The sequence below is a fragment of the Amblyraja radiata genome, chromosome 22 (genome assembly GCF_010909765.2).
Source record: "Amblyraja radiata isolate CabotCenter1 chromosome 22, sAmbRad1.1.pri, whole genome shotgun sequence".
In the NCBI taxonomy this organism is placed as follows: domain Eukaryota; kingdom Metazoa; phylum Chordata; class Chondrichthyes; order Rajiformes; family Rajidae; genus Amblyraja; species Amblyraja radiata.
The window spans coordinates 37708756-37852934 of NC_045977.1; the positions used below are offsets into that span (position 1 = coordinate 37708756).

Sequence of the window (144179 nt, forward strand, 5' to 3'; positions counted from 1 at the left end):
CTGTCCATTCATTCCACAGATGCTGCCAGACCCGCGGAGTTACTCCGGCACTTTGCACAAGATTCCAGCATCTGTGGTTCCTTGTGTCTACACTCAATGAAATATGATTTTTTTCATGTAACCCGAGCTGTAATGGAGGAAATACGGGAGCCATTTTGGGAAGCACGGGTTCCCACGAACATCAATGATACAATAAGCACATAATCTGGTTTGGCGATATTGTTAAAGGGATAAATTTTGACCAGTCACAGGTGAAAACCCTCTCCATTTCCCCCAAACGATCCCACAACAGTAACTTGATGTTCACCCATGTGTGGAGCGTGTCCTTGTTAGTTATCTATCAGGCAACACTTTCTCAGTACTCTATTGACAGATTGGTTTAGTTTCTATGCTGAAGAGTCTGTTGCGGGACTTCAAACCATAATCTTGACTTAGTGGTGACGACTGTGCTAATAACATTAACCACACCCAACATGTTTTTTAAAAAAAATTACCACATTGGGAACAAATTTTGACTCACTCTTTCAAACACAGGGCTGTATAAACCAGGAACATTTAACAATCTTTTTGGTCGAAGGAGTTTGTTAAATGTTATTTAAAATGGGAGGGGGGGGGGAAGATGAATTCTGTTGGGCACTTCCACTTTTCCATGTAGAATTATTGGTCATTCGCTGGATGACACTTGCATGTTGATTTTGAATTATTGAACCTTAGGCAGAGATTGAGGCGTTTGATTTTTCTTCATCAGGCCATCCCTGGTAAAAAGTTGAGGGCCTACATTATCTCCCACTTTTCTTTTCTTGACAAAGACTTTGTGAGCAATTTAACCCCTTCTTAAACTGTCTATGTTTCTGTCCGACCACTGTCTACAATAATGATAAACAAGAACCATCAAAATAACTCAAGGCGGAAAGGTGGCCTTTGTTAACCTCCCAGGTATTTCCATTTTAAGAATGGCATTTTGCTTTATTCTTTGTTTAAGGAGCACGAGTCAATACCGAAAAACAAGTATGCTCGCACTATACCTTTCGTGAACATTCACTAAGAAAGTGAAAATAAATAAATATTTATAAGGCTACTCTGCTCCCTCCCGCCATCCCTTCTCCACAACCACTTCTTGCTCGATTTATTTCCCTCCACTCCCTCCCCAAATATCCCTGACAATTGGAGCACAATATCATTAAAAATGGTAACAACAAAATCAGGATAAATTAGCTTTACTTATAGAAATCCTCGGAGCCAATATTTTAAACAGTTTCGTAATAAAACGCAAATATCTTCACCGACTATTTTATAAACCTGGAAAAATATCAAAAGGTAACAAAATTTTTCAAAGCTGCAGGCTTTCTATTTGTGCCTCGTTTCCTTGGTTTGTATGAAAATACGGATTAAATTTTAAAGTCATTGCAATACGTTTCGGGAGCAACCTTCGCAGTCATAGTGTAACAAGGTCCATTGCCATGGCAATCCACCGTTCATGGCTTGTGGATGGTTTCTAGGATGTATCAACCTTGGCTTTAAAGTATCCGATTTAGTTTATTCCGTAATTCAGTAAACTGTGCAGTGTTGACCATTTCCATGGCTGGAACAACCTGAAAAGCGGGAAATAAAATACATGATAAATGAAGCAGCCGACTGTCAAAGTGACGCAGAGCTGTCGTACAGTCAAACTAAGCCAGGAATTCCCCTCTCCGACAACACAAATACAATTAGATACACTTTACTTCTCACCCTGGTTATTCCTCCTTCTTCCTGCTCCCGTCTGGGAGAAGGTACAGAAGTTTGAAGGCGTGCACCACCAGACGCAGAGACCGCTTCTTCCCCTCTGTTATCAGACTTCCTTCCACATACTCAACTCATCTCTACCCAACTGAGGACATTAGATCTTGTCTAAGTAACTGATGCACTACAATGCTGAGAACTATATTCTGCCTTCTGTATCTTCCCCTTTGCTCTATCTATTGTACTAGTGAGAGAGACCACAGCCAGAGGTCATAGCCTCAGAATTAAAGAACGTTCCTTTAGGAAGGAGACGAGGAGGAATTTCTTTAGATAAAGGATCGTGAATCTATGGAATTCATTGCCACGGAAGACTGTGGAGGCCAAGTGGAGACTGTGGAGGATATTTGTACAGTAGACATAGATAGATTCTTGATCAGGGGTTATGGGGAGAAGGCAGAAGAATGGAGTTAGGAGGGGGAGATAGATCAGCCATGATTTAATGGCGGAGTAGACTTGATGGGCCGAATGGTCTAATTCTGCTCCTATCACATGACCTTATGTGACATTAATAAACAAAACCTGAACATTATCTGTTGCCGAACTAATGCCAAAGGAACTATGATGTATTTTTCCTTATTTGACATGACAAGTTTAAATCAAATCCATACCTTAGTCTGTAGGAAATTATGAAGAGATTGTATCCATAGATGTTCCTTAGTTTTGAATCTGTGAAAAATAGAGTCACAATTTAGACTATATAAAAAAAATGTGATGCAAACTGGTGGAAGTGTAAGATTTAGTATCTTAGACACCAATAACAATATCCCTCCTAGAATAATGGTATCTCGGGTCAAACAACCTGTCACGGCAGACAAGCTCTCGAGGGGGGGGGGGGGGGGGGAAGAAGGGTAGACAGTCCCCAAAACTGGGTTAAAACCCACAAGTTTAAAAAAAGATCAATGCACTTGAATGTCTGGTAAAAAAAACATTCCAGTTATGGTGTCACAAAGGAATCTGCTTATCAGAATTGAAACATTTTGGAAAAGAAATAGCACCAAGACAACACTAAAATGGGGGGTGCACAGGAAAACCCATCAGCGCACACCTTGTGTATACTGCAAATGGCAAAAATATTCTCAACCATTCACCAACTTGGAGACTAACAAATTCCACTGTACCAAGGAATGGGTGAAATGTCACACTATAGAAACGCCCTTCTCTCCAGAGATGCTGCCTGACCCGCTCAGTTACTCCAGCATTTTGTGTCCGTCTTCGGTGTAAACCGGCATCTGCAGTTCCTTTCATCACAAATACTTTCAGATGTCTGATATTAGGTGAAATATACGATGCGAGTCTTATAGACAAAATAAATACTCACTCATGCCACTCCTCCACAAGAACGTTGAGAACAGGAATGCTCAAGGATTGAACGGTAGTTTGTTCAAAAGACAGAAAGAGAGTCACAAGGTCAGAGACATAGTTGGCATCGTGACACTTAACCCTAAAAGTTAAAAGAAACACACATTAAAAAACAGTTGTACATTTCAGATTAGAATTTTAGCAATAATCATGAAAAGGTGATCTTGACAATACCACCGTCTACCACTGGAGGCAGTGGGATGTTTTAAAGGAGAAATAATAACGTCTCACAAAGGACTAGAATTGAGTTTTGAGTATTATCTTCTAAGGGGGCTCTGCAGGAAATAGAATTGCTAATGCTGGTATACATTTATTTTACTATGGCATTAGTGGCAAGATAAATATTTCAGCCAAATAGAGCTTAATTTGCCTTCCAGATTGTCATTGAATAATCAATGCTTTGCATGCGATTGCAAATGAAACTCTCAGTAGCCACAATGACAGTGACATTCTGATGGGAGAAAGGTTCAACAATGGTCCTCAAGGTCAGAGTTATAGGATACAAAGATACAAGATACTGAGCTACAGGGAGAGGTTGAGCAGGCTGGGACTCTATTCCCTGGAGCGCAGGAGGATGAGGGGTGATCTTAAAGAGGTGTATAAAATCATGAGAGGAATAGATCGGGTCTCTTGCCCAGGGAAGGTGAATCGAGGAACAGTGGACATAAGTATAGGGTGAAGGGGAAAAGATTTAATAGGAATCTGTGAGGTAACTTTTTCCATACAAAGGGTGGCGGGTGTATGGAACAAGCTGCCAGAGGATAGTCCCAGAGTTGTGGCTGGGACTATCCCAACGTTTAAGAAGCAGTGAGACAGGCACATGGATAGGACAGGTTTGGAGGGATATGGACCAAACGCAGGCAGGTGGGACGAGTGTAGCTGGGACATGTTGGCCGGTGTGGGCAAGTTGGGCTAAAGGGCCTGTTTCCACGATGTATCGCTCCAAAAGCTTATGGGATACAAATGTTTTCTATAAGATAACCTTGCCACAAGCACAAAAAACATGCAATGAATCACATTCAAAATAATTTTATTCAAATACTTAAAGCGATTCAGTAATAAGTATATTGGAAATTACCTCTTAAATGCCCGAAATATACAAGCACATATGCAGAAGTGCCTCACTAATCGAGCAAAACAGTATTCAACAATTCAGTTCAACGCCAGCATCTATGCAAGTGGTTGAGCTGTCAAAACTCCTGATCGACTGCTGCTGTTGGTGGTGGCAAATTAGTACTTACACATCAATCATCATGCTTCTATGTATATAAATGTTGTTGCTCAGAATGGCGCAGAAATTGTGCAGGATTTCCTCTTTCGTGCTCAGGCTGTCAAATAGGAGCTTCAGAGCCCAGAAATTCTTCTGAAAATATCACAAAGCAAATCAAATCAGAATATGACTTAGACACAAAAGGCTGGAGTAACTCAGCGGGACAGGCAGCATCTCTGGAGAGAAGGAATGGGCGACGATTCGGGTCGACACCCTTATTCAGACTAGTCAGGGGGCCACCTATTTTTACGCCAGAGATAGATTCTTGATTAGTGCGGGTGTCTGAGGTCTGAAGGCAGGAGAATGGAGTTAGGAAGGATAGCTAGATAGATAAGCCATGATTGAATGGCGGAGTAGACTTGATGGGCCGAATGGCCCAAGTCTGCTCCTATCACTATTAGTCTACATGAGCTGCTCAATTCTCAGTTATGCCAGAGCCCAATCTGTCAATACCCAATAATCGTCAAAGGGATGAATGGTGTGGTAGACACTTCTGCCGAGTGACATGTATTCTCCATTAACCTGCCCAGGACTTGAGGGTCTGAGCTACAGGGAGAGGTTGAGCAGGCTAGGTCTCTATTCCTTGGAGCGCAGGAGGATGAGGGGTGATCTTATAGAGTATAAAATCATGAGGGGAATAGATCGGGTAGGCACACAGAGTCTCTTGCACAGAGCAGGGGAAATTGAGGACTAGAGGTCATAGGTTTACGTTGAAGGGGGAAAGATTTAATGGGAATCCGCGGGTTAACTCTTTCACAGAAAGGGTGGTGGGCGTGTGGAACGATCTGCCAGAGGAGGTAGTCAAGGCAGGGGTCATTGCAACATTTAAGAAACAATTAGACAGGTACATGGATTGGACAGGTTTGGAGGGATATGGGCCAAATGCAGGCAGGTGTGACTAGTGTCGATGGGGCAAGTTGGTCGATGTGGGCAAGTTGGGTTGAAAGGCCTGTTTCCACGCTGTATGATGTTCGCTCAGCATGCAGTCACCATGGCCATGGTCACCCTAGAGTTTAAAAAAGCATGCAGAATGTGTGATCATGCCAAACATTTGGCTGAGTGCTTGAGCTGCTTAAAACCCAGCGGTATCCACTCGCTCCCCGGGAGTCCCATCCCACCCTGGTCATCCTGCTAGTTTCACTGTTGGTATCCCTGCGTTATCACCTCTTCCACAGCCAACAATGGACCCTTGTGGGCTCCGCCTTTCCGGTCATCCTTGCCGGTTCCGATTTGTCCTGTACCTTTTCACACCTCTAGTTTCCCTCTCTCCAGACTCTCAGTCTGAAGAAGGATCTCGACCCAAGCCCCCATCTATTCCTTATCTCCAGAGATGCTGCCTGACCCACTGAGTTACTCCAGTATTTTGTGTCTATCTTCGGTGTAAACCAACATTTGCAGTTCCTTCCTCCACATTTTGCTAAGCTGTTAGGCCCACATATTCCAGGCTAGTGGAACAGTGACAGCTAGATTTTACCATACTTTATTATTGTCACGTATCGAGGTACAGTGAAAAGCTTTATGTTGCCTGCTGTCGAGTGAGCAAAAAGACTACACATGATTACAATTAATGCTGTCCAGTTTACAGATAAAGAATAAAGGGTAAAACATTTACTGCAAGATAAAGTCCGATAAAAGATGGTTCGAGGTTTTCCAGTAAAGGATATGGGAGGTCAGGACCGCACTCTAGCTGGTGAGAGGACAGTTTAGTTGCCTGATAACAGTTGGGAAGAAACTGCTGCTGAATCTGGAGGTAGGGAGGGAATAGTTCCTCCACAATCTATTAAAGTCTGTCACTGTATGTCATGTTGTCACTTGCGGGCGGAGCACCAAGGCAAATTCCTTGTATGTGAATACTTGGCCAATAAACTTATTCATTATTATTCATTCTTTGAGAGTGATAATCTGAATCAGCAACATTCTTAAAGCCCAATTTCAAAAGTTGTCAATAAAACCCTGTCACATATTTATTCATTTCCCAAAACTTTAACTTTTTTTTTGAAAAAGTCATACTGATCATTTATCTTTCCCAAATCTTAGTTCTCAGTCTGTAATTGGGATTGGAGACCCAGAAAAGTGTGGAATTGCACTTCAGCTGAGATCAACACTTTTTAAGAACAGGAGGGAAGAGTAAAAGTATCACAAAAATAAGCAGTGGTGCAGAAATGATAATAGTATACTGCAGTAAGAGAGTAGTCGAGCCTTTACCTAATGCGATTACAGAAAACACAATTGAAAATCATAAAGGTAAAAAAAACAAAACATTGTCAACATGACGTGTTTTTCTACACGTAGAGGAAACGCACTGAATTACAAGAAGGCGCACAAAATGGTTTTGTGAAACAACGATAACAAATTCAATAGTAGAGGAAAAGAATGCAATAGCTGTGGACCATCAACTCGTTCCATATGGTACGTCTATCAAATGCCATCGGAAAAGGGAAGACCATTTCAAGAGAATTAGTGGGCAGCATGGTGGCGCAGCGGTAGAGTTGCTGCCTTACAGCACCAGAGACCAGGTTTCAATCCTGACTACAGGTGCTGTCTGTATAGAGTTTGTATGTTCTCCCCTGTGACCTGCGCAGGTTTCCTCCCATATTGCGATGACGTATAGATTTGCAGGTTAACTGGCTTTGGTAAAAATTGTAAATTGTCCCTAGTGCGTAGGATAGTGTTAGTAGTGTGCAAGGTGATCGCTGGTTGGCATGGTCTCGGTGGGCCAAAAGGCCTGTTTCCGCGCTGCATCTCTGAACTAAACTAAATAAATAAATTACTCTTTACAATAATCAAACTGTTCTTACCCCATAAGCTACAATTAATGGCAGAACTAATTTCATCATGGAGATCTTCTTATGCAACATCTGAGCAGCAGCCATTGTCACCAGAATCAACGTAGCCTCCCGATGAAGCTGGAAATAGAAACATCACTCATTAGCAGTTGTCATCCCAATCTGCACGAGATTGTCAAAACAAATACAGGACCTTCACGTTTTATACCTGCTTGACCTATGCTTTTAGACAATAGACAATAGGTGCAGGAGTAGGCCATTTGGCCCTACGAGCCAAAAAGTGTTTCCTCATCTCTGTTCTAAATGGCTTACTCCTTATTCTTAAACCGTGGCCCCTGGTTCTGGACTCCCCCAACATCGGGAACATGTTTCCTGCCTCTAGCGTGTCCAAACCCTTAACAATCTTATATGTTTCAATGAGATTCCCTCTCATCCTTCTAAACTCCAGCGTGTACAAGCCCAGCTGCTCCATTCTCTCAGCATATGACAGTCCCGCCATCCCGGGAATTAACCTTGTAAACCTACGCTGCACTCCCTCAATAGCAAGAATGTCTTTCCTCAAATTAGGGGACCAAAACTGCACACAATACTCCAGGTGTGGTCTCCCTAGGGTTCTGTACAACTGCAGAAGGACCTCTTTGCTCTTTTGTAGTACTTGTCCACTTACTACTGAAGTTTAATATACATGCTCTCATTTTCAGAATAATTCAACTTTATGCCTGGCAAACTTGCACACCAAGTTTAAAAGTTATCTTACAAGTTCAATTTTGCCTAACAGAAAAAAACCCTCAAATGATTGTCTGCAGCTATTATTGGATGATATGTTTAAATGTATCTGCCTTTGGGATATATTTTCCCAATTATGGAGCCCAATATGTTGGAAACTTGAGCAAAACACAAAGTGCTGGAGGAACTCAGCGGGTTAGGCACATTCACTGAAGGTCATGGACAGCTGGAGTTTCACGTCAAGACCCAACCCGACACCAATCCATGACATCCAGAGATGTTGCCCGACCTGCTGAGTTACTCCAGAACTTTAGTGTTTTGCTATGATACCAAAAATCAATAATACTTTATTGTCACATGTATCTGGGTACAGTGATATTACTAACTCTTCATGGCTGCACCCCAAATAATCTTAATTACCAAGAATATTCTCACTTAATAAAATTGAGGCATCCCATATCTCAGAATCGACAATACAATTCTATACATAGAAACTAGGTGGAGTAGGCCATTCGGCCCTTTGAGTCAGCACCATCTTTCAATATGATCTTTGCTGATCATCCAAAATCAGTACCCTGGGTTTTCCCCATATCCCTTGAATCCGTTAGCCCCAAGGGCTAAATCTAACTCTCTCTTGATAGTTATATAATTGTAATCAATACAATTCTCTAAGGTTATTTAGAAAAATGGCCCCTTCACCTACCACTGAGGAAAATGGTTTAGGCAAGCCGACTATTCCACTTCTCAGATCTTCAAGAACTGATGCAGCAAGGATAGCAGTGTTCTGAGAAGAAAGTTTTGATATGATTATTTGTGAAAGGGATGGTTTTTTTTTTTTTTTAAAAAAGCTCAATGCGAAATCTCAGACAAAATGTTATTGAAGTCAACACAAGACGTTTACATTAGCAGAACTCAAGTATTTTTCAGTGATAAATATTAGTGGTGGATTTACACTTTGCACCTTTTGCATTTACGCAAATAAAATAGAATTATACTGATTCACCTCATTTGTGCCATCTAGGCCAATCCCATTCTGCTGCATTAAACCTGTATCCTCCCATTATTAATATTATTATGAAAAAAACAAAAGGTTTTCAATTATAAAGCATCTTTCACAATCTTAGGATGTCTCAAGGCATTTAACAATCAAAGATACACAACTTTACAAATCGCTGTTTACAAAGTAGTTAATGTGTTAGCAGTTTGCACAGTACTAGCTCCAACAAATAACCAATGCACAGATAACCTGTGATTAAAACATTATCACTTTACTGTAGTTTGGTTACTGGGTTTAAATTTACTTTCACAAATCCAGCTGGGGGCACTTGTAGTACATCAGCTTCCATTGAAAAATAATTGCAGTGAATTTGAATCAGTCGGCTCCAGCAGTGAACCTGAAAGAAGCAGAGACATTGACCACATGTCATTATAAAATCTCTCAGCCTGCTCAAAGTTCACACCCCACTTGCTCATGTGTGAAGGTTAGTTTTACAAACCGCAGCATTCAAAACATATTTTAGCCTGCCCAAAACTAGAATAGAATACACACACACACACACATATATATATATATACACACACACACACATATATATACACACATATATACATACACACACACACATATATATATACATACACACACACACACACACACACACACACACACACATATATATATATAAATAAACACACATATACACACACATACATTTAAAAAATATATATATATATATATGTAGAATAAATAACGCTACACATGGAAAGGGAAAACTTAAGAGGATATAGGCCGGCAAATAAGATGAGAATAGTTGGGGAACCTTAGCCAGTATGGGTAAGGGGATGTTCAGTGTTGTATGACCCTATGAATCTATAGACACATTATAGCTTTGTAGGTTCTCTGTGACAAAACTTATGCTTGTGGATGGCAGATGACTCAGCAGGTCAGGCAGCATCGCTGGACAACATGGATAGGTGATGTTTCGGGTTGAGACCCTTCTTCCTTCTGATCTCTAGAGATGCTGCCATACCTGCTGAGTTACTCCAGCACTTTAAAAAAAAATCTATTCTGCCTAGTTATTTAAATAGTTAGACATTTTCTCACAAGAATGTTCTTAGAAGGCCATTCAACCCATTGAGTCTCTGCAAGTTCTCAGAGTATTCTCATTCACCCCCACTAAATTTCCAGAAAAGGAACAGATGTTCTCTGGTTAGCTGGGGCAGGGAATGGGGAGAAGATAGAAACCACTTTTGTTTCAACAGGAACCAATTAAAAAAAACATGAATGGACATTAATATAGAAATAGGTAGCAATCAGCATTCATATCTTCACAATGCCCATGCACAATAATACTGGGCATACCGCAATTACCAGAACTGGAGACTTCCCCCTCTTCCAGTGAAGATATTTTATGCCAAATTGCAACAATAACTCTCTGATGCAGAAAACATTGTAACTAATATCTTAATCTTGTATGAGGGCTGGGACTAACAATATTGAACAGAAAATAAAATTTAACAAAGGACAAAAATGCATGGAATCTTGCATTTAAGTATTCATATACTTTTGTTTTTCCCTGCTAAGGATAATGTCTACAAATCTGAATATCCCCCCTTCCCCGGGAAATGTTCATCAGTACAAACCAGAATAGATTCTGTCCTTCATAACTGATGTACAATACTGTCCTCACACCGAAGGGGGAAGCACGGTGGCGCAGTGGTAGAGTTGCTGCCCCACAGCACCAGAGACCCGGGTTCAATCCCAACTACGGGTGCTGTCTGTACAGATTTTGTCCATTCTCCCTGTGACCATGTGGGTTTTCTCCGGGTGCACCGATTTCCTCCTACACTCTAAAGACGCACAGATTCGTCGGCTAATTGGTTTTGGGGGGAAATGGTAAATTGGTCCTAGTGTGTAGGATAGCGCTATTGTTCGGGGTGATCGCTGGTCGGAGCGGACTCGGTGGACCGAAGGGCCTATTTCCGCGCTGGATCTCAAAAGTCTGCAAAAGTCTAAAGATTTACAATTGTGATACGAATCACTGGAAGCTGAAGTAATACTTGGATGTAAACAAATGTGAAATAAATAAATTATTAAAATGCTATTCAGGATGTACAATAGGTCTCACAGTACTTACATCTCTGTAGAGAACGGCATTGACAAATAAGATCCTGAGTGAACATTTTAACAGTATACAGCTCTTCAACAATTTACCACCTATAAACAGAAAATGTGAAAATGAAATTGCCATGCAATGAACAAAGCAATTTATACACATTTAAAAAGTGTATCACAGTGCAAGGTCTCCTGATTAGGAGATAGAGATTAGACACTAACCTTCCACATGCACCCATTGCCCACTGTCTGAAAGTTCACAAGTAGCAGGTGCAGTTCCGGTCCTGAGAATTTTTAAGTACACCATGTACTGGTAAGGTGTTAAACGGCACGCAATGCAGCACGTAAGGCTGGTACTTAGATGAAATGACTGCGCAGCCGAATTAAAATCTCCATACTTGCAGAAGTAGAAGGGAACTTTGTCCCGCAGAGCTCGTAACCTAATCAAAAGAGGAAAAAGCAGCTCGTCACATGCATTACTTTAAGATGCTTTAAATGAAAATAAAACACTGACAGTCGTGTAGTTTTAAAGAGAAAAAAATGGAGCACTGTTAAACCATTGATGTGCAGATTGAGAAAAAGTGCATACTAACTTTAATGTATCATTGCATTTTATCACTCGTAGGTATCGAACCAACTCTCTGTACCTGAAAGGTAAATATTGAAACTAGTTAGGTGTCAGGTTTGCATTTGTTACACCAAGTACATAAATCATTGCAAACATGTCTCGAGGAAATCCTCTGTAACATGTCCAGCCGAGAAGACATCTTGCAGCATCCAATTGAATGATTACCGAGCAAACAACTCTGAAGTTGCGCAATTATTCATTTTACTTCAGCCTTACCCAAACTTTTATTTCCAGAAAAACATAAAATATTTGTTTGCCAACTTCATTGCATAAGACCAAGGGTTCCCAACCTGGGGTAATTTTACACCCAGGGTAAATTTGTTGATTGTGGATTTGTACGTGGGGCTGGCCGGCCTCGGAGCATGGGGAGCTGTGGTGGCGCGCGGCTGAGACCGAGCTTTGGAGGCTCCAGCTGCAGGCCTGTGGACGGTGACATCGGGAGCTCGCGGGTCTCTGGTGGGAGACCGCTTTCTGGAACTCCCGCGGCGGCAGCTTCTCCCGCCCGAGTTGCGGGGCTGAAAACGACCCGGAGCGGGGCCTGACATAGCCCGGCTCGGCTTTAACGGCCGCAGGATTGGCTTCGCCCGCCGAGGGCTTTAACATTGGGAGAGGATGGAGAGTAGGGGAGAGACAAGACTTTGCCTTTCATCACAGTGAGGAGGAGATTCACTGTGATGGATGTCTGTGTGAATTGAGTTGGTTGTGTGTCTTGTAAAATTGTTTATTTTTGTTGTATAGCTGCAGAAACCAAAGTTCGTAACGGAAAAATAAAGTTCATTGTATTGTATTGTACATATTGTTTTTCACTGTTTGGTTCTGGTATATCTATTAAAGTTGCCGGGGGTAAATGGGACGAAAAATGTTGGGAACCCCTGCATTAGACGCATAATGGATAGAATCTGTTAGAACTCCCAGGATAACATTCCCCCCCCCCTCCCCCACCCTTTCTCCTTAAAGGCATTCTTCCCTGTAAGACCTTTTTTAAAGAAACATTTAAAAACAGTTCAAATAAATGTAAATGACTAGAATTATTTTAAAAATAAAGTTTAAAAAAGTTTTTTGCCACCTAGCCCCCACGTTTATTAGTACCACGTGACCCACTCCATCTTGTGTGGAATTCTTGATGAAAAGTGAGCAGGGATAAAGGTAATAGATCTTTTTTTAAATACCTCAAGCTTCCACAAAGTAATAAAATTGAAATAAAGAAAAATGAAGCACTTGCGAAGAAAGTTTTAAAATCAAGATCAGTGAACCCCCCCCCCCCCCCTCAAATCAGCTGAGGCCACACTGCTTACATCATACGAGGGAAAGCTGAGAGGTCAGGTGCGAAGTGCAACCAAATGCTTAGTTCAGGAAAAGCCAAAGTACTGGAGTAACACCGTGAGTTAGACCACATCTCTGAAGAACATGGATATTGGGTCGTAACACTTCGTCAAACCCTTAATTCAGGATACTTGAACTACGTGTTTGGTTGCACTTTGCATTGGACTCCTGAGCAACATTTGTTTTCCACTTACTCTCCAACTACTTTTCAATATATACAGGTCCACCACTGATTTTCTGAAACCATTGGTTCCAGAGCTTTTCTGGAAGTACAATCTGAAGAAGGGTCTTGACCCGAAACGTCACCCATTCCTTCTCTCCAGAGATGCTGCCTGTCCCGTGGTTACTCCAGCTTTTTGTGTCTGCCTTCCTGTCTGGATTAACAGTTTGGCAAAACCAACAGAGGTCACGGCCTCCAAGAGGAGTCCAACGGTATCGGAACAGTCCGCCTAGGCTCGTAAAGTCGGCTATGCGACTGATCTGTCGCCTCCAACCGGGCCGGAGATGCAGAGCCCTGGCTGCAGGGGGGCAAATTTGACCCACCTATAGGCATGGCAACCTTGAGGTGGAGATCAGCTGCCTCACCTGGCCTAGGCAACCACACTGTCAGGGGGACTTCCGGGAGGGGATTTCAAGTGCGCTCTCGCAATTTTGTCTGGATTAAAAGGTGCCGGACCACCAGTTGCGTGGTGAAATCAGTGGGGGACCTGTAGTTGAAAAGGTTGGATGTGAGCACCTGCACACAGCCATTAGCCAGCACCCTTGCTCAAGCATTAAAGACCAATACAACCAGGCCTTGTAGAGTTCACAAATCATTCTCAAGTCGAATACAAAAGAATCTGGCTACACTCACAAGAAAAAAAAACCCCCATCAGTTACAAGAAACCACACACTTTGCCATCGAGTGCTGTCACCTGGATTTGAACTGAAAGAAACCTACTCTTCTCTTGCTTCCATCCTTTCCACCCGTGCGTGCACAACAGGGAAGTCCTCCCAAAACGTCTCTTTTCTGCCTTTCTTTTGTCGTTGCCCAGTGATATTTTGACCCCTGAGAATAGAAGTCAGGAATGGATCCTCCCATGATAGTACATTAAGACTGTAACGATATTCAAGGCAGATAAATGACCAATTGTTTTTATACCAGGCTTAATATCAAAAAGCTGGTTATATAACTTAGTTTGAAATATAGAATAATCAAAACAGCAATATAACATTTTTGAAACTAGGACATGCAGATGCTGGTTTACACAGAAAGATACAAAGTGCTGGAGTAACCCAGCAGGTCAGGCAGCATCTCTGGAGAACATGCTCTCCAGAGGCTGCCTGACCTGCTGAATTACTCCAGCACTGTATCCTTTAAAAAAAATAACATTTGTAGTGTTGTACAGGTCTCAATCTATAAAATTAGGTCAGATTGAGATTACTAATGGAGAATTGCAATCAATAAAAAAGTTAAAGAATGTTTTATTCATTTTATTTTAGTAGAGGTGTTGATGTGACGATTTGCTCCATTAATTTAAAAAAAAAAAAACGATACATTTCTCTCAAATTCCTGTTTTATGAAAGATCTTTTGTACATTTTAAAGTTTGCTTTTCAATTATCTAAATTTCACCACAATAGTCGGAAAATCCAGTTAGTTTGGAAATGAGCTGCCCGAGCACAGAACCACCCATTCACTGGAAGAAGCCAAAGGCAATCCATTTGTTGTTTTCATTAACGTGTGAGAATATCTTTCTTCTTCCCTCCTATTTAAATGGCAGCTTCCCACAGCTTTAAAAACATTTTCTAGAGTTATTTTTTGGAGCTGGCCATTGTTGGCAGGGCCAGAATTTATTGCCTTTCCTGGTTGTCCGTGAGAAATTGGTGGAGAGCCAATTTATTGAAGATCTATAATTCGTCAGGTGAAGGCACCCTCACAGCACAGTTAGACAGGGGTATCCAACATTTAGGCTCAGTAACTGCAAAGGAACAGCATTGTATATTTCCAAATCAGGATAACGTGCGTCTTGGAGTAACTGTTGATGGTTTTGCAGATGGTTGACATTGCATCCATTGTACAAAATGACACTGGAAACAAATGTTTGGGATGACAGTAGAATTCCAATCAACTGGGCTTCTTTATCCAAAACAGAGCCGAGCCTCTCAAGAGTTATGGCACCACGCTTCACGACTTGTGTTGTAGATAGTGGAAACCAAATGGAATATTGGTAAGCCATCCAATTTTGTAAGGATACTCAGCCTCTTATGTGGCTGGTTCATTTGAGTTTTTTTATAATTCCCCAGGATATTGATGATGGGGACTTATCATTGACAATGCTTTCAAAGTCAAGACTAGGTGTTCAGATGCCCTTTTGTTGAAGATAGTTATTGTCTAACACGTCTACAGCCCATGCCGGAATACTCTCTGGGACTTCATTTGCTGAGCAGTTGCAAATGGAATTGAACATTATTCATTGATGAACCCACATCACAACTCTGCTGCAATGAAGATCAATGATGATGGTTGGGCCCTGAAGAACTCCTGCAGGGATGTCTGGCTCCACAGTGTTTACCCTCCAATAATCACAAGCATCTTCCTTTGTGGGAGAAATGACTCCAACCTTTAACCTCATTTTAACCAGGGCACTGATGCCACACTCACAAGTGCTGAAGGACAGTCATTCTTTACTCAGTTCTAGAGTTCAGTTCTTGGGTCCACATTTGGCCCAAGGCTGTGATAAGGTCTGGAGTCCTGTGCTCGTGGCAGAACTCAAACTGGGCATTGCCAAATTGATTATTGGTGAGAAAGTGCCACTTTAAAACACCTTTGTTCACCGTGCTCAATATTAAAGCATGTCTAAATCTAATTAACACAGCAGATTTATAGCAGAAGCACCTACCTATTTGTAAAGATAAAGCAATGTGAAGGAAGTACAAGGGATTTATAGAAGGTTTTCAACTTGTTAAACAGATAAGGAGGGAAGTCATTCAATACAAGCATTCTTTGCAACGCACTGGTGATTCTGTAAAACAAAAATAAAACACACTATGTAATGTGTGCTACCTTGATTCTATTTAACACTGATAAACAATACAACCAAAGAAGGATTTGATCGGTGTCATTCATATTTCTTGCAGTAAGTTCCAAGATACATGCTATATTGTTTGCTGGTAGACTGATTTCCATCTCTGGGTCCATGAGCTGAACTCTCAAATCCAACTGATATCCGAAACAGGATGTTGGGAAGTGCACACAAGTGGACTGAAAGTGAGGGTTAGACTCAGTTTATAATATTCACTAAACATTTTACTTACACTCAACCATTTAAAGCACCAAAGAAAACACTGTGCAAAATACACCCTAGAAAGAAATCCTACAAAGTAGAAAGATGAAGCAAATAGTAAAAATGCATTTAAAAACATATTACTACAAGCTAGTTTCAATGGTTGGACATTATGACTATTCCACACCTTTTGCCACCTCTTACAGAAGGATTCTATGACCATGAAATGCACACAATTTACAAACATATACACTTGCATGTATTCCTAGTAATGCATGCCAAATAAAGTTAAAGGAATTTAAATAAATGTTGGAAAAAAATGGTCAACATCCGAAATGTAAAATTAAAAATACTCGAATGCTGGAAATCAGAAACAAAAGCAGGAAATGCTGGAAACACCCAGCAACTCAGCCAGCATCTGTGGAAAGAGAAACTGAAGGAATATTTCAGGTCAAAGACCCACCCACCTTTCAAGGAAGCTGACTTGCTGAGTGCTTCCAGTATTTTCCATTTTTGTTAGACATCATAAACGTGCTTGCGCGATTAACAATTTGCTAGATGTTGATTAATCTCCAAATTCTTACAGAATACACATGAAAAGGGACCGTGTAATCCACGGCAGTTGGAGAAATACAAAGACTATATGTATCTTACCTGTGCATAAATATTGGCACCGCCTGGCTAGGAGTTGAGGTCTGATCATTTTTATTGAAAACTTCCCTGTCAAAATAAAATAGATGAATTGGGCAAAAGAATAGGAACATTAAACACTGTACTCAATATCTTCGTGCATAACACGAGTGAGTTTGTCTGATGCTATTTGTAGCAGAAAATGGAGCTTATAACCAGTTACAATGAAATGGGCTACTGGGATATTGAGCAGGCAAAATAAAATGGGATAAACACAAGTAAAGTTTTCCTTATTGAACTGAAGTTTAGATTTCATTAGAGACAGATTTTTAGGAAATCAAGGGATTTGAGTCAAAGGAACAGACTAAGTGGAACAAGCTGCCAGAGGAGGTAGCTCAACGTTTACGAAGGTACATGGATAGGACCGGTTTGGATGGATCTGGAACAAATGCAGGCAGGTGCGACTAGTGTAGCTGGGACGGTGTGGGCAAGTTGGGCCGAAGGGCCTGTTTCCACACTGTATCACTCTATAACTATTGATAACATTCGTCAAGACCTACAAACTTAGTGCAGACCTAGAATCAAGACCAGAACCTCTCGGTCTGCAAGCCTTAGCAAAGTGAGAGCAAGTTCATTTTCTCAAAAATTCCCAAGAAAACAATATAAAAACCCAACTGTGGAGGTTGTTTGTGAAGAAGAATTTCTTTTGCCACTCCGATCATCATGATGGCAGCTGTTTTTGGCTTCTCCTTCTCTGTCTGATGTAGAAACTTGTTCACCACATTAAACACTGGTGTGTAACTAGAAGAAGAGAGCAGAAACATTAGAAAAGGGCAGTCACATTGCTCATAAAGCAACATTTTTTACCACCTTTATGCAACGTAACAGAAACATGACTAATTTCAATATATTGAAAAAGGAAAGATCTTTATTAAGAGGCAATTGCACCAGTGCTCATTTGAGAGAATATAATCTTGTCTTAAGGGAAATCATTCCAAAAGGTAAAATGTATCCAACACAGAGGATGGGAAGACACAGCAATAAAATGAAGAAATGTTGAAATCATATTTTGGGACAGAACATGTCTGAAAAATTAGCTGCCAAGATCGTGGGAGGCACAGTGGCACAGCGGTAGAGTTGCTGCCTTACAGCGCTTGCAGCGTTGGAGACCCCGGTTCGACTGTGTGATAGTGCTGTCTGTACGGAGTTTGTATGTTCCCCCCGAGAATGCATGGGTTTTCTCCGAGGTCTTCAGTTTCCTCCCACACTCTAAAGACGTACAGGTATGTAGGTGAATTGGCTTGGTATAAGTGTAAATTGCCCCTAGTGTGTATAGGATAGTGTTAATATGCAGGTATCGCTGGTCGGTGCGGACTTTGTGGGCCGAAGGGCCTGTTTCCGCACTATGTCTCAAAACTAAACTATGTTGGAATCACCAGATGAAAATTGAATCAATGGAAAAGATCGATTTGTTGAAAAGAAGCACCTCTATCTGCACCCATGGTACTTTTCCAACACTTTACGGGATTGAAAACCAAAGCTTTAACCTCACATGAATATGTGTTTGCCTCTAATAGGCAGAGACATATTATTTTTGCATCACAATTCCGACTTCTTTATTGAACAAGATCATTTAAATATATCTCGCTGAACATTAAAATATTACAGATAACCAATTTATATATATATTTGTTAAATTCATTTACCCCAAATGCAAGTTCAATAATGTATTTAAATTGTATCCAGGACATCAATTTATGTTTTACCAGTGTAAACAATATGCTTCCAACGCTACATGGTGTCAATTGGACTAATTAGGTAGAGTTTGCCAAATCTGACATTCTATCTAATTAGGCCTAATTAGTCTAATTGACAATATATGGCATTAAAAACATTTTGTTTAGACTACTAGAATATAAATTGATGTCCGGATACACTTGGACAATGGAAGAAAATTATTGGACTTGCATTATTGTGCCAATGTTCTACTCCCCCCCCCCCCCCCCCCCCCCCCTCCTCCCTTCCAAAGAAAAATAAATCTCCAGTTCCTATGGTGAAGTATAATTACATGATCTTTAAGGGCCTGTCCCACTAACGTGACTTTTCAGCAACTGTCTTCGACCTTGAAGCTCGAGGGCACTCGCCTGAAAAACCTCGAGCTGGATCGACCGTCAGCGATGAAACCGCGAGCTGGATCGACCGTCAGCACACACACACACACACACACACATCCACACATCGCAGGGGCCAGGGATTCACACTCGCGATGCACAGGAAGGTAAAAGATGGCTGTCACAGTATAAGGTAAGTCCTTTAGAGAGCGGGGAGGGGGGAGAAAGAAGGGAGGGGGGGTGAAGGGGGGAGAAGGGGGGGAGACACTTTTAAGAAGCCAGACTGAGGCCGCGAGTATGCGGGAACCTCCCTCGAGCATGAAGGAGAGTTACGGTGACCTCCTAGGACCATGTGTCGACCATGCTGCGAGTTTGTGGCGAGCGCAAACTCTTCTAAACTTGCAAATTAGTTCACCATAGTGGGACAGGCCCTTTAGACAGCCTGCAACATCTGAACCGCACAAAATTTATATTTCATTCCTTCAAACAGCTCAATCAACATTTTTGCAGAGATACTACCAGTAGAGGTCACTGCACAGCAATAAAGGGTAGGTAGCAATCCTAAACGTTCCTCCAACGTGTGCATTTTGAGCATACTGCAACACACCAACACAGGTGACAGCCACAGAAGCAGATCTACAAACTCGCATTACAATCGCTCCACACTCTTAAATCTGTTCATACACTGTAGATGGATTGATTGTAATCATGTATGTCCTTTCTGCTGCTGACTGGTTAGCACACAACAAACTGTACATGTGACAATAAACTATACTGAACTGAAAGTCAATATGGTGTCCAGGTTCATATCCAAATACATTCATGCAAACTAAATGTGCTCTTAGACACATGGGGAATGTCTATACCAAGTACACATCACTACATGGTTTAACACTGTTTTTTGCCGCACTGTTAGCACCAGGAATGTACTAAAAGAGGAAATGCAGGAAAATGCAAAAGTTGGCGGGTAAAGGGGAGGGGTGGGGGCAATAATCATAATGACTCAGCAGTCAAGTTTAAAAAAGTCCACCTTAACTAGCAAGCATAAGAAAGCCCAAGTTTGAAAATCTAAGTAAATTATCAGTCACCAATTAACCTTCAGCGAGATAACTAGCATTTAGAAAAGTACTTAATTGTGTGTTTTGCAATCTCTCGCCATATACTGCAACTACATACATAACATAGAAACATAGAAATTAGGTGCAGGAGTAGGCCATTCGGCCCTTCGAGCCTGCACCGCCATTCAATATGATCATGGCTGATCATCCAACTCAGTATCCCGTACCTGCCTTCTCTCCATACCCTCTGATCCCCTTAGCCACAAGGGCCACATCTAACTCCCTCTTAAATATAGCCAATGGACTGGCGTCGACTACCCTCTGTGGCAGAGAATTCCAGAGATTCACCACTCTCTGTGTGAAAAAAGTTCTTCTCATCTCGGTTTTAAAGGATTTCCCCCTTATCCTTAAGCTGTGACCCCTTGTCCTGGACTTCCCCAACATCGGGAGCAATCTTCCTGCATCTAGCCTGTCCAACCCCTTAAGAATTTTATAAGTTTCTATAAGATCCCCTCTCAATTTCCTAAATTCTAGAGAGTATAAACCAAGTCTATCCAGTCTTTCTTCATAAGACAGTCCTGACATCCCAGGAATCAGTCTGGTGCCCCTTCTCTGCACTCCCTCTATGGCAATAATGTCCTTCCTCAGATTTGGAGACCAAAACTGTACGCAATACTCCAGGTGTGGTCTCACCAAGACCCTGTACAACTGCAGTAGAACCTCCCTGCTCCTATACTCAAATCCTTTTGCTATGAAAGCTAACATACCATTCGCTTTCTTCACTGCCTGCTGCACCTGCATGCCTACTTTCAATGACTGGTGTACCATGACACCCAGGTCTCGCTGCATCTCCCCTTTTCCTAGTCGGCCACCATTTAGATAATAGTCTGCTTTCCTGTTTTTGCCACCAAAATGGATAACCTCACATTTATCCACATTATACTGCATCTGCCAAACATTTGCCCACTCACCCAGCCTATCCAAGTCACCTTGCAGTCTCCTAGCATCCTCCTCACAGCTAACACTGCCCCCCAGCTTAGTGTCATCCGCAAACTTGGAGATATTGCCTTCAATTCCCTCATCCAGATCATTAATATATATTGTAAATAGCTGGGGTCCCAGCACTGAGCCTTGCGGTACCCCACTAGTCACTGCCTGCCATTGTGAAAAGGACCCGTTTACTCCTACTCTTTGCTTCCTGTTTGCCAGCCAGTTCTCTATCCACATCAATACTGAACCCCCAATGCCGTGTGCTTTAAGTTTGTATACTAATCTCTTATGTGGGACCTTGTCGAAAGCCTTCTGGAAGTCCAGATACACCACATCCACTGGTTCTCCCCTATCCATGCTACTAGTTACATCCTCGAAAAATTCTATAAGATTCGTCAGACATGATTTACCTTTTGTAAATCCATGCTGACTTTATCCAATGATTTCACCACTTTCCAAATGTGCTGCTATCCCATCTTTAATAACTGACTCTAGCAGTTTCCCCACTACCGATGTTAGACTAACTGGTCTGTAATTCCCCGTTTTCTCTCTCCCTCCCTTCTTAAAAAGTGGGGTTACGTTTGCTACCCGCCAATCCTCAGGAACTACTCCAGAATCTAAAGAGTTTTGAAAGATTATTACTAATGCATCCACTATTTCTGGAGCTACTTCCTTAAGTACTCTTGGATGCAGCCTATCTGGCCCTGGGGATTTATCGGCCTTTAATCCATTCAATTTACCCAACACCACTTCCCGGCTAACCTGGATTTCACTCAATTCCTCCAACTCCTTTGACCCGCGGTCCCCTGCTATTTCCGGCAGATTATTTATGTCTTCCTTAGTGAAGACGGAACCAAAGTAGTTATTCAATTGGTCCGCCATATCCTTGTTCCCCATGATCAACTCACCTGTTTCTAACTGCAAGGGACCTACATTTGTTTTAACTAATCTCTTTCTTTTCACAAATCTATAAAAACTTTTGCAGTCAGTTTTTATGTTCCCTGCCAGTTATCTTTCATAATCTATTTTTCCTTTCCTAATTAAGCCCTTTGTCCTCCTCTGCTGGTCTCTGAATTTCTCCCAGTATGCTGCTTTTTCTGGCTAATTTGTACGCATCATCCTTCGCTTTGATACTATCCCTGATTTCCCTTGTTATCCACGGATGCACTACCTTCCCTGATTTATTCTTTTGCCAAACTGGGATGAACAATTTTTGTAGTTCATCCATGCAGTCTTTAAATGTCTTCCATTGCATATCCACCGTCAACCCTTTTAGAATTAATTGCCAGTCAATCTTGGCCAATTCACGTCTCATACCCTCAAAGTTACCTTTCTTTAAGTTCAGAACCATTGTTTCTGAATTAACAATGTCACTTTCCATCCTAATGAAGAATTCAACCATATTATGGTCACTCTTGCCCAAGGGGGCACGTACAACAAGACTGCTAACTAACCCTCGGTACACAAAATTGCTGGGGAAACTCAGCGGGTGCAGCAGCATCTATGGAGCGAAGGAAATAGGCGACGTTTCGGGCCGAAACCCTTCTTCAGACTGATGGGGGGTGGGGAAAGAAAGAAGGAAAAAGGGAGGAGGAGGAGGAGCCCGAGGGCGGGCGGATGGGAGGGTGGGAGGAGACAGCTAGAGGGTGAGACTAACTAACTCTTCCTCATTACTCAATACCCAGTCTAAAATAGCCTGCTCTCTCGTTGGTTCCTCTACATGTTGATTTAGATAACTATCCCGCATACATTCCAAGAAATCCTCTTCCTCAGCACCCCTGCCAATTTGATTCACCCAATCTATATGTAGATTGAAGTCACCCATTATAACGGATTTGCCTTTGTCGCACGCATTTCTAATTTCCTGTTTGATACCATCTCCAACTTCATTACTACTGTTAGGTGGCCTGTACACAACACCCACCACCGTTTTCTGCCCCTTAGTGTTTCGCAGCTCTACCCATACCGATTCCACATCCTCCAAACTAATCTCCTTCCTTTCTATTGCGTTAATCTCCTCTCTAATCAGCAACGCTACCCCACCTCCTTTTCCTTTCTCTCTATCCCTCCTGAATATTGAATATCCCTGGATGTTCAGCTCCTAGCCTTGGTCACCCTGGAGCCATGTCTCCGTGATCCCAACTATGTCATAGTCATTAATAGCTATCTGCACATTCAACTCATCCACCTTATTACGAATGCTCCTTGCATTGAGACACAAAGCCTTCAGGCTTGTTTTTACAACACTCTTACCCCTTATACAATTATGTTGAAAAGTGGCCCTTTCTGATTTTTGCCCTGGTTTTGTCTGCCTGCCACTTTTACTTTTCACCTTGCTACCTATTACTTTTACCCTCATTTTACACCCCTCTGTCTCTACGCTCACACATTTAAGAAACCCTTTCCCTTTAACTCCATCCTCCACTATCCCATTCGACACCCCACCCCCCTTATTCAGTTTAAAACCACCCGTGTAGCAGTGGCAAACCTGCCTGCCAGAATGCTGGTTCCACACCTGTTAAGATGCAATCCGTCCCTTTTGTACAGTTCCCCCTTACCCGAAAACAGATCCCAGTGATCTAAGAATCTAAATCCCTGCCCCGTGCACCAGTTCCTCAGCCACACGTTCAGGTCCCGTATCTCCCTGTTCCTGCTCTCGCCAGCACGAGGAACTGGAAGCAAACCGGAGATAACAACCCTAAACCGGAGATAACAACTCTCGTAGTTATCATGTGCATTCACAATAATGAGCAACTATCCTATTTCTGTTACATTGGGAAGTAGGGAGGGGAAGGAGAAAAGTTGTCATGGCCATTTCCTGCTTCATTAGATGATTTTCCAGTTGGTATGCAAATACAAATGCCTACTTCTGCTTTCTACTTTGGATATGAATTTAAAATCATTTTGTTCTGTCCCACTTGGGCGTAATTTGCGCGTAATTTACGCAACATCATTTAAGCGGCACGTGATGCGAGCATGGTGCGTGGCGACGTAGGCAGTGACGCGCGGTGCCCCAGGATTTTGGGATGTAAAAAATCTTTGCGCACCACCTGCATGACGCGCAAATGACGCCCAGGTGGGACAGGCCCTTAAGTCTTGAAAAATAGCAAGGTAGACACAAAGTGCTGGAGAAACTCAGGACAGGCAGCATCTCTGGAGAGAAGGAATAGGTGATGTATCGGGTCGAGACCCTTCTTCAGCAATGCTATCTTTTGATTATGGTCTAGAATAACCAAGTTGCTTTGGAGACAGTGATCTATGAAGGTCCACAAAATGGCCTGTCTGCGGTTAATACTTAAAGCCCTGTTCCACTGTACAAGTTCATTCAAGAGTTCTCCCGAGTTCGGCCCCGATTCGAACTCGGAGATTTACGGTAATGGCCGCTCGTAAGTACTCGGGGCTCTCGTGGACATTTTTCAACATGTTGAAAAATCTTCACGAGTGTTCCCGAGCTTACCGCGTTTCCCGAGTACCTGCCGTTAGCGTTATGAGCCGCTAAGAGACGTCCCTGAGCTCCAACGAACCCGCTACGTTCATTCTATGTGCTTACCACGAGTTTGATTTTTTTTTTAAACTCGGGAGAGCACTTGAATGAACTCGTACAATGGGACAGGGCTATTAGAAGCTTGCAGCCTCCAGATTTTATCTCAAATATGTAACACCCTTTATAGCTGCTAGTTTTCAGAGCAAAACCTGCTTCTTTCTGCAACAAGGCTAAGAAACAAATCTTTGTGGCAGGAGGGGTTAGTGGGAGAGAACAGTGACGTAAGAACAATATGCACAATGAGGGAACAGCTAATGTATCTCTTCATGCCAGGCACATTGATCTATTCATCTTTAGACTTTAGTGATACAATGCGGATACAGGCCCTTCGACCCACTGAGTCCGTGCTGACCAGCCCCAGCGATCCCCGTACCCAAGCACGATCGTACATTCTATGGACAATTTACAATTTCACCGAAGCCATTTAACCTACAAACGTACGTCTTTGGACTGTGAGAGGAAACTGGAACATCCGGACAAAATCCACACGTTCACAGGGAGCATGTACAAATTCTGTACGGATAGCATCCAAAGTCAGGATCAAACCCAGGTCTCTGGCGCTACAAGGCAACAAAAATACCGCTGCGCCACCGCTAATCAAGAAAATAAATAGCCGTGCACAAGGCCCACAAATAATAATGTGAAAGTGAGTAAATAAATCAGTTTTGCTGATGGTGCTTGACTGATAAAGAGGACAGATTACAGGATAATAGACTGCTTCTACAGCCACCTAAAAGACATGTCCAGAAGTACAGTATTTGCCCTGAACTACATTAACAAGCCTAGATTACATATTTCTTCAAATAGACAAGTATATTTCATCAAATGGACAAGTTTTAGACAAGTCTTACCTGTAGAGTTGGATCTCCACATGGTTCATCTGGCACATTTCACAAAATATTTTAAACTGATTGTGACAGGAACAAATGCACGGGATCAAGGAGCTCCGAGATGTTATTATTCCCATCATATAATTATTATATTCCAACGCAAGCTCTAAACAAAATGTCTGCAATAAAGCACCTGTAAAGCAATTGAAAGTATGAATTAGGCAGATAACTTTACACAGAAAATCTAGGCGGCAGAAACTACTATTGAGTTCAGCATCTATTTAGTATAATTTAGATACCGAGCGGAAACAGGCCCTTCAGCCCACTGAGTCCGCACTGACCAGCAATCCACACCCACTAGCACTATCCCACATGCCAGGGATAATTGTACGTCTTTGGAGTATGGGAGGAAACCGGAGCACCCGGAGAGAACCCACGCAGGTCATGGGGAGAACGTACAAACTCTGTCCAGACAGCACCCGTAGCAGGATCGAACCCGGGTCTCTGGTGCTGTGAGGCAGCAACTCTACTGCTGCACAACGGTGCTGCCCCTAATGATTTTTTTTTATTTAAAAAAATTGAAAAGGCAAACAATAATCTCCAATAAATGGCGTTTTCAGGAAGTTGCCCACTTCCAGTGAAAACATGCCAACCCGTCAGTTGCAACAGCCTTCTGTTATGGAGAAACATTTTATAAAAACAATTGTGTCAATGGGGTAACGGAGGCGGTGGAATCTTGAAAGTTTCAGATTTGCAATAACAAAGTTATTTTCCAACAGGAATTGTCAAAATGTAAAAATGGTCTTTTGAATAGCTACAAGCTTAATTTTGGAGGTAGTATTTTCCGTTGTGCAATTGAGTATGATTGCACAAATGTCAAGACAAGCAACGGTTGCCAATTTCAATGACCGTACATGGTGAAATTGCGGAGCCAGGGGATCAAACTATGTGCGATGAGGAGCACAGAAGGGTTTGTAAAGGAGAGGCAGCGGCCAAACCTGAAAATGGCGTGCCAGACTATTCGAAATGGACTGTCATCTTGTGCTAAACAATAATAGTTTGCAACAGACGTTCTGCCAGCAGTACAGCGAGAGCGTATAGCAACTCTTCATGTGGTCCCAGAAGAGGATCTATTATCAAACATTACAACCGTTCCACTCTTCTAAAACTCCATTACAACTGTAAATTTAATCAGGATTTCACTCTGGGATTTTACTCTCTGCACTACCTGTTGTACTTATGTATGGCTTGATGGTACTCATGTATAATTTGAACTGATTTAATCGGATAACATGCAAACAATAGCGTTTCACTTTACCTCTGTACATGTGACAAAATTAGACCAATACTAAAGGCTGCAGCATTCACAATCAGGTTGAACCAACAGTACAAATATCTGGCCCATCTCAGCTTCTTGTCAGCGCCCCTTATGCGGCGACTATTGCAAGCAAAGAATTTCACTGTGACTTGTCACATGTGACAATAAAGTATAGAGTAAAGTTCTTCCCAAGGTTAGAAATTGGGACCATGTCTAACCAATTCACTCCACACATCATCAAAAGGCTGAGTGCACCAGGTAGAGTAACAGGAAGATTAGGTAATGCATCAGCATAGTGCTGAAAATTGACACTGGTATTGATGCAAATCAATAATGTCACGTGTACCAGGATATAGTGACAAGCTTTTGTTTGCATGCTTTCGAATCAAATCAGATAATATCATACATTACTACAGTTAAGCCAAATACAGGTACAACAGGTAGAGCAAAGAGAAAAATTCCAGAGTGCAGCATATAGTTCTCAGCATTGTGGCACAATAGTTCCAGAGAAAAAGTTAAACGTCTGCAATGGGGTAGAATGGAAATTCGGGACCATACCCTAGATATAGAAAGGCCATTCAGAAGTTTGATAACAGAGGGGAAGAAGCTCTTTCTAAGTTTAAGTTAGGGATATTTTACTGGTGTGGTCTCCACAAGAATATCTGTTCATCGTGAACATTTAATGCTAAGAGTAACTAACATGTTATTACACAATAATTAAAGGCATAAAGTGGATGTGCACTGATGGGAGAGTCTAGGCCTCAGAATTAAAGGGCGCTCTTTTAAAAAGACGAGGAGGAACTTCTTTAGTTAGAGGGTAGTCTTCTTCTTGCGTATGGCAATCTGTGGAACTCATTACCACAGAGGGCTGTGGAGGCCAAGTCAGTGGATATTTTTTAAGGCAGAGATAGACAAGAGGTTCACCACTGGGTTGCGCCAGCAATGGCTGCCTTGCTAACAGTCTGTTTGTCCCTTCCTTCTTTGTGTTTAAATTGTACAAGTTAAATATATGTTTTTAGTGTCCTTCAGTTTGTTTTATGTGGGGAGTGGGGGGTGAGTTGGGGGAAACTTTTTTTAATCTCTTACCTCGACGAAGATGCGAGTTTGTTTTCCATATCGTATCTCCGTCTGCACTGCGGCCTAACATCGATGAGTTAGACGCCTTTGCTGGAGATCGACTGGTAGCTCCACCGCGGAGCCTGCAAACTTACCATCAGGGAGCTCGCGATCCCTTTGCCAGGGGGATCGATCTCGGAGCTCCACCGTGGTTAGAGACCGACTTCGGGGAACCAAGCCGTAGGAGCTTCGACCGCCCCGATGCTGGAGCTTTGATCGCCCCGACACGGGAGCTTCGATCACCCAGCATGATGGTTCGACTGCCCCGACCTCAGGCCAATAAAGAGGAAAGAAGATTGGACCTTTTTGCCTTCCATCACAGTGAGGAATCCGCTGTGGTGGACGTTTACGTTAACTTTTACGTAGTTGTGTGTCTTGTTGATTTTCTTTCCCGTATGGCTGTATGGTAATTTGCATATCACTGTACCTTAATTGGAACACGTGACAATAAAAGACCTTTGAAGTTCTTGATTAGGATGGGTGTCAAGAGTTACGGGGAGAAGGCAGGAAAATGGGATTAGGAGGCAGAGATCAGCCATGTTTGAATGGCGGAGTAGACTTGATGGGCCGAATTCTACTCCTATAACTTGTGAGCTCAGTTCATAACAATTAGTGAATTGAAATTGCTAACAAACTCCAAGTAATATCATAGACATGATTACCTCCATGTCGAAGTTCTGAATCAATGTCAACTAGATCGAAGTTGAATATTGAGAGTGCACCAGTTAGTGCGACATCCCGGTGTGCTTTCCAATATTTACTTTTATTGTGAGCGTTGCAATGACAAAATGAAGGAAGATTCCAGTATTGGCACTAATATAGAAGAGGGTAAGGGAGAGCATGTTGTTAAAATCCAAATCCTTTTCACATCATACAATAATATGCAAGATTTTTAACTAGAATGGAAACAAAGTTATGAGCAGCAACTTAATGAACATGTTTATAAAAATTAGTTTTACTAACAGGGAGTCTAGTCCAACTTAGCCATCGTGAATACCACCTAGGTAGACAAAAAATGCTGGAGTAACTCAGCGGGACAGGCAGCATCCCTGGAGAGAAGGAATGGGTGATGTTTCGGGTCAAGACCCTTCTTCAGACCGAGCCTCATGTCATGATTTTTGCTCTCAGCAGTGGCAGAGGAGCCACCTTTGTACAAATTCCCGAGCCCAAGTTGTGTTTTACTCTGCACAATGCTTTGGGCCTTTTATGCAGATATGTTTTATCACCAGGGAGTCCCAGCACAACCCTGACACAGGCTGCACACTCAGTACCACTTTAGTGAACCTTTTCAGACATTTTTACCATTCCCAGAACATGGCGCTACTTCCAATGTACTGAACAAATCACAATAAGACACTTGGTGTCAATATCTACTGACAGTCATCAAAATATTGATGTTGTCTTCTTCTGTTCAATGGAATAATCCATCTGAAATTCAGATTGTATTCCACATCTTAAAGCCATTTTTATTACATCGTCACCAATTTTAGATATCTCAAAAATAATTTGGGGCTGGTCTTTTTGCAATTGCTTTATGTTTAAAGTTATGGGTCAAGATCCTTCTTTTGACAAAGACTCTGAAGAAGGGTCTCGACCCAAAACATCATCCATTCCGTTTATCCAAGATGTTGCCCGACTCGCTTGGTTACACCAGCTTTTTTTTTGTCTATCTTTGATTTTTTTTTTTAAATCCGATCTCAAGAGCATCAGAGACTGATAAACAGAACTGCATGCATGCATTTATTTATTCATTACTCCTTTTCTTGCTTAGCCCAGTAGTCACAGGCCAACTGCTGCCCCATCTCAGATTACAAACAAATTTTAGACATTTGGTTTTGCACTCTTTCTTGCAGTTTTCTTTGAATGAAGGATAATGCAAGATGCCAGAGCAATCACACACCAAACATCACTAGGAGGAAAATAAACCAGGATCATGCTGCACCAAAATGGTGCATAATCAGACGCTCATGCTAAAAATAATAGCTTAATATTTTGTAATGCACATGGCCGATTCCTGGACTGACTATACCGAAAACTCAACATCGTCTCTCTGGTGACGTCTATTTTATTACCGATTTAAAAATAAACACAATAATTGCAACTGATAGAAATGTACCCACCTCAGAAGCAGGTTTGTCACAGATATAACAATAGCACTGGTCACAGAAATTTAAATTGCTACCAGTAGGCCCAGATACCTCATTTTCTGTTCGCCTAAAACAGACATTTTAAATACATTAAAAGGTTGATATCAGCCATTAAAAAAAACTTGCAGAATGGGTGTGTAAAAGTATTAGTGATTACTTAAACCTGGAGTACATTAATCAGGAAATTACTCACTCTCAAAAATGTTTTTGAAATCTTTCACTTCAGGCCGTTAAGTACAATATACTGCCTTTAACTTTTGTGGGAAATATATTTCATTAGTTTCATACAGTGCAGCCTGAAATGCTCCATAAATCACTTTAGTTATGTTCAATAGTACATCATAGCTTTCCACGAGCCAAAAAAAAAGGAGATACCAATGGAAATCAATTCATGCAAGAATTTAAGGAATTCTAATAAATAAAAATATGAGTTGGGCATTTACCTTCAATGGCTCTTTATTATCACAGTGTAATTCTTTTTTTTGCATCGTGTTCAGTAAATTATTACTATACATAAACACAATACCAGATTAAATACAAAGTGTATAGAAATAGCCCACTGAGACCAGATACAAGAGTCGCCAGGTTTTGGCACCATTTTCAAATGTTGTGCCTGCTTCATCATTCTATGGCTGATCTATGACATTTTCATGCACAACACAATATCCCTCAACACTTAATCTATTGATGGGTCTCAAGTGGCATGCAGTGACTGGGCATCCATTGCCTTCTTGGGTAGAGACCTCGATGGACTGAGTGAAGAAAGTTCAGCTTCAGATAGGATTTGTAGACATGGTAGTGGTACCCTTTCATGACCCAATTAACAAGACTGTGATACCAGAGTACACAGTCTTCCATACACCACACAGCCGATTAGTTTAGGCATGGTATCTTTAAATCAATAATGCTTTACAGAGTTCATTTTACTAGAATTACAATAATATATTTTATGGATAGGATTTCAAACAAAACCCACCACACACACAAAAAAATCAGGAAGTATATTCACTAATAATTAACTGCCTGTATCCAACATGAGTGAAATAGTACATCTATATTTAGAGAAAGGGGTCAGGGAATTGTAGTTCTATATAACAATCTATTAGCACAACACAGTACGTGCAGACTTGCAGTAACAAGTACAAAACAGTTCTAAATCTTCAGAGATAAGAACAATTTAAAGTCTAATGGTTTTTGACAACAAATTATATGTCCAAAATGAACTCTCAGGGCTACATACGTAAAGTCTTGTTCTACACAGTCATATCGTGCGTGTGGCATTACATTGCCCTTTTTGCTGTAGGTAATGGCAAGCCCACATTCTTCATCAATTACTTCAGTGCTTTTATCCTTGGATATGTCCAAAGCTTCTGTGAATAAAAACGATTACATCAAAAAAAAAACGTACTCATTAAACTCAAGACACCATTGAACATATTTAGTTGATGAACAAGAACAGTAAAGGTGAAATATTCCACTAAATTTTACTGGTGCTTATCTAGTTCAACTGAGAATAGTATGAAACATTAATGCAGAAGGAGAAGAACATTTAGTCTTTTGAGCTTTGTAATGACTCAGCGAGGTTGTGGCTGATCTGTGATCACACTTTGTTTATTACCCTCATTTTCATCCTAAGTACCTTTTGGATAACAAAAATCTAACAATTTCAACGTTTAAAATGAGCAAATGGCTAGAAGCAACCACTATTAATTCCAATCTCTTAACATCCATGGAGAGTGAAAGCAAGTTAAATTACCTAAAATGTCAGGCTCAATTTTTAATTATTTACCCTATTTGTCCCATTGTTCCTAATTCCCTATTCACCTTATTAATTTCATATCCTTAACTTTCCATAAAATTGCTTCAAATTATTAATTCCTTAACCTCCACACAAAACCTTAACCTCCTTAACAAACCTTAACCTCCTTTGATGAGTCAAGGTAAAATTTTGATAACTGTATTATCGGTATTATAACTGTATTATAACTGTTTCCATGCAAAAGATAGTGACCAGGGCTGTTCACGTGATCTCCAGAAATCTGAAGAGCTGTAGTATAACTTACATTTCATTGTATAATCATTAATATACAATGACCAAATTCCATTAGCCTTTTTGATTATTTCTATCCACATCCTTGACATGCAAAAGGAATATTAGCACATAATCTTCTGGAAGTCCACATAAATAATACCCGCAGACATTCACCAACCACTACATTAGTTACTTCCCCATATATAGTTCACCAGGCGTGACAGACATTTCACAATAGCTAAAATTACACTGTTCTTAATATCAGTAACATTAAATGTTTCGTGAAATATTTACTGAAATACATTCCCCTGTCACTCTCGAATCGCAACGTTATATGTATTTCTACAGTCCAAAGGAAAAGACCACGTATTGAGAGAACTGTGAAAGTTTATAATTAGGGCATGTTCTTATCCATTTCCTATAAAACCTCACAATGCCTCCCACATCGTTTGGGAATGTATTACTCTTTAAAATTATTATTTTCTATATTTTGAAATTTTCAAAATACTTTCAAATATGTTGCATCATTTGTGGCACTCCCTAAATCCTTATTAATTTCCTTCACAGCTCTACTATAAATACTAACACCACAACCAGAGAGCAGTGCTGAACTTCTATCTATCTCTTTGGTGACCCTCGGACTATCCTTGATCGGACTTTGCTGGCTTTACCTTGCACTAAACGTTATTCCCTTCTCATGTATCTATACACTGTAAATGGCTCGATTGTAATCATGGATTGTCTTTCTGTTGACAGGATAGCAGGCAACAAAAGTGTTTCACTGTACCTTGGTCTACATGACCATAAGCTAAACTAAAGTTAATTGTTCAAGATTTACAATGTCACTGCCTCCAATTTGGGGAGCGGAGTACGACCCTCGCCCATTGCTCATTATCACCTTTACCCTCAATTGCGGGGGGGGGGGGGGGGGGGGGGGGGGGAAGTATACAAATTCTATATCTGCTACAAATAAATAGGTCTGACCTGGAGAGTCTTCTACAATGAAGACTGAAGTTTCTTCTTCATTGTCTCCTTCGGTGTCACTTATTATAATAACGCTGTCAACTTGCTCCATCTGCAGTTCCACTCAGCTGTAAAAAGACAACAATTTACATTGTGATTAATTTCCCTTTTGCTGATTCTTTGTCATACACAACAGGACTTGTCATTTTCTCCCAATAATATGTCTCGGTCACATTTTCTCACTCAAGCATACAGAATATTTGTCACATTACTATCATTTGTATCGTGGTGTGGTAAAACCCACTGGGCATGGATAAGGTCTCTGAGAAGGTCCAATCTACCTTCTACCAAATAAACCAATAGTATGGATTGTGTGCCAAAAGTAGACTACGGGTTGCTACGATGGAACAGCAAGATGTACATTAATACTCTGCCCAGTAAAGCTGGAATTAATCTTTTCTGAATCATACCAAAGAGCTATCCAATATTCACAAAGGCATTTGCAGCACCTACCTTGCATCAATTTTTCTCATTAAGCACAAAATATATTATTACTACAAAACTACCAAAGCTGCTGCCGACAATCACCACAACATCCATTAATGACTACGGGAGTCGTCTACCTGAACATGGTGCAGAAGAGACGGTGGTGAGTCATAAGTGTCATGAGTATGCCTAATTAAATTACTACGTGATTAACAGAGTTGTTCTCAGCTAGAGTATTTCAGCTGCAATCAGAGGGGGGAAAACATTTTTGTTACTGCGTAGTCATTATCGAGCAACCACATGTAATTTGGCAGAGAATGATCACGTTTTTTTAGACATGTGCTTTGAAATAGGTCCTCCTGCTATTGCTCACTGAAGGTGATCACATGAATAAATACAGGAAAACTCTCTCTTTGCCAAGATGGCGCAGGAGCGTAGCAACTCTGCATGCTGGCCCCAGAGGAGGATCTACTATCATCCATTACAATCGCCCTACTCTTTTAGATCTCTTTTTCACCTGCAAATCTAGCACAATTTACACATTGCAATGGAGTTTGGCTGATTGTATTCATGTATTTATGGTCAGATTTGATTGAATAGCACGTAAAATCAAGCTTTTCACTGTACCTTGGTACACATGACAATAATAAACCTAAACCTGTAAGAATGTACTCCACCCCCCCCACCCCCCCCAGAGGTGGGAGCTACTTGCCTAGAAAAAACTGAAAATGGGAAACATGAGAAAAATGGGAAATCGAATACCACAAGCATCCTGGGAAGATGCAACTCCCTCCCCCAGCCTTTTCTAGCATACAAAGAAAAAAACCCCACCCCTTCCAGGTGAAGCAGTATACTGCTTCCAATTTAGTGTACTGTATTCAGTACTCACAATCTAGTCACCTACACAATGGAGAAATCAAATGTAAATTGGCTTATAGCTTTGCTCAACTTCATTCAGTTTAAGAAGGTGCTCTGAACTACCAGTTGCAGCCATTTTAATTCTCCGTTGCACTCCAACTCTGACTTCCCTCTATGTCCTCCAACAAGGTTCCAAACCAAATGGATCTAAACCTTAAGGAACAACATCTGATGATCCAGCTGGGTTGTTACAACTGTTTTTCTCACTTTGTAGGTTGAGTATTACAACTGTTCTTTCTCACTTTGTAGGTTGAGTATTACAGTAAAAACAGCAAGAAACAACATCTTGCCAACAATGTTGTTCTCTCTCAGTTCTCATTCATATAAAAATAGGTGCAGGAGTAGGCCATTATTTACACACCCTATGGATATATCAGCTAAGATTATCAAGTTTTTGCCACCCTTTCTCAGCCAGCTTCACCACTATTTGTGTCAGTTTTCTTACAGACATTCCCTTTGTTCTCTCCACCCTAACAACAGTTAATTTTTGACCTTCCCAATTCTGATGTTCATTGATTTGATATATTTGATATATTAACAGTTTCTCTCTCGACACACACACCATGAGTATTGCTACTGTTTTCTGTTTATATTTCTCCAAGTGATGACTGGGGTGAGTGCTCTGAGTCTGAAGAAGGGTTTCGGCTCGAAACTTTGCCTATTTCCTTCGCTCCATAGATGCTGCTGCACCCACTGAGTTTCTCCAGCATTTTTGTCTACCACTGATCCTATAGTACTATTTTATTCAAACAAGCCTGTAAGGTAATCCTATAACATCATGAAATCTTCTTAAAATTCCAGTTTTGAAGCCTATTGACCTTTTAACCAGCAGTTAACCAGTATCAAAAACCCATAGTTGATGTGTTAACAACAAACTAACAATCATTGCATGTGCACGTGGGAATGGAATTGCAACTGCAACTTTTTAGTATCCATCATTAATTTCTGAGCTTTGATTGTAAATATAAAATTATGTTATTTAATTACATAAAATTTAAAAAGTTAACTGTTTCAAATACAAGACAAATTGAATTATTAAAAAAAAAAAAAAAAATACAAAAAAATGTTTTTATATACTCGTTAGAAAATCAAATAAAACGAAAAAGGTTTGAGATAGGTAGCATTATATGTCCAAAAAACTCCATTCAAACCAATCTCAATGTGACTCTTCCAAACAAATTTGCTCTCACATAGCTGCTTGTTTTAATTAGTCGAGTCTTGTTCCATGCTGTAACGGTGCCCCAGAGGGATTTCCAATCCCTGCTGATCTCACGGATTCTATAATTATCCACTCCTCTTGGGGTTAATGAATGAAAAATGGTTCCAATTCAGAACTTCCATTAAAGGACAGCACCTAGCTTTTGGATCCATCTCCAACATGCCAATGAGAAAATGATTACCATGCTCACAAGTGAAAAATATTTCTATGACAATCTAGTTATATCCCAAGGTAGACACAGAATGCTGGAGTAACTCAGCGGGACAGGCAGCATCTCTGAAGAGAAGGAATGGGTGACGTTTCTGGTCGAGACCCTTCTTCAGACTTATTTATTATGTTATAGTTATATCCCAACATGTAATAACCATTACAAACACAATTTAAGCTCCATACAGTCTCAATGAAGGAAATTATATTTAATTTAACTTTTCTCCACCTTCCTCTATTGTGTAATTACATAAACAACTCAGTTACTATTTTGAACAAATACTGTTCCCATCCCTTTTCTTAGTATCTATGATCATCAAACTCAAAACAACCAACAAAATAAGTCCACTTAAAAATCAACATTGCAGCTTTTATCTAAACAAGATATTGGCACAAAATGCTGGAGCAAATCAGCGGGTCAGGCAACATCTCTGGAGATAGGAATAGATGACATTTCAGACCCTGAAGAAGCGTTCCAAACCCAAACGTCACTTATTCCTTTTCTGCAGAGATGCTGCCTTACCTGCCGGGTCACTACAGCATTTTGTGTCTATCTTCAGCATAAACCAGCATCTGCAGTGCCTCCCTGCACATTTTATTTAAACAACGCTATCCTATCATTCTTGCCAAATGCCTTTCTATTTATATTGCAGAATTCAGTATAATCATTTGCATCCAATTTCTGTTTAAAAAAAATCTTGATCTCAAACATTCTTTTCCTCAGACTTGAAACTCTGTGGTGCTAATGTACCGAACTCGATAAGACAACTTAATTATCATCAACTTTAACTCCAAAAAACGTGATGTATGTATTCCAGGATCTCATTCTGCCTCCATATTATGGGGCTGGGAGCTGTTGCTGTGCAGCGGGATCTGGTTGGTAGATGTTAATTCTGGAAGGCCCGCATGCTTTAGCTAATGAGCCAATATTTTAGAGACATATGGGGACTGCATATGTTGAAATATGAAGCAAACAATAAACAACTGCCAGAGGAACTCAATGGATCAAGCAGCACAAGTGAAGGCGAATAGGCATTTCTTGTCAAGACCCTGCCATAAGGACCATCAGTATTAATGAAAAAGTTAAATGCTTTTAAATATATAAAAGATACATGGTGGAATACTTGACTAGGTTGTAGCTTGTATTCCAAGAGAGAGAGACAAGCCTGGGCTTCCCTCACTCAGGTGATGTATATTGAGACAATGACCGATGCCTTTGAAATGTCTTGTCCTGGAAGTACCAACTGATAAGATGCCTTTGAAATGTGTCTACTAATTGATAAGACAAGCTCAGATGCGTCTGGTAGTGATGTATATTGGCTACATCTTGACCATGACTAATATATTTGGCATGTGACTAAGTGACACCCACACAGTATAAAACACCATGCAAATCTTTGTTCATTGAAGTGGTGGCATGGGGAAAGTCAAATGTCTATTGCTTACTTGACTGGTTTATCCCTGTCACTTCCGCCGGCAGATGATCAGTAAAGCTTGAGTTGGTCTACCTAATGTTTTTGTGAGTTGTCTGTTTATTAAATAGTGAACCTTATCATTAAGGCAACCAGGGAGAGGTGCAAGATGACAGGCAGTTGGAGTCAGGTGAGGGAGGGCTAGTTTAGAGAAAGAGGCTGGTGGATAATAAATGGAAATAGAAAAATTTCCTCCCTTGTTTGTTTTCACCTATCACCCACCAGCCTGGGTCTAAACTCCCTCCTTCCCCTCTACCATCGGGATCCATCAACCAATCCTGACAGATTCTGACAGGGAGAGCCCAGGAAAAAGGCCATCAAGCTGGCGCCGCACATGGCAGCCACGCCAACAGCCCGTCTCGTCTTTTTCTTCTTTTGCTATTTTGGTCAGTGTTTGCTTGTATGTTTTTAGTGTACCTTGAGTTTTATATTATGTGGGGGGGGGGGGGGGGGGGTTGGGGAGACCTTTTTTTATCTCTTACCTCGATGGAGATACAACTTTTTCTCTTTGTTAGGGATCGACTGAGGGAGCTCCAAACGCAGGAGCTTCTACCGCCCCGATCGAGGATGTTTCGATTGCCCCGACCGCGGGAAGAAAGATATGTTATTTGCCTTCTATTACAGTGAGGAATGCGAGGTTGCCAAAAAAACAAGATGGACGTGCTGCGTGCACTGGTGAGGACTCAGAGGGAGTGCCGCGAGTGCAGTGATCTTGGTGTTTTGCGGGGACATGGCTCCATGAGGACATCCCAGAGTTAGTACGAGGGCGGACGGCTTTCTGACTGTTCGGGCGGACAGGGACTGCCGAGAGAGTGACAGCGGTCGGTACAACTCTAGTCACATCACGATGAAGGAGCATGTGTGTGTGTGGCCCGGACATTGAATTGAATTGAATAAATTTTATTAGCCAAGTATGTATACATACATGGAATTTGCCTTGGTTTTGCTCGCAAGTAACAACACGATATACAGTAGACAATTAAAAATAAAACATTATTATTTACACATGTAAAGAATTAAATAAAATACCAGAGCAAAAGGAGGCTACAAACTTTTGGCTGTTGAGTAGAGCTACTGCTTGTGGAAATAGGCTGTTTTTATGTCTGGCTGTGGCGGCTTTGACAGTCCGCAGCCGCCTTCCAGAGGGACGCGATTCAAAGATTTTGTGGCCAGGGTGAGAGGGGTCAGAGATCATCTTACCCACTCGCTTCCTGGCCCTTGCAGTGTACAGTTCGTTGATTGGGAGAGAAGGTTGCAGCCAACAACCTTCTCGGCTGATTGAACGATGTGCTGCAGCCTCCGGATGTCGTGCTTGGTGGCTGAACCAAACCAGACCACGATGGAGAAAGTGAGGACACTATGATGGCAGTATAGAATTGGACCATCATTGCCCGTGGCAGATTCCTCAACAGCCGCAGAAAGTACATCCTCTGTTGGGGCTTTTTGACTGTGGAGTAGATAGTGGCCTCCCATTTAAGGTCCCTGGAGATGATGGTTCCAAGGAACTTAAATTACTCCACAGATGTGACTGTGGTGTTGTTGATGGTGAGTGGGCAGAGGGGAGGGGGAGCTCTCCTAAAGTCTACAATCAATTCCTGTCTGTAGGCAGATTCCTCCCCGTCCAATTAAGGTTGTGCCGTCCACAAACATGAGAAGCTTGACAGAATAGTCTGTGGAGGTGCAGTAGTTGGTGTAGAGTAAAGGAGAGGGGAGAGTATGCAGTCTTGTGGTGCTCCTATGCTGAGGGTCAGCGGGTCTGAGATGTGCTTTCCCAGCCTCACATGCTGCCGTCTTGTCTGTCAGGAAGTTGGTGATCCACTGACAGAGGGGTTCAGGCACAGTCAACTGGGAGAGTTTGGAGTGTAGTAGTTCTGGCACAATGGTGTTGAATGCAGAGCTAAAATTCACAAACAAAATCCTTGCATAGGTCCCCTGGCGGTCTAGGCGCTGGAGGCTGAAGTACAGGCCTAGGTTGACTGCATCATCCACTGATCTATTGGCCCAGTATGCAAACTGCAGGGGGTTTGTGATATTTTTCAGGTGGGCCAGCACGTCTTCATGATTACGGAGGTCAGTGCGACAGGCCTGTAGTCCTTGGCTTTTTGGGTACTGGAACAAAAGTGGAGACTTTGAACCAGGCAGGGTCAGTGCAGGTTTGCAGGGTCCAATTGAAAATGTCTGTGTAGACTGGTGCCAGTTGTTCCGAACAGAGCTTGAGGGTAGAGGGGAAAACGTTGTCCGGTCCTGGAGATTTCCGAATAGCTTTTCCGCCTCCTGAATAGCTTTTCCACCTCCTCAATTGTTGTTAGTGATGGAGAAGTGGCTAGACTGATGTTGGGCAGCAAGGAGGGGGTGGGTAGTGGATAAGGGCCCATCCTTTGCAGACTGGAGTTAGGCTGTAAATGTGTGTGAAGTGGTGATTGGGGAGGAGTGGGTGCGGAAGGGTCCAGTCTTTGCAGACTGGAGTCGGGCTGCGAGTAGGTGTGAAGTGGTAATTGAGGAGGAGTGGATGGGGGAGGGAGGGAGGGAGGGAGGGGGTACCGGGGCTATGTTTCTGTCTATTGAACCTGCAGTAGAACCCGTCTGAAGAAGGGTTTCGGCCCGAAACGTCGCCTATTTCCTTCGCTCCATAGATGCTGCTGCACCCGCTGAGTTTCCCCAGCAATTTTGTGTACCTGCAGTAGAACTCGTTCAGGTCATTGGTCAGCTGACGATTGTCCAATGAGCGAGGGGGGAGGGGGGTTCCTCTTGTAGCTGGTGATTACTTGCAAGCCCTTCCACACTGAAGAGTCATCATTAGCTGCAAACCTGCTCCTCAACTTCTTAAGAGTACCTTTCCTTGGCAGCTCCGATTCCTCTTCTCAGATGGCTGTGGGTCTCCGCTTATGCTGTGTGTCATGGGGATTCTCACACACCGTTGTGGTGGCTGTTTAAGTCTATGGTTAATTTTTATGTGGTTATGTATCTTGTTTTTTTGTTGGCAAATCAAATTCCTTGTGTGTTTACATACTTGGCAAATAAATTAATTTCAAATATTAATATTATCAAAGCTATTCTACTGCTCAGAATCTTTTCACAAGTTTTACTTTTGTTAGACTTCCAGGTAGAATGGACATACAGCTCAGAAACATGCCCTTTGGCCCAACTGTATGCATGTACTGTATGCATGTAAATAGATTTATTTATTGAAATCATATTCTATGTCGCTCTTCCAGGGAGATGCTAACTGCATTTCGTTGTCTCTGTACTGTACACTGACAATGACAATTAAAGTTGAATCTGAACTCATCCATGCCAGCCAAGATGCCTCGTCTAAGATAGTCCCATATCCCCCTAAACCGCTCCAATCCACGCACCTGTCCAAATGTCTTTTAAATGCTGTTATAGTATTTCCCTCAATTACCTCCTCTGGCAGCTCGTTCCATATATCAGCCCCATTGCCCTCTAGTTCTTGATTCTCCTACGGTGAGTAAAAGACTCTGTACGTTCATCCCATCTATTCCCTCATTATTTTATACATCTCAATGTGATCACCCCTCGGCCTCCTGCACTCCAAGGAATATAACCCTAGCCTGCCCAACGTCTCGCAATAGCTCAGGCCAAGTCCCGGTAATGTCCTCGTATATCTACTCCGCACATCTGTGGCTCCCACCGGCTGAAAGTTATCAGGATGCTTGTATGGCCCCAAGAAGAGCCAAACCACCCCTTGATTAATGATGGACCCGTCTGAAGAAGGGTCTGCACACGAAATGTACTCAATTCCTTCTCTCCAGAGATTCTGCCTATCCCGCTGAGTTACTCCAGCATTTTGTATCTATCCTTGATTAATGATGGCTGCCCAACAGCACACAATCGTGACATGTCGTTTAAGAATGTACTTCTGTGTAGTAGGTTTAAAAATAAACCAGGGAAGTGGTTGGCACATGTACAAGGTGCAAAGGTAGGAACAATGTTGAACAACTTTGAACAAGAGAACATTCACCTGCATCCACCTATCACTCAAGAACAAAGTGTTGAAGTAATTCAGCAGGTCAGACAGCATCTCTGGAGAACCATGGAGATGACATTTTAGGTAGGGCCCTTTGTCCATTCCCCAGAGATGCTGCTTGACCCGCTGAGTTACTTCAGCATTTTGTCTTTTTTTTTTAGTGAAGCAGCATATGCAGTTCCTTGTTTCTCCAGCTATCCCATGCCAGACTTTATCCCACCCGCACCTCTCTTTTCCAGCTTTCCCTCACCCCTCAAATTCAAACACTCTGAAAAAGAGTCATATTAACTTCTCCCAGAAAATCATCGACTTGGTGAAAAACGCACTTTGATCTGCCCTAAACCTTCCAGTCAAAGTAGATTCAAGAGAGTTTATTGTCATGTGTCCCTGATAGGACAATGACATTCTTGCTTTGCTTCAGCACAACAGAACATAGTAGGCATTTACTACAAAACAGAACAAATTCTGCTGATTGTTATATTCTAGTAAGTAATCAACCGTTTACATTATAGGGTCAACATTTAAAATGGCACGTCTCCTGTCCATTCCCCCCTCACAGATGCTGCTTGACCCACCCCACCCCCCCCCACAGATGCTGCTTGACCCCCCCCCCCACAGATGCTGCTTGACCGATTCCCTCCACAGATGCTGCTTGACCCATTCCCCCCCAGATGCTGCTTGACCCATCCCCCCCAGATGCTGCTTGACCCATCCCCCCACAGATGCTGCTTGACCCATCCCCCCACAGATGCTGCTTGACCCATTCCCCCACGATGCTGCTTGACCCATCCCCCCCAGATGCTGCTTGACCCATCCCCCCCACAGATGCTGCTTGACCCATTCCCTCCATAGATGCTGCTTGACCCTTTCCCTCCACAGATGCTGCTTGACCCATCCCCCCCACAGATGCTGCTTGACCCATGCCCCCCACAGATGCTGCTTGACCCATCCCCCCCCACAGATGCTGCTTGACCCATCCCCCCACAGATGCTGCTTGACCCATTCCCTCCACAGATGCTGCTTGACCCATTCCCTCCACAGATGCTGCTTGACCCATCCCCCCCACAGATGCTGCTTGACCCATCCCCCCACAGATGCTGATTGACCCATTCCCTCCACAGATGCTGATTGACCCATTCCCTCCACAGATGCTGCTTGACCCATTCCCTCCACAGATGCTGCCTGGCTCCTCTGCGTGTTCTCTGGCTTACCTTCAGTTGGACGAAAAACAATTATTTAACGGGAAGCACGGCTGGAGGTAGGAGAGTGCAGTTCCCTTGTAACCCGAAGATGGCGGCAGTTCGGGCTCCCCAGGGCGGCTGTCATGCCCCTCCGCGGTGCAGAGTGTGGGGGGGCCGGGGGAGTGGGTGCTGAGGCGTGTTGGGTCTGGCCTGGCCTGTGCTCCCGGGCCCGCCGTCCACACTCACTCTCTCTCCCCTTTCCTCACACACGCCCCCCACACCGAATACTCCTTTCCCCTTCGCCTAAGCTCCTCCCTATCGCCCCACCCCTCAGGTTTGCCCCCCCCCAACCCCCCCGCACCCGCCGAACGTCGCCCTCCGTTCCAATCCGCCTTCGTATTTAGCGCCTTCCACCTGCCCGCCGCCGGCGCTTCCGGGTCAGCTGCCGAGCGCTTCCGGGGCGCGTCGCCATGGCAACCGGTCCATGGAGTCTCCGGAGTCTGAGGATGCCCAGACACCAATGGTTATCACCGTCCTAAACAGGTGAGGCGAGGGGGATCAGCACGGAGGTGAGGAGGGTAAAATGTAGATGGGGCGGATTGAAAGATGGAGGTGAGTATATATAGAATAGAGGTGAGGAGAGTAGGATGGAGATGAGGAGGGTAGGATGGAGACGAGGAGAGTAGGATGGAGATGAGGAGGGTAGGATGGAGACGAGGAGGATAGAATGGAGTAGCAATGTTACAAAATGTTGAGATTTTAAAAATCAAGTCTTTAATTTATCCCATCAGATAAAGCATAAAAAGAAGTTTAATTTGACACCTAATTCACTTTCATATCTTCAGTATTAAAAAGGTTATGGCCATTTTCATACTTGGAAATTGGCATCTTGCTTTTTCATTGACTTAACACAAAAGCTGTGATCGAGAACATTTTAAAGCCCATAACTTTCTTAAAATTTAAGAGAACTGAAAGAAATTTTCAGTTATTTTAGATTGAAGCATTCTGAAACAAATATGAAACAATCTTAATTAGATGACTTGAAATTAAAGCATATAATTAGTTAGTTACCTAATTGTAGCTAATTACAAAATTCAATTACTAGATCTAAACATCTATCCATTTCTTAAGAATAGATTAACATTTTTAAATAGCCTAAGTGTCCAAATAACATTCACACAAGAATTCACAATATAACATAATTTTTAAATCTCATTGTCATGGGTTTATAATGGAAGGAATTTAATGTTTAATACCTGTAAATTAATGGCCATTTAAATCAGCTTGCGAGTGGGATTTTCTGGAATGGGACCATTTGGAATGTTGAGGTTGCGGTGAATTTATACCCCCATATCGGCAGATACCCCCACACGGAAAAAATCACCGTTTCACAACTTAAAATGTGAATTAAATACATCTTAAGAAACACTTTTATACATAAAAATAAACTACTTTCTTTTACCTGTCTCCTACATAAAATCCAGCCCGTTGTCGGCATTGACGGCTTCAGAAGCTGATTTTAAAATCATTCCAGCGATTAACTTGTTGGGCGAATTTTTTTTTAAAACACACAAAACGGCCGTCGGAACGATTCTTTAGCAACATCTTGCACTCCAACAAAATATAATTCAGGACCAGGTCGGAAAAAAACCCCGTTTTAACCCCCCCCCTCCCCCCTCAAACGCGCCAAAATCACGCACACGGCCAGAGGCAGAATTGCAGCGCCGCTGAAGGTAAGTATTGTAACATACCTAAATGGAGGTGAGGGGAATACTTTTTACTTGCTTTACTGCAGTTATCTCTGGTATCTGAGGCCAGTTCAAGTTGATCGATCTGCAGGCCAAAAGTGTGTCCAAGCAGAAGACATTCATGCGCAAGGCTTTGACATGTGTGTCTCCACAACTAGGATTGCCAATGTCCTTCATGATGGATTCAGCAAAAGGTTCACTATTCAAGAAGACAGAGAAATATCAGCAGTGGGACTGACATATTCAATTATATGTCAACAGGGCTACATAAATAGAAGTTGTTGAACTATCCTCATCGATATAACAGTCTATCTATGCTAAGAAGCTGCTGATTGCAGTGAAAACATGAGGCGATAGATCAAGTGATTCTTGATTTAATCCAGTATACCTTGCTGTAGTCCAAAAACGAAATGTTCACACCTATCAGTGGTAAAGTATCAGGGTTAGATGCTATATCTGGTGAGATAGATAAAGTTTTACAGACACAAGCAGGCAAAATTTCTGTGCTTTACTGGCTGATGTGACAAAAAATGATGAATTCCTCAAAATTAAAAGACTCATTAGCCATTTATTTAAACACAAGAACAATAGGTATGTGTGCAAGACTCCTCTACCTGTCTTTGCAGAGAAGATACTTGCTAGGATTATTTTGTTATTTCAATGAGCATATGCTGAAAAATTCTGAATCCACACTGATAGGCAGTGTGGATTCAAAGATGACAGTGTTACCACCGGGGTCTTTCCTGTAAGACATTCATAAAAGGTTTTGAGAACAAAACTTTGTGTTTCCTGTGTCTTTGTTGATCTCACAATGGCCTTCGATATAGTCAGCAAAGCCAAAAGCTTTACAAGCCAAAATTGACTCTAATAACCTTCTTGCCTCATGCTGATCAGATTTACGGAAGATCAATAAGTTCTATTTGCCTCTCTCGGACACAAGTAGTGTAAAGTCAGGTTGTATTGCAGTCCTCACTTCAGTATGTTTTTTTACTTACACATTCAGAAATTTAAATGAAAGAGTCTATGGCAAGTTTACAATCTCCACCATTTGTAATCTAAACTGACATCTGCAAAACGTGTTCAGTAGCATTATACCCCAGCTGGCTACTCAGAAGTGGATCGCCATGTATCAATGGCATTTTATCAATTACATTAAGCAAATGTAATCTCATTATAAATATGACAGGCACTGTGTACATGCTAGCTCTTGTAAAACCCCATGCCAGCCCTATAGTTGGTTATGTAGAAGCATCTTCCCATAAGAAGCCAATCTAATGCAATGGACCACGCTGCTTCAAGTCATTTTAGCTTTACAAAGTCTCAAAAGAGGTTGCGGCTTAAAATGACATTAAACTGTTGAGACAGTTTACATGGTTCTAGTTATATCATGCTTCCTGTGTCTATGTGATAGCTGGACCATTTAACAACAGCCTCATTTGAAAATTCATTAATTTATACCTCAGAAAAATCAGGACAGGTCAATGGTTAGGCAAGATTCCAGGTGTTGAACTCTTCAGTGGAGAATGAACATCAGCCATAAAGGCCACACCAGTGAAGGTTTAGTAAAGACTGGTTATAGAAACTAATCGCTTTAATCCCTCTAAAGATGATATTCCAGGGTAATCTGGAATACCTGGGGATGATCAGCCATGATCACATTGAATGGCGGTGCTGGCTCGAAGGGCCGAATGGCCATACTCCTGCACCTATTGTCTATTGTAATCAGAACCCTGGTTTTCTTGTATCAATCAGCTCAAAACATGAATAAAAGCAAATCTTGAAAGAAAAGTACTTTTTCAACACACACATGGGAAAATGATTTTGCGAAAAGAAAGTAACAAAAAGTGCATCGCAGGGAATTGCAGTTATTGCCCTGCGATTCACTTTAGATGACTTTCTTTTTGAAACATTCTCCCATGTGTTTTGGTGTGTTGAAATAGTACTTTTCTTCCAAGATTTTTTTATTGAGCAGTTCATTGAAATGAAGTCTATTCAAAGAAAGAAGGCCATTCGGTCAATCTAACATATGATGTTCTATGTACAGTAAACCTGATTGTACCAAACGTGGATTTATGTGCCAAGGGATTGTGATGGAGGATGTGATCTTAGCTAAGAGCTATATAATTTCAGTTTAAATTCCATTTGGAATATTTTGGAGGACCAAGAAACCAAGAACCAAGTAAGCTTTTCCTTTTCAGGCACCCCAATTTTTTCAATAATTACCTAGGAACTACCTTGTTTGAGGAACACTAAAACAATGAGAACGTCATCAAAGAACTTCACATATGTTTAACCTACAGGCTTTAATTTGTTTAAATCTACATCATTTCATTTCAATGCTCCACTAAATTGAATATTGCAATGTAGAAAGAGAGAAACAACTTAAATATGTGTCGATTTTCTTTAAAAAAAAAACCCCATAGGGATTTAAACATAATTCCTGAGTCACCGATTTCATTAACATTCTAAATTCTGGGTTAAGATATGATCAGGATAAGTTGAAAATTAAGTCCTGAACTTTCCAGTAAATTTTACAAAATAAATTCAAGTGCTCCAAACTAAAATAGAAACATAAATGGTGGAAAAACTCAGCAGGTCATGCAACAGAATCAATATTAATATTTCAGGTCACAAACTGGATGTTCCAGATATCTGTAGTTAACCATTTAAAAGATCAACTCGAAAAGGTAGAATTAAAGTATTAGAGTTTATATTTAGTATGGGTTTCTATGAATTTGGCATTCCTTTTTAAAAACTTACAAGCGTTAGGAACATTAAATAAATGTGATTTGTGATTACAATACATACTGAGATATCATTTAAATAAAATGTTTTAATTTCAAAGTAAAATTGTTACAAAATGATAAGGCATTACAGATATAAGCAAATTTTTTTTACATGGTAGGGAATTTTCTTTGAAGCTTTTAAAATACTCAACATTATGTTAACCTTGGATTTAATAATGCATATAAAAAACTGCATGAAAAGAACTGATTCTTGTTGTGTAAACTAAAAAAAAGATTAAATATTAGTTCGGAAGACATAGCTTTGAATTTTAAACAAGTGATTGAAAAATGACTTCTGGACTGTGTGTTATTGTTCTAATATTTAGATTTTCATTGGGATATTATCTTACAAATTTCAAAGTTATGCTTGATGTATAAGATGCATTTGGTATTATTGCTGATAATGTTCATGCCATCTGTTAGTTGTGTTCTAATATTTTTAAGTGTCACTGTGTGTGCCAATTAGATGGTTGCTGCCAAGAATATTCTACTCCATGCAGTTCATGCAGCCTATTGAATCCTTTGAAATTACCTCTGCTGCTGTTGATAGCACAACATGGACTGATGGGCCGAATAGCCAACTGCGGTGCTGTAATGCCTTTGTTCTTATTTTTAGTTCTCCTTGTGGAAACAGGCCCTTTGGCCCACCGAGTCCACGCCGCCCACCGATCTGTACACTGTTCCTGTCCTACACACATGGGGCAATAGTTCTTTAGAGCCAAGGAGCTTCAATTGTAGTCACTGTTGTTATGTATGAAATGGAGCAGTTACATTATTCACAGCAACTCCAAAAAAAATCAAAGTTATATAGAGCGGGTAATTTGTTTTATTAATGTGTGAGAAATAAATACTAAGCAATATATGGAGGATACTTCCCCAACACCCCTGAACGCCCCCAAAAAAGGAGGCTGCAGAAAGCAATACCCAGTCTGTCATGGGTATTAATATTAATTTTCCCGCCATTGAAAGGATCTACAGGAAGCACTGCTCAAAAAGTCATCTAACGTCATCAAAGGCACACTGCATCTTGGCCACGCTCTCATCTTGCTGCTACCATCGGGATGAGAGTACAGGAGTGCAAGAACTGTGACCTCCAGGCTCAAGAACAGTTTCTTTCCAGCAACCATCAGTCTCTTGAACCACACTGCACAACCCTAACCACAACCCTATCTCAGCAACTATGATCTATTACGGATTTTGTTTTGCTTCCACAACTTACTTCAGTTTTGCACTATTATGGTCTGGTTACCTAGTATTATTCATTATTTATTTATTGTATTGTTGATTATTAGATATTTATTTGTGTGCTATTACATTGATGGGCTGGAAAAGCTGCAGAAAGTAAGAATTTCATTGTACCATTGCCAGTACAAATAGCTTTTGACCAACTACATTTGTTCTTTGATAAGAAATTGCAGTTGACATTTCGAGTCAGGACCCTTTTTCAGACCGAGATAAGGGTTCCAACCCGTAACATCACCTGTCCATTCCCTCCGCAGATGCTGCACTGAGTTTCTCTCGCTCTTTAATTTTTTTATTTTACTGATGAAGGTTCTTTAAGTTGAATCATTTATTCAGCTTTTCTTTCCACAGATGCTGCCTAACCTACTGAGTATTTCTAACATTTTCTGTTTCATTTCTAAAGTCAAGTCATCCACCTGCATTTGGTTTTTCTCCCTCCACAGATGCTGCCTGATCTGCAGGATGTTTACAGCGTTTCATTTTGTTTTGGCATTTTCGACAAGTGCCGTGTCTTGCTATTCAAAGTTCCAGCATTTTCTTTGGTTTGTTGTGATGATGCAAGAGTATTTTGAGGATTTCGATCACTGAATGAGAAAGAACAGTTCAATGATTCAACGAAAGTAGACACAAAATGCTGGAGTAACTCAGCGGGGCAGTCAGCTTCTCTGGAGAGGAATGGGTCATGTTTCGGGTCGAGACCCTTCTTAAGACTGAAGAATGATTCAACGATTCAAGGATTCGATGATACTTTGTTGTCACATGTAACTAAGTACAGTGAAATGCTTTGTTTTGCATACAACGCGGTAAAATCATATAGTACACCTCATCTAGGCAGTACACAAGTGTCGCGAGTGGAACGAGTCTCATGCCTTTCTTAGTGAAACATAGAGTTAAACAACATGGAAACAACAGGCCCTCCTGCGCAACTTGCCCAACCTGACCAACATGCTCCATTTACACCACCTCCCTGTGTTTGGTCCAAATCCCTCTAAACCTATCTTAGTCCAAATGTACCTGTCCAAATGTTTTTTAAACATTGTGATGGTACCTGCCTCATTCCACATACCTACCACCCTTTATGTAAAAAAAGTGCCCCTCAGCCTTAACAAGACTCCCCATTTATACATCGACCACACTAAGATAAACAAATTCTCGTGACAATTACTTAGATCATAGCAGCAGTTTTAGAAGAAAACGTAGTTTGTACGTTCTCCCTGTGACCGCGCGGGCTTTCCCCGGGTGCTCCTGTTTCTTTCCACATTCCAAACACGTGCACGTTTGTGAGTTAATTGGCTTTGGTAAAGATTGTAAATTGTCCCTAGTGTGTAGGATAGCGTTAGTGTACGGGGATCACTGGTCAGCACGGACTCAGTGGGCCGAAGGTCCCATTTCCACACTGTATCTCTAAACTAAACTAAACTAATAGTTTGCAGCTAACGAGCCTGTCTTTCTTAACTTAAAATACATAATTAGTTTTATTTCAGTGTAGGTTTTATATTCTGTTCTTAGTACCATCATGTCATGTCAGAATGCAGGTCCCACAGTTGTGCTAATTACCACAAATTAAACCAGTATCTGCTGTTCTTTCCTACACATTTTGTGTGCTGATTACTGCATTGTGGTTATAGTCTGGTCCTCAATGGAGTCTGAGATGACTCGCTCATCAATATGTTGTGTCGTTCCCTCCCATTGTCTTTCAATGCTGAACCTGTGACTGGGTATTCCCATGAGACAACCTTGAGAACAAACAGACAAGCCACCACTCTACATCATGTCATTAAGTGATTTGTGTAATTGTTATTTAAAATTAAGATGGCGTTTACTTAGTGATGGCAATTCCGAGAAAATAGGCGTTTGATGTTTCAGTTAAAAAAAACAAGAAATGTTGGATTCTTTTTGAAAGGGAGATTACTAAAGAATCTTGCAAAGTTTCCTTCAAAAGATTACTCCAAACTGGAGCCTTGATGTTAACACTGTTGTTGCATGCTGTTTGTCTCAGACTGATAAAAGATAATTGGTTTATGAATTTCTGAACTTTATTTTCTGCAGAACATCAAGTGCAAAAAACAAAGTGCTGGAGTAACTCAGCAGGCCAAGCAGTATCTGGCAAATGGACAATGTTTTAGGGGGGGGGGGGGGGGGTCCTTGTTCAGACTCAAACAAAGTTAAGAAAGCACACCAACGCTTCTACTTCCTTAGAAGGCTTAGGAAGTTTGGCATGTCCCCTAAAGCTCTCACCAACGTCTACAGATGCACCATAGAAAGCATTTTATCAGGATGCATCACAGCTTGGTTTGGGAACAGCTCCATCCAAGACTGCAAGAAATTGCAGCGAATTGTGGACGCAGCCCAGACCATCGCACAAACCAACCTCCCTTCCACTGACTCCATTCACACTTCACACTGCCTCAGCAAGGCCACCAGCATAATCAAGGATGAGTCGCACCCCGGTCACTCACTCTTCTCCCCTCTCCCATTGGACAAAAGGTATAGAAGTGTGAAAACGCACACCTCCAGATTCAGGGACAGTACCTTCACAGCTGTTATGGGGCAACTGAACTATCCTACCAACAACTAGAGAGCAGTCCTGAACTACTATCATTGGTGACCCTCGGACTATCCTTGTTCAGACCTTGCACTAAACGTCATTCCCTTATCATGCATCTGAACACTGTAAATGGCTCGATTGTAATCATGTATTGTCTTTCTGCTGACTGGATACCACGCAACAAAAAGCTTTTCACTGTACCTCAGTACACACGACAATAAAGCAAACGGAACTGAATAGATGGTTGGACAAAGGCCAGAGATAAGAAAACAGATGGTGTGAGACAAAAGGATTGAAGGGCTGCGGATTCTCGAAGCCAGAGAAGGAATGTAGATGGAGTGAGAGGGGGACGGGAGAAACAGGTATGAATCCAGGTGAGGCCCAAGGGGTGGTAGGGAAAGGTGGGTGTGTGTGAGGGAGAAAGGGGAGAGGTAGTGTTAGAGGTCACCTAAAATTGGAGAATTCAATGCTCATACTATTGGTCTGTAAGCTACCCAAGCAGAATATAACGAGTTAGTACCTGCCGTGCGGCTTCTCTCTGGCAATGGGGGAGCGGAGGCCCAAGACAGAAAGGCCAGTCTGGAAGTTAAAATGGTTATCAACAGGGAGAAGCAGTAGGCCTTGGTGGACTGAGCACAAGTATTGGGCGAAGCAGAGTCTGTACAGAATGTACAAGAGGCCACATTGGAAACACCTGATGCAGTAGATGAGATTAGAGGAGGTGCACGTAAACCTATGTCTAACCTGGAAGGATTGCTTTGGTCCCTGGAAGGATTTCTCTTGAGGCCTTGTTATTTTTGATTTGGTATATGGCCTTGACATGTTGTCTGGAATGTACAAAATTGCTGCATATTGCTGTGGCAATGCTACCATCTGCTGACAGAACAAAGTACCACATCAGATAATTTATTTTCTTTGGCTATCAAAATTCAATGGCATGAATAGGGATTTGCAAATATTCTTATACCCAAACATTGGTTCTAAAAATGTATCACACCTTGTTGCTGACCACGATGCTGTGTGAAATCATAATTTTAAAGCTATGTCTCAATTAGTAAGGAAGAATTTCACTGTTCCATTGTTGGTACATATGACAAGCAAATACTCTTGAAACTTTCTCACTTAAACACTAATCTGCAGAGGGTGCAGAAGAGGTTATCTAGAAACAAAGATCTGCAGATGATGGTTTTTTTACTAAAGATAGACACAAAGTGCGGAGTAACTCAGTGGGTCAGGCAACATCTCTGGAGTAAAAGGATTGGTGACGTTTTGGGTTGGGACCCTTCAGACTGAAAGTAGGGGTGGGGAGAGAAGTGAAGAGCTGGACACGAAAAAAGACCACTCCTAGCCAACAAATGACCTACCTGGTCCTGATTGGTCCTGGTCTTTTCTCGCCTTCAGAGATGCTGCCTGACCCGGTGAGTTACTCCAGCAATTTGCTGATGTGACTAAAGTGGGTGGTGTGGTCGATAGCAAAGATGGTTGTTCGAAATTGCAGCAGGATCCTGAATGGTTGGGCAGGTGGACAGAGGAATGATTAATGGGGTTTAATATAGAGATGTGCGAGGCGTCGCATTTTGGGAGGTCAAACCAGTGCAGGACCTAGGCAGTGAATGGCATGGCTCTGGGGAGTGTTGTAGAGCAGAAGGGTCTCGGAGTGCAGGTACATAGTTCCTCGAGAGTTACGTCATGGGTAGATAGGATGGTCAAGAAGGTTTTCGGCACATTTGCCTTGATTGGTCAAGGTATTGAGTGTAGAAGTTGGGAGGTCATGTTAAAGTTGCACAAGACATTGGTGAGGCCACACTTCGAGTATAATGCTCAGTTTTGGTCACCCTGTTATAGGAAAGACGTTGTTAAGCTGGAAAGGATGCAGTGAAGATTTACAAGGATGTTGCCAGGACTTGAGAACCTGAGCTATGGGGAGAGGTTGAGCAGAATAGGACTTTATTTCTTGGAGCACAGGAGGATAAGGGGTGATCTTATAGAGGTGTATAAGATCATGAGAGGAATAGATAAGGTAAATGTGCAGTCTTTTGCCCAGAGTAAGAGAATCAAGAACGACAGGACATAGGTTCAAGGTGAAGGGAGAAAAAATTAATAGGAACCTGAGGGGCAACTTTCTTTTTTCAAGATTTTTTTTACACAAAGAATGGTGGGCATATGAACACGCTGCTGTGACTTTTTAACATTAAAAAACAAAGTTTTAAGCACATTTAAGAAACAGTTGGACAGGTGCATGGATGGTGTTCAAAAGGGAACTGCAGATGCTGGAATATCGAAGGTACACAAACTTGCTGGAGGAACTCAGCGGGTGCAGCAGCATCTATGGAGCGAAGGAAATAGGCGACGTTTCGGGCCGAAACGTCTGAAGAAGGGTTTCGGCCCGAAACGTCGCCTATTTCCTTCGCTCCATAGATGCTGCTGCACCCGCTGAGTTCCTCCAGCAAGTAGGTGCATGGATGGGACAGGTTTAGAGCGATATGGGCCAAATGTGGGTGGAGGGACTAGTCTAGATGGGACATGTTGGTCGGTGTGGGCAAGTTGGGTCAAAGGGCCTGTTTCCTTGCTTTATCACTCTATGAAATGATGTGTGCATCTTTGGTATACACCAGTATCTGAATCTCCTTGTTATTATTTTACATTAATTATATTATATGTTATAAACTTTATTCTTCCAGTTTATTGTGCATTGTTGATGGGACATGTTGGTCAGTGTGGGCAAGCTGGGCTGAAGGACCTGTTTCCACGCTGTATGACTCTATGACACTTTGTGTCTGTCTTTGGCATACACCAGCATCTGCATCTCCTGGTTATTTGCATGATATTATATATTATAGCCTTTATTCTTCCAGTTTATTGTGTATTGTAGATGTGACATATGGGACAAGTGTGGGCCAGTTTGGTCAAAGGGCTGTATTATCTTTGGCACACGCCAGAATTTGTATCTCCTGGTTGCTTGCATGATATTATATATTATAGCCTTTATTCTTCCAGTTTATTGTGACATATGGGACAAGTGTGGGTCAGTTGGGTCAAAGGGCTGTATTATCTTTGGCACACGCCAGAATTTGCATCTCCTGGTTACTTACCTTAACTTATATGTTATAACCCGTGTTGTTCCGGTGTGTTGTGCATTCTTGTTGCAGCCAAAGATCTTATAGCAGCTGCCCTCTGCAGGCCGGTGACGTGTGATCTGCGCGACGCTGGGCCTGAGAGGGAGAGGAAGAGGAAGAGGAAGAGGGAGAAGAAGCCGCAGCGATGCCGAAGGTGAAACGGAGCCGCAAGCCGCCGCCCGACGGCTGGGAACTCATCGAGCCCACCCTGGACGAGCTGGACCAGAAGATGAGGGAGGGTGAGTGGGAGACAGCGGAAGGGGGAGAGAGGGACGGCGCGGCTCGGCGATGAGGTGGCCGCCATTACAAGTGGGTCCGGGCAGAAGATGCTGCTGGAACTGCGGGCCCGGCAGCGTCTGTGGAGGCGGTGGCTGGGCGGGTGGGGACCCTCAGTCTCCAGCGTCAGCCTCACCCTCACCATCCACACCCTCACCATCCACACCCTCACCACCCTCACCCCCACCCTCACCATCCACACCCTCACCCTCACCAACCCCACCCTCACCCTCACCAATCCCACCCTCACCATCCCCACCCTCACCACCCTCACCCTCCCCATCCCCACCCTCCCCATCCCCACCCTCACCATCCCCACCCTCACCATCCCCACCCTCCCCACCCTCACCCTCACCAATCCCACCCTCACCATCCCCACCCTCACCACCCTCACCCTCACCATCCCCATCCCCACCCTCACCAACCCCACCCTCACCCTCACCAACCCCACCCTCACCCTCACCATCCCCACCCTCACCCTCACCAACCCCACCCTCACCAACCCCACCCTCACCCTCCCCACCCTCACCCTCATCCCCACCCTCACCCTCCCCACCCTCACCCCCACCCTCACCATCCCCATCCCCACCCTCACCCTCACCAACCCCACCCTCACCAACCCCAACCCTCACCCTCCCACCCTCACCCTACCCTCATCTCCCACCCTCACCCTCCCCACCCTCACCCTCCCCACCCGCACCATCCCCACCCGCACCACCCTCACCCTCCCCACCCTCACCCTCACCCTGCCCCTCACCCTCACGCCAATCCCCAAGGCCCCCACCCTCACCCGCACCATCTCCCACCCTCACCATCCCACCCTCACCCTCACCAACCCCACCCTCACCAACCCCACCCTCACCCTCACCAACCCTCACCCTCACCAACACCACCCTCACCAACCCCACCCTCACCAACCCCACCCTCACCCTCACCAACACCACCCTCACTCAACCCCACCCTCACCAACACCCATCCCCACCCTCAACCAACCCCACCCTCACCATCCCCATCCCCACCCTCCCCATCACCCTCACCCACCCTCACCCTCACCCTCACCAACCCCACCTTCATCCCCACCCTCACCATCCCCACCCTCACCAACCTCACCCTCACCATCCCCATCCCCACCCTCACCATCCCCCACCCTCACCAACCCCACCTTCATCCCCACCCTCACCATCTTCACCCCCACCCCCACCCTCACCACCCCCCTCCCCTTACAATCAGTATGAAAGAACGGTTCTGAACTAAAATGTTACATCCACATTTTCCTGATGCAGCACTTTGTTTTTTTTCTTGCTCAAGATTCCAGCTTCTGCGATCTCTAGTGTGTTTAATTATTATATGTACTGACTAGAGCCAGGATTATAGGCACTAAAAAACCCTGAAATAGGCAGGCAAAAATGCATAATAAAATTACAAAAAGGCCCGGTAAGGGCATTTATTGACAAAAAAGGCATTCCGCCACCAAAATATGGTTAAAAATGATAATATAAAGGTATACTCCATTAAATGACCAAAGTTGGCAGTTTACACATAATTATTAGCCCTTTTTTTTCAAATTATCTGGTGTTAAACTATGCCGTCTCTCAGACAGAATATGCTTCGCTTGTGAAAAACTTCTTTCTAACCTCAGCTGAGGACACTGGTGCATACCCGAAAAAAGCTACAGACTCTATATTCATGTCGATATCTTGTGCATTACAACTACCTTTGAGAACTATTTGTTGAAACAAAGAAATGTTTAATCTTGGAACTTAAATTTCCGCTGAACTAACTTGACATTTCTTGCAGCTGAGACAGAGCCCCATGAAGGAAAGAGGAAGGTGGAATCATTGTGGCCCATCTTCAGACTCCACCATCAACGCACACGATACATATTTGACCTATTCTACAAGAGAAAGGCGATAAGTAGAGGTACAAATATTAAATATATTACATTTTTCACAGCTTACATGTTTTCTAATTATACCTGTGTACATAAATTCCTATCAAATGTACAAACCACCGGAGGTCTGCTTGTTAAAAAATAAATTCTTTGTGTCTCTAAAAGCGAAATTGTTCTATAGAATCTGTTTCATACATTCTTCATAATGTTATAGATGGTTAAATTGTTGGAAAGAAAGTTAATTTTTACTGTGTTCTAATTTATTCCCGCACAGAAACATCGTAATATACTTTATAATAAAAATATTAATTTGGCCTTTTGCAGAAGAGAAGTCCTGTAATGTCTTTGCTGACTAGTCTCGTATCCATCACACTCCCACTGTTGCCGAGACATGCTCCAGCCTAAATGATTTTACCATATCTGCCTTAAACTGGCAAGTTACATTTTAGGATTTTGTGAAGCTTATATTAAATAAACAGATTCTTGAATGTGGGCATTTGTTACCTATGGCTACTTGCCTATGGAGAGTTAGTAAGGGCTGACCTCATAGAGATTTACAGTGTAAGATGAATATTGGCTCAAAGAAAGTGACAACGATTCTGTTCTTTTTGATGAAAAAAAGTAAGTGGATTATTGGTGGACGACACCCTTGATGATTTTTAATTGGTAATTGTGAGGAAGGTGATGAAGTTTTAACCAGCTTGCAAAGTGGAGAGGCATTTGACTGGCCATAAATGCCCTGCCCTGTGAAGAGGGAATAACAGAGTTATTTGCTCAGATTCAGGTTTAGCAATAAAGAGTTTACAGCACAGCCATTCAGACAGTAGACCAGACATTTTGATTGAAATACAACAAACACTATTCAGAATTCAAATGATGGGGCTTACAGTCATATTTTTATGGGTACCAGCACAAATTGGCATTAGAGGAAACGAAATGGCAGATAAGGTAGCAAAAGAGGTAGCAAAAAGAAGTAAAATTGATTTAAGTATTAACATAGGTAAAACTGAAATCAAAGACATTATTAAGCAAAGACTGAAGGAAAGATGGCAAAAGCAATGGGATGAAGAGCGGAAAGGACGGTGGTTCTACAGAGTCCAGAGGAAAGTGGGAGAAATGAGATGTGCAGGAAAAAACAGAAAAGAGGAGATAGTAATCTCAAGAATTAGATTTGGACACACTGGTCTGAACAGTACACTTTTTATAATAGGCAAGCATAATACAGGTAGATGTGAATACTGTGGGCAAGAAGAGACAATAGAGCATGTCATTGTACATTGTGAGAGGTATGAGGAGGAGAGAGAACGGATGAGTGAGCAGTTCAGAAAAGAAAGAATACAATTTGATTTGGTAGATATTTTGCAAGGAAGTTCATATAAGTGCTATCAAATCCTGTTGCATTTTCTTAGGGTAACCAATTTGTTCGGAAGGATATAGGTATTAGTATATGTAATGGTGTTGTTTGATCCACACTCCATACCAGTTGGTGGCGGTAATGCACCAAAAAAGTTGTTTGCCAACCGCCAAAAAACACCACATAGAAGAAGAAGAAGAGGGAATAACAGGCTAACATGCTTGACATTTATTCCCACTGTGTCTGGGATGTGTGATTTGGGGTAATTAAATGGCAGTGCAAAGTTGTGATTATTTTCAGTTTTTCTGCATGTGACTTGATTTCTCTGTGTATTGGTATAAGATGGCTGTTCTAAAATGGTGTTTAAGAAGGAACTGCAGATGCTGGAAAATCAAAGGTAGACAAAAGTGCTGGAGAAACTCAGCGGGTGCAGCAGCATCTATGGAGCGAAGGAAATAGGCAACGTTTCGGGCTGAACCCCGTCTGAAGAAGGGTTTCGGCCCGAAACGTTGCCTATTTCCTATTCCGTTGCCTATTTCCTTCGCTCCATAGATGCTGCTGCACCCGCTGAGTTTCTCCAGCACTTTTGTCTACCTATAAATGGTGGCATTATAACATTCTAACCTTTTATTCTAGAGCTCTATGATTATTGCATAAGGGAGGGATACGCTGACAAGAATCTGATTGCTAAGTGGAAGAAGCAAGGCTATGAAAATCTGTGCTGTCTTCGTTGTATTCAAACCCGAGACACCAACTTTGGAACAAACTGCATCTGCCGAGTCCCCAAAAGCAAACTCGAGGTGGTGAGTTTCCAGCTTTAGTTTAGTTTAGTGATACGGTGCGGAAACTGGCACATCCGGTCCACCGAGTCCGCACCGACCAGCAAATCCCCGTACACTAGCATCATCCTACATACACTAGGGATAATTTTTTACTTATACCAAGCCAATTAACCTACAAACCTGAACGTCTTTGGAATCTCGGAGAAAACCCACGTGGTCAGGTGGAGAACTTACAATCTCCGAACAGCACTCGTAGTCAAGATCGAAACCGAGCCTACTGCCGCTGCGAGGCAATAACTCTACCTCAGCGCCACCGTGCCGCCCTGAAAGTTCCTTTTTTAAAAAAAAAATTTAAATCAGAAGGAATGTACAGTCGTATAAACCATAGTATATAATATAATACATTTTGTGTACAACTTCTTGTTATAAATTTAACAATATAAAAATAATAGCCGCAAGAATAGAAGAAAGAAGAAGAGATTAAGGAAGATAGTGATGTGTCGGCCCCAAAAGTTAACAATTGGTAGTTTGTGGATAGATAGAAAGAAAGAGCCCATAGAGATGTAGAAAAAAAGATAAGCCCAGAATTGAAAAGCAAAAAAAAAAAGGAATATATATAAAAAAAAAAAAAATGCAAACAAAAAAAAGAGAAAAGAAGAAGAAAAAAGGGAAAAGAAGAAACAGAACAGAATAGAAAAGGGATATACCTACTTCATAACTTTCCACACCCCACACCCAGTTCTGAAACGGTTAATTACCAGAGTTATGTTGGACCATATTATACGTAATAAATCGATGAAAGGAGACCATATCTTTAAGATTTGTTCTGATTTTCCTGCTAGAATGACTGAAAGTTCCTTTTAACAGTAAAACTTTCCAGTCTTTCCAAGTTATATATCTATTAACATGAGCGTGGACAAAAATGCTGGAGAAACTCAGCGGGTGAGGCAGCATCTATGGAGCGAAGGAAATAGGCAACGTTTCGGGTTGAGACCCTTCTTCAATTAACATGAGAGTTCTTATGCATTCTGCAAAAACAAAACACACTATGAAATAATCCTAACTTGAGATTTGTGGAACTGACCCCTACCTTAAGATGTTGCCAAGGTATGTTACATAGAGGTGGGTTTTGGGTAGATGATACTGGGTGCACAACAAATGCATGGGATGTAAGGAGTTTAACCGTGAATACCATTCATACTTTTTTTAATAAAATATTTTTTTCCTTACAGGGGAGGATCATTGAATGCACACACTGCGGATGCAGAGGTTGCTCTGGTTAAATTTTCTTTTTTGGATGAAGTAGATATTAATCTATTTGCAATCAATGTTATTTCTAATCGAGAATTATATGGACCATGGTAAGATGGACTGTAAACGCTGTAGCTCACTTCTTTCTTCATGGAACCAGCTTTCTTTATGGAACAGAGTGAATTAAAACTTTTTAAAAACGAATGTTTGTGAACGTTGTAAACTTTATAAAGCAACACCGCACCCAACATTACATACAGTTTAGTGAAGCACCCGATTCTGAAGCACCCTGTCACGATGGTGGAGTAGTTTGTGGTGATGTAATGTAATTGTTGGACTTGTGTATAACTTAAGTTCGGAAAACAATAAATGATTTAGCCTGCAGACTTTCCTTGAATAGTTGATTGGTGTTACTTTGGACTGATTAGTTTTGTCATAACAGTTACATCAACATCAGACTATCTTATATAACAAATGTCGTTGATTAGAAACATAGAAATTAGGTGCAGGAGTAGGCCATTCGGCCCTTCGAGCCTGCACCGCCATTCAATATGATCATGGCTGATCATCCAACTCAGTATCCCGTACCTGCCTTCTCTCCATACCCTCTGATCCCCTTAGCCACAAGGGCCACATCTAACTCCCTCTTAAATATAGCCAATGAACTGGCCTCGACTACCCTCTGTGGCAGAGAGTTCCAGAGATTCACCACTCTCTGTGTGAAAAAAGTTCTTCTCATCTCGGTTTTAAAGGATTTCCCCCTTATCCTTAAGCTGTGACCCCTTGTCCTGGACTTCCCCAACATCGGGAGCAATCTTCCTGCATCTAGCCTGTCCAACCCCTTAAGAATTTTGTAAGTTTCTATAAGATCCCCTCTCAATCTCCTAAATTCTAGAGAGTATAAACCAAGTCTATCCAGTCTTTCTTCATAAGACAGTCCTGACATCCCAGGAATCAGTCTGGTGAACCTTCTCTGCACTCCCTCTATGGCAATAATGTCCTTCCTCAGATTTGGAGACCAAAACTGTACGCAATACTCCAGGTGTGGTCTCACCAAGACCCTGTACAACTGCAGTAGAACCTCCCTGCTCCTATACTCAAATCCTTTTGCTATGAAAGCTAACATACCATTCGCTTTCTTCACTGCCTGCTGCACCTGCATGCCTACTTTCAATGACTGGTGTACCGTGACACCCAGGTCTCGCTGCATCTCCCCTTTTCCTAATCGGCCACCATTTAGATAATAGTCTGCTTTCCTGTTTTTGCCACCAAAATGGATAACCTCACATTTATCCACATTATACTGCATCAGCCAAACATTTGCCCACTCACCCAGCCTATCCAAGTCACCTAGCAGTCTCCAAGCATCCTCCTCACAGCTAACCCTGCCCCCCAGCTTAGTGTCATCCGCAAACTTGGAGATATTGCCTTCAATTCCCTCATCCAGATCATTAATATATATTGTAAATAGCTGGGGTCCCAGCACTGAGCCTTGCGGTACCCCACTAGTCACTGCCTGCCATTGTGAAAAGGACCCGTTTACTCCTACTCTTTGCTTCCTGTTTGCCAGCCAGTTCTCTATCCACATCAATACTGAACCCCCAATGCCGTGTGCTTTAAGTTTGTATACTAATCTCTTATGTGGGACCTTGTCGAAAGCCTTCTGGAAGTCCAGATACACCACATCCACTGGTTCTCCCCTATCCACGCTACTAGTTACATCCTCGAAGAATTCTATAAGATTCGTCAGACACGAGTTACCTTTTGTAAATCCATGCTGACTTTGTCCAATGATTTCACCACTTTCCAAATGTGCTGCTATCCCATCTTTAATAACTGACTCTAGCAGTTTCCCCACTACCGATGTTAGACTAACTGGTCTGTAATTCCCCGTTTTCTCTCTCCCTCCCTTCTTAAAAAGTGGGGTTACGTTTGCTACCCGCCAATCCTCAGGAACTACTCCAGAATCTAAAGAGTTTTGAAAGATTATTACTAATGCATCCACTATTTCTGGAGCTACTTCCTTAAGAACTCTGGGATGCAGCCTATCTGGCCCTGGGGATTTATCGGCCTTTAATCCATTCAATTTACCCAACACCACTTCCCGGCTAACCTGCATTTCACTCAATTCCTCCAACTCCTTTGACCCACGGTCCCCTGCTATTTCTGGCAGATTATTTATGTCTTCCTTAGTGAAGATGGAACCAAAGTAGTTATTCAATTGGTCCGCCATATCCTTGTTCCCCATGATCAACTCACCTGTTTCTGACTGCAAGGGACCTACATTTGTTTTAACTAATCTCTTTCTTTTCACATATCTATAAAAACTTTTGCAGTCAGTTTTTATGTTCCCTGCCAGTTTTCTTTCATAATCTATTTTCCCTTTCCTAATTAAGCCCTTTGTCCTCCTCTGCTGGTCTCTGAATTTCTCCCAGTCCTCCGGTATGCTGCTTTTTCTGGCTAATTTGTACGCATCATCCTTCGCTTTGATACTATCCCTGATTTCCCTTGTTATCCACGGATGCACTACCTTCCCTGATTTATTCTTTTGCCAAACTGGGATGAACAATGTTTGTAGTTCATCCATGCAGTCTTTAAATGTCTTCCATTGCATATCCACCGTCAACCCTTTTAGAATTAATTGCCAGTCAATCTTGGCCTCTAGATTTTCATTTTGAAATTGCTTATCGAACTGTACCAAAGGTTACTGTGAAATAAAGTTAGACAAAAGTGCTAGAGAAACTCAGCGGGTGCGGCAGCATCTATGGAGTGAAGGAAATAAGATTCGGCCCAAAACGTTGCCTATCTCCTTCGCTCCATAGATGCTGCCGCACCCGCTGAGTTTCTCCAGCACTTTTGTCTACCTTTGATTTTCCAGCATCTGCAGTTCCTTCTTAAACATGTGAAATAAAGTTTCTGTTCATTTCCCCACAGAGCTTCTGAAAATATTAATCTTTTTGGGCATTACAATTTTTAAATAATTCATGGGATCTACATGGAATGTTTATATGGTTTTGCTTGATATAGGTGTGTTGGAATTGCCGGTTAAATGTTATACCAAATAAAGCTGACCTGTACATTGTTATTAGTTATATATTTTAATATGGTCACTGTATATTTTGTCTGGTATATCCAGAAGAATTGATTATTTTGGACCTGAACTTATAAAGCAGGAAAAGGGTGGCACAGCGCCAGAGACCCCGGTTCGATCCTGACTACAGGGGCTGCCTGTGCAGAGATTGTACGTTCTCTCTGTGATCTGGTGGGGTTCCTCCGGTTTACTCCCATATTCCAAAGATGTGCAGGGTTATAGGTCATTGGCTTCTGTAAATTGCCCCTGGTGTATTGGATGCGAGGGTGGGATAATAGAACGATTAGTTGGCGTGGACTGGTTGGGCTGAAGGACCTGTTTCCAAGCTGTATCTCTAAACTAAGCAGGGTGGCTTTTGTAATAATGATTTTAGTCCATTCTTTCCCCTTAACTCAATATCGGATCTAATCATGCTGAAGATGTTGGAGTTCAATTTGTTTTTCTCAGCAGTGAGCTAGCATGGGTGGGCTGAATGGCTTCCTCTGGTGCAGCTAGTCAGATAGTAAGTTATGCATGCACAGTTACCCCTGAAATTTGGTTTCAGTTATTCAACACGTCAATTTCCATTTCCTCAGCTAAGTTCTTCCCCATGATCATGTGAGTTCCCCCCTTGCTCTGGTCTCCTCCCACATCCAAAAGCCACGCTGGTGAATGAATGCAGCATGATCTATGCTCAATAATGTGACTGATGATGGCCAAAGTGCCAAAAGTCTTTTTGGCCACCCTATCTACCTGCGACTCCACCTTCAAGGAACCATGCACCTGCACCCCGAGATCCCTCTGCTCGACAACACAGACCCCTACCATTCACTGTGTAGGTCCTGCCCATAGTTGACTTCCCAAAATGCAACACCTCATATTTCTATGTATTAAATTCCATCAAGCGTTCCTCAGCCCACTTGGGTCTATCGATCAAGATCCTGCTGCAATTTTTCAACACAAAGCTTTTCACTGTACCTCGGTACACGTGACAGTAATAAACCTAAACAACCATCTTCACTATCTGTAAAGCCACCTAACTTTTATATCATCAGCAAATTTGCTAATCTTGCCATATATGTTCTCATCCAAATTATTGATATAGATGACAAACAGTAACGGGCCCAGCACCAAACCCTGAGGCACACGAGTCACAGGCCTCCAGTCTGAGAAGAAACCTTCCACCATCACCCTTTGCTTCATTCCATGAAGCCAATTTTCTATCCATTCAGCTATTTCTCCTTGGATCCCATGCAATCTAACCTTCCAGAGCAGCCTACTGTGCGGAACCTTGTCAAATGCTTTGCTGAAGTCCATATGTACATCTACAGCTCTACCCTCATCAACCTTTTTGGTCACATCTTCAAAAAACTCAGATACGTCCCACGTACAAAACTTGAAAGAGATTACTTTTCCACACTAACTGGTTATGGTTTAAAATGCACTACCACGGTATCATGGAAGCAGATTCCAAATGGTGCTGGAGGGGATTGTTGGGAAATGGGAGAGCTAGAATAGGATGTTTCCAGTAATGGGAGAGTCTAGAACCAAAGTGCTCAGTCTTACAATAAAAGGATGTATCTTTAGAATGGAGATGAGAAGGAATTTCTTTAGCCAGAGGGTGGTGAATCTGGAATTATTTGCCACAGACAGCTGTGGAGGCCAAGCCATTGGATTTTTAAAGCAGAGATGAATAGCTAAGAAACATAGAAAATAGGTGCAGGAGGAAGCCATTCAGCCCTTCGAGCCAGCTCCGCCATTCATTGTGATCATGGCTGATCATCCCCAATCAATAACCCGTGCCTGCCTTCTCCCCATATCCCTTGATTCCACTAGCCCCAAGAGCTCTATCTAACTCTCTCTGAAATCCATCCAGTGGATTTGGCTTCCACTGCCCTCTGTGGCAGGGAATTCCACTTCTTGATTAGGAAGGGTGCCAAAGGTTGCAGGGAGAAGGCAGGAGAATAGGTTTGGATGGAAAATAGATCAGCCATGATTGAATGGTGGAGCAGAATCAGCCATGACTCAATGGGCTGAATGGCCTAATTCTGCTCCTGTGTCTTGTGGTAATAAAGCTAGTATGGAGTCATCAGGCTGAATGGTCACCTTTTGTGCTGTAATTATTTCTATGAAATAGTGTGCACTCTATTTGGAGGTTTGCAGCTTTCCAGCACCAGTTAGAGATAGGAATTTATGTTAGGTAGCCACAATCATCACACTGATCCATTTAAAGATCTTTTTTTTAATTACATAAGCTATACACAATCAATAATAAAGTGTCCATTTATTCGACTTTCACAGAGCTAACTGAGGGGTGGGGGGGGAGATTGCAACCTTCAGGTGGTCCCCGCCCTGTTTCGACTAATGCAATCAGCCTGGCGTGCACGATCAAATAGAACAAGTTGTCCTACAACTTTAGGCTGTGCACGCCATACGCAAGAAGAAGAAGACAGAGCTGACTTTCCTCTGTGTACTTTGATAACACTGCCCAGGATTGTGTGGGACAAAGCAGCAGTGGTGGATGAATTCAACGGAAATGAAAGGCTGCAAATTGATACTGCACTAAGTTCTATAACCGATGCATCATCCTCTGCCGTCATCTCCAGTTGCAGTATTTACGATTGGTTTAGTTCTTCTTTGCGAACATTACTCTTCAGTCGGTACTTTTCCCATGGATGTGGTGTTTCCATTCCAGGCATAAAGTTTAACCAGCGATAGTAATATCCTCGAAAGCCATCAATTTTTTCAAGATAAATGTTTCTTGACTTATACTGGGAAGAAAAAAAAAGATAAATCAGGTTAAGTGCATCAATCAATCAATCAATCAACTTTTATTGGAGTTTGTACGTTATCCCTGTGACCACGTGGGTTTTCTCATTCCAAAGTCGTATAATTGTCGGTCAATTCGCTTCTGTAAATCGTAAATTCAATCACTCAATCAATCATTCACTCGGGTCCTTTATCAAAGCTTGTGAATTTAAACAGTATTAACTACACTAACAACCTCCTAACCCATATGTTCCTCTAAGAAGTGTTGGTTATAGTCGATAAAACAGCTGGAGCCAAATGCAATAAGTCATTTAGCACTCTAAAGATAATAATGCATCATTAATTTGAGACAAAACTATCCATTGCAATAATCATGATAATGTTAATATAACTATGGTGGGCTGCCAAATAATGACCAAATAATAATAAAGTAGTAGGGATATTTCATAAAAAGAACATGCCTTGTGCAGTCTCCATCTGATTACAGTTGCATTATTTGCTGTTGCTCCCTTTTATGTAACTGCCAAGTTTTCTGATACACAGGACAGGGTCCTGTTGGGTGAAAGAGCACAGGACAGGCCCTTTGGCCCAACACATCCATGCCGACCAAGATGCCCCATCTAAGCTTGTCCCATTTGCCCACATCTGGTCCGTATCCCTCTAAACCTTAGATAGCCACAAAATGCTGGAGTAACTCTGTAGGTCAGGAAGAATCTCTGGAGAAAATGGATAGGTGACTCTTCCTCCGACTGAGAAAAGGTCTCGACCCGATATGTCACCCATGCATTTCCCCAGAGATGCTGCCCGATCAGCTAAGTTATTCCAGCATTTTGTGGCCATCTTTGGAATAAACCAGCATCTGCAGTTCCTTTTTATTACATTCCCTCTAAACCTTTCTTATCCATGTACCTGTCTAAGCGATGGGTCTTCCTGTAAAAGCCATGTGGATTGGAAGAGATGAAAAGCGAGGTCCTATTTACCTGTTGCAGTGACATTAAATCATTGCTACAGTAGACAAGGGATTTCTGACTTCTGGCTAAATATTCTTAGCTGAATCAGTGCAGCCAATTTTGTGTCGTGGTTCCCTGTGGGAATCTGCTGCATTTTCCTTTTCTACAATATTGCCCAACAGAAGTGCTTCATTAGTCGTATACCACTGTGAGATATTTCGCTGTGAATGGGTGTTTTATTAGTCTGTCACTATTCCCTTTCCAGCTTAATTACCTGTAAAATCTGGAACACTGTAAAAATTAGTGAAGGCAGCAAAACGACTAAACGTGATTTCAGCAAATGCACATTAAACTCTCCGACACCTTTTGACAGCATAAGGTCAATGGGCTGACAATAAGCGAGTTCGGTATTCCGAAAAAGGCAAGGAATCATGGGATTTGTCAAAGGTCATTCGCCATAAAGAAAAAGCTGGCTGTATAAACTATGTATAAATTCTTATCTTTATTCATAATTTATGTGTAAAAAATATATTTAATCTGAGGAACGGGGGTGCCAGGTTGCGGGAGAGCAGGGTGTAACAGCGAGAGAGAGTGGGAGGATGTGAGTGGGAGACGGGAGAGCGCACTCACAGACCCCGAGCCTCATCCGCAGCCAGGAACAAACACGGGTCCCCGGCGCAGCAAGCGCTGCCGAACCGCCACTCGACCGCCTGTATGTACACAGCTGCTCTGTTACCACCAATGTTTATGGCGAGTGACCTATGACCTGGTCACGCGCAGTCGGAATACCGAACTCGCTTATGGCCCACAATTGCACGCACAGTTCATTTCTGGAGACGGCCACATTGCCTGTGACTCTGAGCAAAGGACTATTCAATGAACTCAGCCAATATCCACACATCTCCTGGTTACAGAATGCATAGGAGATGGTTTAGAAACAAACATTTAAAAATAACCCTTTTCATAAGTGATCGGAGCAGAATTAGTCCATCAGGCCCAAAGTCTACTTTGCCATTCAATCATGGCCGATCTATCTTTCCCTCTTAACCCCATCTCCTGCCTTTTCCCCACAACCCGACACCCGTACTAATCCAGAATCTATTTAACACCAACGTAAAAATATCGACTGACTTGGCCTCCACAGCCTTGTGTGGTAATGAGTTCCACAGATTCACCACCCTCTGACTAAAGAAATTCCTCCTCATCTCCTTCCTAAAGGAACATCCTTAAATTCTGAGGCTGTGACCTTTGGTCCTAGACTCTCCCACCAGTGGAAACATCCTCTCCACATCCACTCTATCCAGGCCTTTTTAAAATATGTTACAGTGTTCATCACAAACCTTGTCAATATTTGGAGGGTACTTGGCGACAAACTCCAGTTGCTTGAGGACAACTTCGTTGGGTGCCACTTGATTCTTCGCCATGTCGCGCAGGATGTTGGTAAGATACACATAGTCCAACTGCTTGGCTGCGTTATTGATCAGGGCGCTGTAGACGTTGACATTGGGGGTTACTCCAGAGAGCTGAAATAAAGTGAGAGCCTCAATGGACGCTGCACCATCCCGGCCACACACTCATTTCACTCCTGCCATCGGGAAGACGATATAGGAGCCATAGTACATGCCTCAGCTACCTCCTCCGGCAGCTCGTTCCAGGCACCCACCACCTTTTGTGTAAATAAGCTACCCCTCAGGTTCCTATTAAATCTTCGGTGGGCCGAAGGGCCCGTTTCTGTGCTATATAGTCATAGAGAAAGTCATATGGTAATACAGTGTGGAAACAGGTCCTTTGGCCCAACTCGCCCACACCGGCCAGCAATATCCCAGCTACGCTAGTCCCACTTGCATGCGCTTGGTCCATAACCCTCCAAACCCGTCCTATCCATGTACCTGTCCAACTGTCTCTTAAACGATGGGATAGTCCCAGCCTCCGCTACCTCCTCTGGCAGCTTGTTCCACACACCCACCACCCTCTGTGTGAAAACGACACCCCTCGGATTCCTATTCAATCTTTTCCCCTTCACCTTGAACCTATGTCCTCTGGTCCTCGATTCCACTACTCTGGCTAAAAGACTCTGTGCATCTAAATCTCCAAAGTCTAAAGTAGAGATTGTCACTGAACTGTATGCAAAGAAGAATTTCACTGTACTTAAAGTGTGAATAATAAACGATTACCTTCATGTCTTGGAGGAGCTTCAATCCATCGCTGTCCTTTGTGCAGGCGATTGCCAGGTTGCAGAAAGTGTACATGTTTGGTGATAAGCCTCGCTCAACCAGAACAGGTAATAAAGCCTGAAGAATAAACATATCATTGGACTGTAAAAAGGGAACAACTTCTTACTGCTTAGCGACATACTGAACAGAAACTGAGTGTAGGCCATTGGTAATGTATGTAACAGTAAAATAAAGTTGTCTTCAGGAATCTAAATTACATTTCAGACCAGCCTGGGTCTGCTTCCTATAACAGTTGAGAATTAAATTAATTTGAACAGCTTCAGTTGAGTTTCTGTCAAGATTCAAGAGAGTTTATTGTCATGTGTCCCAGATAGGACAATGAAATTCATGCTTTGCTTCAGCACAACAGAATATGGTAGGCATGAATACAGAACAGATCAGTGTGTCCATATACCATTATACTAAATATATAATAATAATAATGGATGGGATTTATATAGCGCCTTTCTAGAATACTCAAGGCGCTTTACATCGCATTATTCATACATTCCTCAGTCACACTCGGTGGTGAGCTACTTCTGTAGCCACAGCTGCCCTGGGGCAGACTGACGGAAGCGTGGCTGCTAATCTGCGCCTACGGCCCCTCCGACCACCACCAATCACTCACACACATTCACACACAGGCAAAGGTGGGTGAAGTGTCTTGCCCAAGGACACAATGACAGTATGCACTCCAAGCGGGATTCGAACCCACTTGGAGTGCATATACACACACAAATGAGTAAATAAACAGATAAAGTGCAAATAAACAGATAATGGGCTATTAATGTTCACAGTTTTGTTGGAGTTGAGTTTAATAGCCTGATGACTGTGGGGAAGTAGCTATTCCTGAACCTGGTCGTTGCAGTCTTCAGGCTCCTGTACCTTCTACCTGAAGGTAGCGGGCAGATGAGTGTGTGGCCAGGATGGTGTGGGTCCTTGATGATGCTGCCAGCCTTTTTGAGGCAGCGACTGCGATAGATCCTCTCGATGGTAGGGAGTTCAGAGCCGATGATGGACTGGGCAGTGTTTACTACTTTTTGTAGTCTTTTCCGCTCCGGCAAGGCAAGAGCCCATACCGTAAGCATGGCAATCTAAGTGAGAGCAAAACACTAAGTGCTGGAGTTACTCGGCGGGTCAGGCAGCATCTGTGGAGGGAATGGACAGATCACGTTTTGGGTTGGGACACTTCCTCTGATTACAATGTATCTACCATTTAAATTATGGTCCAGAATGATTTTAGGCAAAAATGAAGAATGGTAAAGAAGGTTTAAGAAAGAACTACAGCTGCTGGAATAAATCAAAAGTAGACAAAAATGCTGGAGAAACTCAGCAGGTGAGGCAGCTTGATGGAGAGAAGGAATAGGCGACGTTTTGGGTCGAGACCCTTCTTCAGACAGAATTTCTTCAGAGAGTTGTGAGTCTGTGGAATTCTCTGCCGCAGAGGGTGGGGGAGGCCGGTCTTTGGATGCTTTCAAGAGAGAGCTAGAAAGGGCTTTTAAAGATAGCAGAGTCAGGGGATATGGGGAGAAGGCAGGAACGGGATACTGATTGGGGATGATCACATTGAATGGTGGTGCTGGTTCGAAGGGCCGAATGGCCTACTCCTGCACCTATTATCTATTGTGTTTAAGAAGGAACTGCAGATGCTGGAAAATCGAAGGTACACAAAAATGCTGGAGAAACTCAGCGGGTGCAGCAGCATCTATGGAGCGAAGGAAATGGGCAACGTTTTGGGCCGAAACCCTTCTTCAGACGAAGAAGGGTTTCCTTCTCTCCATAGATGCTGCCTCACCCGCTGAGTTTCTCCAGCATTTTTGTCTACTTTTGATTTTTTTGAAGAAGGGTTTCGTTCTGAAACGTTGCCTATTTCCTTCGCCCCATAGATGCTGCTGCACCCGCTGAGTTTCTCCAGCATTTTTGTGTACCTCCTATTATCTATTGTCTGAGTGAACAAACAGATTGGTCAGGATGGACATAGCCAAAGGGTGATTCAGCCTGATGTTCTTTATGTGCGAATCTACTGCTAAAGACATAATCACTTACCTTAGCACCTTCCAGATCTCCCAACCTGCTTTTTTTCCTAATGATGGTGTTAAAGAATGAAATGTCTGGCTTCACACCACTCTCTTCCATGAGGGTGAGCAGGGAAGATTCGGACAGGCTGTTTGCTTCTACTACATCAGCCAACAGCGTGAAGGTTTTAATATCTGGCGCCACATTATCTTCCTTCATTTGATTTAGAAAACCATCCAGGTATCCGACCAGTGCCAGCCTGTCGTGTGGTGCACTTGCTGTTCCCAGAGAGACGAGGTTCTTCTTGTTGACCTGGATGTGGAGTAGATTAGGTAGATTACTTTGAGGGAACCCCTTGGTGCCTGAATCGATGAGGGGGATTTCATTCCTGGGAACAAGTTCTAAAGGTTGTTCTCCTGGTGACATTTCTTTTCCATGGCTACGTTTAGATGGGAGGTTTGGTGGTTCAGTTGGTCCTAGTGGAGTTGCATTGGCGAGCCCATCCTCAACTCCAGAGTCTTTGCGTGAGGTTAATGCAGTCCCCCGGGGCTCGCCGGAGGGTAAGCTGAACAACTGCGCTTCCAGCGAGTCCATGGTCAAAGTGTTGGGGTCTTTGCTGTGTCCTGCGCGTTTCTGGACAGGACCTCTGAGCTTATGAACCTTCCTGCGCTGCTTCAGTTGCCACGTTCCACCCTCGTCGCCCAACAGTGCATGGGATGCCACCGTAGGGTTCCCAATGCCACAGTCCCTGGTAGCCCTCAGCAGTAGGTTGTAGCTCTTGGCATCGGGCCGAATGCCCTGTCTGAGCATCTCTCGCCAGATCTGCGAGGGAGAGAGGGGGAGAGAGGGGGAGAGAGGGGGAGAGGGAGGGAGAGAGAGAGAGTGAGGGAGTGAGAGACATTAAAAAAATAGGTGCAGGAGTAGGCCATTCGGCCCTTCGAGCCACTCAATATGATCATGGCCCATCATCCATAATCAGTATTCAAGAAGGAACTGCAGATGCTGGAAGATCGAAGGTACACAAAATTGCTGGAGAAACTCAGCGGGTGCAGCAGCATCTATGGAGCGAAGGAAATAGGCGACGTTTCGGGTCGAAACCCTTCTTCAGACTCCGTCTCCGTCTGAAGAAGGGTTTCGGCCCGAAACGTCGCCCATTTCCTTCGCTCCATAGATGCTGCTGCACCCGCTGAGTTTCTCCAGCAATTTTGTGTACCATCCATAATCAGTACCCTGTTCCTGCTTTCTCCCCCCATATCCCTTGATTCCGTTAGTCCCAAGAGCTATACCTAACTCTCCCTTGAACACAAGAAAGGCAAGTGAGTCCAACATCGAGATGTATGTTCTGATGGACGAGCCTGCGAGAACCACAATGGCAACATTGATCATACCGGGAGGAGAAAATTACAATAAAACACTAGAGTTTAAAATAGACACAAGGAACTGTAGATGCTGGAATCTTGTGTCGAGTAGCTTCGCGGTTAGGCAACATCATTGGAGGACATGGATAAATGACTTTTCGGGACCCTTCTGTTTGAGTTTGAGTTTAGATTAATGTCACGTGTACCGAGGTACAGTGAAAAGCTTTTGTTGCATGCTATCCAGTCAGCTGAAAGACAACACATGATTACAACCGAGCCATCCCCAGTGTACAGATACATGATAAAGGGAATAATGTGAATAACGTTTAATGCAAGATGAAGTCCAGTAAAGACCGATCAAAGGTAGTGCGGGGCTGCCTTACAGCGCCAGAGACCTGGGTTCAATCCTGACTATGGGTGTCGCCTGTGCGGAGTTTGTACGTTACCCCTGTGACCACGTGGGTTTTCTCAGGCGCTCCGCTTTCCGCCCACTCTCCAAAGTCGTACAATTGTCGGTCAATTGGCTTCCGTAAATCGTAAATTGTCCCGAGTGTGTAGGATAGTGTTGGTGTACGGGGATCGCTGGTCAGTGGGAGATAGACAGAAATGCTGGAGAAACTCAGCGGGTGCAGCAGCATCTATGGAGCGAAGGAAATAGGCAACGGAATAGGAAATAGGCAACGTTTCGGGCCGAAACCCTTCCGGGTTTCAGGCCGAAACGTTGCCTATTTCCTATTCCGTTGCCTATTTCCTTCGCTCCATAGATGCTGCTGCGCCCGCTGAGTTTCTCCAACATTTTTGTCTACCTTCAATTTTCCAGCATCTGCAGTTCCTGGTCAGTGGTAAACCCGATGGGCCGAAGGGTTAGGGTTAGGGTTAGGCTGTCTCTCTAAAGTCTAAAACATTTTGTGGGTGTGTGTACTTCAGATTCTCAGTCGACTTCGGTAGGGCAAGTAAATAGAAAGTAACATTTCAGGCAAGACACTGGATCAATACTCCCTCCCCATCGCAAGTGGAACTCGGCAAGTCCTTCACGCTATTTGAAGAGAGATAAGAGCTCTCCTAACGTTCTGCCCCAGCAGAGTCCACAGCAGGTTAAAACCACCAAAGCAGGATTTACTGTCCTGTGGAGTTGAGTGCTGGGGGGGGGGGGGGGGGGGAAATCTGACGATTAGGTACTGCAAAAAGTATTTCATTGATTTTAAACCTCTCCGTGAGTCCTGTAGGTGTGATGTGTTTTTGTGAAAGTAAATCCTTTCTTTCTCAGATTGATTCTTCAAGCAGCTTTTCGCTGCACTGGGCAATTACTTCGAGCCTCAACAAGTTCAGCTATCTCTTTTAACGAATATCCATCGTAATGCTTTGCCTCCATCATTCGTTTCCTCGGTAGACCATGGTGTACCAGACTTGCTCACCTTTCCGTTCACGCTGTGACAATCTCAGCTTTGCTCAGCTCACAGCTGCGTTTATCTGCTGCATTCTCCTTTTTGAAGAATTGTTTACTGTCCATTCCTTCGGAGGTTGTCGGATTTTATATCGGTTTCTTTGAATTTGGGAACGCGGTAAAAAGAGCAACGTCCACACAATGTCCGCCCATTGCCACTCGAAGCTCGAGCGGTGACATTTAGTACAATAACACATCTGACGCAGACGTTATTCTTTCATTTTCCAGGAAACCCATTGAGATAAAAAGGGAATGACCTTTAGAAGACATCAGAAAAGAGAGATTAACTCTGACTTCGATAAACCCCGCTGAGACTCAACAGTACATCACATCGCTGAGAAGAAAGAGGAGGCAGAAAATGTCTCCATCATATTGGGAATGAGCTGCCAGAGGAGGTTTGTGTTGAGTTTAGTTGAGAGATACAGCGCGGAAACAGGCCCTTCGGCCCACCGAATCCGCTCCGACCAGTGATCCCCGCACACTAACACTATCCGACACCCACTTATGGATAATTTACAAAATTACCAAGCCAATTAGCCTACAAACCTGTACGTCTTTGGAGTGGTGGAGGAAACCAGAGATCCAGGAGAAAACCCACGCAGGTTACAGAGAGAACGTACAAACTCCGTACAGACAGCACCCATAGTCAGGATCGAACCCAGGTCTCTGGCGCTGTGAGGCAGTAACTCTACCGCTGCGCCACCGTGGTTGAGACAGGAACAATAACTACATTTAAAAGGCATTTGGACGGGTACAGGGATAGGAAAGGTTCAGAGGAATATGGGCCAAACATGGGCAAGTGGGACTAACGTTGATGGTCAATGTGGGCGCGTGGGGCTGAGGGACCAGTTTCCGTGCTATACGACTCTATTGGACAAAGAGGCAAGATCGGACTTTCAGCACTCCCACTTACTAAATGGCACAGCAAGGTGGTGCTGTTACCCTGAGCGGTGGCCTGGATCATTCAGCTCATGATTCCCCGCTGTCATTTCCTGCAGGTTAGTCAGAGGAGTGATCAGGACTGATTTAGTTTAGAGAGACAGCGTGAAAACAGGCTCTGCAGCCCACCAAGTCTATACCGACCATCGATCAGCCCCTCACACACGTTCTACATCATCCTTTTCCCCCCACCTACTCCCTACAGACTAGGGGTAGTTTAGAGAGGCCAATTAAGCTGCCCCTACAACAAACCTGCGCGTCATTCAGTTGTGGGAGGGAACCAGAGCACCTGGAGAAAACCCATGTGGTTCCAGGGAGAACGTGCTGACTCCACACTGATGGCATGCGAGGTCAGGATCGAACCCGTGACTCTGGTGCCCTGAGGCAGCGGCACTACCCCCTGCGCCAATGTGCCGACGCTAAAAAGCTTCTTAGGAAATATCTTAAAACACACTCAGAGAGACATTGGAAGATAAATGCCAAATTGTGGAGCATTGCAAATGTTATGTGTAGTTATACAGGCTTAAAGAATATGCTTTAAAGAGTTAAAATGTGTGTTTCTGGTAACTCCGGTTTCAAGAGTTAAGTCAAGAGTATTTAATTGTCATATGTACCAACAACAGACAATGGAATTCTTACTTGCAGCATCATGACAAGCCTGTAAACACAATGCACTTAGAGAATATGGAGTAAACAAAAGATTTAATAAATTAATAAGCCCAATATTAGTGAGAAAAACCCCAACGTCCTTAGTGCAACAAGAGATGGTCTATAATTCCTAGTTGCGGAAAGTGTAGTCAAGTATTCAAGAGCCTGATGGTTGTTGGGAAGAAGCTAACCTAAAAGCCCTGTCCCACGGTACGAGTTCATTCCAAGAGCTCTCCCTAGTATAAAAAAATCAAACTCGTGGTAAGCACGGAGAATGAACGTAGCGGGTACGTCGGAGCTCGGGGACGTCTCTTAGCGTTAGCGGCAGGTACTCGGGAAGACTCGCTAATGGCAGGTAAGCACGGGAAGACTCGTGAAGATTTTTCAACATGATGAAAAAAGTCCACGAGAGCCCCGAGTACCGACAAGTGGCCATTAACGTAAATCTCCGAGTTTGAATCAGGGCAAACTCGGGAGAGCTCTTGGAATCAACTCGTACCGTGGGACAGGGCTTTTAAACCTGGTAGATTATCCTGTAAATTCCACCATGGGAGGGAACAGAAAAGAAAATGTTCTATTTACCTGTAATGAATACCTAAAGCCATTGTCGGTGTCCATGATGCTGGCCATCATTAAAGTGCTGAATGTTTCTACATTAATCTCATGACCACTGAGAACTATTTCCTGAAATAGAAACACACAAGGCCGTTCTGGTAAGAAAGGCAGCAACACCATATGAAGTTTAACGTGCTCACCTATAACTTGTCCCAGCAGTAGATTTTCAAAAAATCATTTTCGTTTTGTTCGAGAGATACAGTGTGGAAACAGGTCGTTCAGTCCACCCAGTCCAGGGGATTGTCACCCGTAAACTACTTCAATCCTACACACTAGGAACTATTTACAGAATCCAATTAACCTACAAACCTGCACGTCTTTAGGAAACCGGAGCACCCCGAGAAAACCCACGCGGTCATATGGAGAACGTACAAACTCCGTAAAGTAGTTAGGATCGAACCTGTAAGGCTGCAACTCTACCGCTGTCTGTACGGAGTTTGTACGTTCTCCCCGTGACCTGCGTGGGTTTTCTCTGGGTGCTTCGGTTTCCTCCCACACTCCAAAGACGTACGTGTTTGTGGGTTAATTGGCTTCAGTAAAATTGTAAATTGTCCCTAGTTGTGTCCCGTCATGATAGTGTTAGTGTGCGGGGATCGCTGGTCGGGGTGGACTTGGCGGGCCGAAGGGCCTGTTTCCGCACTGTATCTCTAAACTAAACTATGAACTAAACTAAAGATTTCAAGTGGCATTTTTGTGCAGGTGCTTACCCGAACCACATCAAAGCAGGCCCTGAGATTGGAGCAGAGAGCGTGTGTCTTCAGCAGGGCATGGTATGCAATCAGGTTCATTTGGATATTCTTGGTCCTTAATTCTTCCCGAAGCTTTGTCGCAATCTGAAGGCCTGTATCCTTCCATGGTGACTCTGCACAAGCATTGAACAGAGCAGTATAGGTGGCTTCCGAGGGGACCAGCCCTCTTTTCTTCATCTGCAAAGAGAAATATTCATTATTTAAAAAAAATTTACATGCCAAACGCTCATGTTCAAAAGACATAGGAACAGAATTAGGCCATTCGGCCCATTGAGTCTACTCCGCCATTCAATTATAGCTGATTTATCGTGTAAGAAGGAACTGCAGACGCAGGTAAAATCGAAGGTAGACACAAAATGCTGGAGTAACTCAGCGGGTGAGGCAGCATCTCTGGAAAGAAGGAATGGGCGACGTTTCAGGTCTCGATACCCGAAATATCGGCCATTCCTTCTCTCCAAAAATGCTGCCTCACCCGCTGAGTTACTCCAGCATTTTGTGTGTACCATGGCTGATTTATCTTTCCCTCTGAGCCCCATTCTCCTGCCTTCTCCCCATAACCTCCGACACCTACACGAATCAAGAACCTGTTAATCTCCGCTTTTTTAAATATCCATTGACAGCCGTCTGTGGAATTGAATTCCACATCCTCTAACTAAAGAAATTCCTCCTCATCTCCTTTCTAATGATATGTCTCTTTATTCTGAGCCCTCTGGTCCTAGATTCTCCCACTAGTGGAAACAACCTCTCCACATCCACGCTATCCAGGCCTTTCCAGCGAGTACAGGCCCAGAGCCGTCAAACGCTCATAACCCGTTAACCTTGTTGTGTGATAAAATGCCGGTATCTAAAGAAGGCAGATTCTGTGCCAAATGAGTGAGTATTGTGACTGTTTGCTTTAAGATCATTCAAGGAAATTGAAGAACATATTTCAAGAAGAGGAGCGTTTTAAAGAAATTGCAATGTTTGGGGCCTCGATGGCTAAAAATATGATCCTAATGGTGACTGCCATATGCATTTGACAGACTTTATTTGATGAGCTTGTGGTTACACTCAGATGGACAGCTGGCATCCAGTCAGACGGGATATTCAGGATTTGATCCAGTTTTAGAGATACAGCATGGAAACAGGCCATTCAGCCCACCATGTGCACACCAACCATTGATCACCCGTTTACGGTAGTTTTATGTTATCCCACTTTCACATCCACTGCCTGCACACTAGGGGCAATTTTTCCAAGGTTGGTCAACTTAATTTCAGAGGCAAATATGGGCCACCCTGAATCACATGTTATTGCTGATCTGATCCTAACCCCCCCCCCCCCCCCCCCCCCCCCCTTCCCTTTCACCCCCCTCTTTCCCATCCCTACCTTCCATCCACATTCCGCACTCAGCCTTTACATTTCACTCCTCCTCTCCTTATCTGACACCTATTGTCTACCTTAAACCCCTATCTCTTTGTCACTTACTTCACCCACCTCCCAATCCAACCGCCCTCACCCAAGTCTGAAGAAGGGTCCTGACTCAAAACGTCACCTGTTCCATTCTCTCCAGACATGCTGACTGAGATATATAGTCATAGTGATACAGTGTGGAAACAGGCCCTTCGGTCCAACTTGTCCACCCCGGCCAACATGTCCCAGCTACACTGGGCCCACCTGCCTGTGCTTGGTCTATATCCTTCCAAACCTGTCCTATCCATGTTTCTCCAGCACTTGTGTTTCACTCAAGACTCCAGCAACTGCAGTTCTTTGTGTCTCCCTTCGCCTGCATCCACACATCACTTGTTAGGCTTTGTCTCACCTCTCTCTTTTTCAGCTTTCTCCCCACTCCCCCCACCTATCAGTCTGAAGAAGGATCTCAACATGAAACATTGTCTGTCCATTTCTCCACCCAGATGCTGCCTGACTCGCCGAGTTACTTCAGCAGTTTGTGTTTTGAGGAGCATGAAATCTCAGATACCTAAAGTATCCATGTGCTTGCTTGTATTTCGAGTTTATAAGAAGCATTTTCCAACAAAGCAGGTCTTTTCCTTCGCTCCATCGATGCTGCCTCACCCGCTGAGTTTCTCCAGCATTTTTGTCTACCTTCGATTTTCCAGCATCTGCAGTTCCTTCTTAATCAGGTGTTAAGAACAGTTCATTTCCAATCCCAACGTGTCAGCGAGCATCTCTGGAGAACATGGTTGGTGCGTTTTGGGTCGGGACCCTTCTTCAAATGCTAACACTACTTGTCCTATAGTTGTTGAATCAGTCACCGTGATAAACGGCAAAACACAAAATGCTGGAGGAACTCAGCGGTGGGGGAAAGAAAGCTGGGAGAGAGGAAAGACAAGACAGAGTGCGGCAGGTACTAGGTGAACACAGGTGGGGGGGGGGGGGTAACGATAGGCGGATGGTTTGGAACGCAGGTTAGAGATTAAAGCAGAAGGTGCGAGACGGGATTGAAGAGTTACAAATTGTGAAGCCAGAGGAAGGAGGATGCCCAGTACAGTATCTGGTACTCACATCATTGTAGAGTTTAAAGGCCTTTTTCAGGTAACCTGCTCTTCCACATCCTCCTATCAGCACAGTGTAATTGTATTCTTCAGGACCTAGCCGCTCTTCCTTCAACATCCGGGTCTCAAATAGGTCCAACGCCTCAGCTAACTGCAAACATGAGGCACCATCGTGAGGATTATAACAATTTAGTTTAGTTTAGAGATACACGTAGTAACAGGCCCTTCGGCCCACCGAGTCCGTGCCGCCCAGCAATCCCCGCACATCAACACTACCCTACACAGACTAGGGACCATTTTTACACTTCCGCCAAGCTAATTAACCTACAGACCTGTATGTCCTTGGAGTGTGGGCGGAAACCGAAGATTTCGGGCAAAACCACGAGGAAAACGTATAAACCCCGTAGTTAGGATCGAACCCGGGTGCTGTAAGTTGCTGTAAGGCAGCAGCTCTACCACTACGCCACCGTGCCATCATGGGAGCAAGTGTTGGAATAAACAAATAATGTACAGACCCAGAGCTTCAGCAAACAAGCAGACAGGCCTGCACACACATGACAACAATGAATGTTTAAAGTATGTTGGCCTTTTTTGTACATTGACACAGCGGCTCAGCTGGTAGAGATTAGTTTAGTTTCGGGAAACAGGCCCATCGGCCCATCATGTCCACGCCAACCATTGATCGCCCGTTCACAGTGGTTCGATGTTATCCCACTTTCCCATCCAGTCTCGGGTCTGTGCCGGTGCCTAGTTCAGGACAACTCTTGAAGGAAATTAAACTACCTCTGTAGATTGCCCCATGGACTTACCTTAGCCTGCACATTTGTGGCAATTCGCAGAGGCCAATTAATTTAGTTTAGTTCAGTTTGCTGTCACGTGTACCAAGGCACAGTGAAAAATCTTTTGTTGCGTGCCAACTAGTCGGTGGAGACAATACATGATTAGAATCGAGCCTACAAACCTGCACGTCTTTGGGATGTGGGATAAAACCGGAGCACCCGAAGGTAACCCATTCGGTCACAGGGAGAACGTGCAAACTCCGTACAGGCAGCACCCTTAGGCAGGATCGAACCAGGAAGAAACGCAGGAACCACAAATTGAGTGCAACAATTTGCTGACTCTGCCCTCTCTTGTTACACTATTACATTTAGTAAAACCAGGAAAAACGTGGAATAAAATTCTCGACCTTATCAGCCTTGATGAGTTTTTTACACTGTAGGAAGTACCAGTAGGTAGTGTTCCTTCGACCTTGCTTCCGGCTCACTGTCGGACGATTAACTTCCTCATCCTGATCCTCGGCTTCACCGTATCTGCAATCCGCCGTCTGGGAAGAGCTTTTGCGGAACACCCTCCTGCCAGAGTAGAGTTTTCCTTGAGTTCCAAATTCCTCCGAGTTAGCTCCACTCCCAGCCGAGGCGTGTGACACTGCCCGTCTCGCCGGGGCTTGGTCCCGCAAGCCACTTCCGTCACCACTGCTCTGAGACCTGTTGACCGTGACGGATAAACCCGTCCATCTGCAGTGTGGAGGTCCCAACTTTCTTGGGCGCATTGCGCCTTCAGCGGGCACGAGTCCCACAGGACTGATCCTGCCAAGAATGTTCAAGTGTCTGAACTGGAGACGGTTTGCTGAATGCAGAAAAAGGTGACAATGCAGGGGAATGTACCGAAGCTGCAAACATCTCGGCCAAGTCATGGTCTGCAAATTCTTCCTGTTTCAGTTTGGATTCTTCACAAGGGATATCTCTGTTGGGGTTCAAGTAAGGAGAAAAATCAATACGCGTCAGACTTTATACCTTGGAATGCAGGAGGTTCAATGGTGACCTTACTTTAGTTTAGATACAGCGTGGAAATAGGCCCTTCAGCCCATTGAGTCTGCGCTGACCAGCGATCACTCCATATGGCATTATCCTACATACTAGGGACAATTTACGGAAACAAATTAACCTACAAACCTGCACGTCTTTTGGAACATGGTAGGAAACCGGAACACCCGGAGAAAACCCACGCGGTCACACGGCGAACGTACAAACCCCGTACAGACAGCACCCGTAGTCAGAATTGAAAGATACGGCATGGAAACAGGCCTTTCGGCCCATCGAGTCCATGCTGACCATCCATCACACTAGTTCTATCCAGTCTTGGGCAGTCTTGACCGGTGCCCAGGTCAGGGCAACTCTTTAAGGAAATTAAACCATCTCTGTAAATTGCCCCTTGTTCCCAACAGCTCTACCATCTCCACAACTTGCCCCATAGATACACCTTGTTCCCAACAACTCTTTAAAGGTATTAAACCCTCTCTCTATAAACCATCACCTGCAGTTCCTTCCTACATTCTTTAAGAATATTAAACCATCTCCGTAAATTCCCCTCAGAGACGTACCTTGTTCAAAAACAACTCGTTAAGGGGTATTGGACCATGTCTTGCAGTTCCTTCCTCCACATCTACAACTTGCCCCATAGACTTGTCTTGTCCCCATGTGCTTCCGGTGTGACTGGAGTCCCGCCCACAACGGCCGCTATTGGCTCATCAGCCGAAGGGGGCGGCCGTACGTCTCAGTGATTGGCCAATCCTCCTGTCAGTCACAGCAAGGCCGATGAGTCGATCGCCGAGCAATCGATATCTCACCAATAAATATCTATGGATGGGTTACAAAAAGATAAAAACAACTTGTGAATGTATTTTCCACAGTAAATATTAAAGCCACAGCACTGGGTGTGTGTTAAAAAAAGTTTTAGAAATGACAGAGTGTGTTCTAACAATATAGTTCATCCAAGTCCAATGTTGTGGAATTATCTCCTGTGGTGCCCATTGGACTGAATTAATGAATTTAGTTTAGTTTAGTTTAGAGATACAGAGTGGAAATAGGCCCTTCAGCCCACTGAGTCCCCGCCGATCACAAACGAGGTACAATTTACAATTTTACCAAGACAATTAACCGACAAACCTCTACGTCTTTGGAGTGAGGGAGGGTACCGGAGCACCTGGAGAAAACCCACGCGGTCACGGGGAGAACGTACAAACTCCGTACAGACAGCGCCCGTAGTCAGGATCAAACCCGAGTACCTGACGCTGTAAGGCAGCAACTCTACTGCTGCGCCACCATACCACCCCATTGGGAATGATACTTTACTATCACATGAGGCACGTCACAGTGAAATTCTTTGTTTTGCTTTCACGAGGACGCAAAGAGTCGCCGCATATAAGGCGCTTTTTACGTTAGTGTTGACTAGGACAAGTACTGACAAAATATCCTTTATAAGTAAACACTCAACGAACAGCAGCAACCGATACAATAATGTAAGAAAAGTTATCTTACATGGAACAAATTGTTCTTAAGTACACTTTCATTCATATGGACATCTCTTCCACGATTAGTTAACTCCCAGAACACATCTCTGAAACCCTCTGAGGGATTTGAAGCGTTGTTCCCATAAATTATACATTATTGCTCCCAATATCTTCTATACCTTCTGTAACATGGCTTGCACTATTCTGTCTGTTAAAATCACTACCATATATAAATGGAGAAAACATTTACTGAGCATTTACAATGTAGTCTGCATTGCGTTTTAATAAATAAATATAGTTAATCTATTTTAAATGTTCTGAGTCCCTTTGACCTTCTCCAGCAGTGTGTTTTTTTGTAAACCAGGATTTTCAGTTCTTTATATCTACCAAAACGTGGCCTGCATTTTTCCCTCCATAGATGCTACTTCACCTGTTAAGATGCACTTTACGTTTTAGGAATGTCCATTCCTTCTGCAGTTGCAGCCTGTCTCGCTGACTTACTCCAGCACTTTGTGTGTTTTGCTCAAGATTCTAGCATCTGCAGTTTCTCGCACACACAAGGTCCATCTACAGTTACTTGGAGTCACAACTTTCATCTGCAGATCGTTTGGAATCACAAGGATTTCCTTGTAGACAGACAGTCTATCTGAGGATCCTTGGAGTCACAAGGTTCACCTGCAGTCACAACTTTCATCTGCAGATCCTTGGAGACACAAAGTCCCTCTGAGGATCCTTGAAGACACATGGTCCATCTGAGGATCATTGGAGACACAAGATCCATCTGAAGATCCATCTGAGGATCCTTGAAGACACATGGTCCATCTGAAGATCATTGGAGACACAAGATCCATCTGAAGATCCATCTGCGGATCCTTGAAGACACATGGTCCATCTGAGGATTATTGGAGACACAAGATCCATCTGAAGATCCATCTGAGGATCCTTGAAGACACATGGTCCATCTGAAGATCCTTGGAGACACAAGGTCCATGTGAGGATCCTTGGAGTAAGAAGGTTCGCTTGGAGAGACACAAGGTCCATCTGTAGTTCTTTGTGTCTGCTCCACCACTTTGTGGACAGGTGTTGCTGGAGGCGGGGGAGGCCTCCGCGGCGGCAGGGGGCGCTGTGGGGGTGAAGGGTCGGCGCGGCGGCGGCGGCGGCGTTGCCTGGAGCGGGGAGGCGGCGAGTGGAGGCCGGAGTCTGGGGTCTGGGCCGGGGCGGGAGCGGGAGCGGGAGCGGGCGGAGAGGAGCTGGTCGGCGCCAAGATGCAGGAACTCATCTCCAATGTGGAGCACATCAGGTTCGAGCTGGAGATGGCGGTGGAGCAGCAACTGGGCGCGCAGCCGCTGCCCTTCCCCGGCATGGACAGTGAGTAGCGGCCTGGACTGGGGACTCACTCATACTCGCCCCCTGAACCCCCCCCCTCATTCACCCCCCCCCTCTCCATCACCTCTAAACCCCCCTCACCCCCCACTCTCCCACTCTCCCTCCCCCCCCCAATCTCACTTCCCCACACAATCTCCCTCCCCCTCTTCCTCACACCCCCTCCTCCTCACCCCCCCTCATTCACCCCTTAAACCCCCCCTCCCCCTCTCCATCACCCCCCCTCTCCTTCACTCCTAAACCCCCCTCTCCCTCCCCTCTCCTTCACCCCTAAACCCCCCTCACCCCCCCTCTCCATCACCCCCTAAACCCCCCACCCCCTCTCCATCACCCCTAAACCCCCCACCCCCTCTCCATCACCCCTAAACCCCACTCTCCCTCTCCCCTCCCACTCTCCCTCCCCCCCAATCTCACTTCCCCACACAATCTCCCTCCCCCTCTTCCTCACACCCCTCCTCCTCACCCCCCCCCTCATTCACCCCCTAAACCCCCCCTCCCCCTCTCCACCCCCCCTTTCCATCACCCCCCCTCTCCTCCCCCCCTCCTTCACACCCCCCCATCTCCTTCACACCCCCTCTCCATCTCCCTTCCCCCCACTCTCCCTTCCCCCCACTCTCCCTCCCCCCCCCCTCTTCCTCACCCCCATTCTCCCTCACCCCCTATACTACCCCTCCTTCCAAAATGATGAGAGGCAGAGTTGGAGTGCCAGTAACTTTTTCATAGATTAGAAATGTCAAAGGCTTGAGGGCACAGCTTAAGGATGACAGGGGCAACATTTAATGGAGCTTTTACCTCCACAGGTGGTGATTTCCCAGAATGTGATGCCGAGGGTGGTGGTGAAGGCAAATATGAGAGTGCCATTTAAGATCAGGTCAGGTTGGGGGATGTTCCCCCTCCACGGGTCCCATGTAATCCCGTGCTACCTGCTCCATGGTCGGATAGTCAGCCAGCTGCTCCATTGTTTTTCACTGTTGTGGTGGCCTGTTTTTCTTATTGGGAAACACGAATGGGGTGTGTGTAGGAAGGAACGGCAGATGCTGGTTTAAACTGAAGATAGACACAAAATGCTGAACTCAGCAGGACAGGCAGCATCTCTGGAGAGAAGGGAAGGGTGATGTTTTGGGTCGAGACCCTTCTTCAGACTGAGAGTCAGGGGAGGGGAAGATACAGAGATAAGGAAATAGTCTGTCCAAAAACAATTCATTTCAAACTCCTGGACCACCAGACTGGCTGGGAAGCTAATGGAATTGGGGCTCAACACCTCCCTGTGTGCCTGGGTCCTGGACTTTCTCACCGCCAGGCCCCAGGTAGTCAAGATGGGAGGGAATACATCGAAGTCCCTCGCCCTGAGCACAGGATCGCCCCAGGGTTGCGTCCTCAGCCCCCTATTGTACTCCCTGTACACACATGACTGTGTGGCTAGGTTCAGCTCCAACTCAATAATTAAGTTTGCTGATGACACTGTGGTGGTGGGCCTGATCTCGGACAACGACGAGAAGGCCTACCGGGAGGAGGTGGCTGATCTAGCACTCTGGTGCCAGGATAACAGCCTCCTCTTGAACATCAAAAAAACGAAGGAGCTGATCATGGACTTTAGGAGGGCACATCATCCGAGGACGTACACTCCATTGAGGATAAATGGGGATCCTGTGGATAGGGTGAGCTGTTTTAAATATCTGGGAGTCCACATCTCCGAGGATATGACATGGGCATCACACGCCTCAGCACTCGTGAGTAAGGCAAGGCAGCGCCTTTACCACCTCAGGCAATTGAGGAAATTCAGAGTGTCTCCGAGGATCCTCCAGTGCTTCTACTCAGCGGCGGTGGAAAGCATCTTGTCCGGGAATATTACCATCTGGTTTGGGAATTGCTCTGCCAAGGACAAGAAGGCTCTGCAGAGAGTAGTGCGTTCGGCCGAATGCACTATGGGAACTTCACTTGCCCCCCTGCAGGAACTATACATCAGGAGGTGCAACTCCAGAGCCAACAATATCCTGAGAGACCCCTTCCGCCCCTGCAACGGACTGTTCCAGCTGCTACGGTCAGGCAAACGCCTCCGTTGCCATGCGGTGAGAACGGAGAGGTTGAGAAGGAGTTTCTTCCCAGAGGCCATTCGGTCTGTAAACGCCTATCTCACCAGGGACTAACTATAATGAACGTTTTTCCTTCCATTATTTATTATGTAAAAGAATATGTGTGTTTATGATTGTGTTTATAGTTTGTTTGGTTGTTTGTCTTTTTGCACAAAAGTCCACGAGCATTGCCACTTTCATTTCACTGCACATCTCGTATGTGTATGTGACAAATAAACTTGACTTGACTTGGAATGGAAAATAACCAGCGTTTAGACAATTGTTTGAAGTATAAATGGCTCCATTCCTATGACTGGATAAGGGATTTAGAAAACGATTAAACATGTTTTTAAAATAGACACTTGTTACTTCTTTTTCCCCAGAGTCTGGTGCAGCAGTGTGCGAGTACTTTCTAAGGGCATCGTGTGGGAAAGGTAAGCAACTGTTGATTGGTTTGATTAGTTACTGTTGACACTAACCACCTAAGATTCTTTCATTGAACTTCTCCCGTATCTAATTATAATTGAAGACAAGCCATTCTCTGAGGAAGCAGGTTTGGTTTCCGATTGTGTTTTGTCCCCCACCACCTTCCATGGTCCTCCTCCTCCCTGCCTGTTTGTTTGTTTCATTCGATAATGGCAGAGGAAGATGTGAATTAATCACTTTGTATGGAGAGAAGAAGCACTTGGGTAATGTTTGTGCATCCACCTGACTTGGTGTTGATGGTCCAGTCGTGGCTCATCAAATAATCCTCTTGGCTAAATTATGGGACCGAGAGGAAAATACTGGGACCTATTTGCAGTTTTTATCATGGCAATGATGTCTTTCTCGACGCCGACCATGATAGGCATTACGGTGGGGACCATCGTCCTGGACTGAAAGTCAAAAACTGCAGACATTTTAATACAAATTGGAAAAAGCGGGGAAACTCTCATGGCACACTGGCATAGCAGTAGAGTTATTGCCTCACAGTGCCAGGGATCCGGGATCGATCCTGATTACAGGTGCTTGTCTGTACGGAGTTTGGACGTTCTCCTAGTGACCAGGCGTGGGTTTTCTCTGAGATCTCCGGTTTCCCCTCACACTCCGAAGATGTACAGGTTTGTAGGTTAATAGGCTTGGTATAAATGTAAATCGTCCCTAGTGTGTGTAGGATAGTGCTATGTGCGGGGATCGCTGGTCGGCACGTACTCGGTGGGCTGAGGGCCCTGTTTCCGCGCTGCATCTCTAAACAAAACTAAGATTTGAGCAGAATCCATGGGAAGAGAAACGGCTCATGCTTTAGGTCAAAGATCCTTTGTTCTATTTATTTATCCCCCACCCTCCCTGTATTAAGTTGTAGAGAAATGGGAGAGAGGTGGACAGAACAAAGGGAGTGGCACTGGTGGGGTAAGACAAGGGGATGATGTGCTGGTGATCTGGTTAATGGGAAAGTAAGGTCGGGGAAAACATTGCCCGTTTGTTCCTAAAAGTTATGAAATTATGATAATTAGAGAATGAGAACATAGAGGAATACTGCAAAATGCAGTGCTGCCGGTCGGACTGTGTTAAAGGAAAGAGGAAAAGCTGATCTCGGTGACTGAATCGGTCTTATTTTCCTGTGCAGGTGGAATGTGCCCGTTTCGCCACATCAGTGGTGAGAAGACGGTCGTGTGTAAACACTGGCTGCGGGGGCTTTGCAAGAAAGGAGATCAGTGTGAATTCTTGCACGAGTACGATATGACCAAGATGCCGGAGTGCTATTTCTATTCCAAGTTTGGTGAGCTCTGTTCACTCTGGTTGCAATTTCCAAACTAACTGCCTTAGCATGTTGGGCGGCATGGCAGCGCAACGGTAGAGTTGCTGCCTTGCAGCGCCAGAGATCCGTGTTCGATCTGACTATGGGTGCTGTCTGTACGGAGTTTGCACGTTCTCCCTGTGACCGTGTGGATTTTCTCTGTGTGCTCCTATCTCCACCCACATTCCAAAGACGTGCAGGTTTGTAGGTTAATTGGGTTTGATAAAACTGTAAATTTCCTTTGTGTGTAGGATAGAGCTAGTGTACGCGGATCACTGGTTGGCGTGGACTTGAAGGGCCTGTTTCCGTGCTGTATCTCTAAACTAAACTAAGCATTAGAACTTGGGACAGAATGTGCGTGAAAGAACTGCAGATGCTGGTTTAAATCGAAGGTAGACACAAAATGTTGGAGTAACTCAGCGGGTCAGACAGCATCTCTGGAGAGAAGGAATGGGTGACGTTTCGGGTCGAGACCCTTCTTCAGACTGATGTCAGGGGAGGGAGTTGGACAAAGATAGGTTGGAGGAGATGCAAGTGAACCTCTGCCTCGCCTGGAAAGACTGTTTGGGTCCTTGGATGGAGACCAAGGGGGGAGGTAAAGGGACAGGTGTTGCATCTCCTGCGGTTGCAGGGGAAACTACCTGAGGAAGGGGTGGCTTGGGTGAGAAGGGACGAGTTGACCAGGGAGTTTCGGAGGGACAGAATGTTGTCTTTGTGACTTCAAATTTGTAATGCATCACAATTGTGGGTAGTACAGCCATAACAAGATTTTACTTTCAATTATCTGGTGATTTAAAAAAAAAAAACTTTATAGAGTTAGTTCCACTAGAAAATGTTCTGTATTGAGTCTCCAGAGACTACAGATGCTGGAATCTGGAGCAAAAATTGATCTGCTGAAGGAACACAGCAGGTTGGACAACATCTGTGCGAGGGAAATGAACCATCAACGTGTTGGGTCAAAACCATTCATCTGGACTAAAGAATGGAGGAGAGATAGTCCCCGCTTGAAGATGGACACAAAAAGCTGGAGTAACTCAGTGGGTCTGGCAGCATAAGGTCATATGGTCATGTGATAGGAGTAGAATTAGGCTATTCAACCCATCAAATCCACTCCGCCATTCAATCATGGCTGATGTATCACTCTTTCCTAATCCCATTCTCCTGCCTTCTCCCCATAACCTCTGACATCTGATAACCTCTGGCATCTCGGGAGAAAAGGAATCGGTGACGTTTGGGGTCGAGACCCTTCATCAGTCCCACTTGACTCCATTAACCAATCCATCCCTCCTCACCTGGATTCACCTATTGTATGCCAGCTCTTGCCTCACCCCCTCGCCTCTTTATACTGGTTATCTCCCTTGTGGTCCTTCGGTCCAGAGAGACGGTCTGAAACGTCAACTGTCCATTCCCTCCACGTATTCTGCCTGACCCACTGAGATCCTCTGCCGGTTTTGTTTCTGTCCTTTTGTGTCTGGGCAGTGTGGTGCTCTTTGCTGGGAGCTGGGGTGAGCTGACGGGTCAGTCGTGAGTTTGTGTGAGCATCTGCCACCGATCGATGGTTTCCAAAACATGCCCTGTTTCAGAAGATGATCACGTATGTATTCTCAGTCCCTAGTCCACGTGTGCATTCAGCTTGAGTGCATGCCCCTGCTGCTTTGAATGGGCTGAGGTTAGGATCTGAAAATGCTGCTTGCAAAACCCCTGTGTTTGATTCCTTCACCGTCACCCATCTTCTCTGGTAGAAATCCTCAGATGTGGATATGGCTTCAGAGCAAATTCCTTTCCAGAGAGTTAGATTGCAGTCAGAATGATCAGTTCAGATGAAATGTTGGAACAAGGAAAAAGGTTCCTGAATCAGTTGGAGGAAGTGGGTTTTGGGATATTGTGTTCATTGCCACAGACGGCTGTGGAGGCAAAGTCATTGGGTGTTTTTAAGGCGGACATTGACAGATACTTGATTGGTAAGAGTGTCGGGTTATGGGGAGAAGGCAGGAGAATGGGGTTGAGAGGGAAAGATAGATCAGCCATGATTGAATACCGGAGTAGACTCAATGGGTCAAATGGCCTTCTTCTGCTCCTATGACATGAACTTATGAAATAATCTAAGCAAGTCCTAAATATTATTGCTTTCCTTACTTTCTCCTTATGGTCAGTTAATTAGTTTTTTTTCTTCTGTAGGAGAATGTAGTAACAAGGAATGTCCATTTCTGCATATCGATCCTGAGTCCAAAATCAAAGACTGTCCTTGGTACGACCGAGGGTTTTGTAAACATGGTAAGTGTTACACACTCTGAACAAGTAACGTGGTTGAATTAAATGGATGGATGCAGTCAAGTAGTTTGGTCATGTTGGGGATATGAGAACGTGTCCCTTTGCTTCACTCTCAGCCGGGGCATTTGTGTGGCTGAGGCTGAGGGAGTGGAACAGAATATCCTTGTGAAAGGGAAGCAATACTTTCTCTCCCTCTTCCATTCTAGTGGATTGCCCAAATGTCAATCTTCACAGGCGAACCGGCTGAGCTTTGAGCTGTTGACCCATGATTGTCAGACTGACATTGTTTTAAGATAAAGACACAAAGTGCTGGAGTAACTCGGTGGATCTGGGACATTTTATAAATATTCGTTATCAGTCTGAGTTACCATTAGAAACCTACTTTTTAATCATAATAAAAATATTGTCATACAGTGTGGAAAAAGGCCCAGCTTGCCCACGCCGACCAACATGCCCCATCTATACTAATCCCACCTGCCTGCGCTTGGTCCATATCCCTCTCAACCCATCTTATCCATGTACCCGTCCAAATGTCTCTTAAATATTAATATGTTTAAGAAGGAACTGCAGATGCTGGAAAATCGAAGGTAGACAAAAATGCTGGAGAAACTCAGCGGGTGAGGCAGCATCTATGGACAGAAGAAATAGGCGACGTTTCGGGTCAAGACCCTTCGTCAGACGGAATTTCTTCAGATAGTTTCTCCAGCATTTTTGTCTACCTTAAATATTAATACCTGCTTTATACCACGTGTGCATTGTTTTTCACCTGACCATTTGTGACCCGGCGTTGGCAGAGTCCTTTTGTGTTGTACGTGCCCGAAACGGGAGGGTGTTTGTTGATGAATTATAACTTTAGATTGCTGAACTGAGTCCTATCTTGTTGCAGGCCCTCTGTGCAGGCATCGGCACACTCGGCGAGTCATCTGTGTCAACTATCTGGTAGGGTTCTGTCTCGAAGGCCCCTACTGTAAATTCATGCAGTAAGTATACGGCAACTCGGGAGCATGCCATTCAATCATGAAAATCACGCGCGCTGGAAATCTGTAAATCAAACTGCTGAATACGCAGAGGATCAGGCGGCATCTGGGAAGAGAAACCGAGTTGGCGTTTCAGGTTGTAGACCCTTCGACAGAATTGGGAATTTTTTTTTTTTTTGTTAAATCAGTTGTAAATTGCAGGGAAGGTGAGGTGATGATGATCCAACATCATCATCGGTTGGGATGAAGGGAATGTCTCTGAGATGGGAGGTAGACAAAAGTGCTGGAGAAACTCAGCGGGTGCAGCAGCATCTATGGAGCGAAGGAAATAGGCAACGTTTCGGGCCGAAACCCTCTTTCGGCATCAGTGGCTGATGCCTTATACAATAACTTAATGTGCTGCATAACTTGATGTTTGTGCCATGTCTGGTACAATTTTAATGGACTGAAATGTTCATTCACCATTTTTAAAACCATATTCAAAAAGTGTACAATATATTCCAAGTTCGTCCATCGATTTCTGATGTAATAACGCATGATTTTATTTAATAGTCATGTACTAGAATTTATTGCAAAACTAAGCATCCTAGTAGGCTGATGGTGTATCAAATAGCGGTTTTCCAATGTAAAGGCTTTTAATAGGGTTGTCACTTCCCCTTATGGAGTGCTCCAGAACTGAGAAACACAACCTTAAAGGTAAGGTTGGAATAATTCTACAAATGGTAGAAGTTATCTATAACTCTTCAGTTTAGATTATTGTCACATGTACCAAGGTACAGGGAAAAGCTTTTTGCAGCGTGCTAACCAGTCAGCAGAAAGACAATACATGATTACAATCAATCGATTTACAGTGTATAGATACATGATAAGGGAATAACGTTGAGTGCAAGGTAAAGCCAGCAAAGTCCGATCAAGCATAGTCCGAGGGTCACCAATGTGGTAGATAGCAGTTCAGCACTGCTCTCTGGTTGTGGTAGGATGGTTCAGTTGCCTGATAACAGTTGGGAAGAAACTGTCCCTAAATCTTGAGGTGTGCGTTTTCACACTTCTATGCCTTTTGCCTGTGAGCCTGTGAATGATTTAAATTTGCAGCACAGAAGTCGGGAAATACAGGAGAGTTTAAAGGGTGAGCTGATTCCTTGCACTCTTTGGCTGACTGTAAATGTTACTCTGAAGGTTTGTGTTCTAACACACTGTGATTTATTCCCTCCACCAGCCCTCGGTTTGAGCTACCAATGGGTACCGGTGTTGAGCAGCCTCCACTGCAGCAACAGCAGCAGGTTCTACAGAAGGTGCGGATGGAATCCAGACTTTTATTTCTCCAAAATCTTTAATCCGTTTACAAATGCAATGGTTTTTGGAATGCAAATGCAATGCTAGCATTTATTTCGCGGGGACCAGATTGTTAAAACAGGGATGCATGTTGCATGTCCGTGTCCAATGGAGATCCATTGTGAGCAGTTTTGGGCCCCATATCTGAAGAGGGGTGTTCTGGTGTTGGGGAGGGTCCAGAGGAGGTTTATGAGAATTATCCCAGAAATGATTGGGTTAATATATGCCGAGCATTTGACGGCACTGGGTCTGTGCTCGCTGGAGTTTAGAATGATGAGGGGGGACCTCATTGAAACTTACCGAATAGTGAAAGGCCTGGATAGTGTGGATGTGGAGAGGATGTTTCCACTGGTGGGAGAGTCGAAAACAAGAGTCCATAGCCTCGGAATAAAGGGACGTAGCTTTAGAACGGAGATGAGGAATTTCTTTCGTCAGAGGGTGGTGGATTTGTGGAATTCATTTCCACCATAAGGCAGTGGAGGCCAAGTCAATGGATATTTTTAAGGCAGAGATTGATAGATCCTTGATTAGTAAGGGTGCCAGGGGTAATGGGGAGAAGGCATGGAGAATGGGGTTGAGAGGGAAAGATAGATCAGCCATGATTAAATGGCGGAGTAGACTTGATGGGCCAAATGGCCTAATTCTGCTCTTATAACTTTTTTTACAATCTATCTCACTCCCTTTTGCTTAATGCATCGTGTTATTATTTGCCCTGGGCTCAGACAAAGTGACTGTATCTATTCAACTTCCCTTGTCTGTAAGAAAATGTGCTTCACCTGGCCCAAGAATATTTCTTTACCCACCGTTATCCATGTTAGTCCCCTGGGTTGTATCAGCATCTTGTCAGGACAGTAGTGGGTACTCTCCAGTACAGTTCCAAGTTCCAGTTGGGATCCCGATTTGTGTGCAGTTGGGCTTTTAAGTGGGCCAGAAATAACTGTAAGATGGAAAGTAAAAAGGTGGCCAAGATTTCTGCTATGAGCTGCTGCCTAGTAATTGTTTAGTTTTAAAACATCAAGGGACCCCTGCATAGACACACATGAAGAATGGTAGATTCTTGTCATGTTAAGGGTGGATGTATAGTTGATGGATGGGGTCATCCATGTTGTCATGTTAGGGATGAATGGGTGTTTACTTTTTGAATCTCAACACCAGCATCATATTAATGCGTGAAGCAGGGATTTGTTGGAGGGAGACTACCCGGCCAATTTATACAGAAATCCCAGTGTCTACCGAACCACACTCTAATAAAAGCTTGTCTGTTTTCTGGGTGAGATGGGGGGAGTATAGCACTAGGGTGGAACTGCTGTCTCGTGGCACTAGCGCCCTAGGTTCGATCCTGACCTCGGGTGCCGTCTGTGTGGAGTTTGCACGTTCTCCCCGTGACTGCGTGGGTTTCCTCTGGGTGCTCCGGTTTCCTCCCACAACCCAAAGAAGTGCAGGTTTGTAGGTTAATTGCCCTCTGTGAATTGCCCCCAGTGTGTAGGGAGTGGATGAGAAGGTGGGATAACATGGAACTAGTGTGAACGGGTGATCAACAATCCGGCTGGACTCAGTGGGCCGAAGGGCCTGTTTCCATGTTGCATCTCTAAACTAAACTAAAAATATCTATACTACTAAATTAGTAGTATACAGGTAATAGAGGTACAGGCAGGTGTCTTAAAGTGAGTTATGGGGGTGTCTTTTCACGACTTATCACGCTGTATTCTGAGGTTCATTGGATCGAGCTGTAATTCTGAGATTTGTCATGTGAGATTGGCTCGCCTTTTAACAATGAATTTGTTTGCAATGTGAAATACGGCGATGGTTTGATGCATTCACTATGAATTCAAATTTGAGTTTTGGAGCTGTCCTCTCAGTCTATGAGGTCTGTCTTTCTCTTCCCAGCAGAACATTAATCAGTTTCTGCAGCGATCCTCCTCCTTGGTGCAGATTACCAGCACAAACACCATTGTGGGGCCGCCGAAACCAGTGACGCAGCCTGGGGGAATGGTGCCACAATCGCAGTTTCAATCCACATCCAACCGAGGCCCCAGACCGTTGGAGCAAGTCACGTGCTACAAGGTGAGTGGGTCAATGTCATTGGGAAAAATGATTCCACGAATGATCAAACACTTGTCAGGTCAGGGGTTATGCAGGGCTGCCAAGTGGTACGTATTTTCCGTATTTTGCGATTAGAATATGGATGTACGGTTTTGTGTTGTTAAATACGGATTTTCAATACGGAGTTCAGTTCGGTCTGAAGAAGGGTCTCGACCAGAAACGTCACCCATTCCTTGTTCTCGCTGCCTGTCCCGCTCCAGGTTTAAACAGAACGCTGAAGTCTGAAGTCATCAGTCTGAAGATGGGTTTTGGCCCGAAACGTTGCCTATTTCCTTCGCTCCATAGATGCTGCTGCACCCGCTGAGTTTCTCCAGCATTTTTGTGTACCTTAAACAGAACGCTGTCAGTTTAATGCGTGGGAATGTAAATGAAGAGCTGTCGGCTATAGCGCTGTGGGTTCTAAAAATAGCGCTACCAGCTGGAGCGCTATGTGCTTTAAACATAGCGCTATGGGCTTTACACACAGCGCTATGGGCTTTACACACCACTATGGGCTTTACACACCACTATGGGCTTTACACACAGCGCTATGGGCTTTACACACCACTATGGGCTTTACACACATCGCTATGAGCTTTACACACACCGCTATGGGCTTTACACACACCGCTATGGGCTTTACACACAGCGCTATGGGCTTTACACACACCGCTATGGGCTTTACACACCACTATGGGCTTTACACACCGCTATGGGCTTTACACACCGCTATGGGCTTTACACACCGCTATGGGCTTTACACACCACTATGGGCTTTACACACCACTATGGGCTTTACACACCACTATGGGCTTTACACACCGCTATGGGCTTTACACACACCGCTATGGGCTTTACACACCACTATGGGCTTTACACACCGCTATGGGCTTTACACACACCGCTATGGGCTTTACACACACCGCTATGGGCTTTACACACAGCGCTATGGGCTTTACACACAGCGCTATGGGCTTTACACACAGCGCTATGGGCTTTACACACAGCGCTATGGGCTTTACACACCGCTATGGGCTTTACACACACCGCTATGGGCTTTACACACACCGCTATGGGCTTTACACGCACTGCTATGGGCTTTACACACACCGCTATGGGCTTTACACACAGCGCTATGGGCTTTACACACAGCGCTATGGCCACATCGCTTGGGTCACAGACTGTTCAGGAAAATTCTCGTATAACAATGAGTGTTTGGAATTCTCTTTCTCAGTGGTAGTTGAGCCTTTGATTATTTTTCAGGCAGTGGTAGAATTCTGGATAAGCCTAGTGGTGAAAGGTTACCAGTGGGATTGCAGTTACATTGGGATTGGCCTTGATTTTACAGAACGGTGGGTGGGCTCAAGGGGGAGAGAGGATGGGGTGGAGAGGAGGGAGAGGGAGAAGGAGGGAGGGAGAAGGAAGGAGGGAGGGAGAGAGGGAGGAAGGGAATAAGGGAGGGAGAAAAAAAGGATAGATGGAGGAAGAGAGAGGGTGGGTGGGAAGGAAAGGGGGGGGGAGGGAGGGAGAGAAAGAGGGAGGGGGATGGAGAGGGAGGGAGGGCGAAAGGGATGGAGGGAGGGAGAGAGGAAGGAGGGAGAGAGCGAGGGAGGGAGAGAGAGACTTCAAAATGGCTTCTACATCATCATCTGGTGCAAAAAGCAGGAAGCAGCCGTTCAAACAGCAGTATACAAAGAGATGGCAATAAATGCACTGTCAAGTAAGATGCGTAGAAGACGTCAATTGGTAGCAAAGTTATGCATTCTTGTACTCTTACATGGGTATGACTGCACATAAAAAACAACATATTTTTTCAGCAAAATGACACTACGTAAAAATAATGATTTCCTCAGCAAAATACTGATTTTCAGGTACTAGAATACTGAAATGCTACGACAAAACTTGGCAGCTCTGGTTATGGGGAGAAGGCAGGAGAATGGGGTTAGGAGGGAGTGATAGATCATCCATGATTGAATGGCGGAGAAGACTTGATGGGCCGAATGGCCTAATTCTGCTCCTATCACTGATGAACATGTCTGAGTTAGAAGTACGTTTTGAGTCTTTACACCACTTTCATATCGACATAAAACCATGTGGGGGATATGGTATGTAGCAAGGAACTGCATACAGTGCCCTCCATAATGTTTGGGACAAAGATCCATCATTTATTTATTTGCCTCTGTACTATACACAATTTGAGGTTTGTAATAGAAAAAAATCAAATGTGGCTAAAGTGCACATTGTCAGATTTTAATAAAGGCCATTTTTATACATTTTGGTTTCACCATGTAGAAATTACAGCAGTGTTTATACATCGTCCCCCCCATTTCAGGGCACCATAATGTTTGAGACACAGCAATATCATGTAAATGAAAGTAGTCATGTTTAGTATTATGGAGGGCACTGTAGGTTCACAGTGAGAGGGGAAAGATTTAATAGGAACCTGAGGGGAATCTTTTCCACACGTGTGGTGAGTATATGGAACAAGCTACCAGAGGAGGCAGGTACGATGACGTTTAAAAGACACTTAGACAGGTACAAGAAAGGGTTAGAGGGAAAAGTACTGATAGTTCATCCAATTTGAGTTGTTTTGTAACAGTTACGTACGTGATATACATTCAAATGGTTTTATTTCAAAGTACATTGTGGCATTGTATATTAGTACATTTTCCCCATGAAAAGATTTTAAATTTCAATGGGAAGTAGCTGTTTGGATTCTTCAATGACCATATAACCATATAACCATATACCAATTACAGCACGGAAACAGGCCATCTCGGCCCTACAAGTCCGTGCCGAACAATTTTTTTCCCTTAGTCCCACCTGCCTGCACTCATACCATAACCCATAATGAGTGCAAACTATTTTAGTTTATCCTAGCATGTTTACTTCAATACTTTCTTGACTCAGTTTTAATATTTTCATTTTGCTCTGATGAGAATCAGTCCAAATCTCTTGTCACATAAATGAGGTAGTGGTGAGTAATGAAAGCCCTTCTGTGATTCTATACTTATCCAAACCGTCTTGAACTGAATTATTTTTGTTTTGCAGTGCGGTGAAAAGGGGCATTATGCCAACCGATGTACCAAAGGACACTTGGCATTTCTTAGCGGTCAGTAATGAATTCACCGGTGAAAAGTACTTTGGGGGGGGGGGGTGGGGGGGCGGTACTCTCCAATTCAACTGGTGCCCCGGACGGAATGGACATTTTTTTTTCTCGGATGGGGTACGGAATTCAAAAGCTGAATTTGCCTTGTTTGTTTTCGTCCTTCCTTGCACACTGTGATACTTGCTACTGCTGAACCAGCCACCAGTTATAACTGGGGAAGGACTGCACTCTGAAGAATTGAGTCGCTGCAGAGAGCTCCTACCGCACCTCAGCCATACGTTATAATCTCCAAAAACTGCCCAACGAAGCAGATGGGCAGTGGATTCAAGTGAAACTGGGAGAGTCAAAAATACAAGTTCAGCAGATCACTAGAAGATACTATACACTGTGATATTCCTATCACAGTTTGTGCATGTTTTTTTGTTTTTTTAAATACCAGTTTTGAAGGTAGTTTTGAGGCTTCTTTCCCCCCCCGTCAGGAATCTGATCTGGGATTTTCTTCAAATTAGAAAGCTTTGTTAGTATGCCTCGCAGCCCGTGACACGTCAACATGGGATTCAGATTGAGTTTGGTGCAGAACCAGCTGCTATTGATGTCTTTCACATTGGCTCGGCTCTTGTCCCTGGGCAGAACCGTTGGACGTTGAGATGTCCTGATGAGATGCCTGGCCTGTGGGGGTGGTGGGGCAGCAGAACATTGGGTCACTCATTGTGCCTGCCATGGGTGGACTCCAAGCACTGGTTGTAAAGTGCAGAGCTCTAGCACTCTCTTCCACTCAGACAAACTCCCCTCACATCAATTACACACAAATCAGAAGAACATTCTGGCCTTGTATAAACAGATGCAAATAGCTGTTGAAATTGTGGATTGTGGATTACTTTTTGTCACATCGGGTTATTTTGTCAGGGTGCGCTATTAATTTGCCTATATGTTATCACATCTTATAGGAATAAAAGTTTTTAGTTTTGTGGCTGAAAAAAATGCAGTAAGAGTTGCTGAAATCTTAAAACTACAAATACCATATGACTGTAAAGGGTTCATTTTTATCCAATTTAATAAATATTTTTTAACAAACATCTTGCGCAGTTTCATTTATTTTCATTACAAATATATTTCTCTCAGCACTAGGCAAGAGAGTGAGGTTTTCCCTCTGCCCCCGACTCTCCACCCGAAATGTCACACATTCCTTCTCTCCAGAGATGCTGCCTGTCCCGCTGAGTTACTCCAGCATTTTGTGTCTATCTGAGGCTTTCCCCCCTGCAGGCCCAGCAGTGACTGATCCAAAAGCTGTGGTCCAGGTGAGAGGGCAAATGTTATCCCTGCCTACCAGCAGCGTTATAATAGGGGGGCAAGACAGCCCTTCTCAAAAAGGCCACTCCTGCTAGAACTTGAGGTTGTAGTCAAAGTGTGGGCTTTAATGTACATTGGGCTTCAGTAACTAGGGTGAGTCGGGACAAGTTAGTTTTCTCCATCTTACTGTTTGAGTACAAGGAAGTAGTTATAAAGGTTACAGAGGCTGGTACATTCATGTAGGATGCAGATCTGGACACTTCCAATATTCCTGACGACTGCGCCTGCAGGAAATTTCCAGCTACAGCTCCTGGCAGAGTAGATGGAGTCACTGTGGAGCAGCCAGGTTTAATGACAGCACCTCATATTTCACTTGGGCAACTTACAACCCAGCGGTGTGAAGATTAATTTCTCGAACAAGTAACCCTCTCTTGGCGATCGTTTTGCCGAACACCTCCGCTCGGCCCCCATTAACCAACCTGATCTCCCTGTGGCTCAGCACTTCAACTCCCCCTCCCATTCCGAATCCGACCTTTCTGTCCTGGGGCTCGTCCATGGCCAGAGTGAGCACCACCAGAAATTGGAGGAGCAGCTCCTCATATTCCGCTTGGGCAGTCTGCACCCCAGCGGCCTGAACATTGACCTCAAATTTCCGGTAGGCCTTGCTGTCTCCTCCCCTTCTCAGCTCTCCCTCAGCCCTCTGGCTCCTCTTCCTTTCTCCTTGGCTTGGATAGGGTGGATGTGGAGGAGATGTTTCCACGAGTGGGAGAGTCTAGGACTAGAGGCCTTAGCCTCAGAATGAAATTACGTTCTTTTAGGAAGGAGATGAAATGTTGTTCAAGAAGGAACTGCAGATGCTGGAAAATTGAAGGTAGACAAAAGTGCTGGAGAAACTCAGCGGGTGAGGCAGCATCTATGAAGCAAAGGAAATAGGCAACGTTTCGGGCCGAAACCCTTCTTCAGACTTTTGTTTACCTGAGAAATGTTGTTAGTCAGAGGATGGTGAATCTGTGGAATTCTTTGCCACAGAAGGCTATGGAGGCCAAGTCAGTGAATATTTTGAAGGCAGAGATAGATTCTTGATTAGTACAGGTTTCAAGTTATGGGGAGAAGGCAGGAGAATGGGGTTCGGAGAGAGAGATGGATCAGCCATGATTGAATGGCGGAGTAGACTTGATGGGCCGAATGGCCTAATTCTATTCTATTCCTATCACATGACCACTCTACACAGAAGTTGGACTTTGAGCTCCTGGGTCATTGAGGCTGTTTCTGGGGAAGGTGGGACCTGTACAAGCGGGACAGGTAGCAGTTTGGTCGCTTGTAGTTTAATGTAGGTAAATGCATCAGCTAATTCACACAAGAAAGTTCTGAGAACATCAATTAAGCAAACAAAGTTTTGGTGATATGATTGAGGGATAAAAAAAATGTTAGCTCTCCTTCAAGTGGAGAAGGGATTTTTTTAAACCGATAGAGGAGGATTGGAATTGTTTAGTATTATTGAAAGGGAATTATCTCCAATAAGAAATACTTCAAATTGTGATGACCTGTCAGCTTAAATTATGGTTTCATGTTTCTTAAACCACAACCTTCTGACTCGAGTATATTTACCGCAGCAATGCCAAGCCAGACCTGAGGGCATTTTGGAGCTTTGCTTCTTTGCATTTTCAAATATTACTCAAATTATTGCCAGTCTCACTCAAATCTTCACTAACAAAGCCAATGAATACAACACAATGGTATCCAGTAACCTCCCACCCAAGTAAAAATGTCATGTTTTTGCTTTGTCATTGTCGATCCCATCCAAAATATGTTTAGGTTTATTATTGTCACGAGCAGTGAGGCATAATACGCACTTTGTTTTGCATGCTGTCCAATCAAATAATACTGGACATATAACACAAGTCAAACTCAAGTACAATAGGTGGAGCAAAGGGGAAGATGCAGAGTGAAGAATACAGTTCTCAGCATTGAAGTGCATAAGTTCCATAAAGTCCAATGTCCACAATGGGGTAGAGGTGAATCGGACACCACCCTAGTTTATGGAAGGACTGTTCAGAAGCCTGATAATGGGAAGAAGCTGTTCTTGAGAGTCCTTGATAATATTCCAATTTCCATTTATCTCCTACTCTGGCAAGTGATATGGTTGCAAAATTAAAATGCATTACTAGTGAATGTCTTTTTTTGTTGAGGTGCTTTAGTGGAATATATAAACCTGCTTAAATTGCTGAGTTACTGGGAGAATTATTACACCTGCAATCTGATTTTAAAGGGAATCTGTTGGATAATTTTACATTGGGCAATTAAGTCATTTGTTTCTCTTGAGAATATTGCAGTAAAAAATTGAGAATATGCATGTAAGAGATTGGTGTAACATGTGTGACTATCACACACATTTTTAGCAGTGTGGTTTACATAGTGAAGTTGGAGATGGTATCAAACAGGAAATTAGAAATGCGTGCGACAAAGGCAAAACCGTTATAATGGGTGACTTCAATTTACATATAGATTGGGTGAATCAAATTGGCAGGGGTGCTGAGGAAAAGGATTTCTTGGAATGTATGCGGGATAGTTATCTAAATCAACATGTAGAGGAACCAACGAGAGAGCAGGCTATTTTAGACTGGGTATTGAGTAATGAGGAAAGGTTAGTTAGCAGTCTTGTTGTACGTGCCCCCTTGGGCAAGAGTGACCATAATATGGTTGAGTTCTTCATTAGGATGGAGAGTGACATTGTTAATTCAGAAACAATGGTTCTGAACTTAAAGAAAGGTAACTTTGAGGGTATGAGACGTGAATTGGCCAAGATTGACTGGCAATTAATTCTAAAAGGGTTGACGGTGGATATGCAATGGAAGACATTTAAAGACTGCATGGATGAACTACAAAAATTGTTCATCCCAGTTTGGCAAAAGAATAAATCAGGGAAGGTAGTACATCCGTGGATAACAAGGGAAATCAGGGATAGTATCAAAGCGAAGGATGATGCGTACAAATTAGCCAGAAAAAGCAGCATACCGGAGGACTGGGAGAAATTCAGAGACCAGCAGAGGAGGACAAAGGGCTTAATTAGGAAAGGAAAAATAGATTATGAAAGAAAACTGGCAGGGAACATAAAACTGACTGCAAAAGTTTTTATAGATATGTGAAAAGAAAGAGATTAGTTAAAACAAATGTAGGTCCCTTGCAGTCAGAAACAGGTGAGTTGATCATGGGGAACAAGGATATGGCGGACCAATTGAATAACTACTTTGGTTCCGTCTTCACTAAGGAAGACATAAATAATCTGCCGGAAATAGCAGGGGATCGCGGGTCAAAGGAGTTGGAGGAATTGAGTGAAATCCAGGTTAGCCGGGAAGTGGTGTTGGGTAAATTGAATGGATTAAAGGCCGATAAATCCCCAGGGCCAGATAGGCTGCATCCCAGAGTACTTAAGGAAGTAGCTCCAGAAATAGTGGATGCATTAGTAATAATCTTTCAAAACTCTTTAGATTCTGGAGTAGTTCCTGAGGATTGGCGGGTAGCAAACGTAACCCCACTTTTTAAGAAGGGAGGGAGAGAGAAAACGGGGAATTACAGACCAGTTAGTCTAACATCGGTAGTGGGGAAACTGCTAGAGTCAGTTATTAAAGATGGGATAGCAGCACATTTGGAAAGTGGTGAAATCATTGGACAAAGTCAGCATGGATTTACAAAAGGTAAATCATGTCTGACGAATCTTATAGAATTTTTCGAGGATGTAACTAGTAGCGTGGATAGGGGAGAACCAGTGGATGTGGTGTATCTGGACTTCCAGAAGGCTTTCGACAAGGTCCCACATAAGAGATTAGTATACAAACTTAAAGCACACGACATTGGGGGTTCAGTATTGATGTGGATAGAGAACTGGCTGGCAAACAGGAAGCAAAGAGTAGGAGTAAACGGGTCCTTTTCACAATGGCAGGCAGTGACTAGTGGGGTACCGCAAGGCTCAGTGCTGGGACCCCAGCTATTTACAATATATATTAATGATCTGGATGAGGGAATTGAAGGCAATATCTCCAAGTTTGCGGATGACACTAAGCTGGGGGGCAGTGTTAGCTGTGAGGAGGATGCTAGGAGACTGCAAGGTGACTTGGATAGGCTGGGTGAGTGGGCAAATGTTTGGCAGATGCAGTATAATGTGGATAAATGTGAGGTTATCCATTTTGGTGGCAAAAACAGGAAAGCAGACTATTATCTAAATGGTGGCCGACTAGGAAAAGGGGAGATGCAGCGAGACCTGGGTGTCATGGTACACCAGTCATTGAAAGTAGGCATGCAGGTGCAGCAGGCAGTGAAGAAAGCGAATGGTATGTTAGCTTTCATAGCAAAAGGATTTGAGTATAGGAGCAGGGAGGTTCTACTGCAGTTGTACAGGGTCTTGGTGAGACCACACCTGGAGTATTGCGTACAGTTTTGGTCTCCAAATCTGAGGAAGGGCATTATTGCCATAGAGGGAGTGCAGAGAAGGTTCACCAGACTGATTCCTGGGATGTCAGGACTGCCTTATGAAGAAAGACTGGATAGACTTGGTTTATACTCTCTAGAATTTAGGAGATTGAGAGGGGATCTTATAGAAACTTATAAAATTCTTAAGGGGTTGGACAGGCTAGATGCAGGAAGATTGCTACCGATGTTGGGGAAGTCCAGGACAAGGGGTCACAGCTTAAGGATAAGGGGGAAATCCTTTAAAACCGAGATGAGAAGAACTTTTTTCACACAGAGAGTGGTGAATCTCTGGAACTCTCTGCCACAGAGGGTAGTCGAGGCCAGTTCATTGGCTATATTTAAGAGAGAGTTAGATGTGGCCCTTGTGGCTAAGGGGATCAGAGGGTATGGAGAGAAGGCAGGTACGGGATACTGAGTTGGATGATCAGCCATGATCATATTGAATGGCGGTGCAGGCTCGAAGGGCCGAATGGCCTACTCCTACACCTAATTTCTATGTTTCTATGTTACAAGCAATTGTTGCCTCAGTGTGTGTGTGTGTGCTTGCTCCATGTCCACTTGCACACATTTTCATTGGCTAAACAAAATCCTGATTTTAAAAAAATTAATAAATAAAAGGGAACTTTTCTTCTTTCCGTGAGACTGACCAATGCGCACTCGTACACCACCTGTACACTAGTTCCATCCTTCCCACCAGGGACAATTTACAGAAGCCACTTAACCTACAAAGCTGTACATCTTTGGGATGCGGGAGGAAACCAGAGCACACCGAGAAAACCCACGTGGTCACAGGGAGAACGTACAAACTCCGTTCTGACAGTCAGGTTTGAACCCAGGTCTCGGGCGTTGAAAGGCAGCAACTCTACCGCTGCACCACTGCTGCCCACTTAACAACTAAAATTGAATTCCCCAAACGAACACAATGACGTGCTTTATGCACAAGCCTTTGATGAGCGTTTCCCTGGAATGTTTTATATTGCATCAATAAATATGGCCTCAAGTGAAGCTGAATCCAGCACGATCACATTCTCATTCTAAAAATTAAGAAATTGTATTTTTGACGATTACCAGAGGGCAATGAAATATTAAGAAATAACTCAGAAGGTGGAGATAAATTTTATTTGTCATCAAGTTTTATAGAAATCCGCCTTCTCCAATTACAAACAAGAGTATTTTGATTCACGGCTTCAACTGAGCAACGACTATTTGAATGCAGCAGACTAGCTGAGAAATATTTCCCTTTGGATTGTATCTTTGATTGGTTACGTATCAGTGGAGACATTTAGTGGTGTTTCCTCCAGCGATCATGCTCTGTAATACACATTAATAACATTTTAAGTGTCAAAATCTACCGTGACATATCTGTCATTAATTTTCCACTGTACCAGTGGGGCGTAAGTTATTTTTGCTTTGAATCTCTGGTAACCAGGTGGAGCAAAACCATCAATGTGTCCACAACAGCGCTGATTATGTTTGGAATTTTCAAGTGAAACTGCTTTACCCTGCCGGGCTGCATTTTAATAGGATTAGATTATTATCTCAGAGGGTGATTTAAAAGACTAAAGATTGCAATCCAGCCTCTTGAAATTGGTATTAGAGGATATTTTGTCAACACCACATTGGGTGTAACTAATTAATCCTGTTATATAGTGAAATTATAACTCTCCATCCCACCCATTCTCCTTCTGTATATACGATATGATAGAACTTTATTTATCCCAGGAGGGAAATTGGTCTGCCAACAGTCATAAAGCAGATTGAGGCTGAGACTGTTTTAGTAGACTAAAATAACAAGAAAATACAGTCAAAATTAATTCTTCAACGAAATTAAAATAAAAAACAAATATTTTAGACTTTTGAGATACAACATGGAAACAGGTCCCATTTACCCAAGATAGACACAAAAAGATGGAGTAACTTAGCGGGACAGGCAGTGTCTCTGGATAGGCGGATTGGGTGACGTTTCGGTTCGAGACTCGTCTTCAGACTCGGAACGTCACCCATCCTTCTCTCCAGAGATGCTGCCTGTCCCGCTGAGCTACTCCAGCTTTTTGTGTCTGTCCTCGGTTTAAACCAGCATCTGCAGTTCCTTCCCACCCATCTACACTAGTCCCACCTGCCTGTGTTTGGCCCATATCCCTCTAAATCTTTCCTATCCATTTACCTATCCAATAGGCTGTGGGAACTTAAAATAATGTTGACAATTGATTGTGTGAGCCAGTCCATATTAATAATACCATTGCATCATAATTCCACAACACCAGAGAGTGAGAATGGAAGAGAGCTGCCTGATTGCCATTGCTCCTTAAATGGCAACAGCTAATTGTGTGCATCCATCTTTTATGAACTCTGTGGATTACAGGTGAAATTGACTCAAATTCAAGTAAATGATAATTAAACCAATAAGGCACTTAAGGTTGACTTACTAATGTGGCTGTAATTCCAAATGTAGCTGATTACAACGTAGCCCATCAGGAACATTGCCACTCCACCAATCCCCCCCTTCTTCACATCGATGTACTTCTTGTAGTACGTATCATGGCCTGAGAGATGGAATTAAAAAGAACTGAGTGAAAATAATAATAATAATAATAATATCTTTTATTGTCATTGCACATATGTGCAACGAGATTTGGTATGCAGCTTCCATCTGATAGTCATAACTTAAACATCTAATAACATTTAGATACCCCGAGAAACATGATTTATTAAAAAAAAAAAGAACAGTAAAAAATTCACTAGAGAAACCATAATCAAAAGGGGACCCATGTTATCAGTTTGGTTTATTGGGTACAGTGAAAAGCTTTTGTTGCATGCTAACCAGTCAGCGGAAATTCAATACAATACCCATCACACAAAGGGTGGTGGGTGTACGGAACAAGCTGCCAGAGGAGGTAGTAGAGGCTGGGACTATCCCAATGTTTCAGATACAGTTAGTAGGTACATGGATAGGACGGGTTTGGAGGGATATTGGCCAAGCGCAGGCAAGTGGGACTGGTGTAGCTGGGACATGTTGGTTGGTGTGGGCAAGTTGGGCCGAAGGGCCTGTTTCCACCCTGTATCACTCTATGACTATGATTACAATCAAGCCATTTACAATGTATAGATACATGATAAGGGAATGAAGTTTAGTGCAAGGTGAAGGCAGTAAAGTCCGATCAAAGATACAAGGGCCACCAATGAGGTAGCTATTAGTTCAGGACTGCTCCCTGGTTGTGTTATACCTGACAAATGAATTTCCAGAGTGACATTGAATGCTAATGTGTAAAATTACTTTCAACCTGTATCACACTTACCTCTGCACATCGCGCAGAAAACAGCTTTTGGAGACACCAATCTTCTTAATGTCCATTTAGGAACCTCGAACAATTTCAAATCCAATAACCTTCGCTGGACAAGTGGCACTACAAGGTATTAACAAGTTATGTTTAGTTTCATTGAATCCTTGAATACATGCAGTGCTGGGGACCCGGGTTCAATCCTGACCTCTGGTGCTGGCTGTGTGGAGTTTGCACATTCTCCCTGTGAATGTGTGGGCTTCCTCCGGTTGCTCTGGTTTCCTCCCACATCCCAAAGACGCACTGGTTTTTAGGTTAGCAATAATGTAGCACGTAGCAATAATGGGGGCCTTTCAGTGCATCTCTCTGTCCATCAAGCAACAATATACACTATGTGCAGGAAGGAACTGAAGATGCTGGTTTACACCGGAGATACAGTGCCCTCCATATTGTTTGGGACAAAGACCCATCATTTATTTATTTGCCTCTGTATTCCACAATTTGAGATTTGTAATAGAAAATATCACGTGTAGGCTGTGGGCCGAGCATCAAAAATGTGTCTAGAAATCAACTTTCGTGAGCCATGTCTCGGAACTACATGAAATTTTGCACAGATTTAGATAAAATATAATTGAGAAGGAAGTCATAACTCGTCAGTGCCAAAAGTTGCACAGATTGATAAAAATGAGCGCTATGTAGTGTCCAATGCCCATATTACACCATGGGGAGCCTATTTCCGTGTTGCAGTCTATTTACACTATATATTCAAGCAGTCATTGCATGCAAAGGATATGCAAAAAATATTAAACATGACTACTTTCATTTATATGACATTGCTGTGTCCCAAACATTATGGTGCCCTGAAATGGGGGGACCAAATATACACACTGCTGTAATTTCGACATGGTGAAACCAAAATGTATAAAAATGGCCTTTATTAAAATCTGACAATGCGCACTTTAACCACATGTGATTTTTTTTTTCTATTACAAATCTCAAATTGTGGAGTACATAGGCAAATAAATAAATGATGGGTCTTTGTCCCAAACATTATGGAAGGCACTGTAGGTTCACAATGAGAGGGGAAAGATTTAATAGGAACTTGAGGGGAATCTTTTTCACACGTGTGGTGAGTATATGGAACAAGCTACCAGAGGAGGCAGGTAGAATGACATTTAAAAGACACTTAGACAGGTACAAGAAAGGGTTAGAGGGGTATAGGCCAAATGCGGGCAGGTGACACTAGTGTAGATGGGGCATCTTGGTCAGCAGAGACAGCATCTGTGGACAATAGGTATAGATGATGTTTCAGCCCAAAACGTCACCTATTCCTTTTCACCAGAGATGCTGTCTGTCCCGAGTTACTCCAGCTTTTAGTGTCTAACTTCGGTTTAAACCAGCATCTGCAGTTCCTTCCTACTCATTTCAAAGGGACATTGAATGTGTATGTGTGAGAGTGATTGTCTGTGTGAATGAGTGGGTGAGTGTCTGTGTAATTGAGTGTATGTGTGAGTGAGTGATTGTCTGTGTGAATGAGTGAGTGGGTGAGTGTCTGTGTAATTGAGTGTATGTGTGAGTGAGAGTGTGTGTGTGTGTATGAGTGTGTGTGTGTGAGTATGTTGTCAGCGTGCATGTTGTGTGTTTTTAGTGCACGGGTGCCCATGTTTGCGCGTGTATCTATGTACACGTGTGTGCGATGTATGTGCAGCAGGCTGGTGTGCCATTGCCGGGGGAGCCGCTGGTCGCCGTGTCAGTGACCCCGGGTTGAGGGAAGGCGCCGCCGCCCCAGGGCCGCTGGTCTCCATGGCAACCGCCGGTGGGCCGAACCCTGCGGCTCATTCCCCCACCCCCCCAGCGCCGCCATCCTCCGCCCCCCAGCACCCCGACCCCGACCCCCCAGCATCGTCCACTGTCCGCGGTCCCCCATCAGTAACCACCAGGCGCCTCTTCCCCTCCACACACACCCTGACCTCCTGCTTTAGCCATTGTTGTCCCGCCAACGCGCAAAGCAGCACGGGGGGGAGAAGGTCACACACTGCATCATGGGAGTAAGGTCACTGGTGGGGGTGTACCAATCAATTCAATTTAAAAACTTTATTGGCATGATAAAAAACATTGTTATATTGCCAAAGTATTAAAACATGACATACATATTTGAAATGCATCAGTATAAATACAAGTATACAGTGCATGGATAGATATGTCCCTGTACATAAACTTGCAATAGGCCTATAGCCCTTTATTCGAATCACGCTTGGAGTGCATACTGTCGTTGTGTCCTTGGGCAAGACACTTCACCCACCTTTGCCTGTGTGTGAATGTGTGTGAGTGATTGGTGGTGGTCAGAGGGGCCGTAGGCGCAGATTGGCAGCCACGCTTCCGTCAGTCTGCCCCAGGGCAGCTGTGGCTACAGAAGTAGCTTACCACCACCGAGTGTGACTGAGGAGTGAATGAATAATGCGATGTAAAGCGCCTTGAGTATTAGAAAGGCGCTATATAAATCCCATCCATTATTATTATTATTACACGTTCTTGTAGCTGTAAGCAGTTCAACACAATAGCAAGTTTAATAATACATCTGTGCCATCTGGACACGTAGTTAACACTGAAAACACTTTTAGATGCAACATGAAAGTCAAGGCAGAGTTACATTTGACCGGGTTAAATGCAATATTATGGAGTTTTAGAGGTCCAACATTGCGTCATGGGAGTAAGGTCACTGCATTAGTCAAACATGGCGTCAGGGGAGTGAGGTCAGGTCAGTTGTTGATGTCAAACGTTACGCCATGTGAGTAAGGTCAATTAGTGTCAAGCCGCATCATGGGATAAGGTCGCTTGGTGTCAAGCATCAGCAGCATCATGGGAGTAAGGTCACTTGGTGTCAAGCAGCAGCAGCATCATGGGAGTAAGGTCACTTGGTGTCAAGCAGCAGCAGCATCATGGGAGTAAGGTCGCTTGGTGTCAAGCAGCAGCAGCATCATGGGAGTAAGGTCGCTTGGTGTCAAGCAGCAGCAGCATCATGGGAGTAAGGTCGCTTGGTGTCAAGCAGCAGCAGCATCATGGGAGTAAGGTCACTTGGTGTCAAGGAGCATCATGGGAGTAAGGTCAATTGAGGCCAGCAAGTAGCCCAAGGCAAAATCATAAAAATCTCTATCTTGGTAAACAAAAGAGACCTTTTGTGTTTACTATGGGCCCCTGTGACTTAATTATTTAATTTCAAGCTGTTCCACTAGTCTTACAATACAGAATGAGAAGCCTGTAGCAGCCATTGTAATAGTTGGAACGGTTAAAAGAGAACTTCAAGGCAACACAGAAACATAACTTGTGTAGGAAGGAACTGCAGATGCTGGTTTACACCGAAGATGGACACAAAATGCTGGAGTAACTCAGTGGGTCAGGCAGCATCTCTGGAGAAAAGGAATGGGTGACGTTTTGGGTCAAGTCTCTTCATCAGTCAGAGACCCTTCTTCATATGAGAGTCAGGGCAGAGGGAGACTAGAGATATGGAAGGGAAGGCGTGAAAACGGCGGATCAAAGCAGACAATGACAAAGGAAATGTGGAATGGCTCATGTATTTAAGAAGGAACTGCAGATGCTGGAAAATCGAAGGTACACAAAAAAGCTGGAGAAACATGAAAGGGAGAAGGGTTTCGGCCTGAAACGTCGCCTATTTCCTTCGCTCCATAGATGCTGCTGCACCCGCTGAGTTTCTCCAGCTTTTTTGTGTACCTTAGAATGGCTCATTGTTGGCTGAGGGGAAGGACGAGGCATACAAACAGTAAAACTAATCAGGAGGACAGTAGAACTAGTCGGAGAACTGGGATGTTGAGCAACAGAGAGAGAGAGAGAGAGAGGGAAAGCAAGGGTTACTTGAAGTTAGAGAAATCAATAATCATACCGCTGGGTCGTCAGCTGCGCAAGTGAAAGATGAGCTTCTGTTCCTCCAATTTGCATGTACAAATTGGTGAATTTCTGGTAAACCACTGCTTCCTCTCCAAAACCTCCCAATCCTTCACGCAATGGGGCAATGGTTTCTCGCAATGGTTTCTCCACTGCTGAAGTTTTCATTTAAAGTAACTGATTTAGTATCTGAGATTCCTGGGATTAAATAGTTAAAACATGCTTCACAGAAATGATATCTTGGCTTGAATTAACAGCGATGCAAATATTCTTTGCTTGGATTATGAGCAGATTGCTTTATGAAGAGCCAAGACACTCAATTCAAATATAAACATGCCATGTGATTTGTTCAGATGTGCTTTTGATTTGCAATTTCTTTTGAACTAAGGAGTTATTTTAAATTCAAGGAAGTCCGGTTGCACTCTCTAAGGTATTATCAGTTTCTCTCTTTTCAAATTACTGTTTGATCCAGAGATTCTGACAGGGGCTAATGAATTAAAACCTCCAAAGAAAACAAGATAAGACATGCAGTCTCTGTAGTCTTTGAGGAAGGCATGAATAAAACAGCAACACAAGAAAATTCTTCTAGATTTAGCATTAATAAGGACTGCATTCCTATCCATCAATTGAAGTTTGCGACTCTATTCTGCAAACCCTCATTTATTGGGTCAATTGTCAATTTTAAATCTGATTTGTGGAGGAAAGACTGCAGAAACAAATTCTGGAGGATTGTAGGAAGGATACGGAGGCTTTGGAGAGGAAGCAGAAGAGGTTTTTGCTGGATGCTGGCTAGATCAGAGTATGTGTAGGAAGGAACTGCAGATGCTGGTTTAAAAGGAAGATAGACACCAAAATCTGGAGTAACTCAGTGGGACAGGCAGCATCGATGGAGAGAAGGAATGGGTGACATTTCGGTCGAGTCTGAAGAAACGTCCGATCCGCTGAGTCACTCCAGCTTTTTGTGTCTACATCAGCGTATATTAGCGAGAGCGGGATTGTTCTCTTTGGAGCGCAGAGGCCGAGGGCAGACCCCCTACCCTGAGATAGAAGTATAGAGTCATACAGTGATACAGCGTGGAAACAGGACTCTCCTGGGGTGGAAATGTCAAATACTGAAAGGCGTAGCGTTAAGTTGAGAGGGACAACTATGATGATCAGCCATGATCACGTTGAATGGTGGTGCTGGCTCGAAGGGCCGAATGGCCTACTCGTGCACCTATTGTCTACTGTCTATTGGCAAGGTTTAAAGGAGATGTGCAAGGCATTTCATTTTTCTCACAGAGGGTGGTGGGTGGGTGCTTGGAATCTGCTGCCAGGGAAAGTGGTGGAGGCAGGTACGAGAGTGGCGTTTAAGAGGCATGTAGTCAGTCACATGGATATGGAGGAATATGGATCCTCCATATGTGTCCTCTGGAAACAGGACAGAGAGTGCGGAGGAGACACAAGAAACTGCAGATGCCGGTTTACAAAAAAAGACACAAGTCTCACACGCCAAAGACGTGCGTGCAGGTTTGTAGGTTAACTGGCTTGGTAAAATTGTAAGTTGTCCTTAGTGTGTGTAGTGTACGGGGATTGCCGGTTGGCACAAACTCGCTGGGCCGCAGGGCCTGTTTCCGCGGTTTATCTCTAATCTAAACTAAATCAGTTGGATGCAGAACCTCTTCTGCTGCTGAACTTTTCAAAATCAGATCTTCTCTTCACCAGCAGAGGGAGCTGCACAGTCAGTCGATTCCCCCATACTGGGCAAAAGACTCTGTGCATCTAACCAATCTATTCCTCTTATGAGTTTGCAACACTCTGAAATAACAAACCACAAGGAAATGTGTAGGAAGGAATTTCAGATGCTTGTTTTAAACCTAAGATAGAGACAAAATTGAGGGAATTGAAGGCAATATCTCCAAGTTTGAATTGAAGGAATTGAAGGCAATATCTCCAAGTTTGCGGATGACACTAAGCTGGGGGGCAGTGTTAGCTGTGAGGAGGATGCTAGGAGACTGCAAGGTGACTTGGATAGGCTGGGTGAGTGGGCAAATGTTTGGCAGATGCAGTATAATGTGGATAAATGTGAGGTTATCCATTTTGGTGGCAAAAACAGGAAAGCAGACTATTATCTAAATGGTGGCCGACTAGGAAAAGGGGAGATGCAGCGAGACCTGGGTTGCATGGTACACCAGTCATTGAAAGTGGGCATGCAGGTGCAGCAGGCAGTGAAGAAAGCGAATGGTATGTTAGCTTTCATAGCAAAAGGATTTGAGTATAGGAGCAGGGAGGTTCTACTGCAGTTGTACAGGGTCTTGGTGAGACCACACCTGGAGTATTGCGTACAGTTTTGGTCTCCAAATCTGAGGAAGGACATTATTGCCATAGAGGGAGTGCAGAGAAGGTTCACCAGACTGATTCCTGGGATGTCAGGACTGTCTTATGAAGAAAGACTGGATAGACTTGGTTTATACTCTCTAGAATTTAGGAGATTGAGAGGGGATCTTATAGAAACTTACAAAATTCTTAAGGGGTTGGACAGGCTAGATGCAGGAAGATTGCTCCCGATGTTGGGGAAGTCCAGGACAAGGGGTCACAGCTTAAGGATAAGGGGGAAATCCTTTAAAACCGAGATGAGAAGAACTTTTTTCACACCGAGAGTGGTGAATCTCTGGAACTCCCTGCCACAGAGGGTAGTCGAGGCCAGTTCATTGGCTATATTTAAGAGGGAGTTAGATGTGGCCCTTGTGGCTAAGGGGATCAGAGGGTATGGAGAGAAGGCAGGTACGGGATACTGAGTTGGATGATCAGCCATGATCATATTGAATGGCGGTGCAGGCTCGAAGGGCCGAATGGCCTACTCCTGCACCTAATTTCTATGTTTCTATGTTTCTAAAATGTTGGAGTAACTCAGCGGGACAGGCAGCATCTCTGGAGAGAAGGAAGGGGTGAAGTTTCGGGACCCGAAACGTCACCCCTTCCTTCTCTCCAGAGATGCTGCCTGTCCCGCTGAGTTACTCCAGCATTTTGTGTCTATCTTCTGTTCAAGAGGAATTTGGGATAACCAGGTCTTGCTGATAACACCCTCAAATTTTCAATTAATTATTTAAAAATGACCTAATGTCTTCTGATGATATATCGTTATCTATCTGTTATTTCTTATCTACAACTTGACTATTTGCTTCTAACCTTCGCAGGTTTGATATCCGCAGCTAGTGCCAAACGTCTGTGGTTGAATTGGAATCCCTGTCTTCTCCCCACTTGCATCAAATTGGTCAGCGTAACCCTGGAATACAAGAACACTCAACGCTGTGTGAGTGTTCAAACCTTTTATTTTGCTCTTCTTTGTCTGGATCTAGAAACTAGCTGGGAAACTAGGTGGTGCAAACGGATCCAATATTGTCAAGTTGGAAAGGGTGCAGAGAAGATTCACCAGGATGTTGCCAGGTTTGGGAGCTGCAAGGCTTATGAGCAAAACCAGCTTAACAGGATAGTGAAGACAGCCAGCAGGATCATTGGTGCCCCACTCCCTTTCCTGTTGGAGATCTATCAGAAGCGCAGCATCAGCAGAGCCATCTCCATTATTAAGGACCCCTATCATCCATCACACCACATATTCTCCATTCTGCCATCTGGGAAGAGGTACAGGAGCAACAGCTGCAAAACCAGCAGGATGCTACACAGCTTCTTCCCACAGGCAATAAGACTGGTTATCGGACTGTGTCCCCTCCCCATATATCATACACCAACACATCTAACCTCGCCCATACTTTGACAGCTAGTCACCTGTCAAAGCAAAGCCACTGTTCGGTCTGAATGTGTTTTTATTTCAATTTTTAGGCCTATTTTAGATATGGTAATTTTAATTTCTAAAGCTATATGTATTCATTCTGTTTTTGTTAACCGCACTGATGGGAACTGAATGAGAAACAATTTTTTCGTTTCATCTGTGTATGTAAGTACTCGGTTAAAATGCCATTAAAGTAAATACTGAATACTGACTCGAGGGCCTGAGCTATAGGGAGAGGTTACGAAGGCTGGGACTCTATTCCTTGGAGCGCAGGAGGATGAGGGGGTGTAATCTTATAGAGAGGTTGATAAGATTATGAGAGGAATAGATCGGGTAGTCTCTTGCTCAGAGTAGGGGAATCGAGAACCAGAGGGCGTAGGTTTAAGGCGAAGGGGAGAAGATTTGACAGGAATCTGAGGGGTAACTTTACCACACAGAGGGTGGTGGGTGTATGGAACACGCTACCGGAGGTGGTAGTTGAGGCAGGTACAATCGCAACGTTTAAGAAGCAAGTAGACAGGTACATGGGTAGGACAGGTATGGAGGATATGAGCCAAATGCAGGCAGGTGGGACTAGTGTAGATGGGACATGTTGGCCGGTGTGGGCGAGTTGGACCAAAGTGCCTGTTTCCATGCTGTAGGACTCCATGACTCTAATTGTAACTTTCAAAGTTAAACTGAATATCTATATATTTCAACGTGAAATATTTTCAAAACGATGTATTTTGCCTCAAAGAGTGGTGGAGACAGGTTCTCTGGACACTTTCAAGAGAGAGCTGGATAGGGCTCGTAAAGATAGCGGAGTCAGAGGATATGGGTACTGATTGGGGATGATCAGCCATGATCACATTGAATGGCGGTGCTGGCTCGAAGGGCCGAATGGCCTACTCCTGCACCTATTGTCTATTGTCTACTTTACAAGGAGCTGCCCAAAACTCCCAGCAAGAAGTTGCCAGAGCATAGCGACTCTTTGCGTGGTCGTCCCAGAGAAGAATCGACTATCATCTGACAGATAGACATGGAGAGGATGTTTCCACTAGTGAGAGAGTCTAGGACCAGAGGGCACAGCCCCAGAATAAAAGGATTAAAATGGAGATGAAGAGGAATTTCTTTAGCCAGAAGGTGGTGAATCTGTGGAGTTTATTGCCACAGACGGTGGTGGAGGCCAAGTCATTGAGTATTTTTAAGGCGGAGACTGATAGGTTCTTGATTAGGAAGGGCGTCAAAGATTACTGGGAGAAGGCAGGAGAATGGGGTTGAGAGAGAAAGATAGATCAGCCATGATTGAATGGCGGAGCAGACTCAATGGACTGACTGACGTAATTCTGCTCCTGTGTCCTATGATCGTACGATACAGTGGCTCTAATCTTTGACATCTCGTTTCTACCTGTAAGTACAGCACCATTTCTAACGCCTTTGCTCTACCTATTGTACTGGAGTTTGACTTGTTTGTATTTATACGTAGTGGTACCTGATCTGTTTGGATGGCATGCAGAACTAAAAACCCTGTCCCACGGTACGAGTTCATTCCAAGAGTTCTCCCGAGTTTGCCCTGATTCGAACTCGGAGATTTACGGTAATGGCCGCTCGTCGGTACTCGGGGCTCTCGTGGACATTTTTCAACCTGTTGAAAAATCTTCAAGAGTCTTCCCGTGCTTACCTGCCGTTAGCGGGTCTTCCCGAGTACCTGCCGTTAGCGCTAAGAGACGTCCCCGAGCTCCGACGTACCCGCTACGTTCATTCTCCGTGCTTACCACGAGTTTGATTTTTCTTTTAACTCGGGAGAGCTCTTGGAATGAACTCGTACCGTGGGACAGGGGCTATAAGCTTCTCACTCTACCTCAATACACATGACAATATGAACCTTAATCTAAATCTAAATCTAAATCTAAAAGACCAGGGAGGTGGGAAGCAGAACAGAGATGGCGTTATGCAAGTCATGATTCTTCATCCACATGCAGAGTTTAGTATTTACAGTTAACCAGTTAGCAATTAATTTCAAGGACTTTTATTTAAATATATGTATTTCAGTCTTTCCCTTGTGATTTGATGAAAAGATAGTTCATTGATTTTCGTTTTCTTGAAGTATCTTCATGCATAGCCGCCCTGGGATGCCAGTTAACATAATACATGCTGGGATGCGACTGGTTATTCACATTCAAGAGAGATGCTGTACTTCCAGGCTCAATGCCAAGCGCCACTTACTGTCATTGGTTGCGCGCTAATGCACCTGAGAGATTGGTGTATTGATGTGGAAGGAGGTTGACTGCACATACGCTGTGCTGAAACACCATACTCGCTTTCAATTATCCCTCCATGTTACCCCTCATGGCGTGAAAATAAACACCGCAAAAATACAAAGTCAAATCCTCTCGCTGAAAGACTTTTCCCTTCTTAGCCAAACTCAACGTTATCTTGGATGTAGACAAAAATGCTGGAGAAACTCAGCGGGTGAGGCAGCATCTATAGAGCGAAGGAAATAGGTGACGTTCGGCCCTCCCTAATCAGTCTCCGCCTTAAAAATCCTCAATGACTTAGCCTCCACCAACGTCTGCGCTCAATAGATGCTGCCTGACCCGCTGCGTTACTCCAGAAATTTGTGTCTTTGTTTCGAGGAACTGCAGATGTTGGTTTCCCAAAAGAAAAGAAAAGTGCTGGAGTATCAGCGGGTCAAGCAGCATCTTTGATTTAAATTTCCACCAGAGCTGCTGCCTGATCCGCTGCATCACCTCTATAGATAGAGAGTGAAGTGAAGGATTTGTACGCTTCATAGAGTGATACAGTGTGATCCTCTTCTGAAGAAGGGTCTCGACCCGAAACGTCACCCATTCCTTCACCCCAGACATGCTGCCTGTCCTGCTGAGTTACTCCAGCTTTTTGGTCCTATCTTCATGCATTTAGGGTGTTTGGGGCATGGGAAGTGCAGAGGATAATGTCACTCGTTGCCTCACCTGGAGCTGGATCACCTGAAGGTGGATTATGTGCTAAAGCCTCACACACGCTTTCAATCCCTTTTCGGGATCCGTACTGGGTAGGAAGGAACTGCAGATGCTGATTGACACCGAAGATAGACACAAAATGCTGGAGTAACTCAGCGGGACAGGCAGCATCTATGGAGAGAAGGAATGGGTGACGTTTCTCGGAATGGGTGGCGACCCGAAACCAGATGCTGCCTGTCCCGCTGAGTTATTCCAGCATTTTGTGTCCATCTTCAGGCTTCTGAACAGTTCCATCCACCTCAGCTGATATCCAAAGGGGTAACTAACAGTTTTAGCTTTGTGTAGAGAAGCTGCATGGGAACAGGCCCTTCAGCCCACCGAGTCCATGCCGACCATTGATCACCCGTTCTACGTTATATCATCGTCTCATCCACTCCCTGCACATTAGGGACAATTTACCGAGGCCAATTAACCCTATAAACCCGTGTAAAAAGTCTGGAGAAGGGTCTCAACCCGAAACGTCACCTATTCCTTTTTTCCAGAGATGCTGCCTGACCCGCTGAGTTACTCCAGCTTTTTGAGTCTCTCTTTGATCACCCATTCACACTAGTTCTATGTTATCCCACTTTCTCCATCCACTCGCTAAACTAACCTCATCAGCCTGTTCATGATTCGTACCCCTTCATTACCTTCATATTCCATTCATATTAACCCTGCCTAGAATTCTCTTTAACGCCACCATCGTGTCTACCTCCACCACCACCACCCCTGTCAGCGCGTTCCAGGCACCCACCACCCTCTGTGTAAAAAAAAATTGCCCCCGCACATCTCCTTTGAACTTTTCCACTCTCAGCTTAAAGCTGACTGGCGCAGTGGTGGAGTTGGTGCCTTCCAACACCAGAGACCCAGGTTCGATCCTAGATCCTGACTACGGGTGCTGTCTGTATGGAGTTTGTACGTTCTCCCTGTGACCAGCGTGGGTTTTCTCCGGGTGCTCCGGTTTCCTCCCACACTCCAAAGACATACAGGTTTACAGGCTAATTGGCGTGGTAAAATGGTAAATTGTCCCTCGTGAGTGAGATGGCGTTAGTGCGCGGGGATCGCTGGTCGGCGCGGAATCGGTGGGCCCTAGTGTTTGTTTCCGCGCTGTATGTCTAAACTAAACTAAACTAATCTGCTGGCTTCTCATCGCACCACCCACCACCATTGCATTGTACAGATCCAGGCAGATCCAGACTAAGAGAGGGTGTCGTGGCTACGCCTTGTCTTCTGCAGAAGATGCTTAACCTGGTGACATTTTGTGCAAGAGAAAGGAGATAAATAAAACGATTCTAAATATTAATGTAATCTACATAACTGAAATGATTAACTAACCCTGTAATGTGCAGAGTAATTAGTTGGAGTGAAACAATGTTTGTGCTGGAGATCTTAACATCGTAATATATGGAACTTATTAATGAGCAGCATGACTCGAGACTGATGTGCATTCATTCCTCAATTTACCCATGTTCGATTTATGACTTTTCACTGTAATATCATTAACTCTTTGCAATACTTATCTTTTATTAACAAAGTTATTTCTCACTAAAATGATCCGTGCACCCACTCTCTGACCATAATGCATTTTGCAACATAGCAAAGAGCAAGAGAATGCAGTCCCAGGATTTTCATTCTGAATTATCACAGTTTATTCAAGTTGGCTTCCATTTAGACCCCATGAAGGTCAATAGACAATAGACAATAGACGCAGGAGTAGGCCATTCGGCCCTTCGAGCCAGCACCGCCATTCAATGGAATTCTCTGCCACAGAGGGCGGTGGAGGCGGGTTCTCTGGATGCTTTCAAGAGAGAGCTAGATAGGGCTCTTAAAAATAACCCTTCTTCAGACAGAATTTCTTCAGAGAGTTGTGAGTCTGTGGAATTCTCTGCCGCAGAGGGTGGGGGAGGCCGGTCTCTGGATGCTTTCAAGAGAGAGCTAGAAAGGGCTTTTAAAGATAGCAGAGTCAGGGGATATGGGGAGAAGGCAGGAACGGGATACTGATTGGGGATGATCAGCCATGATCACATTGAATGGCGGTGCTGGCTCGAAGGGCCGAATGGCCTCCTCCTGTACCTATTGTCTATTGTCAATGTGATCATCGCTGGTTGACACAAAACTCCACGGTTGGACAACCAAACAAACGGAATTTCTTCCTTTGGTTGAGTTTAGTTTATTGTCACGTGTATCGAGGTACAGTGAAAAGCTTTTGTTGCGTGCTGACCAGTCCGCAGAAAGACAACCCGTGATTACAATCGAGCCATTTGCAGTGTATGGAAGATAGACAAAAATGCTGGAGAAACTCAGCGGGTGAGGCAGCATCTACGGAGCGAAGGAAATAGGCGACGTTTCAGGCCGAAACCCTTCTTCAGACTGCTGCAGGGTGGGGAGGGGGGGGGAAGAAGAAAGGAAGAGGAGGAGCCAGAGGGCTGTGGGAGAGCTGGGAAGGGGAGGAGACAGCAAGGGCTACCGGAAATTGGAGAAGTCAATGTTCAAGCCGCTGGGGTGCAGACTGCCCAAGATTTTCCTTCTTGTACAGTGTATAGAGTTACATGATAAGGGAATACCGTTTAGTGCAGGGTTAAACCAGCAAAGTCCGATCAAGGATAGACCGAGGGTCACCAACGAGGTAGATAGTAGTTCAGGACTGCTGTCTGGTTGTGGTAGGATGGTTCAGTTGCCTGATAACAGCAGGGAAGAAACTGCCTGAATCTCCTGCCCTAATTTTTGTGCAAAAGATCACATAAAATGTACGCGTTGATGCCACACTATGCTAAATTCAGCCAACATCTACACAATTACATTCATGTAGAAGATAAAACTTTATGGGTTGAGGGATTAAATGATCCTTTTCTAACTCAATCCTCATGTACACTTTTATCTTTATTTCTTCTTTTGTTGCCTGAACTGTTCTAAAATAACCTTCAGATATAAATTCCAGACTGTTTCACATGCTGTTGAATTGAAAATAAATCTATTCTTCCTCTTCAGACCCTTCAGACCCAGTCTCGACCCAACGGGGCTGAAGAAAGGTCTCAACCCGAAACGTCATCTATTCCTTTTCTCCAGAGATGCTGCCTGATTCGCTAGAGTTATTCCAGCATTTGGTGTCTATCTATGGTATAAACCAGCTGTGGCAGCTCTTCTTGTACAGTAGATGATGATGAATTTGGGCATTGAATCTAGGTTGACTGTGGGGTCAACCATGACTCAGTGGGACATGAAACACATGGCTGTGGATTAATCTAGTCTTAATCTAGAGATTTGAAGCATAAAATCTTGCATTGAACATAGCAACATTTAGCCCATTCCTGACACATTTTCACTTAATGTAGAAACAAAGAACTGCAGATGCTGGTTCATAGATAGTAGTTCAGGACTGCTCTCTAGTTGTTGGTGGGCTGGTTCAGTTGCCAGTTAGAAGGAACTGCAGATGCTGGTTTACACCAAAGTTAGATACAAAGTGCTGGAGTAACTCAGCGGGTCAGGCAGCATCTCTGGAGGAAAAGGATGGGTGACGTTTCGGGGTCAAGACCCTTCTTCAGACTGATAGGTTGTTTGATTGACAGATACAGCATGGAAACAGGCCCGGGTCCCGACCTGAAGCGACATCATAGTCTTCAGTTAAAACACCTTGTGATGTCGAAATTGGGGAGGGAGAGGACAGAAAAACCAGCTAATTTGCCACAAATATCAAATAATCGGAATGCCAACAAGCAGACAAGGCTTTGGGCAGTTCTGAGGAGGTTCAGCGCGACAGGTCTGAGGAAGACTCAAGCTCATCCAATTTCAAAAGAAAAGTCTAATATTTACTCAATTCTATTTTACTTTGAAGATCTTTTGTCATCAACAACATTTAATATAAGAGAGGAATCGGTGACATTTCAGGCCGAGACCCTTCATCCGACTGATGAAGAAAGAGTCTTGACCCAAAACATCACCTATTCCTTTTCTCCAGAGATGCTGCCTGACCCGCTGAGTTACTCCAGCACTTTGTATTTATCTTTGGTGTAAACCAGCATCTGCAGTTGCTTCTAACAGGCAACTGAACCATCCTACCAACAACTAGAGAGCAGTCCTGAACTACTATTTACCTCATTGGAGACCCTCGGACAATCTTTGTTTGGACTTTACTGGTTTTATCTTGCGCTAAATGTTCTTCATGATATCCCCTTTATCATGTATCTGTACACTGTGGACGGCTTAATTGTAATAATCATGTATTTAAGAGAGTTAGATAGAGCTCTTGGGGCTAGTGGAATCAAGGGATATGGGGAGAAGGCAGGCATGGGTTATTGATTTGGGACGATCAGCCATGATCACAATAAATGGTGGTGCTGGCTCGAATGGCCGAATGGCCTCCTCCTGCACCTATTTTCTATGTTTCTATGTCTTTCCACTGACTGGTTAGCATGCAGCAAAAGCTTTTTACTATATCTCGTGACTAAACTAAAGACTTACACAACAACATCTAAAATATTGGTACACTGTTCACAAGCTGAGCGAGTGCAGTCACATTTATTATGTGTAACAGTTTATGCAAAGGCTGCTCTAAAGGTTTTCTTTTGTGCTGCAGCAGGCAGTTTCCACACCTCTCATTAAATTCAGCACTTCATAAATTAGCAGAACTAATTAATGCAATTCCCAGGCTATCCCGAAGTGTTGCTGGAACAGATTTGATAATATGTGTAGGAAGGAACTGCAGATGCTGGTTTAAACCGAAGATAGGCACAAAATGCTGGAGTAACTCAGCGAGACAGGCAGCATCTCTGGAGAGAAGGAATGGGTGACGTTTCGGGTCGAGACCCTTACACCATATACCTCTAGTTACCCTCTCCCCTGACTCTCAGTCTGAAGAACAGTTCTGATCTGAAGCAACTCTACCGCTGCACCACTGTACTGTCTGCAGAGCATGCAAGAGGAGCATTTATAAGAGGAACAATCCTCAAGAATCGAATCCTGAAGAAGGGTTTCGGCCCGAAACGTTGCCTTTTTCCTTCGCTCCATAGATGCTGCTGCACCCGCTGAGTTTCTCCAGCTTTTTTGTGTACCTTCGATTTCCCAGCATCTGCAGTTCCTTCTTAAAAACTCAAGAATCGAAACATTGGTATAATTTTTGGGAAGATAAACTTGAATGAAATAGCACTACCTGAAATCAATAATGTCCATTTCCCTCTGCTGCCTCCATTTTACAGGGAGGTGGAGGATTACCTTTCCGTGACGCTCCTTGGGCTAGATAATGGGATTGTCACTGCCTTTACAGAAACAGCTTTGACATTGTGAAGAATAGCAGGCAATGATTCTCCAATAGCAACATACTGATTCCTGGTAATTACACAGCTCTTGTTTGTGTGACAAGTCGATTGCTTCATGTCCCTCACTTCTTCATCTCTCTTCCCAAACTTATGTTCCTTGTACCCTAAATTACCTTTGTGTTCATTTTGGGATTGTGCGCCTTATACCTTATTGGAAGCCTTTGGGTCTTACCGTGTGTCCGAGTGTATTTAAATCACAGCAGTCCTTAGTCTGGTGTGGATCTGGTGACCCATCCCCTTAAAATGAAGAAGGGTCTCGACCCGAAACTTCTTCATCTCTCAGGAGGGATAGAGAGAAAGGAAAAGGAGGTGGGGTAGCGTTGCTGATTAGAGAGGAGATTAACGCAATGGAAAGGAAGGACATTAGTTTGCAGGATGTGGAGTCGGTATGGGTAGAGCTGCGAAACACTAAGGGGCAGAAAACGCTGGTGGGTGTTGTGTACAGGCCACCTAACAGTAGTAGTGAAGTTGGAGATGGTATCAAACAGGAAATTAGAAATGCGTGCGACAAAGGCAAAACCGTTATAATGGGCGACTTCAATCTACATTTAGATTGGGTGAATCAAATTGGCAGGGGTGCTGAGGAAGAGGATTTTTTGGAATGTATGCGGGATAGTTATCTAAATCAACATGTAGAGGAACCAACGAGAGAGCAGGCTATTTTAGACTGGGTATTGAGTAATGAGGAAGGGTTAGTTAGCAGTCTTGTTGTACGTGCCCCCTTGGGCAAGAGTGACCATAATATGGTTGAGTTCTTCATTAGGATGGAGAGTGACATTGTTAATTCAGAAACAATGGTTCTGAACTTAAAGAAAGGTAACTTTGAGGGTATGAGACGTGAATTGGCCAAGATTGACTGGCAATTAATTCTAAAAGGGTTGACGGTGGATATGCAATGGAAGACATTTAAAGACTGCATGGATGAACTACAAAAATTGTTCATCCCAGTTTGGCAAAAGAATAAATCAGGGAAGGTAGTGCATCCGTGGATAACAAGGGAAATCAGGGATAGTATCAAAGCGAAGGATGATGCGTACAAATTAGCCAGAAAAAGCAGCATACCGGAGGACTGGGAGAAATTCAGAGACCAGCAGAGGAGGACAAAGGGCTTAATTAGGAAAGGAAAAATAGATTATGAAAGAAAACTGGCAGGGAACATAAAAACTGACTGCAAAAGTTTTTATAGATATGTGAAAAGAAAGAGATTAGTTAAAACAAATGTAGGTCCCTTGCAGTCAGAAACAGGTGAGTTGATCATGGGGAACAAGGATATGGCGGACCAATTGAATAACTACTTTGGTTCCGTCTTCACTAAGGAAGACATAAATAATCTGCCGGAAATAGCAGGGGACCGCGGGTCAAAGGAGTTGGAGGAATTGAGTGAAATCCAGGTTAGCCGGGAAGTGGTGTTGGGTAAATTAAATGGATTAAAGGCCGATAAATCCCCAGGGCCAGATAGGCTGCATCCCAGAGTACTTAAGGAAGTAGCTCCAGAAATAGTGGATGCATTAGTAATAATCTTTCAAAACTCTTTAGATTCTGGAGTAGTTCCTGAGGATTGGCGGATAGCAAACGTAACCCCACTTTTTAAGAAGGGAGGGAGAGAGAAAACGGGGAATTACAGACCAGTTAGTCTAACATCGGTAGTGGGGAAACTGCTAGAGTCAGTTATTAAGGATGGGATAGCAGCACATTTGGAAAGTGGTGAAATCATTGGACAAAGTCAGCATGGATTTACAAAAGGTAAATCATGTCTGACGAATCTTATAGAATTTTTCGAGGATGTAACTAGTAGCGTGGATAGGGGAGAACCAGTGGATGTGGTGTATCTGGACTTCCAGAAGGCTTTCGACAAGGTCCCACATAAGAGATTAGTTTACAAACTTAAAGCACACGGCATTGGGGGTTCAGTATTGATGTGGATAGAGAACTGGCTGACAAACAGGAAGCAAAGAGTAGGAGTAAACGGGTCCTTTTCACAATGGCAGGCAGTGACTAGTGGGGTACCGCAAGGCTCAGTGCTGGGACCCCAGCTATTTACAATATATATTAATGATCTGGATGAGGGAATTGAAGGCAATATCTCCAAGTTTGCGGATGACACTAAGCTGGGGGGCAGTGTTAGCTGTGAGGAGGATGCTAGGAGACTGCAAGGTGACTTGGATAGGCTGGGTGAGTGGGCAAATGTTTGGCAGATGCAGTATAATGTGGATAAATGTGAGGTTCTCCATTTTGGTGGCAAAAACAGGAAAGCAGACTATTATCTAAATGGTGGCCGACTAGGAAAAGGGGAGATGCAGCGAGACCTGGGTGTCATGGTACACCAGTCATTAAAAGTGGGCATGCAGGTGCAGCAGGCAGTGAAGAAAGCGAATGGTATGTTAGCTTTCATAGCAAAAGGATTTGAGTACAGGAGCAGGGAGGTTCTACTGCAGTTGTACAGGGTCTTGGTGAGACCACACCTGGAGTATTGTGTACAGTTTTGGTCTCCAAATCTGAGGAAGGACATTATTGCCATAGAGGGAGTGCAGAGAAGGTTCACCAGACTGATTCCTTGGATGTCAGGACTGTCTTATGAAGAAAGACTGGATAGACTTGGTTTATACTCTCTAGAATTTAGGAGATTGAGAGGGGATCTTATAGAAACTTACAAAATTCTTAAGGGGTTGGACAGGCTAGATGCAGGAAGATTGCTCCCGATGTTGGGGAAGTCCAGGACAAGGGGTCACAGCTTAAGGATAAGGGGGAAATCCTTTAAAACCGAGATGAGAAGAACTTTTTTCACACAGAGAGTGGTGAATCTCTGGAACTCTCTGCCACAGAGGGTAGTCGAGGCCAGTTCATTGGCTATATTTAAGAGGGAGTTAGATGTGGCCCTTGTGGCTAAAGGGATCAGGGGGTATGGAGAGAAGGCAGGTACGGGATACTGAGTTGGATGATCAGCCATGATCATATTGAATGGCGGTGCAGGCTCGAAGGGCCGAATGGCCTACTCCTGCACCTAATTTCTATGTTTCTATGTTTCTATGAAACGTCACCCATTCCTTCCCTCCAGAGATGCTGCCTGTCCCGCTGAGTTACTCCAGCATTTTGCGTCTATCTTCGGTGTAAACTAGCATCTGCAGTTCCTTCCTGCACAGTTCCCCTTATAATGCTGGCAGGCGTTCCTCGTTATTTAAGGCTGGAAGCTTTGACATAATCTGTGATTTATTAGAGCGGCACAGTAGCGCAGCAGTAGAGTTGCTGCTTTACAGCGCCTACAGCGTCAGAGACCCGGGTTCGATCCCGACTAGGGGTGCTGTCTGTGCGGAGTTTGTACGTTCGCCCCGTGACCTGCGTGGGGTTTTTCCGAGACCTTCGGTTTCCTCCCACACTCTAAAAACGTGCAGGTTTGTAAGTTAATTGGCTTGGTATAAACAAAAATTGTTCCCAGTGTGTGTACGATAGTGTTTAGTGTGCAGGGGATTGCAGGTCAGTGTGGACTCGGTGGGCCGAAGGGCCTGTTTCCGTGCTGTAACTAAACTAAACTAAATTAAATTGACACGCAATGTGTTTGAATCTCAGAGAGCCAGAGAACTGTCCTCCTCTGGGGCTGAACCATCTGTTGAATGGAAGGAAACGGGAGGTTCATGCTGCAGTCACTTGAAGGCTGAATGGTTAAAGGCTGCAAGTTGGTGTGAAAATATGCCTGTGCAGTAAGGGAGAAAGGACCAATCTCGATCCCTCCAGGATTACCTTTCCGTGACGCTCCTTGGGCTAGATAATGGGATTGTCACTGCCTTTACAGAAACAGCTTTGACATTGTGAAGAATAGCAGGCAATGATTCTCCAATAGCAACATACTGATTCCTGGTAATTACACAACTCTCGTTTATGTGACAAGTCGATTGCTTCATGCCTCTCACTTCTTCATCTCTCTTCCCAAACTTATGTTCCTTGTACCCTAAATTACCTTTGTGTTCATTTTGGGATTGTGCACATTATACCTTATTGGAAGCCTTTGGGTCTTACCCTGTGTCCGAGTGTATTTGAATCACAGCAGTCCTTAGTCTGGTGTGGATCTGGTGACACCATCCCCTTAAAATGAAGAAGGGTCTCGACCCGAAACGTCACCCATTCCTTCCCTCCAGAGATGCTGCCTGTCCCGCTGAGTTACTCCAGCATTTTGCGTCTATCTTCGGTGAAAGGATTACCGTGATCTTATATGGTTCAGTCAAGTAGCTTTTCAATAGACCATAGACAATAGGTGCAGGAGTAGGCCATTCGGCCCTTCGAGCCAGCACCGCCATTCAATGTGATCTTGGCTGATCATCCCCAATCAGTATCCCGTTCCTGCCTTCTCCCCATATCCCCTGACTCCGCTATTTTTAAGACCCCTATCTAGCTCTCTCTTGAAAGCATCCAGAGAACTGGCCTCCACTGCCCTCTGAGGCAGAGAATTCCACAGAGCAGTTGAAAGATTCGAATGCTTGGCCTGTATTAAATTGTTGCAAGCAGCATTAGGCTGCAGAGACGTCACAAAAGCCTCTAATCTAAAGAGAACATGGAGCGGTACAGTGTGTAAGAAGGAACTGCAGATGCAGGTTGACACCGAAGATAGACACAAAACTCTGTAGTAACTCCGAAACGTCACCTATTCCTCTTCTTCAGAGATGCTGCCTGACCCGCTATGGAACAGCACAGCACAGGAACAGGCCCCTCGGCCCACAGGGTCCGCGCTGAATATTACGCCATGTTAAACTAACCTCTGGAAACAAGGAATTGCATTTGCTGGCTTACCAAGGAAAGACACAAAATGCTGGAGTAACTCAGCGGGTCAGTCCTTCTGCAGAGTGTGAAGTAGGGTCCCGACCTGAAAGGTCACCTATCCATGTTTTACGGAGATGCTGCCTGACCCACTGAGTTACTCCAGCATTTTGTGCCTGAACTAATCTCTTCTGCCATGTGCCTCTTAACTGCCACAATTGTTTTTGCCATCACCTGTATATTCCAGGCACTCACCACTCTCTGTGTAAAGAAAATTACCCCATAATCACCTTCCCTCTGAACCTTCTAACTTTGCCCCTCTCTTTAATAATAACACATGGCTGTGGATTAATCTAGTCTTAATCTAGAGATTTGAAGCATAAAATCTTGCATTGAGCATAGCAACATTTAGCCCATTCCTGACACATTTTCACTTAATGTAGAAACAAAGAACTGCAGATGCTGGTTCATAGATAGTAGTTCAGGACTGCTCTCTAGTTGTTGGTGGGCTGGTTCAGTTGCCAGTTAGAAGGAACTGCAGATCCTGGTTTACACCAAAGTTAGATACAAAGTGCTGGAGTAACTCAGCGGGTCAGGCAGCATCTCTGGAGGAAAAGGATGGGTGACGTTTCGGGTCAAGACCCTTCTTCAGACTGATAGGTTGTTTGATTGACAGATACAGCATGGAAACAGGCCCTGGCTCTCTTTAATAATAATAATAATAATAATACATTTTATTTATGGGCTCCTTTCAAGAGTCTCAAGGACACCTTACAAAAATTGAGCAGGTAGAGGAAAAACATGTAAGGGGAATGAAATAAATAGTAGAGACATGACTAGTACACAAAGTAAAGACAGAATTCAATACAAAACACAATACGAGGCAATTAATGCACAGATGAAAAGGGATCTTTGTTGATCTTTGGAGACTTTTGCCATTCAGGAATGTGCTGGCCGATTTTTTAAAATCTCATAATAAAATAACACGTGTCTGGTTGTAACATTCACTAATATTCTCTCAGGTTGGTTTTTGGGAAGAAATGTATTTGCGCCCATGTGTTCTGGCAATAGACACAAACGCCTTTCATTATTCAGTGAAGGGCCTGGATAGAGAGGATGTTTCCAATGGGAGAGTCTAGGACTAGAGGTCACAGCCTCAGAATAAAAGGTCGTTCTTTTCAGAAGGAGATGAGGAGAGATTTCTTTAGTCAGAGGGTGATGAATCTGTGGAATTCTTTACCACAGAAGGCTGTGGAGGCCAAGTCATTGGATATTTTTAAGGCAGATTAGTACAGGTGTCAGAGGTTATGGAGAGAAGGCAGGAGAATGCGGTTGGGAGGGAGAGATAGATCAGCCACGATTGAATGTCGGAGTAGACTTGATGGGTTGAATGACCTAATTCTACTCCTATTCCATTTGACCTTAAAATGCTGGAGTAACTCAGCTGGTTAGGCACATGTCTGGAGAAAAGGAATAGGTGATTTTATTGGTTCGAGACCCTTCTTCAGACTGCGAGACTTCGAAGCATCACTTATTCCTCCTCTCCAGAGATGCTGCCTGAGCCGCTGAGTTACTCCAGCATTTTGTGTCTATCTCCAGTGTAAGCCGGCACCTGCAGTTCCTTCCTGCACAGTGTACTCTGGCAGTTCCTTCCTGCACAGTGTACTCTGGCAGTTCCTTCCTGCACAGTGTACTCTGGCAGTTCCTTCCTGCACAGTGTACTCTGGCAGTTCCTTCCTGCACAGTGTACTCTGGCAGTTCCTTCTCTAGTTAACTGATTTATTTGAGAAAATAGATTAGCCACAGTTCTCTGGTACCTCATTCTATCTATCAAACAAAAGCCATTTCAGCACAGACCCCATGCAATCCATCACCATTTAAACTGTAACCACACAAGGTTTTCTACTCATTAGCTCCGACCTCCTGCTGAACAAAGACCACCAGCATTACCTGCGTCATTGTTGCACAACTTGCCACAATATTGTGTCTGAAGAAGGGTCTCGACGCCAATTCCTTCTCTCCATAGATGCTGCCTCACCCGCTGAGGTTCTCCAGCATTTTTTGTCTACCTTCGATTTTTCCAGCATCTGCAGTTCTTTCTTAAACAATATATGGGAGATCGAAATAAAATGCTGGAGTAACTCGGCGGGTCAGGCAGCATCTCTGGAGAAAAAGGATGGGTGACGTTTCAGGTTGGGACCCTTCTGCAGAATGATATATTGGTTTTTTTTAGTTTAAAGATATAGTGCGGTAACAGGCCCTTCGGCCCACCGGGTCCACGCCGACCAGCGATCCGCGCACACTAACACTATCCCACACACACCAGGGACAATTCTTTTGCACATTTACCAAGCCAATTAACCTACATACCTGTACGTCTTTGGAGTGTGGGAGGAATCCGAAGATCTCGGAGAAAACCCACATGGTCACGGGGAGAACGTACAAACTCCGTACAGACAGCACCCGTAGTCAGGATCGAACCCGGGTCTCCGGCGCTGCAATTCACTGTAAGGCAACAACTCTACCGCTGCGCCACAGTTTGATTGAAAGATACAGTGTGGAAACAGGCCTTTCATCCCAATGAGTCCACGCCGACCATTGATCAGCATGTGCAGTTGTAATTCATGGTATGTGCAGGAAGGAACTGCAGATGCTGGTTTCAACCGAAGATAGACACAAAAAGCTGGAGGAACTCAGGAGTAACTGACGTTTCAGGTTGAGACCCTTCTTCAGACTGAGAGAGTCAGGGGAGAGGGAGACACAGAGATATGGACGGGTAAGGTGTGAAAACGCAGATTAAAGGGGACAATGTACATTGTTAGCTGAGGGGGAAGCTGAGGAGTACAATCAGTAATATTTAATCAGGAGGGCAATGAAACTCAGAGAACTCGGATGGGGGAGGGACAGAGAGAGAGGGAAAGCAACGGTTGCTTGAAGTTAGAGATATCAAATATTTACCGCTGGGTTGTAAGCTGTCCAAGCGAAATATGAGGTGTTGTTCCTCGAATTTGCTTTGGGCCTCACTCTGACAGTGGGGGTGATAGATGCAGAGGGAATAAAGGCTTGTACTTCAATAACATCTTTCACCAACTCAGGATGGCTCAGTGCCGAGCAATAAATTAAATAGTTATTGATTTCTGTTGTTTCTGAAGTCAAGTAAGAAAGGTAAGAAAGGCAGCCAGATTCCATTGAGTATGATCCCACAAACAACATTGTAGTCATGTATTGTATTGTATTGTATTGTATTGTATTGTATTGTATTCAAATGTATTGTCATTGTCTCAATTAGAGACAACGAAATGAATTTTCCTTACAGGCAGTATCATAAAAATAAATAAATAATAAATAATAAAACATATTAAAAATAAAATTGAATTAAAAAAAGAAAAGCACAAACACAGAAAGTCCACGACACAACATAACACAGTGGCACCAAGGTGAGGAAGGCACCATAGTCCAGCCAGCCTCCCCTCCGATCTTCCCAGATGTTCATCCGTGGTCTGGGCCTTCCGAGCACCCGCAGTCACCGCACCGGGCAGCCCGATGTTCAGGCCCTCATGCCGGGCTGGTGGAACGCCGACGCCGATCCCCGACGGTGAACATCCTCCTCCTCAGCGGCCCGGACCTCCTGATCAGCCGCCTCCCGCAGCCGGAGCCCACCGCTGCTGGAGCTCTGGTCGATCCCGGCAGGAAAGGCCGCGCCAATCCAGTAGGTAGGCCGCTGGGGGGGGGGTGAGGACGCGACTCGAATAATAGTCGCGTCCTCTCCAGGAAGCGACCGAAGGACGGTATCCCCCTTACCGTGCCCTCTTCCCCCACATAAAGACATTTAAAAAAAACATAAAAAACACACTTTAACATAACTAAAAAAACAAAAAAACAAAAAGATACCGGGCTGAAGGTGGAGGCTGCTGGCACCAGCGCCACCGGAAGTCATGGTCAGGCCATCCATTTTATTGATGTTTTATCTAAAACCGGCACTGTTATAGAAAACGGAATCAGGCTCTTCGGCCCAACTCACTCATGCTGACCAAGATGCCCCATCTATGTGAGTCCCATTTGCCCGCGTTTGGCCCATATCTCTCTAAACCTTTTCTGTCCATGTATCCGTCCAAATGTTTTAAACGTGTCTTTATATAACTTGCCTCAACTACCTCCTCTGGCAGCGTGTTCCCACATACCCATCACCCTCTGAGTAAAACAAGTTGCCCCTCAGGTTTGTATTAAATCTTGCCCCTCTCAGCTTAAACCTAATCCTCTGCTCCTGGATTCCCCGGCCAAGGGTAAAAGACTCTATCCCCCTCATGATTCTATACACCTCTACAAGATCACCCCTCAGCCTCCTGCACTAATCAGTCCTAATCCTAGCACTTTGGGGAAGGCTGAAATGAAGGCAAATTCCAGTCCCTGTTCTGTCTACTCCTGTGGCCTGAAAAAAAATTAAAATGGAGTCTCCCCTTGATTATAGCGTTTAGTTTAGTTTAGTTTAGAAACACAGCACAGAAACAGGCCCTGCGGTCCACCGCGTACGCACCGGCCAGCGATCCCCGCACATTAACACTATCCTATACACACTAGGGACAATTTACACTTAACCTACAAGCATGCATGTCTTTGGACTGTGAGAGGAAACCAAAGTTCTCAGCGTATACCCTCGCAGGTCACGGGGAGAGCGTACAAACTCCGTACAGACAGCGCCCGTCGTCAGGATCGAACCTGGGTCTCTGGCACTGTGAGGCAGTAGCTCTACCACTGTGCCACCATGCTGCCTAACCAATGGTTAATCCAATTTTCAACACCACAACACTAATATGTTTCTCTAGCGCAGTACAAATGAATTTCTAGCCTGTTTTCTCTCAACTTTTATGCTGAAACATCTTATCCCTTAGAGTCATGGAGTGATACAGTGTGGAAACAGGCCCTTCGGCCCAACTCGCCCACACCGGCCAACAATGTCCCAGCTACTGTAGTCCCAATTGCCTGCGCTTGGTCCATATCCCTCCAAACCTGTCCTATCCATGTACCTGTCCAACTGTTTCTTAAACGATGGGATGGTCCCAGCCTCAACTACCTCCTCTGGCAGCTTGTTCCATACACCCACCACCCTCTGTGTGGAAAAGTTACCCCTCTGATTCCTATTAAATCTTCTCTCCTTCACCTTGAACCTATGTCCTCTGGTCCTCGATTCCCCTACTCTGGGTAAAAGACTCTAATGGAATCCTTCCCTTATGGAAGCCTTTCTTGAACCTATGTATCTTTTGTAAGAGAATGACATGGAAGCCAGACGACACTTTGCATGCTGGTCCCAGAAGTGTATCTGCTATAATTCGTTACAATCGCTCCACTCTTTTAAATCTTCATTAGTACAGCAGCATTTCTTTCTCCAACTATGCTCTTCATAATCTCCGCTCTGAACTGTAAGCTTTATCCTACATCTGTCCACTGTGGATGGCTACATTGGAATCATGTGTAATCTCTTCACTGACTGGATCATAGCATGCAACAACAAAAAGCTTTCCGCTCGCTGTACCTTGGTACACGTGACAGTAAATAAACTAAACTAAAGCACGGTGGCTCAGCGGTGGAGTCGCTGCCTTCCAGCGTTTACAGCGCCAGAGACCCCGGGTTCGATCCCGGCTGCGGGTGCTCTCCGTACGGAGTTTGCACGTTCTCCCCCGTGACCTGCTGGGTTTTCTTCGAGATCTTCGGTTTCCTCCCACACTCCAAAGACGTGCAGGTTTCTCTGGATACTTTCGAGAGGGAGCTAGATAGGGCTCTTAAAGATAGCGGAGTCAGGGGATATGGGGAGAAGGCAGGAACGGGGGTACTGATTGGGGATGATCAGCCATGATCACATTGAATGGCGGTGCTGGCTCGAAGGGCCAAATGGCCTACTCCTGCACCTATTGTCTATTGTCTATTGTCTATTGTCTATTGTTTCTAGGTTAATTGGCTTGGTATAAGTGTAAAACTGTCCCTAGTGTGTGTAGGATAGTGTTAATGTTGCGGGGATCACTGGTGGGTGCAGACCCGATGGGCCGAAGGGCCTGTTTCCGCACTGTTTCTCTAAACTAAACTAAACCAAACTAAACTAAAAACAAAGTACTGTGTAGAAATGTGCGGTAATGTGCAGTAAACTTGCTTAGAAATGGACAAAGTACTTCACTTGTGGCATACGCAATATTTGTAACGAAAAGATTCCACATAATCCCACTTTGTGTTGTAAACTGTGATACTGTTTGGGAAGTCGAAGATATCATGTAGTTTACTCACCTCTCTCCCAATGAACACCAAGACTTCCTTGTTAATTGGTGATGTAGAAATCATACATCACTGCCCCGTCACCACTCAATGTAAAGAACAAAATATCCAGCTTTGTTAAGTGATGCAAGAAAATGTAAGTGGGCGGTGCAGAAGCACAAATGATGACAAATTGCTCTGACATTTGGGTGGAGGTTCTCACTTATATACAAATTTCAAATATAAAAAAGGGAAGCCAGCTATCAGCTACCGTATACCTTCAAAATCACTGTCTTCAATATAATCACTCAGTGACTAAGTCTCCACTACTTACCTGCCAAAGATTCACTACCTTATCTGTAAAGACACTTCTTCACATCACAGTTAGTTTAGTTTAGGGACACAGCATGGAAACAGGCCCTTCGGCCCACCGAGTCCATTGTTCACACTAGTTCTATGTCTGCCCACTTTCCCAACCTGGGGTGTAAACTGCCCAAGCAAAATATGAGGGGCTGTTCCTCCAACTTGCATCGGGCCTCACTGAACCTCATGTTTCGCCTGGGCAGCTTACAAACCAGCGGTATGAATATTGATTTCTCTAACTACACGATCGCCCCTCAGCGTTCCAAGGAATAAAGTCCTAGCTGACAAACACACGTGTCTCCTTTGGGATGTGGGAGGAAACCGGAACATCCATGGAAAAACCCACAAGGTCAGATTATTTAAAATGGAGTTCTCTTTTCTGCTACATCCCCTCTACGATAATATAATTCCACAGATACAAGGAGTAAATTGGATTGAATTGCACACTTTGGAATGTCCTTATATAGGATTAACACGTTTAATCTTCTTAAAGAGATGCCATACAATGGGATTCATCAGCAGCAGTGATTGGTGCTTCCCAAACATTAGCGTGGGTTACTGGGTTATTGCCTAGCAACCACTAATGGGTGCTGATGAAATGTCCCTGAAACTTAAGGGAACTCTGTGAGTGAAATATTAAGTGTGAAAAAGCAACCATAATTGCCTGGTGTGAATTAAAAGTTATGGAGCGTGGAGTTATGGAGGCCTGGGATAGAGTGGATGTGGAGAGGATGTTTCCACTAGTGGGAGAGTCTAGGACTAGAGGTCATACCCTCAGAATTAAAGGACGTTCCTTCAGGAAGGAGATGAGGAGAAATTTCTTTAGTCAGAGGGTGGTGAATCTGTGGAATTCATTGCCACACAGAAGGCTGTGGAGGCCAAGTCAATGGATATTTCTACTGCAGAGATAGATAGATTCTTGATTAGTACGGGTGTCAGGGGTTATGGGGAGAAGGCAGGAGAATGGGGTTAGGAAGGAGAGATAGATCAGCCATGATTGAATGGCGGAGTAGACTTGATGGGCCGAATGGCCTAATTCTGCTCCTATCACTTATGGCATGACCATGATAAATGTAAATATGGTTGGTAACATGGTAATCCCTGATATACAATAGGTCAAATTTATTAAAACTACAAGATTGCCAAGGTATTTAATATCCTGTCAAACAGTATGCACCTCATATAAATGTTACTCGCTAGAGTTACTCGCTTGTACTCGCTAGAATTTAGGAGATTGAGTGGGGATCTTATAGAAACTTACAAAATTCTTAAGGAGTTGGACAGGCTAGATGCAGGAAGATTGTTCCCGATGTTGGGGAAGTCCAGGACAAGGGGTCACAGCTTAAGGATAAGGGGGGAAATCCTTTAGGACCGAGATGAGAAAAACATTTTTCACACAGAGAGTGGTGAATCTCTGGAACTCTCTGCCACAGAAGGTAGTTGAGGCCAGTTCATTGTCTATATTTAAGAGGGAGTTAGATGTGGCCCTTGTGGCTAAAGGGATCAGGGGGTATGGAGAGAAGGCAGGTACAGGATACTGAGTTGGATGATCGGCCATGATCATATTGAATGGCAGTGCAGGCTCGAAGGGCCGAATGGCCTACTCCTGCACCTATTTTCTATGTTTCTATGTTTCTGCAATGGGAAATTAGACTGATGTATGTGCGCTGTTGTATGTCGACTCTATTGCCATTTGGCGGAGCTTTCTGTTCAAGGCAACTTTACCCAACCCACCCCACCCTTTCTGTCCACTTGGCATTGTTGTAAGAAGTCTTCTATTGGAACTCTCTCTCTCTCTCTCTCTCTCTCTGCAATAGAAACCAATCTATTTTCATTTCCATAGTTATTAAGCAGAAGATGGAATTTTCTGATACCCGTAGAGGCTTTAGAAACAATGACACAGAATAATAGGAAAGGATTGGAGAAAAAACGACACAGAAATGTGTGAAATCTACATTTCATTGCTCTCCTCAAGATAGACACAAAATGCTGGAGTAACTGTGTCAGCGGGCCAGGCAACATCTCTGGAGAGAAGGAATGGGTGACGTTTCGGGTTGACCGAGACCCTGTTTACATATTCTGCTGTGCTGCAGCAAGTAAGAATGTAATTGTTCTATCCGGGACACATGACACTGCAACACTCTTGACTCTTCAGACTGAGAGTCGGGGGAGAGGGAGTCTGGAGCTATGGAAGGGTGAAGTGTGAAAACGAGCGATCAAAGCAGACGATGAGAAGGAAATGTAGAACGGTTCATTGTTAGCTGAGGTGAACACAATCAGTAATATTTAACAAGTAGGACAGTAGAACTAGTCAAGTTACACGTTACAAGCTATAGGAGAAGAATTAGGCCATTCGGCCCATCGAGTCAATCATGGCTGATCTATCTTTCCCACCTAACCCCTTTCTCCTGCCTTCTCCCCATAACCCATAACCTCCCGATAGCCTATTATTGTCACGTGTACCGAGGTACAGTGACCCTTCATTTATTGGCTCATTGCTTGGCTGACTGTCAAAGTTATGAAAAGCATGTACATTATATAACAAGTTATTAAATACTTGTCAAAATGCCGTCCAGATCTCCTCGCTAGGTTATTTTAAAAGGTACAAATGCAATGCGATGGGATCAGGCCCTCTGTGTTGGGTTGGTTCTTGTACTCTTTCCCCTCCTTTAACTTTAAGCTAGGGGGCGGCACGGTGGCGCAGCGGGTAGAGTTGGTGCCTTACAGCACCAGAGACCCGGGTTTGATTCTGACTACTGTCTGTAAGGAGTTTGCACATTCCCCCTGTGACCTACGTGAGTTTTCTCCGAGTTCTTAGGTTTCCTCCCACAGGTTTGTAGGTTAATAAAAACATAGAAACAGAGAAAATAGGTGCAGGAGTAGGCCATTCGGCCCTTCAAGCCTGCACCGCCATTCAATATGATCATGGCTGATCATCCAACTCAGTATATTTATACCCAGCCTTCTCTCCATACCCCCTGATCCCTTTAGCCACAAGGGCCACATCTAACTCCCTCTTAAATATAGCCGATGAACTGGCCTCAACTACCTTCTGTGGCAGAGAATTCCACAGATTCACCACTCTCTGTGTGAAAAATGTTTTTCTCATCTCGGTCCTAAAAGATTTCCCCCTTATCCTTAAACTGTGACCCTTTGTTCTGGACTTCCCCAACATCGGGAACAATCTTCCTGCATCTAGCCTGTCCAACCCCTTAAGAATTGGCTGGGTATATATGTAAAATTGTCCCTGGTGTGTGTAGATTTATGTCAGAGGGCGGTACAGACTCACCGGGCCGAAGGGCCTGTTTCCGCGCTGTATCTCTAAACGGAACTAAATTGCTAGCTGAAGAAAAGTAGCTATTTAATATTTCTGTCACATTGCTACCACTATCGGTGGGTTTATTCTGTCTCCCCATTTACTGGCTCTGCCTTCATCCCAATTTATCTTTCTCGATTTATGTGCCAGGAATATTTAATCTCATGTTTGTTGATACTCACTTCCAGCGTGCCTCTTTGCTTCCCTAATTATGTAGCTTCTCTCCTAATCTCTCCGAGTCCTCCCCTCTCACGCTCGCCCACGCTGTTCATGTACTTCCTGCACGCCTCTGTCCTAATCCCCAACTTTTTATTCTTTCGTCTTTAATCATCTATGGGGTCTTAATAGTGTTTAAGGGTTTGGTTTACGAGGAATATATTTTCCCGCTACTCTGCTGTGCTCTTAATACGTAGCGATCAACAGAGCAATGGAGGGAAAAAAACATCTCTAAACCTCCTCCTGAAGATGGATTGAATTCAGTATTATTTTCAACACACACGAGGCGTCTGTGATTTGTCAAGCATTTGCTGTAAGGATTTAAGAAGGAACTTTTTTAAGAAGGAAGATTATTCCCGATGTTGGGGAAGTCCAGAACTAGGGGTCACAGTTTAAGGATAAGAGGGAAGTATTTTAGGACCGAGATGAGAAAATCATTTTTTACACAGAGAGCGGTGAATCTGTGGAATTCTCTGCCACAGAAGGTACTTGAGGCCAGTTCATTGGCTATATTTAAGAGGGAGTTAGATGTGGCCCTTGTGGCTAAAGGGATCAGGGGGTAAGGAGAGAAGGCAGGGATGGGATACTGAGTTGGATGATCAGCCATGATCATATCGAATGGCGGTGCAGGCTCGAAGGGCCGAATGGCCTACTCCTGCACCTATTTTCTATGTTTCTAACTGCAGATGCTGGAAAATCGAAGGTACACAAAAAAAACACAAAAAAAAATGCTGGAGAAACTCAGCAGGTGCAGCAGCATCTATGGAGCGAAGGAAATAGGCAACGTTTCGGGACGAAACGTTGCCTATTTCCTTCGCTCCATAGATGCTGCTGCACCCGCTGAGTTTCTCCAGCATTTTTTTTTTTTTTTGTGTGTACCTTTGCTGTAAGGATACTCGATCAAAATAATTAAAGGTGTTAACAGGCTGACCTCAAGCAAATTGGGCACCGTACTCAATGTAAAGGCGCAGCATATTGTCCATCTGGCCATCTGCCCCTCTCTCTGATGTAATGTCCGAAGTTGAAAAACAAAACAAAACAGATATATCTAAATGTCTGTCAGTCCTGATGAAAACCAACGTTGTCACTTCCATGCTCAGTGTCTCCCTCTGATTGCTCGACGGGCTTTGATTCTGCAACATTATGGTTATCTAAAGATTAGGGTTATTAATTGATTGTGTTATTAATTATCACACATTTATCTGTCTGTTATTGTGTTCACGGGGCCTGTTAAACTTGCAGCAGGTAAGAATTCCATCGTTCTGTCATCGATACGTTTGAGAATTAAATCCTCTTGATTTGACTCTTACAACACAATACAATTACAATTCAATTTATTGTCATTTGGACCCCTTGAGGTCCAAACGAAATGTCGTTTCTGCAGCCATACATTACAAACAAATAGACCCAAGACACAACATAATTTACATAAACATCCATCACATTGCTGTGATGGAAGGCCAAAAAAACTACATTCAAAGAATTGCATTCTCTTTATTTCGATTATGAACATTATTGCCTTTCATCAGAGAGAGGAATGTTGAATCCACTGTGGTGGATGTTTATGTTAAACTTTATATTATGTGCTGTGTGTATTTTTGCTTTTTTACTTCGTATGGCAACTCAAATGTCACTGTACCCTAATAGACAATAGGTGCAGGAGTAGAGGCCATTCGGCCCTTCGAGCCAGCACCGCCATTCAATGTGATCATGGCTGATCATCCCCAATCAGTACCCCGTTCCTGCCTTCTCCCCATATCCCCTGACTCCGCTGTTTTTAAGAGCCCTATCTAGCTCTCTCTTGAAAGCATCCAGAGAACCTGCCTCCACCGCCCTCTGAGGCAAAGAATTCCACAGACTCACCACTCTCTGTGAGAAAAAGTGTTTCCTCGTCTCCATTCTAAATGGCTTGCTCCTTATTCTTAAACTGTGGCCCCTGGTTCTGGACTCCCCGAACATCGGGAACATGTTTCCTGCCTCTAGCGTGTCCAAGCCCTTAACAGTCTTATATGTTTCAATGAGATACCCTCTCATCCTTCTAAACTCCAGAGTGTACAAGCCCCAATCAGTACCCCGTTCCTGCCTTCTCCCCATTGGTACATGTGACAATTAAATTTAATCTTGAAACTTCAATCTTGAAATATGTGGAATATTCGCATAGAAATTCACCACTGTTCAACTTTTGACTTGAGTAGCACTAGCGTTTGTGCTCAAAAGGACACAAAGTGCTGGAGTAACTCAGCGGGCCAGGCAGCATCTCTGGAGAGCACGGATAGGTGACGTTTCGGGTCAGGACCCTTCTTCAGATTGTCTCTGCTTCCTTCTGCCCCACTGATCTCCACATCTCCACATAACTTGATTCCATCCTATCTCCCCCCCACCCCCCTCCCCTCGTCAAGTCCCTGCCCAGCTACATCCAAGACACCTTGCACGCCTTTCAACTCTTCAAACCTTCTCAGATCTGAAGAAGGGGTCACAACCCGAAACGTTACCTGTGCACGTGTGTAGGAAGGAACTACAGATGCTGGTTTAAATCGAAGATAGACGCAAAGAGTTGGAGTAACTCTGCAGGACAGGCAGCATCTATGGATGTTCTCCAGACTAGCTACCTGAACTGCTGAGTTATCCAGCACTTTGTGTCTTCTTGTGTGAACCAGCATCTGTAGTTCCTTGTTTCTACCAGTGTTTGTGCTCTACTCAGTTTTAATATTCATCATTATCGTTTTTCATATCAATGTCTTTACATATTACAAACTTTAGTTAATTGGTTTATTGCCACGTGTACAGAGTTGCAGTGAAAAGGTTTTGTTTGTCTGCTGTCTGATCATATGATACACGAGCACCATCAAGCCATACATTAGTCCAACAGGTAGTGCAAAGAGGAAAAAGCACACCGTCCCCAAGGCGGTAGGTTGGAAGATTGGAACAATCCCTTAACTTATGCTCAGTAGACTGATAAGAGATGTAATGCTGAGAACAGCCTCAGAATTAAAGGGCGCTCTTTTAGAAAGGAGGTGAGGAGGAAGTTCTTTAGTCAGAGGGTGGTTAATCTGTGGAACTCTTTGACACAGAAGGCTATGGAGGCCAAGTCAGTGGATATTTTTAAGGCAGAGATGGACAAATTCTTGAGTAGAACGTGTGTCAAGGGTTATGGGGAGAAGGCCGGAAATTGGGATTAGGAGGCCGAGATCAGCCATGATTGAATGCGGAGTGGGCTCGATGGGCCGAATGGCCTAATTCTACTGCGATAACGTGTGTGAACTTGTGCTCATAGTGGGAATGCAGCTGTTCCCAAGTCTGGTGGTATGTACTTTCAAGCTTTTGTGCCTTCAGGAGGGGGAGAAGATGGAATGATCAGGGTGAAAGTAGCCCTTGATTACGTAGGCTGCTTTCCTGAGGCAGCGTGAAGTGTGGATGGAGCTGATGGTGTGTTTCTGTTCTGTGTGATAGACTGGGTTATATCCACGCCTCTCTGCAATTCATGAAAAACCTTGGAGTCAAAATCATCTTCGCCTGAAAATCGCCTTTAACTTGAAGGTAGACGAAAAATGCTGGAGAAACTCAGCGGGTGAGGCAGCATCTACGGAGAGAAGGAATTGGCGACATTTCGGGCCGAGACCCATCTTCAGACTGATGTCGGGGGGGGGGGGGGGAGGGAGAAAGGAAGTAGGCGGAGACAGTAGGACGTAGGAGAACTGGGAAGGGAGAGTGGAAGGAGGGAGAAAGCAAGGGCTATCTAAAATTAGAGAGGTCGATGTTCATACCGCTGGGGTGTAATTGGAGTGGCTAGCACACGACAAAAGCTTTTCACTGTACCTCGTTACATGTGACAATAAACTAAACTCAACTACACTGAACTGATCTGTTTCCACCGATAGTCACCTCACCAACAAAACAAACTATCAGTCGCACTGGAGCTGACAAAACCGTGAAATTACTAAAATGTGTTACCCAGTGGTGCAGTTTCAATCATTCACAGGACAGTGCCAATTGTCATGTTGGGGAGAGTACCACTTCCCTGCTGAGTCCAATGTCAGTCTCTGTAATCACTGAAATATCCACTTTAAATAGGGGTGAGTAGAGCAGTCAGCATTCACTAACCGTAGGGAGATACAGAATGCTGGAGTAACTCAGCGGGACAGGCAGCATCTCTGGAGAAAAGGAATGGGTGACGTTTCGAGTCGAGACACTTTGTCAGCATTTACAAACCTCTACATAAAGGGCCTGTCCCACTTTCACGACCTAATTCACGACCTTATTTACTCATGGACATTTTCATCATGATAGAAAAACGCCCCGACCTACTTGATGCCACGAGTACCTACAACTAGCATCACAACCTCCTACGACCTCGTGACGACCATGCTGCGAGTATGAGTCAAGGGCAAACTCGTGAATTTGGTCGTGAATTAGGTCGTGAAAGTGGGACAGGCCATTAAGATTGTTAAGGGTTTGGACGAAGATTGTTAAGGGTTTGGACACGCTAGAGGCAGGAAACATGTTCCCGATGTTGGGGGAGTCCAGAACCAGGGGCCACAGTTTAAGAATAAGGAGTAAGCCATTTAGAACAGAGACAAGGAAACACTTTTTCTCACAGAGAGTGGTGAGTCTGTGGAATTCTCTGCCTCAGAGGGCGGTGGAGGCCGGTTCTCTGGATGCTTTCAAGAGAGAGCTAGATAGGGCTCTTATAAATAGCGGAGTCAGGAGATATGGGGAGAAGGCAGGAACGGGGTACTGATTGGGGATGATCAGCCATGATCACATTGAATGGCGGTGCTGGCTCGAAGGGCCGAATGGCCTACTCCTGCATCTATTGTCTATTGTCTATTGTCTATTAACAGTGCTGGGCTGGAACAGAATTTGCTGGAGTATATGTTGATGAGGAAGTTGTTTAGCCTCTCGGTCTGAAGAAGGGCCTCGACCCGAAAACATCACCCGTTCCTTCCCTCCAGAGATGCTGCCTGTTCCCTCCTCAGTTGCTGCGGGGCTTTTTGTGTCCATCGTCAGCCTCTGTGAGACCCAGTTCACCGATGGCACTTGTATTATTCTGCTGCTCAGTTGCAGAGTGGAAAGTTGGCTCTGCTCCCACACGTCCATTTTGTCATCCGAAAAAAAGTGGAACAAAATAAAGTAATGAATCGGCCGAGATGGAGTATGTTAGGTTCAGCTGAGTCACACTTCTCAATTCGAGTTTGATTAGTGCTAGATCCTGAAAAATCTCCTTCAGAACCATTAATGGATTAGAGGAATTACTTCTACATTAATGGCATTGCGCTGATTATGTGCTGTAATTAATATTATGCATCTTCATGATGTTCAACATTCTAGCAAGCATCATAAGTCGTTTCTGATACATTTTCCTCGTGGATCAATTAGCAGATGACTTTGTCCACTGTGAGACTGAGACAAGCATATCAAGATGGTCCTTGATTTGACTCCTAATTTTAGTTTAGTTTAGAGATACAGCGCGGAAACAAGCCCTTCGGCCCACCGAGTCCGCGCTGACCAGCGATCCCCGCAAATTAACACTACCCTACACACACTGGGGACAATTTTACATTTATACCAAGCCAATTAGCCTACAAACTCTCTTTGGAGTGTGCGAGGAATCTGAAAATCCTGGAGAAAGCCCACACAGGTCACGGGGGGAACGTGCAAACTCCGGACAGACAGCACCCGTAGTCAGGATCGAACCCGGGTCACTGGCGCTGTAAGTTCAAGTTCAAGTGAGTTTATTGTCATGTGTCCCTGATAGGACAATGAAATTCTTGCTTTGCTTCAGCACACAGAAAATAGTAGGCATGACTACAAAACAGATCAGTGTGTCCTTATACCATGATATAAATATATACACACATGAATAAATAAACTGAAAAAGTGCAAATAACAGAAAATGGGTTATTAATAATCAGAGTTTTGTCCGAGCCAGGTTTAATAGCCTGATGGCTGTGGGGAAGTAGCTATTCCTGAACCTGGTTGTTGCAGTCTTCAGGCTCCTGTACCTTCTACCTGAAGGTAGCAGGGAGATGAGTGTGTGGCCAGGATGGTGTGGGTCTTTGATGATAGTGCCAGCCTTCTTGAGGCAGCGAGTATGATAAATCCCCTCGATGGAAGGAAGGTCAGAGCCGATGATGGACTGGGCATTGTTTACTACTTTTTGTAGTCTTTTCCTCTCAAGTTGCCGAACCAAGCCACGATGCAACCGGTCAGCATGCTCGGGTTAGACAGTAGCTCTACCCTTACGCCACCTAATCTTAGCTGAATTAGCAAATCCCGGAGAGCATTCCAATGGGATAGCAATATCCTTATGCAAGGAAGACCTCCCAAGTCCATAACTCCATGAAAGTGGCAACACAAGTAGATCGAGTGGTAAAGAAGGCGTTTGGCATGCTTGCTTTCATATTGTAGGTCATGGCATTGACTATAAGAGGGGCCGAATGGCCTACTCCTGCACCTATTGTCTATTGTCTATAATATAATTAGATTAGACTTTATTAATCCCCTTATTCAGGGGAAATTCAGATGTCCTTGCAGCACACTAATAAAAATACAACATAGTATTCATGAAGAAATTCCACTTAAAACATCCCCCCACAGTGATTCCCACTGTGGGGGAAGGCACAAAGTCCAGTCCCCATCCTCTTGTCCACCCAAAGTCGGGCCTATTGAGGCCTCCACAGTCGCCGCCACGGCGCCCGATGTTCTCGCCGGGTGATGGTGCTCCGGCGTCGGGAGAACCCCCAGCGGCTTGGGGTGCCAGGAACGGCCGCCTTCCCACCGGAGCCCGCGGCTTCCAAGCCAACAGACCGCGCCGGACGGAGCTCCGCACACTGGCGATCTCGGTGAGAGATCCCAGGCTCCGGGATGTAAAGTTCAACGTCGCAGCTGGCCGCTCCGCAGAACCGCGGCTCCACGATGTTTTCATCGGCGGTCCCAGCATACTGGAGTTCCAGCGCGGCGACCCAGGAAAGGCATCGCCCGCTCCACGACAGCGCTCCAGCGCTGCGCCGCCGCCAAAGCCGATGTTCTGCGCCGCCGCATAAGCCGATGTTCTGGCCAGGTCCCCTCAGGGAAACGTCGCTCCAGGACCCGCTGGTAGGCCGCGAGGACAGGTCGAAGACGCTGCTCGGAGGAAGGCAACCCCTTCGACCAGGTAGGGACTTGGAAAAGCAGTTTCCCCCTTCCCCCCCCCCACCCCCCCCCCCCACACATAAAAAGATTTAGACCAATTTTTGTGTACCTAAAAGATTTAGACCCCCTGACTGTACACTTAACGAACTAAAAATAATAA

General features: G+C 44.1%; 5 protein-coding genes across 10 annotated transcripts; 2 read left to right on the plus strand and 3 right to left on the minus strand.

The window, feature by feature from the left end:
* Nucleotides 1–487: 487 nt before the first annotated feature.
* Nucleotides 488–42843, minus strand: LOC116985951. Of its 4 annotated transcripts, none has more exons than XM_033041084.1 (20): nt 42825–42843; nt 32990–33120; nt 31238–31367; nt 29971–30064; nt 28513–28663; nt 25438–25609; nt 17559–17684; nt 16908–16973; nt 15870–15992; nt 13930–14085; nt 11632–11685; nt 11261–11478; nt 11061–11140; nt 9225–9317; nt 8627–8707; nt 7210–7317; nt 4383–4504; nt 3101–3223; nt 2391–2448; nt 488–1592 (listed from the first exon to the last, which is right to left on the minus strand). In XM_033041084.1, the coding sequence occupies exons 2-20, from the start codon at nt 33102–33104 to the stop codon at nt 1518–1520; spliced, it is 2145 nt and encodes a 714-aa protein (XP_032896975.1). In that variant the 5' UTR covers nt 33105–33120; nt 42825–42843; the 3' UTR covers nt 488–1517. The 4 variants fall into 4 exon arrangements, with proteins under 4 accessions (XP_032896975.1, XP_032896977.1, XP_032896974.1 ...); XM_033041086.1 differs by lacking the exon at nt 42825–42843 and adding an exon at nt 42494–42791 and having other exon boundaries at nt 13930–14037; XM_033041083.1 differs by lacking the exon at nt 42825–42843 and adding an exon at nt 42494–42791.
* Nucleotides 42844–53954: 11111 nt separating this feature from the next.
* Nucleotides 53955–59843, plus strand: bud31 (BUD31 homolog). The gene is made up of 4 exons (XM_033041087.1): nt 53955–54142; nt 55977–56099; nt 58061–58227; nt 59439–59843. The coding sequence occupies exons 1-4, from the start codon at nt 54049–54051 to the stop codon at nt 59487–59489; spliced, it is 435 nt and encodes a 144-aa protein (XP_032896978.1). The 5' UTR covers nt 53955–54048; the 3' UTR covers nt 59490–59843.
* A 4906-nt stretch (nt 59844–64749) lies between these two features.
* ptcd1 (pentatricopeptide repeat domain 1) lies at nt 64750–81237 on the minus strand. The gene is made up of 9 exons (XM_033041082.1): nt 81102–81237; nt 79908–80464; nt 78732–78872; nt 76187–76405; nt 75447–75548; nt 70506–71297; nt 68421–68537; nt 67587–67769; nt 64750–65298 (listed from the first exon to the last, which is right to left on the minus strand). The coding sequence occupies exons 2-9, from the start codon at nt 80412–80414 to the stop codon at nt 65143–65145; spliced, it is 2217 nt and encodes a 738-aa protein (XP_032896973.1). The 5' UTR covers nt 80415–80464; nt 81102–81237; the 3' UTR covers nt 64750–65142.
* Nucleotides 81238–83180: 1943 nt separating this feature from the next.
* cpsf4 (cleavage and polyadenylation specific factor 4) lies at nt 83181–98087 on the plus strand. Of its 2 annotated transcripts, none has more exons than XM_033041088.1 (8): nt 83181–83378; nt 85849–85899; nt 87072–87224; nt 89421–89516; nt 90400–90493; nt 91707–91782; nt 93710–93886; nt 96956–98087. In XM_033041088.1, exons 1-8 carry the CDS (start codon nt 83276–83278, stop codon nt 97022–97024), a joined length of 819 nt encoding a protein of 272 aa, XP_032896979.1. In that variant the 5' UTR covers nt 83181–83275; the 3' UTR covers nt 97025–98087. The 2 variants fall into 2 exon arrangements, with proteins under 2 accessions (XP_032896979.1, XP_032896980.1); XM_033041089.1 differs by having other exon boundaries at nt 83183–83378; nt 93713–93886.
* Nucleotides 98088–103867: 5780 nt separating this feature from the next.
* Nucleotides 103868–108098, minus strand: atp5mf (ATP synthase membrane subunit f). Of its 2 annotated transcripts, none has more exons than XM_033041092.1 (4): nt 108019–108098; nt 106067–106174; nt 105197–105313; nt 103868–104081 (listed from the first exon to the last, which is right to left on the minus strand). In XM_033041092.1, the coding sequence occupies exons 1-4, from the start codon at nt 108032–108034 to the stop codon at nt 104053–104055; spliced, it is 270 nt and encodes an 89-aa protein (XP_032896983.1). In that variant the 5' UTR covers nt 108035–108098; the 3' UTR covers nt 103868–104052. The 2 variants fall into 2 exon arrangements, with proteins under 2 accessions (XP_032896983.1, XP_032896982.1); XM_033041091.1 differs by having other exon boundaries at nt 108013–108084.
* Between the last annotated feature and the right edge of the window lie 36081 nt (nt 108099–144179).

What these genes read in the sequence shown, in the direction of transcription:
- atp5mf (XM_033041091.1), bottom strand. Translation starts at nt 108,034, where the DNA reads ATGGCTAAAGCAGGAGGTCAGG. An exon ending in TTTCTGCGCGATGTGCAGAG is followed by an intron (nt 105,314 to 106,066) that starts GTAAGTGTGATA and finishes TCCATCTCTCAG; the next exon opens with GCCATGATACGTACTACAAG. An exon ending in TTGGAATTACAGCCACATTA is followed by an intron (nt 104,082 to 105,196) that starts GTAAGTCAACCT and finishes TGTGTATTACAG; the next exon opens with AGCATGATCGCTGGAGGAAA.
- LOC116985951 (XM_033041084.1), bottom strand. Translation starts at nt 33,104, where the DNA reads ATGGAGCAAGTTGACAGCGTTATTATAATAAGTGACACCGAAGGAGAC. An exon ending in GACCTATTTATTTGTAGCAG is followed by an intron (nt 31,368 to 32,989) that starts ATATAGAATTTG and finishes TTTTATTCACAG; the next exon opens with AAGCTTTGGACATATCCAAG. An exon ending in GTGGAGATCCAACTCTACAG is followed by an intron (nt 17,685 to 25,437) that starts GTAAGACTTGTC and finishes CTCTTCTTCTAG; the next exon opens with TTACACACCAGTGTTTAATG.
- bud31 (XM_033041087.1), top strand. Translation starts at nt 54,049, where the DNA reads ATGCCGAAGGTGAAACGGAGCCGCAAGCCGCCGCCCGACGGCTGGGAA. An exon ending in GAGAAAGGCGATAAGTAGAG is followed by an intron (nt 56,100 to 58,060) that starts GTACAAATATTA and finishes CTTTTATTCTAG; the next exon opens with AGCTCTATGATTATTGCATA. An exon ending in CCAAAAGCAAACTCGAGGTG is followed by an intron (nt 58,228 to 59,438) that starts GTGAGTTTCCAG and finishes TTTTCCTTACAG; the next exon opens with GGGAGGATCATTGAATGCAC.
- cpsf4 (XM_033041088.1), top strand. Translation starts at nt 83,276, where the DNA reads ATGCAGGAACTCATCTCCAATGTGGAGCACATCAGGTTCGAGCTGGAG. An exon ending in GCCCTTCCCCGGCATGGACA is followed by an intron (nt 83,379 to 85,848) that starts GTGAGTAGCGGC and finishes CTTTTTCCCCAG; the next exon opens with AGTCTGGTGCAGCAGTGTGC. An exon ending in AGCAAGTCACGTGCTACAAG is followed by an intron (nt 93,887 to 96,955) that starts GTGAGTGGGTCA and finishes TTTGTTTTGCAG; the next exon opens with TGCGGTGAAAAGGGGCATTA.
- ptcd1 (XM_033041082.1), bottom strand. Translation starts at nt 80,414, where the DNA reads ATGACTTGGCCGAGATGTTTGCAGCTTCGGTACATTCCCCTGCATTGT. An exon ending in AGCTCCTCCAAGACATGAAG is followed by an intron (nt 67,770 to 68,420) that starts GTAATCGTTTAT and finishes ACTTTATTTCAG; the next exon opens with CTCTCTGGAGTAACCCCCAA. An exon ending in ACCCTCCAAATATTGACAAG is followed by an intron (nt 65,299 to 67,586) that starts GTTTGTGATGAA and finishes TTTTCTTCCCAG; the next exon opens with TATAAGTCAAGAAACATTTA.